A 138,827-nucleotide genomic window follows, 5' to 3' on the forward strand; every position below is an offset into this window, starting at 1 on the left:
AGGGGAGCATCCAGGAGGGAATGGATGCGGGGTTGGGAGTGTTGCGTAGCCCATACGGAAGCAAATGTGATTGGGGCTTTCCCTCAGTGCCATTCATCTACCGATCACCCTAGATACCCCTGAGGGCTGTTGGGAGGGGGCTCAAGAGAAAGGAACCTTAGGAATACGTCTGAGTGTAGCCCAGACCGAAATTCCGCAGTTGTTCCAAACTCCTTCCTCCACCTCCACGCATCCGAGGCAGATCGGGATTGGAGACACTGTGTACTCCTGCCAATTGCTTTCCGGGCCCAGACAGAAAAGTTGGAAGTGGCTTTGACAGAACCCAACATGCCTGCTCTGTATTGAACAGGTGATTGAGAGCTGCCTAGGCCGGGAAACCTCTCACCGGAGTCTTGAAGAGTGGCGACTGCACTAATTGCGTTTAAGTAGCCGTCGGGTGCCCACCTTACCCTCCAGAAAGAAAGAGAGAGAAAGATGCACCTCCAGGCGTGGGGTGCGTGGAGAGACGCTTACCTCAGTGTAGAATCTTGGTAGGGAACCTCCAGTATGTTACCACTGTTGACTGGTGACGAGTCCTTGCTTCCCCAATGTTGAAGAATAACACCAGAGAAGCACGCTGAGGCAAGGTCAGAGTAGAAATTAGAAGTTTATTAAAGGACAGCAGAAAAGAGGAAGAAGGGGACCCAAGAGGTGGAATCCAATGAGAAACTCTTGAGCATTTATCCATGACTATCTGAGTAGAAGTGTAGAATGAGGGATTTTTGTCTCTTAGGCTAAGATGCTGGGATCACAACTCTGTGATCTTCACTTGGGAGTTTATAAGAAAAGCACATTCTTAGCTGGGCATAGTGGTGCCCACCAGTAATCCCAGTTACTCAGGAGGCCAAGGCAGGAGAATCACAAGTTCAAGGCCAGCCTCAACAACTCAGCAAGGCCCTAAAGTAACTTAGTGAGACCCTGTCTGGAAAGGCCCAGGCTGGAAGCAAACTTCACAGATCAGCTCAGCACAGCTTTTATTCAGGAACGAAGTTATATTCAGGAATGCCTGACACCTCTGATGGAGTCACTTTCATGGTGGAAAATGAGCCACTGACCAAAAGGGGAGTCTGTGCTTATATTGGTTACACTGAAAGGTGACTTGATTAATGAGTGTGTCGGTTTGGGCACTCAGGAATTTGGGGTCTGTTTTACTGGGTGAGATGGGAGGGGCGGGGTCTGGGGTCTGGGATCAGTGGTCACTCAGTATCTGGGATTTATTTTTTACTGAGCCAGATGGAGGGTCTGGGGTCAGTGGTTGGTATCTGGGAAAGGATTTGTCTAGGGAAGGATCAATGTTTTGGCCTCTTCCCAGAGACTGTCATTTCAGATTCAATGGATATCTCTTCCCCAGGGCCTGTTTTGGTCCCTGGGGAAGAATATATTGGGAAAGGATTAATGTATTGCCTTCTGCCTCATTCCCTCTCCATGGGCCACACTATTTTGGGGTTTGTCATTTTCCATATCCAACACTGTCTCAAAATAAAACATTAAAAAAGGGCTGGGGAATGTGACTCAGTAGTTAAACACCGCGAGGTTCAACCCCCAACATTGGAAAGAAAGGAAGAAAAGAAAATCACATTCTCCAGCCCTACCCTAGAACTGCTGAATCAGAATCAAAGGAAGCAGAACTTGAGCCTAAGGCTCTTTTCTTTTTACTGGTGCATTATAACAATACAGAGTAGTGAGATTTGCTGTTGTATCTTCTTACTTGCACACAATATATGACATAACAGTGTGATCTGGTCAGTGTCCTCCCCCAGCACTGCCCTCCCTTCTCTCCTGCTCCCAGTGTGTTTCAGGAAGCCCTCCTCAGGATTCTAAGGCTGCTATAGTGTGAGCCCCAAACCACTGGTCTTATTAGAACACAGAAATAAGGACTGAGAAACTGGAAACCCCCATCTTAAAACAGAGAGATTGCTAGATTTTTAAAGCAATCTCAACTGTTTCTCTTTTCAATTATGTTAATATGTTCTCAGATCTCGCTTTAATTCATTTTCCTCTAATTTACCTTTTCATCTTCCCATGTCATTTCTAATTCTTTATTTCACCATGTTGAGTTCTTCAATGGTTTTGCCTTTAAAATGAGTCATATTTACCACTAGGCTCCATGGTGCACACCTATAATCCCAGCTACTCTGCAAGCTGAGGCAGGAGGATTACAAGTTCAAGGCCCACCTAGGCAACTTAGTAAGATACTGTCTCTAATTTAAAAAAAAAAACAAAGAACAAAACAGCGCAGGGATGTAGATCCATGGTAGAGAACCCCTGGAAGAATACCCAGTACTGAAACACACACACACACACACACACACACACATTTAGAATTAGAGATAGAAATTTGGGGAGATAGAAGGAAAAATATATGATAAGACTCAAAAGAGAAGAGCCATGAACCACTGGAAGTGGTGAATGTCCAGGGAACATCAGAAGGTAGGGATCATGAGCCACTGGAGGTGATGAACATCCAGGGAACATCAGAAGGTAGAGACCATGAGCCACTGGAGGTGATGAACATCCAGGGGATATCAGAAGGTAGAGACCATGAGCCACTGGAGGTGGTGAACATCCAGGGGACATCAGAAGGTAGGGATCATGAGCCACTGGAGGTGATGAACATCCAGGGGACATCAGAAGGTAGAGACCATGAGCCACTGGAGGTGATGAACATCCAGGGGACATCAGAAGGTAGAGACCATGAGCCACTGGAGGTGGTGAACTTCCAGGGGACATCAGAAGGTAGGGATCATGAACCAATGATATGGAAACTAGTGGATGTGAGTAGCCCAGTCTTCACCATGGCCCACCCTCGCCTGTCCTTGACGTGGGGCCCAAGCACAGGAAAACCAGCCCAGCAATCAGCTGGTACTCTGCCTGAGGCTGTTCTTCCTGCTCTTGGGATGGCCCACATTCCTACTTACCCATGTCTTCCCTGCTTACCCCACAGCTGCTCAGGTGAGGTGCACACTCTCCCTTGAATATGTCTGCTTTCCCAAACAAATCTGTGCCTCTGGCTGAAGAGTCCTTAAGTTCATTTCTATAGTATTTGTCAAGAACCTACCTGTTCTGAGTTGCAGTCCCCTGTGGAACCTCCCAGACCTCCCTCAGTGGTACCCTTCCATCACACCCAGTGTGCAGACCACTGAGCCACCAACCTGGGCAGGTTCACCCAAGTGCTTTTCTTTCTGCCTTGCTATGACTTACTCAGTCTAAACTCCTATACTTCTAATCGATCAATCTCTCCCTCTCTCTCTTTCTTTCCCCCATCCATCCCCTCTTTTCTCCCCACTCTTTCACTTTTTTTGTGGGGGGGAGGCAGGTGCTGGGAATGAACCCAGAGCTACTTTATCACTGAGCCACATCCCAAGCCCTTTTTATCTTTTATTTTGAGACAGGGCCTTGCTAAGTTACCCAGGCTGGCCTTGAACTTACAATCCTGCCTCAGCCTCTCAAGTTTCTGGGACTACAGGTATGTGCCATCTTGCCATACTCAGCTTTTTTCGAAGACCAAAGAACATAAACTCAGTCTGCCTGTTGAACATAGGCCCCCTTCTTGGGTGGCTGGGAAATCCCCATGCGGTGAAGATTCAGGGGGCTATAAGGTGAAGGTTGAAGCCATCTTTGAGATCCAGAAGGAGCTGTGAAGAAGCTCTCTGGTCTTTTCTTTCCAATTATTCTCTTCTTCTCTTTTTCTCTGACACTGCAGCTTCAGGGTTAGCTATATGAGGTGTGCACTCTCTGCCTCTGTGACATCTGTCTTTGCTAAGGTCTGTTACCTTAATCCAGAGCTGGCATGTCAACTCTGTGAGCCATCTCCCTTGTTCACTTGACACCTGACTCAGAGGGCCCAGCTGCTCTGAGTCTTGGAGCAAGACATCGGCCATAAATTTTCTTTTTGGGGGGACAAGGTGGAGGGATACTGGGATTGAACTCAGAGGTACTTGACCACTGAGCCACATCCCCAGCCCTATTTTGTATTTTATTTAAAGACAGGGTCTCATTGAATTGTTTAGTGCCTTGCTTTTGCTGAGGCTGGCTTTGAACTCGTGATCCTCCTGCCTCAGCCTCCCAAGCCAATGGGATAACAGGCTTGTGCTACTGCACTGGCTATAAATTAATTTTCTATTGAAGTTTACCTTATGCCAAAAATGGGTTCAGATCCCCTTAAAAACCTTACAAGTTCTTTGTGTCCTCATTATTTGTACAATTGTAAGTTCTCAAGAACACCTATGCTATTTGAGATCTCAGGAATATTATTTTCATCAGGACCCTGAAAACATAGTTCAGTAGATCCTGGGATTTCCAGGAATGCCTGGAAACAGAAAATGCAGGGGTTTGCAGAAGGCCTGAGTCTGGGCTGCTCATGCTGAGTCTAAGCGGCCTCCAGATGCAGGGACACTGATGACTGGTAGGTGGCAGTGTGGGATCGACTACCCATGCCACCACAAGCCCCAGGGCTCCTGGAGCACCGTGAGGATACAGTGTGGGACAGATCAAAGTCTCTGGAAACTTCCAAGGACTCCAGTAAAACTGGACTGTAGGAGAAGCATGCATCCGTCTCCTCTGAGAGGACCCATTCTCTCCCTTGAGAGTATCGCCTTTCCCATTTACTATCTCTTCAATAAACTCATGCCTGTTAGTCGGAGCGACCTGTCTGAAATCTTTCAGACCTGATTGCAACAATCAGGGTTTAAAGGAGGGTCTTTGCACAGCCTTAGTTTCTCAGAAAGCCCAGCTCTGTGCCAATCTTGCTTCATGGATTTTACTACTGCAATGATGTGCTGTAGGTTCAAGGCAACGCTTGTCTCTCGCCCACCAGTTCTAGTTGGAACTGATTTTTACAGATTTTATGGTGGCAAGCTTTGCTTCTGCCTATCCTGGCTCCCTGAGTCCTGGCATCTGCTCTGTGTAAAGGTCACCAAAGACTCCCTGAGGGCTGACTTGTGTTCTTCTTAACAGTCTGCATTTCTCCCACACTTAGCCGTATTTGCTGAGGAATGTAACATTTCCTATTGGCTTTACTGAGTGGTCTCTGTAAATGCTTTCTAAAAGAAATCCAGTGGGATTCAGATCCCCTTAAAAGCCTCACAAGGTCTTTGTGTCCTCACTACACAGTCAGGGCAGTCTGTAGACTGGCCCTCTCAACCTCATTCCTTTGCTTAGGTCTACCTAGGACTACCAGTTTTTACTCTCCACCAGCCTCCTCCCAGCCTTCCTTCCACCCTTCCTCCACCCTTTGCTAACCCTGTGCAGTCACTGTTACAATCAACCTTTTGTTGGGATTACAGCTTATGCTACCACACCTGGGTTCCACTTCTTAACACTATCGCATTGGGTTATAGGTTCCAACATAGGAATTTTGAAGAGACACATACATTCTAGTCAAAGCTGAGTCTAACCTCATAGGGAAAAAAAACCCTGTGTCCTTTAATTATATCTACAGTTCTGGCAACAGAATAGGCACTTAAACAGTTGTCTCATGTGGCTAGGAGGCAGACAAGTATGGCAGGGGCTGCCAAAGTTCAAGTTCCCGTTCTTCCATTTGGTGGCTATGAGACCTAGAGCAAGTCATTTAGCTCTCTGGCCATCAGTTTCCTCATCTATAACATAGAACCAATAGTTATTTTCTGCCTAATAAATTTGTGGTAGGTATTAAAGGAGAGCATATAAATAAAATTTATCATAATGCCTAAGTAACTAGAAAAATTCTATAAATGTTGGGTGATGCTATATATTTATTTACAGGGATTTCTTAAATTTCTACAGAGAAACATTCAGGTTATAAATGAGACACAAGCAAATTAACATTTATTGAATATGTAATCTGTGCCTTATAGATTTATATGACCATCCTGAAGGTAGATAAATTAAGTCATTTACCCGAGGTGATAGAACTTCGTAGGCTCAGAAACTCTGCTTGCATAAGATGATGTGATAGTGATGAAACTATAAAGGAGACTCTGGCCTGAGACAGAGGTGACCAGACCTCTAGATCTCTTGTGGGTGTGTCTCACTGCTCTGTGCAGGCTCCTTCTGGACCCCCTGACTCCTCCCTGATTCCCCGCACTCTGCATGCAGACTGTTCAAGAAACACTATCCGTGAAACTTTCAAAGCTGGTAAGTGAGACTTATGGAGGACTACCAAAGCACAGGGACCACTGCAGTGTGTCTTGAAGTGAGAGAGGCCAGCTGGACACTGAACCCCAGTGGAGATGTGGAGATGTGGAGCAAGGAGAAGAAATGCTTGTCATCTCACCTACTTGGAAAGCTGAGGCAGGAGGATTGGGGAAGATTGAGGAGAAGGATGGGGTCTGTGAATGCAAATGGCTGGGAGAAATGACAGAGCAAGGTAGATTCTTGCTGAAGGCAGGCGGGTGCCCCACGATACTGCAGACTAGGGAGGAGAGCCACCACTGAGTGGGGGCAGAGGTGCCATGCTGACTTGGCAGGTCCTTGCTCAAACTGGATTCTACAAGGACAGAGAAGGAGCTTCAAGATCAGGTCCTGTAAATTAGAAGACTCAGAGGAGTCCGAGGAGGGACAGTGACAAAGCAAAGTAAGAAAGTGGGTAAGAAACTGAATTGGCAAAACTGTCATCCTGAACTTCTAGCCTCCAGAACTGGGGGCAAACAGATTTGTATTTTTACGTTGTTCAGCCTGTGGCGCTGGTTACTGCAGCATGAACATGCTAATTCATACTTAATTGTCCTCTTGCTATCTCATGCAGCTATCAATTTTCTCCACAGCTGTTCCAATCCTTAGTCTTTCATTCCCATTGCTCTAGTTTAGGTCTTCATCATCCCCTAATGATACATCCAGCCTCCAGCTCCTCCCAACTCTATTCTATCTTCAACAGCTACCAGAAAGATCTTGAAAACCAGATAAACAGCTCATACTTTTCAAAGGCTCCCGCTTTGTTAGAGGAGAAAGTCAGTCCCTTAACAAGAAAAGCCTCATGGGTGGCAGCCTAGCCCCACCCAGCCTCAAATCCTGCCACTCTTCCTCCTACTCTGTGTTCAGGCAATATCAGACCCTTGCTGAGCATACATGTCCCCTCACTCCCAGTGAAGCCAGAATTAGACCGGCAGTCAGTATAGACAGGTAAATCAAGTCAGGCCAATTTTGAGTGAGTCTCGACAAATTAGAGACTGTCCCCTGAGGGATTGAAATGTTAATTCCTTCAGAGACCTTCCTCCATGCTTATCAAGAACCTGCCACTGCTCCAACATGCTGCCCAGGTAACCTGTCCCAGGAATTGCCCCTCCCTACAAGAAGCTATAAAGTTGTTAATGTGTCCTTGGCTACTTCATCCTACCCTTCCCCCTTCAGCCCACCTGTTTCCCACCTTTGAGCCATCCCACCAAGCATTCCTGGACCTAGTCACATATGCAGGAAGGAGAAAGATAAGGGGGAAGAGGCAGGAGAACAAAGGAAGCCTAGGACATATAAAAAGGGCAGGAAAGCAAACATATGTCCACACTCCAAACTTCTAGCTCAGAGACATTGAGAACACCTAAAATCACACATAAAAACCTACAAAAGTTTATCTTAAAAAGCAGTAGAGTGGATAGAAATGATTATGTCAATGCCAGAACTTAGAAACTTCAGACACTTCAATGTTTTATTTATTTAGAGACATGGTGTTGCTAAATTGCCCAGGCTGACCCCCAACTTGCAATCCTCCTGCCTCAGCTTTCCAAGTAGGTGAGATGACAGGCATTCACCACAATGCCATGATGAATCCAGCCTAATTCCATCTTAAGATTGGCAGCCATCTCGTCACAAAGTCATGAAAAGTTAATTTCCGTTTTACTATAAACTACTGCGATTTCTAAACTTGCTTGGAATGCCTGCCTGCCTTGAACTCACCCATGCCTGGCTTTCCCTGACCAGATAATAACCCTCTCTGAAACCCTACTGGCGCCTTATAAATTCTGATGTTGGGATCTAATTTACTCCCTAAGTGCTGAACCATTTAGACCATTAACCTACTACCTGCCTTTGCATTATGCTTGTCAAAATCCTGTTATCTGTAAGTTCTCAAGACACCCCCTCTTTTGCAACTTTTTGTGCTATACAACTGCGCTCCTAGAGAACAAGAGGACTGTTTTCTAACCCAAGGATTTTGGGAGAGACGTCCTGGCCAGTCGGAATTTCAAGCTTGGTTTAATTTGATTTAAAATTGGAGTTGGTGGTCTTTTCTTTGTGTCGTGGCTTAAGAGAAATAAAAAAATAAATATTTTTATTTCTAGAGGACAGTAATTGCACACATTATGAAGTACACTGTGATAATCCAATTTATGTATACAATGCATAATAATCAGAGCAGGATAACATCATCTCGAACATTTACCATTTCTTTGTCTTGATAACATTTTGACATATGCAGTTAAATGCATCAACCTACCCTACTGTGCAAACAGAACATTAGAAAGACCTCCTACGCAATGGGACCCCTAAATTTCAATATTTGATGAATGAGAGTCCCTCTGGGGCCAAGCTGTGTGCACACCTGTAATCCCAGTTACTTGGGAAGCTGAGGCAGGAAGATCACAGGTTCCAGGCCAGCTTGAATAACTAAGGGAAAACTCATCTCAAGAAGGAAAAAAAGAAAAGAAAAAAAAATTAAAGGGGTTGCTAGCACGCACGAGGGCCTGGGTTCATTCCTGGTATTGGAAAGAGAAGGGGAAAGGAAGAATCAAGTTCCTTGGATTTGGAAGGCCTTGCCCAACCCCCCAACACCCCCCCACCAACGACCAACGGAAGAATAAGCCAAACACAAGAGGAAAGGCTGGAACCTCCCGCGCGCATATCACAGCGCTCACCCGGAACTTGTAAACGGAACGCTACCAGCCCTAGCGATCACGACCAGGCCCCTTTAAGGGAGACCGGGTGGATCCCTGCCTTGAATCGCTTGCTAAGAGCACCGGCCAATGGGAGAACCCACCAATGGGAGGACCTGCCAATGGGAGGACCGACCAATGAGAGGTCCCGCCTGCGAGCGCGGTCCGGGGCGGGGCTTGCGTGCGGTGAGACGCCCCAGCCCTCGGAAGTGCGGGGGATTGGAGGTGAGCGCGGCGCACGTGCCCCGCGGTGGGAGAACTGCTGGGGCGGGTGCGGGCAGCCCGCCTTAGGGGTGTCGGGGGACGGCCTCCGTGGCCCGGGCACCCCGGATCAGGGTTCCGCCCCGCCTAGAGGCCGCGGGCGGCCGGCAGCGAGGGCCCGGTGGCGCCGGCCCTGGTTTGCGCGTCCCGTAGGTGGGCCCCTGGACTTGAAGAAAGACGGGATGTCTCCGCGTGTCTGTTTCGGGCAACAAAAGCCTTTTCTGAACCAGGGCAGTTCTCGTGGTAGCTCGTTCGTCAAGACAACCACCAGAATGTTAACTTTGAAATTTGTCTTTCAGGTGATAAGAACCACATAATGTCAATAGCTCGGTCATCGGTCCATGCCAAATGGATCGTGGGGAAGGTGATTGGGACAGCAATGCAGAGAACCGCTAAAGTGAGGGTGACCAGGCTTGTTCTGGATCCCTACTTGTTAAAGGTGAGGAGCATATCTGTTTTAGATGGCAGTCATAGCTCACCAACATTTTATGGGTTCTACATTTCCCTGTAAGAAGAATGTGTGGAGTCTCCACTGCAAGCCAGGTACTGCCCTGTCCTATGGATATGACTTGGTTGTCATTCATATCCAGTAGCGCAGAGTTAATTTCAACAGTATAACTACTTGTGGTCAGTCTATAAGTAAAGCACCTTGGGAGCAGAGAATGGCACCCTCTTTCCAGATTGCCCTGAGAGAGCATCCTCAATTAAGAGACATTTACACGGAATTTCACATGAGATTTTTATACCAAGGACCATATGGGGGGAGTCATTCACCAAACTTCTGCTGAAGTTTGCAGAAGTTCATTTCGCCACCATAGGTGTGACATTCAACAGCAAGTGGCCTGGCGAGATGGAGCCCAGAACTTGATACTTAGTAGGCACTCTTGTGAATGAATGGCAAAGACAGTTGGAGCTGAACTGCAAAGGGTGTTCTGTGGTTTGGAATTTATCTTTTAATTAAATGAAAGACAGACTTGGAAACATAGGAATGGGGATGAGGACTGGAGGTAAGGGAATGGGATGTAGAAGCCATTGCACAAGTTTTGGATGGAAATGGACCTGAACTAAAACTGGAGCAGTAGGCATGCAGTGGGACAAGCAGATTTCAGGAAGAATGAACAGAGTCATGGACTTGTTAGATGTACACAGAGAGGAGGGCAGGTACCAAGGATGGTTTCTGCATTCAAAGTTGGACCCACAAGTAGTCGGGAATGTTGTTCATTATCTGGGAACAAAAGCACAGGAGAAAGCCAAAGAGTGGTGTGTGGTATGGTCATTGGCCTTGGAAGACCTTGGCTTGAATGCTGACCCTTGTCAACTGTGCATGTTTCATAACTCTCGGCCTGCTTTTCTCTCTATAAAATGGAAATTCTTGCTACAGTTAGGATGTTATGAAAAATAGGTGATTCCAGTGTAATGTTTATTCTCTTGATAACTTTAGAGCCTCCCCCCTGCCTTTTTTTTTTTTTTAAAACAGGATCCTGCTAAGTTGCTGAGTTTGGGCTGAACTTTAATCCTTCTGCCTCAGCCTCCCAAGTTGCTGAGAAAATACAAACAGGCTTTGCCTCTCCCATCTTAGAGCCTCTTTATGGTTTGAAGTGGTTCAGTGACTTGCAGCTAGTGGAGAGAGTAGCATGTTTGTAGGTTTCAGGGAGGCTTCAGGGGAAGAACTGTTTAGTGCAGGGAGAGATGACAATGGATAGAGCAAGGGAATGGACTGGAGACCCAAGGACAAGACCAGCTCTGGAGAATCCATGCTGGCTTTCCAGGAATTAGGCAGCTAGTCTCTGTACTAGTGGTCTTTAAGCATCCTGCCTTCTGGTCCCCAAGTTCTGGCTTGTTCTGTGTTTTAGTTTTTCATATTCTACACTGCATTGTCTGGTCACTGATTTGTTCCTCTCCTTCTCTCAACAGTATTTTAATAAGCGAAAAACATACTTTGCTCACGATGCCCTTCAGCAGTGCACTGTTGGGGATATTGTGCTTCTCAAAGCTTTACCTGTTCCACGAACAAAGCATGTGAAACATGAACTGGCCGAGATCGTTTTCAAGGTTGGCAAAGTCATAGATCCAGTGACAGGAAAACCCTGTGCGGGAACCACCTACCTGGAGAATCCCATCAGTTTGGAAACCAATTACCCCAAAACTCCAGAAGAACTCGATGTTTCTTCATCACCGTGAAGGAGTGGAAGAAGGAGCCAAAGGGAAAGATCTATGTTTGCTTTATGGGGAAAAAAAATTTCAGTTTCATTCCAAACTGTGTCCAATTTTTCTTATTTATTTTTTCATTCAAAGGAATCTTGAATTTCTCTAAGCCTCTATTAGAGAAGAAAACCCTTCAATATAAACTGATAAAGTCATATTCTCTGATGGTATCTATTCAAAATTAAATTTTTTTTTTCTCTGATTTCACCAACTCACAAGGGAAACAGTCAATATGTTTGTGGTCAAATTTTAAAAGACTGAGCTGTATTAATAAGAATGTTGACATGTAGAAAATAAAATTTTAGACATTGTGTTGTTTATATCCTAGGCTAGATGAAGTGGGCATGAGTTCTTAAAATGTGAAACTGAGTTGTGGGACTTTTAATGTATTTAAGTTGGAGGTTTCTGGGTTTTGTGGCAATGTGTTAATAAAGTGGGATAACTTAGATTCTGACCTGAGGAAATACTGAGTTGTATCTCAGTTTTCAGATTCCTAGAAAGAGACTTGGGATATATTTCAACCTCAGCTAATATGTGTGTTATATAACAGGGTTTCGGTGATGGCCACAGGCATTAGTCATAGGGCCTCAACAAGGCAGGGAGGTATGTATAGATGCCTTCATGGCAAACAGAACCTTTTAGGGGAGAGGTGGTTTTGTTGTTTTGTTTTGGTACTAGGGATTGAACCCAGGGTCACTTTACCACTGAGCCACATCCCTAGCCCCTTTTAATTTTTTTTTTTTTAATATTTATTTTATTTTTTTTAGTATTTGGCGGACACAACATCTTCGTTTGTATGTGGTGCTGAGGATCGAACCCGGGCCGCACGCAGGCCAGGCGAGCGCGCTACCGCTTGAGCCACATCCCCAGCCCCCCCTTTTAATTTTTGAGACAAGTTCTCACTAAGTTGTTTAGGGCCTCGCTAAGTTGTGAGGCTGATCTCAAACTTGCAATCCTCCTTCCTCAGCTTCCCTTGTCACTGGGATTACAGATATACATCACCATGCCCTGCTGTTTGTTTTTGTTTTTGTTTTTGTTTTTTTTTTTTTTGAGGTGCTAGGGATTGAGCCCAGGACCTTGCATATGCTCGGCAAGCACTGTACCACTGAGTCCTAGGGGAGCCTTTAGAACATTTTCCCTGGAGAAATGAGACAGTGTTAAGAGTCTTTTGGGGTGGGCAGTGCTGGCAATGAACCCAGGGACATTTAACCACTGAGCTACATCCCCAGTCCTTTTTGAGACAGGGTCTTGCCAAGTTGCTGACCAACCTTGAATTTGAGATCCTCCTGCCTCAGCCTCCAAAGTTCAAGGATTATAGGTCTGCACCATCACACCTGGCTAGAACTGAATCTTGAAGTCTGGGGTAGTAGATGAGGGTTGTGGAAAGGGCGTTGGGGCAGAAGGAAGGGCATGTAAAACTCCGAGAGAAGGCATAAGCAGAGGTTCTAAAAGCAGGAGAAAGTTATTGGGACATTTCAAACACAAGTGGAACTAGAGAAATAAGAGTTACACTCTAAATGACAGTGGATTATTTGAAGTTCTAAAAATGGTAAAGTTTCATTTCAATAAAAGTTAAAATAGCACCAGTGTCGAAAATGCACCGGAAGGAGAAAGATAAGCTGATATCTTGAGACCTAAACTGGATAGCTGACGTTGCAAAGTGGAGTTCTTGGTGTAGTGCCTGGATAGGTGAGCAAAGGAAACAGTATCTTAAGTGTCTGCAGGTAGAGCCTTGTGACACTGGTTAGTTGGAAAGGGTTCATGCAGAGCATCTCATGCTTCCCCAAGTGGTCTCCCAATAGATGACAGGACACCTGTACCATCAGTTCTGGGACAGAGTCCAAGCCATCTATAAACTCTTTTAAAGGTTTATGTATACTCTGGAATGTATTTTTATTTAAATAAAAATTTCATGGGTTGGGGTGTAACTCCTACTAGAGCAGGAGGCTGGGGTTCAGTCCCCAGCACTGAAGGGGGAAAAAAAAAAACTATCATTGTGTATGTGTATGTGAAGGCATGGTCTCATCCACACCTACTCTGCAGGACTGGGACAAGCCTCCCTTTGGGTCTACATAAGCTCACTAAACCGATGCTAGTTGAGGCAGAGAACTCCCTTGGCCACTCAACTTATTCCCACTGACCTCCAAACACAAGTGTTTCTCCCCAGGTAAATTGTTAGGATGCCTCCTCCACCCACAGGACCCATCCCTGCCCCAAATGGTTGCTTCCCTTATTATTATGCTCACATTCTGCCCCAATCACATAGCTTTGCCCCTTGGTCCCCAGTAGCCGCAGCTTCAGAAAACTTAGCCAAGAAACCCAGTTTTTGCCTCCGCTGTTCCTATGCACAAATCTCCAAGCGGCCCAGGCTGGCCTCCCTGGAATGCTCCCCTTTGGCAGCTGGGGCCTGCTCTACCCGGTCACTCGCTTCTTCCGCTTTGTGACCACCTCTTTCTTCTCTCCTGTCTTGGTTGAAGTGTTCGCTGTGGTTACATCTGTGCCTTTTTTTATCTTCCCACGAATAAAGTTTTCCCTATACAGTGCCACAGAGACCCGCGCCTGTTGCTTAGGTTCCTCCCCCCGGTAGTGCTCTGCCTTCTTCCACTGACGGAGCCCCTGGGATGGAGCGGCCTAGCCAGCCCCTCCAGGAGCTCTCCCTTCGGTGCCGACCTTGCGTCGTGTGAACACCTGACACTCCATCCAGTTATTCACGCAGGTCCCCACCAGACTGGACGGCTTTGGGATGGGCGCTGGGGCTGCCGGTGACCAGCACCGTCTGGTGCCAAAATGCACGGGCAGTGTGATCTACACTACCGGAGCTAGGCATGTGTCCCCGGGCGCTTGAATTAGGATGTGGCTGTTTGCAACAGTAACGTTCCCTCGGTGCCTCACTCGCAGCAGGCTGGGAGCGCCGAGCTTCGGGGAACACCTGCCGCATCTGCGGCTCTGCCCGCGCTGCCCGGACACCCGGCGCCGCCGCCGCCTCACGCGGCTCCCCCAGGCCTCCGGCGGCAGCTCCCCCTGGCGGCGGCGGCGCTCTCTGCGGCGGCCGCGGGGCCCGGCGCGGGGACGGAGGGGGGGGGGATTCGCGGCGGCGGCGGCGGCGGCTCCCGAGCAAGATGGCGGCGCGAGTGCTGTGCGCGCGCGCGGCGGCCGGGGCCGGGGGCCTGCTGCGGGCCGCGCCCTGCGGGCTCCGGTGAGCGGCGCCGACCTTCCGGGAGCGGCCGGGGTGGGGCCCGTGGCGGGGCCGGGCCCGGGGCGGCGGGGCTGCCGCGCCAAGGTCAGGAGGAGGCCTGCGGGCCGCGGGGTGACGGCGGCGCTCGCGGCGGGGCGGGGGCGGCCGGGGCGCGGCCGGTCCTGCGGGAGTGGCCCCGCCGCCCGGGCCCCGGGAGGCCGGCTCCGCTCCTATGCTCGGGACCCGCGCGCTGCGCGTTCGCCGCGGCTGTCCGTCGGGGCGCCGGGGAGCGCGCGCACCCCCCGAGCTGTCCGTCTCGGCGCCGGTCCCGCGGCGGTGGACCCCGCGTTGCGTGGCTGGTCGGCCGAGTGCCGGGAGCGACCTGAAGGGAGGAGCGGGTGTGCGCCGCGGGCGGAGGCGCCCAGAGCAGGCCGGACCGGGTAGGCACTGCCGGCGGGGCCCAGGGATCGCCCTTCCTGGACTGGTGTGCGGCCTGTGGGCCCGGTGTCCAAATCTGACGTTTATGTTTCCAGGATGGTTCACATAACAACTTCTTATTTTTATCGTCATCGGCATCTACCTTGTGGCTTTTTGCTTTTTTTTCCCTCCCCCGCACCAGTGATATGAGCCCATCGATTTTGTATTTTGTTCTTTGAAAAAGAGGCAGCTGAAACTGAGGATGTGCACCCCACAGGTTTGCCCCAGGCCCAAGGTCACAGAGCTAGTGCAATGGGGATTTGGACCCGGGTCTGCCCAGCACCCCGCTGTGCTGGGCCATGACCAGCTGGTTCTTTGATGACCCTCCCAGGTTCCCCTATGCTTTGTGACCACTTGTTCCTAGCCTCTGGCCAGCCTTCCCTGAAGGCATTTCCAGGACTGCACCTAGACCCAGTTAATTTGCTAAGTCGTGTGTTGCACTGTGTGATGTGTGAAGCCCCGTGGAACTGGCATGATAGCCAGGGCCACCGTACCTGGGAAGGATCGTTGGAGGTAAACCTACAGACTACAGCTAGGGCATGTTCAGAGAGAGAAGACCAGGGAGACTTGTGCAAATTCATGTGAGGCCTTGCCAAGAAAGTGACATTGAGCTGAGACCTGTGTGAGAAAGACTTGAGTGGGAAGGAGTCAGAAACCCAAGGAAAGTCCATAAGGCTTCAATCAGCAGTAAAGGGAGGAGGCGGCAAGGAACACGGGCCATGTAACCTCAGGCCTTATAGGCTTGGACTTTATTCTGAGAGGTATGTAAATATAAGATTTTAGTGTGACATGATATATTTCTTTAAAAAGTAGTCTTATTTTGGAGAGAGGACAGAATTAAAGTTAATGACCAAGTGAGAGGATACGGTGCCATTTACCTAGAGTCATTTGTTCCTTAAATATGTAAGTGCTGCCCTGTGCCAGGCACTGATGGCTGTTGGGAACATCAGTGCATAAGGAGCACACAGCTTTTGGGGAGCTTGCTGGTGTTGCAGAGAGGAAGAAAGGGGAGTTGAGAATCTTGTCAAGTTTCAGGTGACTGCATGCTTTCCAGATGGAAAAACCAATAGCCAGCTGGCTGTATGACTCCTCAGAGGAGATGTCTAGGCTGCAGGCAACATGTGGGAGTTACCAGCATATAGGAAGCCACTTATTGATAGATGAGGTTTTGTTTCTTTCTGTTGTTGTTGCAGTGCTAGGGATTGAACCCAGGGCCTAGAGCATTCTAGGTAGGCACTCTACTCCAGCCCCACATGGGTTTCATTATACTGTTTTATATTGGGTCAAAAGTTTTCATAGTAAAGTACATTTAAAACCCATAGGGATGGATGAGGTTACTTGAAAGAGAGTGGATATGGATGGTTAAAAGGCTGAGAAATAAGCCCTGGTATGTGCCAACATTTTCAGGCTGGATGAAGGAGAGGGGCAGCAAGGGAGACTGGGAGAAAGCAGCCTGCAGGTCATTGTTGCCTGACAGCTGCCAGAGGGAGGCATTTCAAGGAGGGAGTCCATCTGCTGTGCCAAATACTGCTAGAAGGTTAAGTAAGATGACAGAAGAAAATGGAATTTACCAACAGGGGTGTTGTGGGTGACCTTGAAGATCAGTTTCAGCGAGGAGGTTGTCCTGGGAGACTTAGCCAACACATGTTCCTTAGCTGTGCTCAGCACCAGGCCCAGCATTCCCAGCTGCTTCCTGCACACGTGCACTCGTGTCCCACAGGTGCTGGAAAGGCTTATGTACCTGGAACTTAACTCCTACTCCACCAATAAAGCCTGCTGTTCCTGGGTGGTATTCCCAAGCCCCCCTGCTCTTCCTCCACATATGTCAGTTCTGCCTGGAGTGTGCCTTGGCTCTCCCTCCTACATCCCCTCCACCCTCTCAGCGTGACTGTCAGCAACACTCCATGTGCATTGCTGTGACGAGTGTGTACTTGAACACAACCAAAGGATTTTAAGACACAGGGCCTGTGGAGCATTCCTGTACCCCCAGCTGCTCCAAGGCTGAGGATCGAAAGTCCAAGGCCAGCCTGAGCCCTGTCTCAAAATAAAATTTAAAATGGGGCTCTAGCTCAGTGGTAGAGCACTTGTCTAGCACATGGGAGGCCCTGGGTTCAAACCCCAGGCCTGGAGGAAAAGAAAAGAAAGAATTCTAAGAATTCTTTGGGGGGGGGCAGTTTGGGGCATTGAAAATTAAATCCAGGAGTGCTTTACTACTGTGCTACATCCCCTGCCCTGTTTTATATTTTATTAGAGACAGGATCTCACTGAGTTGCTTAGGATCTAGCTAAGTTGCTGAAGCTGGGTTTGAACTCATAATCCTCCTGCCTCAGCCTCCCGAGTTGCTGAGATTACAGGCATGGGCTACCCTGCCTGGCCTCCAAACACTTGTTATATTTTATTTTGAGACAAGGCCTAACTAAGCTGCCCAGTCTAGCATCAAACTTGATCCTCCTGCTTCAGCCTCCTGAGTCACTGGGATCACAGGTATGCATCACCACACCTGACTCTTTTTTTTTTTTTTTAAATTATTATAAAGGTCTCTATTATATAAATCTTGACTGTATCCTAATCCTTCTTCCATTTTTCCTCCATCACCCCTGCCAAGAAAAGCATAAAAGACATTTAGGGAACAATTAGGGACATTTTAAGTAGGGAATAGATACTAGATATTATGGAATTATCTTTCTTAGATAGCATTGTGGATTTCTTTGTTCTTAGGAGATACACACTGCAGTATTTAGAGGTGAAGTATTATGTCTACATTATTTTCAAATAGTTCTGTAAAAATTTTTTCAAAAATGTAGAACAGAGAGGAGACAAAGAGATAAGAGGGTAATAGGGTGGATATAGTCAGCATGGGTGACGTGCATGTAAGAAAATGCCGCATGGAAGCCCATTATTTTATATACTTAATATGTGCTAGTTATCACATATTTTTAAACAACAATCTGGGAGAAGAAATACAGAGAAAAATTTAAAATGTGGCATGCTAGGGATGCAGCAGTACTGCAAAACAGAAAAGGTAGCATGTTAATTGTTCTAGAGGTGGGGCACAGGTTATTTTACTTCAACTTCTCTGTGTTAGAAGTTCTTCCACCTCTGTCGGATTCACTGGGGTGGGGGCAGATGGGGCAGCAGGTGCTGTCTTGATGCAGGACCCTGGACAGGCCCTTGAGCCTGCTCCAGCTCTGGCTGGTGCTTCCCCAGCCACAGCACTTGCTTGCTCCTGGCTTCCACAGGCTCTGGTTTTTCCTAGTGTCCTTCCTCTCTGGAAGTCCCCCTGAGGGACTGCTCTTCCCCTTTCAGGTTTGCACTTAACGAGTGCTGCCTCAGGTAACCAGGTTCCACCTGCGTGATCCCCACACTCATACCTGTGTCTGGACCAGGGCCTCTCTCCCACAGGGATCGTGTTTGTCTCCTCCCAACAGCACACTGCGTTTTGTGAAGCCAGGCTGGGTTTTCAGCCACCTGTGGGCCCAGCCAGTGCCAGCACATGTGCAGTGAGTGTTTGAGGGTCAGGTGAGTGAGGCCCAGGGTGTACTGCTTCCCAGCCTGAGGTCTACATGCAAATGGACTTCTCTTCCCCGATTTGCCCTGCACTCCTGACCAGGACCTGACTCAGTCTTTTCACCTTGGACATGTCTTTTGAATGTGTTCTTTCCCTTCATCCCTACTGCCATCATCTTGACCCTGGGCCACCTCTGGGTCCATCCAGTGCGTGTATGTTGAATACCTCTTTTGAGCTGGTGCTGCTGGGCATGGCCACCAGTGGGGAGCCCAGGAACCACAAGCCCTGCTTTCATCACTACTGTTGTCCGCCACACCACTGCCAGGCTGCTTCTTATACTTTTTTGAAAACTTTCCAGCATAGCACCATGTTCAGGAGAAAACCCAGCTGATGGTCCTGGTGCACAGAGCCTCACCATCCATCCCTTTTGTCCTCCTGTCACCCCTCTCCATCCTCCTGCTCTGTTTTTCTGCCTTATTGAGCTCTTTGCTGGTCCAGAAACATGCCTTTTAGCTCTAAGACCCCATGCCCTTGTGCACGTTGCTCCCTTTAGAATCATCGCCTTCCTCATCCACCTATCTTGCCTGCCCTCCAAGATGGCTGGGATGTCTCTGCTGAAGTCCCTCGGGCTCCTGAGTCCAGCCAGTGCCTTGTCTCCTTCAGCTCCCACCACGTGTCTGTATGTAGTGCCTGAGATCGCTCTGGCCCTGACATTGAGCAGGCTCATCTGGTCCAACCTGACATTCACAGAGCCTGGCCCATGGGTCACTTCCATCTGAACTCTGGTGTTCTGCAGAATGTGCTTCCCGCTGCCCTCTGTAAAGTGCCACCCAACATGTGACCTTGGCAATTGTCACTGTCACAGAGAACCTAGGCCTTGCCTGGCAGTCACTGGCATAGCTGCTGCTTCCTCCTTCTAGGGTTTGGCCTAGACAGCTGGATGGACTGGGCACATCAGGCAGCATTAGGCACCTGACCTTCAGAAAATTCAAAGTGTGACAGTCAGTTGAGGGTGAGATTGTGCCAGAATGTTTTAATTTGCCAAAGTAGTTGCCGCTCAGGCTCACAAACATTTGCATCAGAGAGTCTTGTTTGCCGCTTGACTATTTCTTAGTCTCATTCCCTGCTCTCTCTTTCATTTGTGAAATATTTCCACATCCCTTACCTCGTTTTATCCATCCTAAGGTGAATCCCTTTTACTAAAATATGGCAACAAACACCATCTGCTGATTTTTGCTCAGCTGAGGAGGTTTCTAATTGGGAGCAGTCCCTGAGGAGCAAGAACATTTTGAGCTTTATAGTAATAGCTGAATTCCTATTTTTATTTGGCTCAGGTTGTTGTGCCTCTCTGAGCCAGTTTTAAAATGCAGTATCCACCTCGCTAGAGTGTTTTGAGGACCAAGGAGATGATATAGACAAAATACATAATTCAGTCCCCAGTAAGAAGTATATATTTGTTAACTTTTAATCTTGTTGAGTTCTAAAGAGGATGAAAATTTCACTGAACTTTTTTCCAGCCCTATTTAGCCTGCCAATAAATCTTTTTTTTTAAACATTTTTAATTAGTTGTTAATGGACATTTATTTATTTATATGTGGTGCTGAGGATCAAACCCAGTGCCTCACGCGTGCTAGGCAAACACTCTACCACTGAGCCACAACCCCAGCTCCCAATAATTATTTATTATGCTCACTTATAAAGTATTAAAGGCCATAAAAATTAGATGTCAGTATGTACACAGATAATAAATGCTTATCTATGCATTCCTAGAATACATTAAAAACAATTATCACTGTGGCTTAACTACTTGGGAGGCTAAAGCAGGAGGGTTGCAAGTTTGAGGCCAAGGTAACAGAGGTAGTCTCTCTCTAAAACACTTTTTAAAAGGGGCTGTAGCTCAGTGCACAGCACCCTTGGGTTTAATCCCTGTAGTGGTTTAGATATGCGATGTCCCACAAAAGTTATGCGTTAGACAACACAAGAAGGTCTAGAGGTAGGCTGACTGGTTTAGGAGAGCCTTAACCTAGTCAATGCATTAATTCCCTGATGGGGATTAACTGGGTGGTAACTGTGAGCAGGTAGTGGCTGGAGGGGGTGGGTCATTGAGGGTATGCCTTTGTCTATGGTGAAGGGAATCTTTCTCTCTGCTTCCTGATGACCTGTCCCCAGCTGCTTTCCTCTGCCACATCCTTCTACCATGATGTTCTGCCTCACCTCAGGCCCCAAGGAATGGAGTCAGCTGCCTATGGACTGAGATCTCTGAAACTGTCAGCCTCCAAATAAACTTTTCCTCCTCAAAACTGTTCTTGTCACAGGGATAGGGTTGTGGCTTAGTGATAGAGCGCTCGCCTAGCATGCATGAGGTACTAGGTTCGATCCTCAGCACCACATGAATATAAAATATATTGTGTCCACCTAAAAACCTAAAAAATATTTTTTTAAAAAACTTTTCTTGTCAGGTCTTTTGGTCACAGCAGCAAAAAAACTGACTAAAACAGAATTTGGTACTGAGAATGGGGTTGTTGCTGTGACTAACCCTGTAGCAGGAAACAGACCAATTGAGCAGAAGCAAGCAGCACTCAGAAAGAGGAGAGCTCCAAACTTTAGTCTATATGGTGGGCCCAGAGGGAAACAAAACTCCAAATTCTGAGTGCTGATCCACGGTTTCTTACAACATATATTGGTAATTTGGTGTCATCTTAGATCCATCCTATCATTGGGTTTTTTTTTTTTTCCTCTTAAAAAAAAAAAAAAGAATCCTAATGTATGAGGCTGAAGGCCTTGTGCAGGGTCTCTGACATAAAGCAGTTCACAGAAACAAGTGAAAAGAAACCTCTTTTCACAGTCAGCTGTTACATTTCAAGAGGGAGTAGTCAGACTCCAGGGGCAGTTATTTACAACCCAAAAAGTAGGAACCCAGGGTTAATTAGGCTTTCTTGAGAAAGGGGAGGGGAACTGACTCTTTCACCATGCATTGGTTTCTTACCATAACTTTATTTTTTTTTATTTAGTTGTAGATGGACACAATAACTGTATTTTACTTATTTATTTTTATATGATGCTGAGGATTGAACCCAGTGCTAGACAAGCCTCATATGTGCTAGGCAAGCACTACCCACTAAGTTACACCCCCCAGCCCTACCATAAAGTTTTTATAATTTCATTTCACAACCAGGTCTGGTTTTGCCATTGCAACCTGATCATATGGGTTCAGAAGCTTTTGGAGCTTTTGTAATTTGTGAGCGGAATTTTGGAAAATTTAGCAGTGGAAGCTGGAAAAGCTTTAGAATATTGTAAGTGGACCATAACGAGCTATTGTGGTGGGAGTTCAGAAGGCCAGAATGCCTAGAGGACTGTGTATAGTAAAGACAGGGCTCAAGAGGTTTTAGAGGGGAAGGATCTATTGGAAATGGGACTAGAGGCCATTTGTGTTACATTCTGACTAAGAAGTTGTCTGCATTTTGCCCGTGTCCTGAGGCTTTCTATGAGGCTGAATTTAAAAGGGATGGACTTCATAATCTGGCAGAAGAAATTTCTATGCAGCATAGCATTCAGGCTGTGGCATGAGTATTGCTATCAGCTTTTATTTATTTATTTATTTATTTTTAGAGAGAGAGAATTTTTTAATATTTATTTTTTAGTTTTTGGTGGACACAACATCTTTATTTTATTTTTATATGGTGCTGAGGATCGAACCCATCACCCTGCGCATGCCAGGCGAGCACACTATCACTTGAGCCACATCCTCAGTCCCTGCTATCAGCTTTTAACGAAGTTTATTGTGATAATTGGGAGCAGAAAGCAAGGCAGAAAGATTTGAACATCTTGAGGTTTGACCAGAAAACAGTAAAACTGGGGTTAAGGAAGTTGTGTTGCTAAAGACCTTATGGCCACTGAAGAAACACTAAAAGCTTTACCAGAGACAATAGCAAAGATGACTTGAGGACATCCCAGGAATTGGCAAGACCACACCCATTTCAGGCTCAAAGGAGTAAGAGTAAAAATTCTCTTGAGACCAGTGTGGAACCCAGTGCTCTACCACTGAGCCACAGCCACAGCCGTAACCAATTTGGGGGGTACTGGTGCTGTACCAGAACCCAGGGGTGCTTACCACTGAGCCACATCCCCAACCCTTTTTATTTTCTATTTTGAGACAGGGTCTCATTAAGTTGCTTAGGGCCTTGCCAAGTTGCTAAGGCTGGCTTTGAACTTGTGATCCTCTAGCCTCGGCCTTCTGAGTCTCTGGGGTTACAGGTATGGACCACTTGTCCTCCCCACGAAAAGATTTTTAATACAACCTTTGTTTAAATGAATTTAAATCTCAAATAAAACACAAGAAACACAGAATTCCATAAACAGACCTTGACACTTTCTACTTTGTCACCAATTCTATATGCTTGCCATTGTGCTTCATGGTATTACTAAATAAATATCCCAAAATGTGGTATATTGGAAACACGTGAAACAAATTAACAAAATATTTTTATTTATTATTTATTTTTATTTTTTTAGTTGTAGTTGGACATAGTACCTTTATTTATTTTATGTGGTGCTGAGGATAGAACCCAGTCCCTTACACATGGTAGGCAAGTGCTCTACCACTGAGCCACAACCCAAGCCCCTGTTTTTATTTTTATTGAAATAAATTTTACTGTGATTCATTTGGAAAATTGCCTTTTTCTGGATGAGTTTATTTTTTATAATCAAAGAATGAACTGAAAGCAGAAACAGGGCCAGGAATGTGGCTCAGTGGTAGAGTGCTTGCCTGGCATGCATGAGTTCCTGGGTTCAATCCTCAGCACCAAAAAAAAAAAAAAAAAGAAAGAAACAAATACTGGATGATGTTGGTTTTTACTCAAGAACTAATAGTTTTAATTTTAGAAAAGTTCTATTGAAAAATAGTGTTAGAAACTTAACTTTTAAGAGGCTTTGCACATGTCAGGTGCTGTCCCCAAGTACTTTAGCACATTCTCTAGGCACACACACACTAAGACCAGTCGTGAACACGGAGCCGAGCCTCTCTTCTCCAGCCATCCGCATCAACACTTCCTAAGTCTGAGCCTGGGACCTCCAGTAAAGGCAGAAGGAAGGCCTCAGATTTCCTCCACAGGTGCAATAGGACAACTTTTGCCAACATCTTGTCAGAAAGGTCGCCTGCACTGGCATTAGCTTGTCATTTCACTTGTTTAGTATGAGTTGGCTGCTTTGGGGGAAGTGAAGAAAAATGCTTTTTTTGTTCTTGATCATTATTTATAAAAAACATACAACAGCTAGTTGAATTTTAAGCCAAAAAGAAAAAGGCTGCCAATAGCCTGTGAAGTTTAGAGTACTGTTATTTCCAAAATACCAGTGCTGGGTAAGAATAGGAATCAAACTCAGATGTTCATCTCCTGAAACAGTGGAGAATGTACTCCTCCAAGAGCTTTTCTTGTCCCTATTTGAACTCTTAGTACTTTCCTTAATATCTGGAGTTAACTCTTCCTCTTACTCTGCCTATTGGTAAGTTTGCTAAGCAGATTAGTAAGAGTCTTGGAAATCATCTAGTACCTACAGAGATCCCACAGAACAGGGTTGTACTGGCCGTCAGCATCCCACCTCGCTTTGAAGCACTAAGGACTATTTATGGTGGCCACTTGGCACCCCAGAACATTTCTGCACCTAGTATGATGTAGGAAGGGGCAGAAGAGTCCATCAAAAATCAGAATTCTAGAGTATGCCATAAAGACTCTAGCCAGAGGAGATGGTCTCAGTCCCAAGGGGACCATGCGGAAGGCCGGGCTCATTGCTTAAAGGAGAGCCCTTACCTAGCAGGATCCCCAGCATGCCCTCAGAAGAAGAGGGGAGAGAGTGCAGGAAGAAGGGCAGATTCAGAAGCCTGTTGGGAGTGAGAGGCCTCTAGAGAGGCAGGGCTCTGGGCAGCATTTAGTTGCTAGAGGGGAAGGGGTCAGTCATGAGAGGAGTGAGGAAATGTTCCTTGTCTGAACTGTATGGCATAGGTGACTGCATTTGCCAAAACTCATAGAACTGTAAATCTGAACAAAAATGAAGTCAGTGGAGGGGCACAGTTTGTCCTTTGATGCTGGTTATGTGAAGTTTGGAAGAGGATGAGTCTCCACTAGGTTCTGATTTCTTGCTTTTCTTTTTCTTTCTTTCTTTTTTTTTTTTTGATATTAGGAATTGAACCCAGGGTTGCTTAACCACTGAGTCATATACCCAGCCTTTTTATTTTTTTACTTTGAGACAGGGTCTCACTAAGTTGCTTAGGGCCTTGCTAAGTTCTGAGGCTGGCTTTGAACTTGCAGTCCTCCTGCCTCAGCCTCCTGAGCTACTGAGATCACAGGTGTAATGAACGCTCTGTGTGTCCAACTTCATGCACTTCCAGCTACCTATAGAATGCAGCTTCAGGTATAATTATTGGGCCAAAGGTTACATGGAGTTTCGGTTTCGATGTAAATAATTCACCCTGCACTTGAGGTTAGACAGATCTGTGTTCTCACTGGTGGGCCTGTGGAGTTAGACATGCACTAGAAAATTCAAGATGAAAGTATAGTTCGTAGTTTAGCCAGATTTACTTGGGTACTTATTTACTTCTCGGGGTGCTGGGGATCAACCCCAGGGTCTACTGCATGCTAGGTAGGCACTCTGCCACTGTAGGCCCCCCGCCTAGCTTTTCTACAGGTGCAGTTCAGTGTTGTGGATCAGGTTCAGTGTCTCACAGCCATGTCTGCCATTTCCTGGCCAGATGCCTTTATAAATGGTGGTGAGACAAAACCTACCAAAACAGAGTGTTTGTCACTCTCGCCATTCCTAAGCACACAGCCCAGTGACCGTAAGAGCATTCCCTTTGTGGACACATCACCACATCCATCCTCTGAACGCTTCCTCTTCCCACAGTGAAACTCTGTGTCCCTCCAGCAGTGACCTCGCCCTCCCCGCCCAGCACCACCCTCCACTCATGTCTACAGACTGACTGCTCTAGGTTTCTTTATGTGTGTTCTATGTCAAAATGGCTTTGACAGCGCAGCTCACAATAGCCAAGTTATGGAACCAGCATAGGTGTCCGTCAGCAGGTGAATGGATAAAGAAATTGTGGCGTACATACTCAGTGGAGTTTTACTCAGCCATAAAGAAGAATGAAATTATGCCATTTAGGAAGATGGATGGACCTTGAGAGTATTACATTAAGTGAAGTAAGCCACAGTCAGATAGTCAAGATTCATATGTTTTCTCTCATACATGGAAGCTAAAGACAAAAGGAAAAAACAAAGAGGGGGATTTATCTGGTGAAATTAGAAAAGAGACAAGTAGGATGAAGGAAGTGGACCGGAGCCGGGGAGAGGAGGTACTGGGGAATGTGATTGACCAAGATTATTTTGTGTGCATGTGCAAATATATCACAATGTATCTGTTAGGTATAATTATAATGCATCAATTAAAAAGATCTGGGCATGGTGGTAAATGCCTGTAATCCTGGCAACTCAGGAGGCTGAGGCAAGAGGATGTCAAATTTGAGGTCAGCCTGAGCAACATAGTGAAACCCTTAGCAACTTAGCAAGAGCCTGTCTCAAAATCAATAAAAAGAGCTAGTGATGTGGCTCAGTGGTAAAGTGCCCCAAAATTCAATCCCTGGTACCAAAAAAACAAGTAAATAAGAAAAAGAGAATTGCTTTGGAGGAGAGGGAAATGTGAAGCACAGAGTGCTAAGTAAACATGGGAACTGTTTGGAGTACGGGGAGTTACCTCTGCATGTCTCTCCTCGCTCAGTGTGCGCTAGCAAGCTGGAGAGCACATGTTCTGTGGCACCTGCGTTCAGTGCCTGTGCCTGGAAGCCATCCTAGGCGAAGCTACCTGAAGACACTGAGGTCTTCATATTTCCAATTAGACTCAGATGGGTGTGTTTTTTGTTCCACAGGAAATTGACCTCTTCTAACAACAGACCTCGAGAAGACAGTTGGTTGAAATCCTTGTTTGTACGGAAAGTTGATCCCAGAAAAGATGCTCACTCTAACCTCCTGGCTAAAAAGGAAACCAGCAGCCTGTACAAACTACAGTGTGAGTGGCAGTTTCGCTGTCTCCGCAGCTGACTTTTGTTTGTATGTGTATGTTTGTTTGTTCGTAAGTTTATCACTGATTTTCTTTTGTTTCAGTTCACAACGTTAAGCCAGAATGCCTAGAAGCGTACAACAAGATTTGGTGTGTATCTCAAACTCTTTTCCTTGGGGGAAAGTAGTGATGTGGATGTTTGCTGTTCAGCTACCACGTGGTATCCGAGAAATGGGCTCATCCCCATACAGCTGAATGTGGAGAGGGTCTTACACCAGGTTTTGTGGGATGGCCAGTGGCATTTTATTTTAAACACACACAGCTAAACCCTCTCATACAGCTTCCATGTATGAGAGAAAACATATGAATCTTGACTATCTGACTGTGGCTTACTTCACTTAATGCTGTTAGAAGAGGTCACCCTCATCACTTAGACTTCAGAATGCAGTGGAACCAAGGTTGGAGGAAGCCTTGCAGGGTCCATCTGCTTATCCCACACTCAAGTTTCAGCAGACCCTCCTGATGCCCAGATGCAGTCAGCCCATCTGCAACTCTGGGTGCTAGAATTAGAGCTCGTCCCTGCGACCCTGCTGTCTTTAGTCTTCCTCTTGAGGAAATTGCAGCAGCCATTTCCTGCAGCTTTTCCCTCTCCAGAACCCAGGTCCCCTGCTGAGTATCCCAGGATGTGGAGCCACACCCTCTGAGGCCATTTGTACACCTTAAGATGAAGGGAATTAGCTCAGCACTTCTTTTTTAAAAAAAAAAAAATTATTTATTTATTCTAGTTTGTTATACATGACAGCAGAATGCATTTCAATTCATAGTATACATATAGAGCACAATTTTTCATGTCTCTGGTTGTACAGTCACACCACTCATGTCTTCATACAAGTACTTGGGGTAATGATGGTAATTCCACTGTCTTTCCCTTCCCCTGCCCCATCCCTACCCTTCCCTCCCCTTTACCCTATCTAAAGTTCCTCCATTCCTCCTATTCTCCCCCTCACCTGCATTATGGATCAGTATCCTCATATCAGAGAAAACATTCAGCATTTGTTTTTTGGGGGATTGGCTTACTTCACTCACTTAGCATAATATTCTCCAACTCCATCCATTTACCTGCAAATGCCATGATTTTATTCTCTTTTAATGCAGAGTAATATTTCACTGTGTATATATACCACAGTTTCTTTATTCATTCATCTATTGAAGAGCATTTAAGTTGTTCACTATTTTAGCTTAGCACTTCTTAACAACAGATAATGCTTTAATGCTCAGTTCTTTTTAAAATATTTTTTAGTTTTGATGGACCTTAATTTTATTTATTTGTATGTGGTACTGAGACTTGAACCCAATGCCTCATGTATGCTAGGTAAGCAGGGCTACCACTGAGCCACAACTCCAGCCCCTTTAATGCTCGGTTCTGAGCAAATGTAATGAAAAAGTGTTTTTATGACCTTTAATATCTGTTATTTTCAAGAGAAAGTAACTGATTTTATCTATAGAACCAGCAAAATTTTCAGGAGCAAAACCCCCTGTTTTGTTGGTTTATTTCTGGAGGTATTTAGAATTTACTACACACCTCAGCTCATTTCCCTTTGTTTGAAAAGACCTCTAATGAAGTAGGTGTGTATTTACGAGTCTTTTCTCCTGAAGTGAAATGGTCTCTTGTTCTGGGTTCCTGACTCTCTTCCTGTCTCTGATGGCTTCATCTTCACCTCCATCTCTGGCCCTCTGGCCCCTGTTCCTATTTGTATTTGAAGGCCTCCTCTCAGTCCTCAGGCTCAGCTGGGAGGCACCCAGCTGTTCCAGCATCTCTGCATGGCCATGTCTGACAGGCTCTCTGCACCTCTGTGTGGTCAGCCAGCCCCTGAGGCTCTGCTTCCCCACCTGACCTGGGTTGAGCCCTCCGCTAGTTTCCACTCCTCCCCTCCTGCAGCCTCCCCTCATACAGGTAGCCTCCCCACCTGCAGTTAGCCTCCCCTCCTCCTCCAGCCTCCCCTCCTACAGGTAGCCTCCCCTCCTCCAGCCTCCCCTCCTGCAGGTAGCTTCCCCTCCTCCTCCAGCCTCCCCTCCTGCAGGTAGCCTCCCCTCCTGTAGGTAGTCTCCCCTCCTCCAGGTAGCCTCCCCTCCTCCAGATAGCTGCCCCTCTGGGCCTAAAGCTATACCTGGCTCCACCCATCCTTCAGTTCCTTGCCCAAAATGTGTCAGACTGATTTGCTTGATTTCTCTCTTCTCCTCATCAAGTTCTTTTTTCTTTTCTCTGAAACATTGAGCCTCTCCCTGTTTCCAGAACATAAAGACTTAACTTCTGTTGGTTTTTAGGGGCCCTATAGTGAGATTTTGCTCAGCCCACCCTGTTCTGGGTACAAGTACTGCCTGCTTTACACCCTCTATTCAGGTAAGGCCAGGGCTTGTAAGAGCAGATGGAGCCCCCAGAATAGAGGATTGACTCTGCTGCACATGGGCCTCTGTCCAGTCAAAAACCCGGCACCCCCAGGGCCTGTGCCTTCCTCAACCACACCTGCATTGTCTGTGTTGACTTTTTCCTTCATGGTTCTACTTCTGGCTTGTGCCATATGACAAAAAGGAGACCCCTTTTCATTTTCCTAACTTAATCTGTCTCTTCCCACCCCTGATTTTCATCAGACCCATTATTTCTGAACATTCATGGTTATTGCATCAGATACATTTAATATGAGATCTTAATTTAAAAAATAAATACCATCCTTAAAAGAATACATGGTGCCTGTGGTGGTGCACACCTGTGATCCCAGCCATTCAGGAGGCTGAGGCAGGAGGAGCTCAGGTCCAAGGTCAGCCTGAGCAGCTTAGTGATACTTTCTCTCAAAATAAAAAGCGGGGTGCAGCTCAGTGGTAGAGTGCTTGTCCTGCATGCTTGTGGTGCTGGGGATTGAACCAGAAAAAAGTAATAATAACAACACAAGGTGTGCTACTGTAGACAACCACAGCAACACAGCCGTTCATCCATAGGTGCCTTGTCATGGTGCCCAGGGTCTGCAGCTGGTCACTAGCTTCATGAGATTAACAAAAGACATGAACAGGTTCCATTTCCCACCGGGACAGCCTTCTGCATCCATCATTTTCCACCATCATTTTCCTGTTCGCTTGTGCAGGTTTGAGCTCTCCCTTTCCTTTGGCTTCATCCTGTTCTAGAACCCGTGGGAAGCTCTCTGAGCGTGAGCCCTGGCCATTGCGCGGGCTCTGCTGCGTCCTTGCCCCATCACGGCAGGGAACCGCTTGCCGTGCTCCCGCATGAGACATCAGGGCGCCTCTGGAGGCCCCGCATCACCTCGGCCTACTCACGCTATCTTTGATTTTAATTCCTCACGCTGGTGGTGCCTTTGGGACTGCGGGGTCTGGGCTGCTTCCAGGCCCTGGCCCTGCACTCCTGCGTCCTCTTCAGGGCCACTGTTCCCCGTCCTGCTATGGCTGCCTGCAGGCGCTGCTTTTTTCATCTGCCTCCACCTCAAACATTACTAACTTCCCTTTCCTTTTGCTTCCTGGTTCCTTTCTGCTATTCCCATGTCTCTCCTCTCATTCTTCTTATCTTTGGAACAGAACTTATCTTTTGTAAAAAGATTCCTAAATAGTAAGTAGTTCTTCTCTTTTTCCCCCTCCTTCACCTAAATAGCTCCTGGAACCCTGGGACCTTGGCTCTTCCCTACCACAGTGATTACTGCACTTGACTTGCTCACACCTCTAGATAGTTGGGGTGGAAACCTAACATCGAGGAATAGGGTGTCAGAGTAAGCAAAATTCAGCTGAGAGGTGGCTTCATACATCCTCTCATCACAGCCTGTTCTGAGCTCTGTGGCCCAACATGGAGTAGGCGACCTTCTTTGTGTTACTTTGTGTGGCCCACTGGGATGTTCCACGGCTGTTGAATCACTGTTGCTATTTCTTCTCTTTAAGCCAAGAGGTGTTACCAAAGATTCACGAAGATGCACACTACCCCTGCGCGCTGGTGGGCACCTGGAACACGTGGTACGGGGAGCAGGATCAAGCTGGTATGAAGCCAGAGACTGGCTCACTCTCCACCCTTAGCCTTTCTGGGTCTCTTAGGCAATTTTCTGATTTAATGCTTGTTTTATATATACTCAAAACTTTCTAAGACTTAGTCTGGTTCCACTGTTAAAATAGTTTCTTCTGTAATTTCACTGTAAAGATTAATTATCATGTTGTTTTTAATGTTTGAATACCTGGAAGCTTTGTCATGTCATTGAGGCCAGTGGCAGCTAGAGTCGCGATGGCTAATGCTACTCTCTAGGTGTGTTCAGGTGCCTGCTCTCAGGTGTGCTCTCTTTTCCATGCGTTTCAGTCCATCTCTGGAGGTATGAAGGCGGCTACCCAGCCCTCACGGAGGTCATGAACAAACTCAGAGAAAATCAGGTAACTGCTTAGAAATGGGTTCTTACTCAGCCTAGTGATCCATTAGATGTCAGTACAAAACCAAATGGTTCTTCTGTCATCAGTCTCTGTTAGTAAACTGCTCAGCTTTTTAGTAGAAATTTTGTCCTTTGGACTCTTGAGTTGTATTTAGACACAGTGATCATGTAGTGCTGTTGACACACAGTTCAGTTGTAAAAATCAGCATGGCGGGCACAGTCAACCTTGCCACCTATAGTGTCTGCTCCAGTGCTGCGACCACATGTGTCTTCCCCTGCTGCCCTGCTGCCCTGCCTGACCTTCACTAGCAGGTGCGTGTCGGCAGAGGTTGACAGCCACATATCATAGGTCCCCAGACAATTGTAAATGCCTCTGAGCCATCTGCTGTTTGTAGTCACCAAGTTGTCCCCATCATAGACCATCACACACTGCTTAGGAAGTCTACAGACACAGAAAGCGAAACTTGTCTCCTTGATGGCCTAAGTAATCAGGGAGCCAGCATAGCTCCTCATCCACCCTGGAGCTGTAGGGAAGGGAGCCAGCAGCCATTCCCTAACCATGCAGTAGATGATGGAGTTGTCTCTGGCCAACTGCAATCTGCCCATCACCCAACCTGCACCCACGTTCTATGGGAATGAACAGTTACGAGAGTAGGTCCTAGAGAGTGTCTATACATGGGGCTGCAACACTTCATGAGCACGTTTCCTCCCCAAAGGAATTCGTGAGCTTCCGGAAGGCGAGGAGTAACATGCTGCTCTCCAGAAAGAACCAGCTGCTGCTGGAGTTCAGCTTCTGGAACGAGCCCATCCCAAGGCCAGGGCCTAACATCTATGAGCTCAGGTCCTACCAGCTCCGGGTGAGTACCATGGTCTGGTTCGGACCTGACATGCATGAGCTCAGGCCCTACCAGCTCTGGGTGAGTCCCACGGCCTGGACCCGACATCCATGAGCTTGGGTCCTACCAGCGCTGGGTGAGTCCCAAGGTCCAGACCCATGAGCTCAGGCCCTACCAGCTCCAGGTGAGTCCACATGTGGTCAGACCTTGTTCAGTGAAGGAAGAGCGAGCTTAGGGGCAGGTTCTGCCAGACGTGCTGGTTCTCCTGTCAGTCCTTCTCCACTTCCTCTCCCTCACGCCTCGCTAAGCAATTTTCTCTGTGATCTTCTACACATTTATTATTTGATTTTTTTCTAAATTGACACTTTTATCTTTTGAGTAGAAAGATCTCAAGTTCAGAACTAGGTATAATATATGGCATCTACTATAGTTGATTTAGAGCAACTAATGAACATTAATTAGCCAGGCGCAGTGGCACATGCCTGTAATCCCAGTGACTAGGGAGACTGAGGCAGGAGGATGGTGAGTTCAAAGCCAACCTCAGCATAAGCAAGGCACTAAGCAACTCAGTAAGACCCTGTCTCTAAATAAAACACAAAATAGGGCTGGGGGTGTTGGTGTGGCTTAGTGGGTAAGTGCCCCTGAGTTCAATCCCCAGTACTCCCTGCCCAAAAAAAAAAAAAAAAAAATTAACCATTGTGGCTATTGAGCAAATTATTCAGCATGTAAAAGTAAAAGGAATTGTGTATGTGGAGGGGAGTGGTGCTGGGGACTCGCCAGGGCCTCATGATGCTGGCAGGTGTTCACCACTGAGCCACACCCCACCTGGGAATCACCTTTTGTGGTACTTTGTAGTTGTTCCCCAACCACTAGAACGTGAGCCTCAGGCAGCAGAATTGACTTTCTGTTGACAAATAATGATTGTGTGTTCCGTGGAGAAGATGGTTGGTTGTGCCTGTGATAAAACAGAACATCTCAGCAGCCCTCAGCGTCTAATGATCACCTCTGACTTAGAGGAGGTGATTGGTGACCTTCGGTGCATCTGCAGAACGGGCTGACTGTGTCCCTGATGATGGACATGGATGCCTTGCTCTGATGTGTATGTGATGTCTGCCTGCATGAAGCTATTGAGTGCTGCTCTTGCTGTGGGGCAGGCACATGGTGAACAAGCATGTTTGCACTCCTATTTCTATTTTTTTTTTTCACAGAAAAACTAACAAACCAAAATCTAAATCTCTTTTCAGCCAGGAACCATGATCGAATGGGGCAATTACTGGTGAGTATATTATCAATATTGAGTTTGTAAGTCATATTAGTCTTATTAATAGGTTTTTTTAACCCATAGTGTTAATACTAAGAAATACATCTGAGACTAATGCCATAACTTGACTCTAGACTTTTAAAAATGGCGGGGGGAGGGGAGGGAAGCACAGGATCTTGCTGTGTTGCCAGGCTGCTCTCAAACTTTGACCCAAGCAGTGCTCCTGCCTCTGCCACCCAGGCAGTAGGGATCACAGGCATGTACCTTGCACCCAGCTTAGACTCTTGTTTTGTTTTATGTTTTTATTATGAAATTTCCAAAACATATACAAAACTAGAGAGAATAATACCATGGATCCCCCTTTCCACACCTATACTAAGCCTCAAAAATCATCTACCTATGGCCAATCTTGTTTAGACCTGACTCCTCCAGTCCAGACTATTTGAAATTACCCACATGGCCTCAAACTTGTGATCCTCCTGTCTCAGCTTCCCAAGTCTCTGGAATTACAGGCATGAGCCACCATGCCCAGCAAGATTCTTAATTTTCTTAAAAATATTTTTTAGTTGTTGATGGACCTTTATTTTATTTATTTGTATGTGGTGCTGAGAATTGAACCCAGTGCCTCACGCATGCTATGCAAGCGCTCTACCACAGAGCTACAACCCCATCCCCAAGATTCTTAATTTTTAAAACAAAAATATTGGTGAGGTTATTCCATGTACAAAAAGTTCAGTCAGGGTTGGTAGCCACGCTTGTAATCTTAGTGACTTGGGAGACTGAGGCAGGAGGATCAAAAGTTAGAGGCCAGTCTCAGAATTTAGCAAGACCATGTCTCAAAATAAAACGTAAAAAGGACTAAGGATGTGGCTCAATGGCAGATGACCTCTGGGTTTAATCGCCAATACCAAAAAAAAGAATACAGATAACCCAATTAAAAATTGAGTAAGGGGCTTGAGCAGGTGATTCTCCAAGAAAGATACAGAGATTTGGCTTAGTTTGGTTTTTTACCAGAGCTGGGGATTGAATCCATTGTCTTATACCTACCAAGCACAAAAAGATATAGAAATGACTAATAGCATATAAAAAGATGCTCAACATCAGTAACACAAGAAAAATACAAACCAAAACTAAAAGGGGTATCACGCAACACCCATTAGGATGGCCACTGTCAATAGAGCAGAAAGTAGCACGTGTGGGCAGGATGCAGAGAGATAGTATCCATGAGAGTGAAGTCTCGCAGCTTCTGTGGGAAGCAACATGGAGGTTCCCCAAGTTAAAAATGGACACATAGTAGCATCTAGGAGTTCCACTTTTGGGTAAACATCCAAGAAGATCCAAGCAGGATCCCACAGAGGTGTTCACAGGCCTGCATCCATTGCAGCCCCATCCACAGCAGCCAAGAGGTAGAGGCAGCTCAGTGTCTAAAGCAGATGCATCCTGAGGGGCACAGAGTAGAATAGCATGCAGCCTTGAGAAAGTGGGGGTCATCGCTGCTATGACGTGGAAAGACCAGTCACAGCGAGACAGATAGGCAGATCCACCCACAAGACCCGTATCCAATGCAGGCAGGTCACAGGCCAGATGGAAAGGATCTCACAGGGGTTGGCAGGAGTTTCAGTGTGGTTCTGCAGGTGGTAAGGCCTAGATACCTCGTGTACAGCAGTGCAGACATGCATGGCACACTGAACTGTGCACTTCCAAATGGTTAGGTGATAAAAATATATAACAAATAAAAAATGAAAAGGTTAGTGGTCAGTTTTCTTTCTTTTTTTTTTTGGTACTGGGGATGGAACCCATGGGCACTTAACCACTGAGCCATATCCCCAGCCTTTTTAACTTTTTTGTTTTATCTTGAGGCAGGGTCTCACTAAATTGCGTAGGGACTTGCTAATTTGCTGAGGCTGGCCTGCGATCTGCCTCAGCCTCCAAGTACCTGGATTCCAGGCACGCGCCACCTTGCCTACTGTACTGCTCCATTCATGAAGTTTCCAAAGAGCCAGCTCTGTGCAAACATAGGGTGGACTAATGGGTCCTGGCTACATGGGAGTGGACATGAGTGCAAATGGGCATGAAGGGGCTTTGGCACAGCTGGACTGTGATCACAGCACCAGCCTGTGGATTTACTGAGAACCACAGAATTGTACACCAGTGAATTTCTTGACATGTAAAATATAATCCAACACACCTCGTTTAGTGTAATTTAGCCTCAGATCCAAGGATGATTCTGAATCAAGAAAGTGAGGCATATACAACCAAGACTGGAGTAGGTGTCCCTACACACGCTCCTGGAGGTGCCCCACACAGCTGCTGCGCCATGTCTCTGCCAGGGGCCATCTGCAACTCTCTTCCACGCTTGGCATGTCTTCGGTGGTCAGTGAATATTGAGTGGGTGGACATGTGGGCAGCAGAAGCTGTGGTTACATAAGAAATAGATCCACGGTACTTGCCCAAGTTGTGAACCACTTGGAAGCCGTGGAGAGAGAGACCACAGTGTAGTCACGCATGGAACTTTTACAAAGTGGTTTAAATAAGCCAGATCTGCACTGATAGCACAAGAGAATCTTGAGAACGTCACGCTGAGGATGGAAAACTAAAAAGAGTACCTGAGGCTGATGGCTCTGTATGCCTGCACCAGCCACCTTATAGCCGCCATGGCATTATCTTCTCACAGAAGAGGCCAAGCAGTGCTTGGGAGAATCCCAGGGTAGAAGCAACTTGACGGTGCTGGTCCTCGTGGGTGCTCTTTAAGCCTGAATCTGTGGCTATTACTTACTTTCAATTTGTATTGAAGCATTCCTGTTTCAATCATGAAGTTTCTCACTTTGTGTTACATCGGTACAGATCTCTTTGGCCCTGGCACATGGTCCTGAGATTTCTATTTCTAACAGCTCTTTCCTCGGATGTCAAGCTCAGTAACACCAGCCACAAGATCTTTAGTCTGAGGCCAAGACATCCTCTTGATGGTGCGCTGCTATGCACACTAGTCCATTGGGGGATTCTCCTTTGTTCTTGTGCTTCTTGTTTTTGGCCTGTAACTGTAATAACTTAGATGTTCAATTTAATTTGTGCATATTACTAATTAAGATTTGGTAGGGAATCCACAAGGATGTAATGAGGTTATTCAGTTCCTTATAAAAATTTTCATGTCCCAGTTCAACCCTGAATTTGTATTCTGGCACATAGGTGACTATTGAGACGGTGGTTTCCTCTCAGTGCATGCTCTGGTCATTAGCAGGCTGAGGCAGGTATGTTTCCTTTGCCTTCCACGAATGAACTAGAAGAATCCAGAATGAAAAGAATAATCCGGAACACTTTATCACTCAATGAAATAGATTTTTCCTTCTGAGCAGACTTAGAATGCACATTAAATTAATTTGCTTAATTTCAATAATTTACCAATCTGATGTGTAATTTTCATGAAGTTATTGATCACTTACTTACAAATGTAAAGGTAAAAGAATCTAATACTGTCATGGCCAACTTATGGGGGCTCTACCACAAGAAGCCGAGAACTTGGGCCTGGCCAGGTGCTGGTGTCCCCAAGTGGAGGAAGAGAACATGTGTGCAGAGTGGTCCCAGGCAGACTGCATCCTCACTCCCAGGTTGTTCCTGTGCAGACTTCACGCCCTGTGAGATGGCATGATTCAGCTCCTATAGGAGGATGAGCTGGCCAGCCAGCCTCGGAGTCTCAGTCTCCCCCGGGGTCACGCCTGCCCCACAGGTGTTGGTAGGTGGTGTCCTTGGCCATGTGCCTCCAGCCCGTTGAAGACAAGTTATGCTGAGTGCCTTCCCAAGTCCTGTTGACTCAGGGTGTGCTGGCTGTAGGCCTGAGCCTGGGCACCACTGGCACCAGTGTCCTGGGTGATACCTGGAGGGAGGGCTCTGACAGCTCCGGCTTTACTTCTGGTGGCATCCCTACATCTGTAGCCCCTGACTTCATTTTCACTTTCAATTCTAAAAAAAGGTACCCAATACAAGTATGAAAGAAGGTGCTCAAATTGGAGAACTGATGGCCTTTGGCAGCAAAATTTTAAACAACTCTTTTTTTTTTTTTTTTTACTAAGGATTGAACCCAGGGGTGCTTAGCCACTGAGCCACATCCCCAGCCCCTTTTAAAATATTTTATTTAGAGACAGGGTCACATTTAGTTCCTTAGAGCCTCACTAAGTTGCTGAGGCTGGCTTTGAACTCGTGATCTTCCTGCCTTAGCCTCCCAAGCCACTGGGAATTCAGGTGTGTGCCACCATGCCCAGCGATTTTAAACAATCTTTAGCCACTTTAATCACACTTTGGTGTTGTGTGCAGATGAACTTTCTTGCATATATAGTACATGTTGAGTGCCTCTTAGTATCCATTTTCCGATGGATTGCTCTGATTAGAAAGGGACCCATCGGTAACTTTGCTGGTGACAGTGATGGTCTGATGGTGCCTGCCCAGAAGCTGCTGTCTGTTCTCCCACTGCTTTACAGTGGCTCTCAGTGCCATGCTTCTCAGGAGCTGCCCTCTGGCTACTGTGAAAGAGTGATGCTCTCTTCTGTGCTTGGCCCCATCCTCCAGGGTGGGCTTTGTCTCCTATGGGGGAAATTCCCTCTGGAGTCCTGGTGTTTAGTGCCCCACTTTCTCCTAAAGAGTGTCCTTGGAGAAGCAATTATTTTTAAGTTGCCAGGTCATCTCTGCCAGTTTTCTTATATCAGGAATTCTGGCAGCCACATATGTACCTGATGTCACTGTTCATGTGAATAGTCATGAAATCCTTTTCACTTCTCTCAAAAATGATGCAGCTACAGAGAGGTGTATTTGTCTTTCACATGCACTAAAGTGACTTCTGATTGTGTTTAATAGTCTGGTAGCAATTTGATGACTTTAAGAGCAGCTGTCTTTGTTCTAAACAAATGGCCTGCATGTGGGAGGGGTAGCCTACTGACTCAGCTTCTAACCCTGCCTACTTTTCTCTTGTAGGGCTCGGGCCATCCGTTTTAGACAAGACAGTAACGAGGCAGTGGGCGGGTTCTTCTCGCAGATTGGGCAGCTGTACATGGTGCACCACCTTTGGGGTAGGTACGCCCCCTCTGCTCTGAGTGGCTGGAACTTAGGCGCCCATTCCTAATCAGGTCGTGCTGGGTGATGGCGCAGATCAGCAGCCATGAGCACCATGGCACATCCCCAACCTCAGACCTCAGACCACCAAGTGCAGGCCTGTCCCAACACACAGAGGCAAAGGCCAATGGTCTACTGGAGACCAGGGAGCCCAGCGAAGGGACAGAGGGGTGGTGAGGAGTGGCTCACAAACCCTGGGGCTGCGCCCTCTTCACCTTCTGCACCCTCCTCACCCCAGCCCAGAGCATCCCCATACTCTCTCCCACTTCCTGTGTTGAGAGAGTGCCCTGTCCCAGTACCTTTCTCCCTCTCCCTCTCTGCCCTACCCACCAACTTCTGTTTGGCACCTCCTTTGGTGTCCTCAGGGCCTGATTCAGATGTTACTCACCCCTGGGAATGAGTGTCACTGCCCCCCACACCACAGGAGTGATCTGGCTGATGTCACTGCCCCCAAGCCCTGTGTGATGCTGGCTGATGCTCTGATGGCTTTGCGCCTCCCTCCCAGCTAGAGTAGGATCCAGGGCTCAGCGTGAGGCTGGACATGCCTCTGGACATGGTCAAGAGGCCCCCAAGGAAAAGGATAACTCATGGTCAGGCTGGGTTAGTCAATGGAGAGGGGCTGGGTAGTTTGCCTGATTGGGTTCCACGGGTCTCGGGAGCCTGTCTGCCTGCTATGTCAGTGTTCAGGGTTTAGAGACTCGGCCAGCAGGTCTCTGAGGCATTAAACACCAGTGCCGTGACCTAGGGTGTGCATGGTCCACTTCCTGGGGAGGTGATCAGGATACTCAGAGGCCTAAAGAGGACTTAAAGTGAGAGGTATTTGGGGAAATCCTAAGAGCCAAGAGGTGAGCAGGACCTCAGGATCCAGGTGGAATTGACAAGCAAGGTAGGAAGAGGGGCTGAATGAGGAGGAAATAGAGTCCTCAGAGAGCCACACAGTGCATACCAACTGCCTGGCAGCCAGCTGCTGGGAAGCCAGGTCTGAGAGGGTCAGTTTAGGCGAAAAGGTAGCCTTGACTTTGTGCCCCTGGTGCCTGCCCCCACAAATGCCCTGCAGTCTGAGGGAGCTCTCCCACCTCACCCCCAGACACCCTGCGCAGTCCAGATGCCACTCACCTCAGCCCATGCACGGGATGTCCCTGCAGCGAAGGGGGCTGAAATCCTACACCAAGTGACAGGTGCCGTGTGCCCTTCAGCTTGTGGAGCACGGAGGGTAGCACAGCTGCCCAGAGCTCAGTTCTCTCCAGCCCAGTTTCCACCCCAGGAGTGTCGGTTTTCCAATGCAGTAGGTTAAAAACATTTTTACACTGTGTTCTGCCTTTGGCCTTCTGAGATTAAGATACACGTAATTTAATCTTTAGGGCCTAATTTGAAGTGAGTATGGAGTCATTTTTATTATTTCAAAACTGGCATCTGTCCAGTGGATACAAACTGAAAAGTCAGGCCTGCCCCACGCCTCTCCGTTGTCTCTGCCTAAAGAGGCATCCAGGTGAGCCAGGGACACACTGAGGAGGACCTCTGTCACCCCATGATTCACCTGTCGAGAGGGGTCAAGCCAGGAGCACGTCCCTTCTCAGCACATGTCACCCGCCACCCACCTGGTCTGGATGGGACTCCCTGATGAAGAGCTGGGGCTGCGACAGGCAGGTGCAGCGGAGCCTGGCAGGCCCTCACTGCCTCCAGGCCCCTGGAGCAGTAGGTGCTCCCTGTGCAGAGGCCCAGACCCCTTCTTTGCCTTCCTCCCATGCCAAAGTGTCCACCTTTGTCCCAGTCTGCATCCCCCATATCCCTGCCCAGTCCCTTATGAGAGGGGACCTGGGGTGTGCAGATGTGCTCTCTCCATGGCCTGCCCCACAGTGCCATGTTTCTGGAGCAAGACAGCCCGCATTCATCAGGCCTCTCCAACCTGCAGGCCACTCTGCTGTTTGACACATCATCCCTTTTTTCCTAACCCTGTGGCTCAAAGCTGGCCAACAGGTGCTCAGACCACACAGTTGAGTGGCCCAGCCAGGCTCTGGCTCAGCACTCCTGGCTGTCAGAGTCTCTCCTTCTCTTACCCCTGTAGGACTATCCCTCTCCCACCCTCCTCAGTCTCCTCCACCCACCACCCCACCATGCCCCCCTTCCAGTATGGTGTTGTGCTCAAGGCCACCTTTGAAAGTCATCCCACAGCTGGGTGCGACGGCCATACCTGTAATCCCAGCAGCTCAGGAGGCTGAAGCAAGAGGATTGCAAGTTCAAAGCCAGCCTCAGAGACTTAGTGAGACCCTCAACAACTTAGTGAGACTCTGTGTCAGAATGAAATATTAAAAAAAAGGGCTGGGGAGGGCTGGGGTTGTGGCCTAGTGGTAGAACACTTGCCTTGCATGTGTGAGGCACTGGGTTTGCTTCTCAGCACCACATTTAAATAAATGAATAAAATAAAGGTCCATCAACATATATCTATATATATATATGGAGAGAGAGAGAGAGTTGCTTTAAAAAAAAGGTTAGGGATGTGGCTCAGTGGTTAAACACTTCTGGGTTTGAGCCTTGGGACAAAAAAAAAAAAAAAAAAGAAAGAGATAAAAATGTCAGCCACCCCCCAAAGAAGAGAAAGGCAGAGAATGGATAAGTAAATATGGAGTATACATAGAATTGAGCATCATTCAGCCATAGAACAGGATAAAGTTCTGATCATTGTCAGACACAGACGAGCCTTGCGACATCAGGCTAAGTGAAGTGAGGTGGTAGAGAAGGGCTCCTGCTGTGTGCTCCCCCTGGGTGTGGCACACAGTGTCCAGAGAGCAGCAGGCTGGTGGCTACTGGGCAACAGGCAGGAGCTGCAGGGAGACATGGGTGGGAAGGCTGTGTGGACGGCAGTGCTGAGGATGTGCGGCCGTGGGAGTTCCCACCAGAACCCTGCACTTACTGGCCACAGTGGTCAGTGCTGTGTAGGCTTATTTTACCATACTGAAAATACAACTGAAACTGTGGAAGCACCCCCAGGCTGTGAGTCCTAGGGAAAACCCTGTGTCCACACGGTGAGCTGACAGGCCTTCTCCCAGCCAGGAGGCCCTGCAGTTCTGTTGAGAACTGGAAGGAAGGAAGAGCCCGGGAGTCCTTCAGCCTCAAGCAACCCCATGTGGAGATGCCCACGGGTACTTACCAGCAAGCAGTGCAAGTAGTGGGAAGTCCTTGCCAGGGACTCAGGGGTCAGCCCGGCAGGCTGCTGTGGACCTTTGGACTCCTCCAGGCAGCTCTCCAGGAGTGCTCCTATGTGCCCTGCACTCGCTGGGCTGCCTGGCTCCACCTCTCTGTGCTACACTCAGGGTCTCTCACCTAAAGTGGAGTTTGTTTTGTTTGTTTCTGTGGTGCTGGGACCTCACCTGGTCTCAGGAGCTGGGCAGGTGCTCTCCCCATGTGTTAGTCCCCAGAACCTCCGCACTCGAAGTGGCTGTTGTCTGTGGTCCACGGTGCCCAGTCATGAGTTGACATGTGTGTGGAGTGGCCCTGCCTCAGGAGGCTGCCAGGGCTCAGGGCAGGTTGCTTTGCTTCTCTCACCAGGCCCAGACAGTGTATTCTCAGGTGAACATGCCGTTTTCCCAGCTGGGTACTAAGTGCCCATGGTAGTATCTGAGAAAACCCCGTGACCTGTCGAATAGTGACCACTGCAATACAGGGCATGATGTCGAAGTCTTGCTTTTTCTGTGTGATTATTTTCAAGCTTACAAGGATCTTCAGACCAGGGAAGATATACGGAACGCAGCCTGGCACAAACATGGCTGGGAAGAGCTGGTGTACTACACAGGTAATACTTGGAGGCACACGAAGCAGACCCTGCGTGAGTGTGCGTGTCTGGTTGTCACAGTGCTGGGGATTGGACCCGGGCCTCCTTGGTGCTAGGCAAGCACTCTCCTGCTGAGCTGCGTCCCAGGCCCACCCAGGTAGTATTCTAACAGTCCTCAAGGATTTGATTCTTGCGGCTCCAGCTATGTTCTTTCACCCTGAAGCTAATGTGTATTCTGTAAAAACAGGGTGGAAAGAGTGGAGGTGTAGATATTTTCTGTAACACTTACTTGACTTTGTTTTTGTAAAGAAGAACATTGATTCTTTCACATATGTATACTGCCTGGGACAGTTTTCAGACCCTTGGATGTTGTGAATTTTATAATATTACTTCTTTGGGGGGTTTTGTTTGTTTTGTAGATTTCTAGATTCTTTGAAAATTTGTTACACAAATTTTTTAAACTTTCTCTTTCTCATCAAGAGTGTCAGTTCCAAAAAACATAACCATAGTAGGTCAATTGAGAAGAGTAATTTTGCCAGGCAAACCGTGGCTCAAGTCTATAATTCCAGCCACTTGAGAGGCTAAGGCAGGAGGATCCCAAGTTTAAGGCCAGCCTCAGCAACTTAGCAAGGCCCTAAGCAACTTAGTGAGATTCTGTGTCAGAATAAAAAAATAAAAAGGACTGGGGATGTGGCTCATTGGTTAAGCACCCCTGGGTTCAATCCTGGTACCAAAAATAAAAGAAAAGAAATTAAGTTTGGTAAATCAGTTTGGTAAAACACATATGCATGCACACATATACATACATGTATACATACACATATACACACATAAATCATAAGTACACCCCAGTGATGCCAACAGACCCCCTGAATACCAACCATGTTGTATGTCAGGTATTTTTAAGCCCATATATTACCAAGAAAATGCAAGAGTAATTTATTCAGGGAAGTAAGTATCACCTTGTCTTTTTTTTTTAAAGATCATGTGATTCTGGCTACTCTTACCCTCTCCATCAGCTCCCAAAGCTGTGTTTGCCTCACAGGGCAGTTTTACAAGTACTATCTCTCTCTTTCTCTCTTTGTACAGAATATATGCAAATATAGTATTGTTTGATTTTATATAATTTTATTTTAATTAAAAGAACCTTTTGAGAAATCACCTTTTTTTTTTTTTGTCACAATATGGACTTTCCTACTTTCCCACACATGAAACACATTTCCAGGTAGGATCTTGTCCAGTTTTAATAACATCCTATAGGAGGCTAGCCAACCTGCCCTGAACTCAGTTCTGCCTCCGGGCTCATCATCTCAGCAGCCTGCTTGTTGGTGTGTGTCGTGCAGTGCAGTGGAGAAACCAGCACACTGACCTTGCTGCTGTGTTCAGTCCCACTCATTCAGGAAATGGAATCCAGAATCATGATCCCACTGAAGACCTCACCCCTACAGTAGAGCAGAGAATCCGTGTGCCTGCTCGAGTCTGGGGACAGGCATGTCATAGATGAATTGTGCATCGACGAGAGAGAAACACGGATGTGTAAGCTGCTGTACATAGCTTCTGAGAGACCTCCTTACAACCCACATCATCTGTGAACGAGACACTGCCTCGGACTGGCTAGCAGGGCCAACCTCCCATGTCTGTCAAACCACCTGGCAGTACTGGCCACCTGCCCCTCTCTCCAGCAGCCCAGTCCAGATTAAAATTTGAATCATATCTGAATAAGATTCCACCCATGAAAAACATCCAGGCTTTGCTTTCTAAATAGCAAATCTGTTTTATAATTACAGATTTTGACAAATTTCTTGTATCAGGAAGAAATACAAATTTTGTCACGTTCCTGGAGCATTTTTTTCTGAGTCTCAAACTAGGAACAAATTATGAGTGTCCTAAACACCTGAAGCTATTAGCTTACCTGCATTTTTAGTCAGCAGAGTCAGCAGTGTAAGCACCGGGCTGTGGAAGCTAGGGTGCTTCAGTCAGTGGCTCAGGCTCCCATAGGGTGCAGTGATGTCTGCGGAGCGTGGCTTGACCTGTGTTGTGTGAACTTAAAATGAACGCCTGGAATAGCACTAATTTTTATTTGTAATATTTTTCTATAAAACAAGCAGCACTTGGAATAGAGGTTTTATTTTGTGAACAATCACTTATGACCTGAGGCGCTGGGTTGGTATTTTAGTAAGCTCACAGAAGGTGATCCCAAGGCCTTGCAGGAGGCCTGTTAGGTCTGAGTCAGCGTCCAGCTCACCCTTTGTCCTGCCTGTTGGGTTCAGTTGTTAAAGTAGTGTGCCAATTTTGTGACTGTAATCATGTGAAAGACCTGTTGAACTGAAAAATCATGTCTTCCCCACAAATTGAGGAATTTATGTGTAAAATAAAGTGTGAATAAATCTCATCAAATGTCAAAGTTTTACATGTGAATGGTTTTCTCCAAGAACATATAAAAGTCAATAAAATCCTCTTAGTTTTCTCATATTGTGTGTTTGTGATCTTATTTGTGTGGACTTGTGCAGAGAAAGACTTGTGCTGCTGTTAGGGGTTGTGCAGGAGGAGGAGCTGTGGCACAGAGCACCGCGGCTCCCACTGGACCCTTCTGCCTACCTGCACAGCTATTCACATCTACTAGCTGGGGCCTGACCTGCAGATTGAGGAGAAAACACCTGCTCAGGCCTGCTCATGGAGTGTTGGTGAAACTACAGTTCTTCTTTTCCCATCTAAGTCCTTGAAGACCTGGAGGGTCCTCCCGCTATCCCTCCACCTGTGGAGTGCCTGGCCCAGGCCAGATGCTGAACTCACGTTGGCAGGATGTGTAAAGTAGAAGACGTGGAAAAGTGAGGTACTGCTAGTGCAGGTGATGTGGCTGCTCTGAGCTGGGAGGGGCTGCTGGAAACGGACAGTCACGTAGGAATTGCAAGGACTAACAGGTGCTGGGGTAGAAGGATCGTGAGCTTGAGGCCAACCTGAGCAACAGAGCAAGACCCCGTCTCAAAAACTAAAAATTAAGTTTAGAAAATTGTGAATTTGTAATGAAATGCTGTTTAGAGGCCATTCTCCCTGTGACCTCATCCGGTTCCCACCCACAGGCCACTGAGTTCCTGGAGAGTACCCCTCTACAGGTACCAGAGGGAACATGCAAAAGCCACATGATCTCTTGCTTCTGTCTCTTGATCTTGCTTCTGTAAAGGATCTTTCTGTTCAGAAAAGCAGGAAACAGAGTGACCCTCTGAAACGGAATCCCCTCAGGATGCACCCTTTCCTGGGAACAGTCATCCTGCCCTAATCACAGGGCCTCACAGGGCAGCCTGAGACCTGGGTTTAGTCTTCATTCTGTTCAACAGATACTGAGCTTACCAGCAGGCGGGTTTGTTCACAAGGTGCTCAGCCTTGAGCACCTCGTGAACCAATCCGCCTGCTGCTCTTGGGAAGGAGAGGAGACAGAGAAGGCTGGCGGTTAAGATTTAACAGTACTGTAAATAATTCACATGGTGGTAGAAGCTGATCAATAGTGTGCAGGAAGCACAGGGTGATGGAGGTGAAGTCTAAGGGTGGACTGGGATCAGGATGAGGTACCAAGAACACGGCCAAGGCACACTCACTAAAAGCTGAGACGAAGGATGGAAGACATGAAGATGCCAGCCGACATTGGGAAATACCTCTGTGCCCAGAGTCACACCTAGTGTATGCTGAGCACAGTGGAGACCACTGCAGTGGAGCAGAGGAGAGGGAGTGCTGGGGGAGGTGACTCCGGTCAAGGGGTGGCCTCAGGAGGACCTTGACTTTTACCCTAAGCCAGAAGCTCCAAGCAGAGGTGGGGCATAACCGGACTTACATTTTAAATGGGGGCTTGGATGAGCAGTAGAAGTAAGGAGGGAATTCGGATTCTAAATGCCCTTTGATGGCAGAGCCACATGAGTTCCAGAAGAATCAACTGTGGAGTGCAAATGAAAGAGAAATCCAAAGTGCCCTAAGGTTCTGGCCTGAGGACTAGAAAGATGGGGTAGGCTGCAGATGGAACAGATTAGGAAGCAAAAAGCAGGAATTCTGTCTAAATCACATTGAATTTAAGATCCCAGGCCTGTGCCCAGGTGGAGATGTCAGGAGGGATGTTGGTTCTGAATCTGGAATTCAGAAGTGTGGTCTGGCCTGAAGGCCACTCTTCCCATTGTCCAAACACAGAACTTCGGGTGAGACAGGGTGAGCTCATAAGGGATGGATGCAGATGGAGAGCCTGTTGGGTGTGTGGAAGACCCCCTTCTTGGAGAACATCATGGACTCCCTTACCCATCCCCCTCCTCTCCAAAGGGCGCCAAGCCAAGAGCACCAAATTCAAAGGTTTCCCCCACCAATCCCCACAGGACACAGTGTCTGCTCGCTGTTCCTGAGTCACTCTGCCAATCAGCACCCACCACATCCCCTATGCAACCCTTCTGAAGCTGAAGTTTCTAAGCATACGCTCTCTTCTCTCTCCTCTCTTCCCTCTCTCTGCCTTCTTCCTCTCTGCCCTCCTCCTCTTCTTTCTCTCTCTCTGCCCTCCTCTTCTCTCTCTGCTCTTTGCCTCTCCTTCGGGCAGCCCCCCAATAAAATCTCTTGGTTGAATCTCTGTCTCTCGTGAGTCACTCGCCTTTCAGAGCCCATGTGGGAAACCAGCAGGGAAGGCCAAGAAAGCACCAGGGAGAGGAGAATACTGAGAGGGCTACCTGAGGACAATTCCCCAGGTATAGGCGAGACAGCCCACTGGAAGCCACAGGCTGGGTCAGATGGGTCTGAAAACTCACCACTGACTTAGCAACATGGTGGTCACTGGTGACCCTCCACTCAAATGTTGTTATTAAACTGATTTATGAAACTGTCTCTATCATAGCAATTCCCACCCAGATTGTCAAATCATTTATTAAACCTATTCCTACTGCTATCCAAACTCATCTTCTGTTCACTGGGTATAAGTCTGGTGGTTATTGCATGAGCCAAGAAATTTCCAAGTACGATGCAGGAGGATGCTCTGGTCTGCTTCATAAAACAGGTGTCCCTTTCAGCTGGCATCACTGCCACTGTGAAAAGCCCTGGTACTGCATTCTGCCTTCCTTTCCTCTCAGCCACCCCTTGATAGAACCTGCCCCCTTTTTTCTTTTCACAACTGCCAACAAAACATCTTTTTGTAAATCATCTCCACATTATTATTTATTAAATTTATACTTTTGGTTTCTATCTAGAACATCAGAGATGTCCATTCAATAATATGTTAATGACTCAGTGGATGGGAGGGAAAGAGAAAGTATGGAGACTGGCAGTTCTTTGGGATTTTTTTTCCTTTGGTGCTTGGGATGAACCCAGACTTCATGCCTGTGAGGTGAGTGCTCACCACTGACCCACACGCCTGACCACCATCAGTTCTACTTGAAAAAAACACGCACTCAGAAGATGGGCAGTGTCTTTGTTCACACCACTTACAATCCAAGTTCTAAAGTGCTAATAAATTAGTGAGATGTCTAGGTAAACTCAATAAAAACAATTCAAAAGAGGATTAATATATAGAAATATATTCAAAATTAGGAAATGTGATCAGCAAAGTACCAAACAGTCCTCCATTTCTTGTAGTTTGTCTTCAGAGTTTAGTGATCTTAAAAAAAACCTGGGGCTGGGGTGTTGCTTAGGGGTAGAGCTCTCGCCTAGCATGTGCTGAGGCCAAAAGAAAAGGAAAGCCACTTGGCTCTTTGCTCCCCCGCAGCCTGCAGAGGCCTGCTGGGGGCCTGCTGGGTCGGGACTTGGGGCAGACAGAGGCCAAGCTGCCGGCTATGAACAAGAGCTCCTGAAGGGAAGGGAGCCCAGGGCTCTCCTTGGAGTTGCAAGTATTTGCCACCAAGAGGAACCACGCCCACGTGAACACACAAGGAGCAGCACGGTAATGCCCAGCAGCAACCTAAGCGCCACCAGAGCCACCTTGAAAGTGACTGGCACCCTGCAGACAGTGGCAGGGACTGTGGCAGCTTCCCGCTAAAGGCCTGCATGGAGTCCCTGCGCTGCCTCACGGCCCCAAGCTAATGAAAGGTAAATGGAAATGAATCTGTGCTTTGTATTTGTTGTAGAAAATGAAAAAACCTCCCAACTTCTCAGCAGAACAGGCCTTCTACTGGGGAGTGAGGTTTCGTTTGCTGTTTCAACTCGACCATGCTCTGGTCAGTTCACTTGGGCTGGAGATGGTAAATCTTTAACTCTCCAGTAGGCTCAGGATGGAGGCTGCAGTGACACCACTGGCCTGGGCCGGGCTTGGGATGCGACCTCAGAGCAGCATTTTGCTTTGGTGAGCAGTTTCCCAACTGTCAGGGGACAGCAGGAGCCACTGCTGACCTCAGAGCTGTGAGAAAGCATGGGGACACCTTGGGTGGGGCGGGACCTGCGGCTCACAGGTGCCCCACTCCCAGGTTTCTGATCGCAAAGATCCACCCACACCAGCCCCAGCCTGGGGAGTACAGCCACGTGGGCCTCCCCACTGGCCTCCCAGACACTGGCCTCCAGGCACAAGGCTGCCAGTTGGAGACCAGCCTCAGCAACAAAATTAAGGGCTGGGGAGTACCTTAGCTCCCAGGTTCAATTCCCAGTATCAAAACCAAACAAAACCTACAGCCTCCATCCAATAGGAGACAGAGACTGTCAAAGCCTTGACCTGGGGAGGGCAGGCTGGGGATGGGCGAAGGCACCCGGGCCTGCCTACAGTTTAGAACCAGGACCGATACCGATGACATAACATCTTCGGTTTCATAAACAGTTCTCATAGAGTGAATAAACGGTGTCATGAGAACAGGAGGCCACAGGACACTGCCGCCATTTCCTGATCCCATCCTGTGCAGCCACCTAACTCCCAGGAGTCCAGAATCAGAGAAGCAGAAGAGGGTGGCACGTTCTTGCGCTATTTCAGACTCAGCCTCCACAACAAAGACGCGATTGTCCAGACCGCCTTTGGCTTTCCTCAGCTGGCGCCATTAGGGAGGAGGGGCTGCGTGCTCTGTTCGACAAAAGGCTGCAAGTGGGCGTCGCGACTCCTCGACTCCTTGGCAGAACAGAGCCCGGTAGCCCAGCGCCTACTGCTGGCGGCAGCTCCCCATCTGCGCCGCAGCTTGTTCCCGCACAGGCAGCTCCCGCAGCTGGGTGGCGGTAAAGGTGAAGCCACCGCAGAGCGAAGGCCGCGGCAGCCCCCAGGCCTGCAGGCCAGGTCCAGCCTAGAGCTCGCCGCAGGAGCCAGAGGCCAGAACAGCCCAGGCGAGGTGCCAGCGGCGCTCAACGCCTGAGATCGAGCTGCTGTTATCAAGCCCGCTTCGTGCCGCTCCCACCGAGGTGGCTTTGAGGGCAGCTGCACTCATCTGACTTATCTGGCTACATAATTATTTGATTATTTGGCCAAACTTAAGTATTTGGTCAAATTCTTCAAGTGACTTCCAATATTCAATCCTGATTGGGGCTGGGGATGCAGCGAGGGGTAGAGGCCCGCTCCGCCGTGCAGTGCAGACCCTAGTCCCACCCCGCTCGGCCCGTGCAGGACCCCACCCCCCCAGTCCCACCCAGCTCAGCCGTGCAGGCCCCTGAGTCCCATCCCCCTAGGCCGTGCAGGCCCCAGGGTCCAGATCCCATGGGAGGCAGGGGCTTCTGCCCTCCTCCTGGCCCGCCTCTCCCCTTCCCCGGGTTTCAGCCAGGAAGGGCGCATAATCTCATACTTTCAAAACATTTTCTGCAACGACCCTCTCCTTGCACAGTTCGGAACAAAAGGGAGCCCGACTCTCAGGTCTTTCTTCCCAAGCCACCTACAGACAGGGTTCAGACAGACATGCGGCTACTAGGTGTTGCTCAGTCGGTGTGGTGTGTGGGGGCGTGGCGGGGGGGGGGCACCTTCCCTGGTGAGGCAAAACCTGTTTTCTTTCTTTTCCTTGATGTGATTTTCCAACATCTATCTTGTAAGACCAGTAGTCTTGTTTAAAGCTCCATTGTTATTTTTTTAAGGACTTTCAGCCCTCCATACATAACCAATCCTAAGAGGTGGGAAAGGGACTTCTCCCTGCCCGGCCAGGGCCTCGCAGGGGAACGTATGGAACCAGGATGCTGACCAATGCGCTGCACAGACCCCAGGCTCCTCCTTGCCTGCAGACACCCATACACCCATAGTCCTTGAGGCTGGGGTACTGGACTACATAAGAGGCAGAACTAAAGACTCCACAAATCTGACCTGGAGGGTGGATAGATTTTTATTTGTACACCAAAGGGGAAAACCAGGGTTCCGGTGAGGCTGCCGAATGGATGCTGCCAGAGGGAAGGTACTTATTTTACCATACACCCTTGAAAGGCCTCAAGTAAAATACAGCCAGCAATGTACACAGGTACGGTACACAGGAATTCAGATAATACAACTCTCTAGGTAATTGATGGTCATAAAAATACTAGACTACAGTTAAAAAAGAAAAAGAAAGCAATCTTCTAGGAGTCCTAACTATAATTTACTTGAACATATAGAAAATCAGTACCGACTTTATATATTAAGTTGTCACAGGCAACTGTAATCAAATAGTATCAATCTGTGTAACTTGTAAAAATTAATCTGAAGTTGTCACGAGCTGTGTAAAAATATGGAGATTATTCTTCGAGATCCCCCAAGAGCTCCACAAAATCAGTGATGTACCATCTGGCGTTGTCCTTCACCTGCTGCCTGATCACATTTCCTCCAAATCCAATGAAAACATCCTAAGAAAAAGAAAGGGGGTCATTGTTTAAGCCAACACAGCATCACTCAGGGCAATGTTTGCCTGGAAGAACAAGCTGTCCTGTAGAGCTGAGCATCCTCACCCAGGGACACCAGAGCCTGCCAACCTGGGGCTTGGGAGGAGGCGACCTGCTCCTCGCCCTCCTAACCCAAGGCAGACACAGACGAAGCCAAGCCACATGGAGAGACTGCCTGGGTTCTGAACATCTACCCCATGGCCCTGGGGAATCGCATGCATGGCTATCAGGCGGCTGGCCCCACCGCAATGCTTCCTGCTCAGGGTTTAACTCCTCAGAAATAAGACCCCACTAGTCTCATAAAAGGAAGGTACTTCCTTCCCCAGGGCTGCGGGAGGCCTCAAGGGCAGGGAGGCAGTGCAGCTGCAAGGGGGCCAGTGCCGTGGGCTGAAGCCAGGCCTCAGAGCACTAGGCTCCCTCACGGTGGCACCAACCACAGACAACGGGCTCAGGTCTGGAAGACAGGAGGCCCGCTCACAAGTCCTCCTGGGCTTGCAAAGCCAGCCAACGGAAAGAGACTGCATGCCTTCTGGCTGTTGGGGTTTCTATTCTATGGTGGTATCTGGCTGTTTGGTTTAATTTCTATTGCAAACCTGATGGACTTCTGAATCAGCTGTCTAAAACAAAACACCATCTTGAAAAACAAAAACAAGAGTGCCCTCAATACATACAGCAGGAGGACAGGCTTCCATGTCTGTGGCTCCATCTCCAATCATGATTATTTTCTTAAAGTGAAATTTTTCCTTTAGAAATTTAATAACTTTTCCTTTCCCACCAGAATCGGCCGTTGGCTGTGTCTCATCAAAACCTGCATATTCACCTTAAGAGAGCAGAGAAAACATGTTAAGTTCAGAGGCAAGTTACTAGGGCAAGCTTTCTGCACAGATGATGTCCCTGAGAGGCTAAAATGTCCCGGGTAAGTTGCAGCCTAGGCTCCAGCGTTACTCCTCAGAATAGATCATCTTGGCCTCTGAGTTACAGTCACCTCCGCAGAAGTGGCTCTGTGAGGTCTAAACATGCTGGGTGACCCACTGTATCCTCCAAGGTGCCAGTGTAGGAATTCTAAAAACCATAAAATAGTAATGTATTAAACTTGTAATGTTGATATTTAATTTCACTTAAGAGGAAATTCTAATTTACTTTCAATTATTACTATTCTTTTTTTTTTGGTAGTTGGACACAATACCTTTATTTAATTTATTTATTTTTATGTGGTGCTTAGGATCAAACCCAGGGCCTTTCACGTGTTCAAACCCAGGGTCTTTCACGTGCTAGACAAGCGCTCAACCACTGAGCCACAACCCCAGCCCCTATTACTATTCTTAATAGAGTATCACATTCATTCCCTACCTTTTGCTTTTTTTTTTTTACATAATTTTTAAAATTTTTATTTTATTTATTTTTATGTGATGCTGAGGATCGAACCCAGCACCTTGCATGTGCTAGGTGAGTGCTCTACTGCTGAGCCCCAGCCCCAGCCCCTCATTCCCTACATTTTTCAATGATCCATCTCTATCTATTGATCCTTTAAAAAAAAAAAGTCATATTAACACAATTGAATGTGATTTGGTTTTAAGACTATCAGCTGCCCCTTGACCCTACTGGAATAATATCAAACCACAGCCATGACTCTGAGAGGACTCACCAAGGGCCAGGAAGCATCCCCAGGGGCTGCTACGGTGCGCTGACCCAGCTAACGAAACTCTCCTTCTGGAGGCTAAATAGCTTCTAGCACATAAGAGCACACAGAATGGAAAGGGGACACACAAGAGAGCCCCCGCCACCCAGAAGTCAGCGCTTGCTGGATACAGAATCTACACAGATGAGCGACGGCATGGACACTCAAGCTGGACGGAAGATGGCCTGAGTCGCCGCAGAGCAAAAGATGACAGTCAGTCAGTAAGTCAGTCAGTCAAGGAATCACTGATCTCACATTTAACCCTGTTCAGGTTCATCCCCAGACGCTGCCCTGGGCACTCAGCAGCAGAGGGGACGGGATGGGACTCCCTCCCAGGCAGCTTACCGTTAAAGTAGAATTTCAGCCTGTTGGCAAAGACATTGGCTGCAGGGATGTTGAGCTTGGCAGCAACGTGCTCTACAATGCTCCGAAAGCCACCAGAGATGAGGAAGACCTGGACGTTCCGCTCCTGCAGGCGACTGACCAGCTCCCTGCAGAGACAGAACACAAAACACGAACACTGCTCACCACACATGAAAAGGAAACTAACATATATTTTTTCCTCTGGAATGCATTTGGTCAAAGTTTATCTGATGAGGTATTTTGACTAGGGATTTAATGCTTTAAATTTAATGATTAAATGCATGCAGAAATCAATGGGTGAAGCTTTTCTGCTGTCAGAAACCATTCTACAACTCTATTCTGCCCATGGACCCAGAAAAACACAAGAAAAGAAACACAGGTGAGCTCAGGTTCTCCCTGAGGACAGAATGAGGGAGGGAGGGTGGGCAGACGTCAGCCAGAAGAGACACCTAAGGGCCCAAAGAACAGGGCTCCACAGCGAGCACCACACACTCTCAGGAGCGCCAAACACCAGTGCTGTAGGCGGTGCACCCAGCACCAAGGCCGCTCTCACCTGATGCCGGGTGTCAGGTGTGGGGGGTGCTCTGCCAGGAGCCTTTGCACCTGCTCCCTGGAGGGCTGGATCAGTGCCAGGCGCTCAGTGAGCGCAGCTCTGAAAGGCACTGCCCCACCCATGGCTCTCCGTGTCCTAGGAGAAAGACCCAACAGTCAGGCCAGTCACGTCAGCAGTCCTAAAACCCACATGCCCCGGGTTCTCACAATGCCTGTGGTGAGCAAGGTACTGGCAGGAACCCTGGGACCACAGTGATGCTGTTGCTGTAGGAGGCGAGGCCTCAGAATAAACTCCTGAGGTTGACTGAGCAGCGCTGGGCCTCGGAGACCACACACCGTGCCTCCACAACCTGCCCTGCAGGCTCTGAGAAGCCATCGTCCTCTTCCAGGCACCTTCCCTGGAAGCCCTGAGTGCCTGTAAACCAAGAAGGGACCAAGGACAAGATATTCTTGACCTGGTGAGGGGCTATGACAGGTGGAGTGGCTGCTGCAGGCAGGTGGGGGGTGCGGTTCTGACCCCCCAGGAAGCTCACAGATGAGCCTTCCCGAGAACCACCAAGGCCACACTTGCTTATTCATTTATTTCTGGTACTGGAGATTGAACTCAGCGGTACTTAACCACTGAGCCACGACTCCAGCCCCTTTTCTTTTTTGAGACAGAGTCTCACTAAGTTGCTTAGGGCCTTGCTAAGTTGCTGAGGTGAAAGGTGAATGCCACTGTGCCCAGCTTATGTTTTATTTTTGAGACAGGGCCTTGCTAAGTTGCCCAGGCTGGCCTGAAATTTGCAACGCCTCGGCCATCTGAGTCACTAGGATGACAGATGTGGGCCACCTCACAGGGTAAGGCCACACTTTCAGCCATGACACAGGTGCTGGACCCCAAGGACCCCCAGGCTGTGTCTTTGGTTGGTCATGGTTGTGGGTGGCTCTCCTGCCCCAGCTCAGAACATGGCTGGCTGTGGGTCTGCCGGACCCAGTGTTCTTATTTTGTGCCATGACACATGTCACCATCATTCACGATGATGGGTGAGTGAGTAAGGCACACCACCAGTCAGCTCTCAGGGAGGGCAGGAAATGCTCAGCGCTTGTCATGCTCCACCCACAACCAAATCCAAGAATGGTGGCTGGGGCCTGGCATTTCTCCCCAGAGAGCTGTGCTGTAACCCTGTCCACCATGCAAACAGTGAGTGAAGACTGTCCCTACATTTCTGACACAGCATCCTCAACGCCGCAGAACCTGGCCAGCTCGTCGATCCCCTCCTCTCTGATCACAGTGCTGTCCACGTCGAAACACACTGCATCAGCCGTGCAGAAAAGCTGCTTCAGTTCTGGGTGGGACACCATCCTCGGGAGATCTTTCCTCCTGGAGGAGAACAAGAAAGTGTGTTTGAGGACAGAAAGAGGCGCAAGAGGCAACAGCTGTGCCACAGGCGGCCCATGGTACCCAGGTCAGTGTGGCTCACAACCCACATCTTACTGACACAGTCTAGTGCCCTATGAATCCCAGGCTATAGGGTCACAGAAATGAGCAAAAGCCAAACTCTAACTTTAGGAGCCCAGTTTAGTGAAGGGACGCACCTGCAAATATGCCGATGTTGTACCAGTGTCCAACTTTCCTTCTTTCTGGGGACTGAAGACACTACGGGCACATGGAGAAGCTGTTCAGCCCTGTCTGAGGAACAGGGCTGCAGGGAGGTCAGGACAACAGAGGGGAGGACAGTGGTGCAGACACTGCTGGAAGCCATGATAGGCCCCGCCTGGCAGCACACAAGGAGCTCAGGTCACGAGGGCCTTGGGAGAAACCAAGGGTTTGGACTTTAATACTGGGACACTCAGGAGAGAGGCGAGAGGAAGCGGCAGTCGCTGAGGCGGAGGGGGCAGTCAAACATGGCCAGACTGAAATCAGTGGGGAAAGGAGAAGAGGTTGGGGGGACGGCCTGTCAGGTGCAGTGGTGCCTGTGTGATCCCAGAGACTCCGGAGGCCGAGGAAGGAGGGTCGCAAGTTCAAGGCCAGTCTGGGAAACTTAGCAAGACCCTGTTTCAAAATAAAAAATAACAAGGGCTGGGGTATGGCTCAGTGGTTAAACGCCCCTGGGTTCAATCCCCAGTACCGAAAAAAATAAGTTGTGAAACTGAAGGAGAATGGAGAGGAGGTGCCTGGGAGGAAGCGAGAGGGGCCCTGCTGTAGAAAAATGATTGTACTAGAAACAAGATGAGAAGGATCCCAAAGGCTGTCTAGAAGAGCCTCCCATCAGAGACATGCTGTCATGTGTAGAGCCAGCAGATGATGCCAGTGATCTACGCTTAGAACAAATTGCACGTCCTCACCAGGCCCAGGCCCTGACACCAACATGCTAAGCTTCCCAAACACCTAGTCTGACTCAATTGTTTAAGTAGAAGTTTAATTAAATTCTGAGTGCTGAATGAGTAAAGTGATAAAGCTGTAAATAGCATACTCATCCACATAATCATTTTTAAATTTTCACTCTGGAAAAATTCAACTTCATAAAAAAATAGAATGGATACACAAACCCCTGTGTATTCATCACCCTGCTTTAATAGCAGAGCTAATCTGGCTCCACCAACTGCCCTACATACTTTCACCTTCCCGCAGGATCTCAAAGCAAGTCATTTCATCCAAGAGTATTTTAAGCTATATTCCTAAAAGGCACAAACTCCTTTTAAAACTTTTAAAATTGGGCTGGGGTTGTAGCTCAGCAGTAGAGCGCTCGCCTAGCACGTGGGAGGCCCTGAGTTCGATTCCCAGCACCACATAAAAATAAATAAGTAAAATAAAGGTATAAAAAAGAAACCTTTAAAATTAATACATATCAATTGGTCAGTGCGACACTTCCACACATGCATATGGCATACCCCAGTCAAACCCAGCTCCTCCAACCACTGCTCCTGCACACACATATAACCCTTCTCAGCCTCCAGTAGACGCTGTCCTATGTGAGGTCAGTTTGCTCAGCTTCCACATGTGAGAAAAAATGTAGTGCTTGTCTTTCTGTGCTTGACTTATTTCACTTAGCTCCATATCTTCTAGTTCCATCTGTTTGCTGTACATGACAGGATTTCATTCTTCATTGCTGAATGATGCTCCTTTGGGTATATAAGCCACTCTCTCTCTGTCCCCTCATCCATTAATGGGCACCTAGGCTGACTCTACATCTTAGCTGTTGTGAATACTGCAGCAATAAACACCGGGTGCAGGCATTTCTTTGGCATACTGGTCTCATTTCCTTTGGACATATACCCAGAAGAGGGACAGCTGAATCATGTGGTAGATCTATTTTTTCATGGGTTTTTTAATTTGATTTTTTTTTTTTTTGCAGTGCTGGGAATTAAACCAAGGGGCACTTGACCACCGAGCCACATCCCCAGCCCTCTCTATTTTCATTCTCAGGGTAACTTTGATCCTCCAGCCTCTGCCTCCTGAGTAGCTAGGATTACTAGTGTGCACTACCACATCCAGCTATTTTTAGTTTTTTGAAGAACCTCCATCCTATTCTCCATGATGGAACCAATTTACATTCTCAACAGCAGCATATCAGGATTCCTATTTCTCCATATCCTCGCCAGCATTTTTTTCCCCAGTGGTACTAAGAAGTGAACTTAGGAGCACTCTACCACTGACTCACATCCCCAGCCATTTTTTATTTTATTTTGAGACAGGGTCTCACTAAAGAACTTGGAATCCTCCTGCTCCACTTCCCAAATAGCTGGGATTTCAGGAGTGTGCCACCACGTTTGGCTACCAGCATTTATTAATATTATTATTTATAACAGCTGTGTTAATTGGAGTGCAAAGATATCTTGTTGTAGTTTTGATGTGCCTTGCCCTGACAGCTAACGACACAGCTCTTTTTCATGTATTTGTTGGTTGCTTGTACTATTCTTTTGAGAAGTGTCTATTCTGATCATTTGCCCATTCTTAGCTTTATTAGTTGAACAATCTTTTTTTTTTTTTTTAACACAGTCTTGGCATTTTTACAATGCTACTGTACTGATTAGGCTTCACTGCTAAGGAATGGAACCTAAGGCCAGCTCCACAGAGTCAAACTAGGGTAAGACGTGCCCATGTCTGACCATGCTGATCCATTCCCTGCCACTGACCTCCTCATTCCCCATTTAGCTCAGTCCATTCTACCAACATCATTCCCACTGCTCTTCTCCCCCCACAAACACACATACCTTGTGCCCAATAAATAAAAAGGTCTTGTTCCTTAAAATGCCAATTGTTTTATCCTTGATGCCACTGCAAATGCTGCTCTCTGTGCCCAGAATCACACCTTGCCTAAATTCTGAATTATTCTTCAGGGTGAAGACCAAATGACCTTCCCTGTACCATACTATATTCCCCTTTCCCACCAGAGAATTCATATTCCCATTAATCCCCTAGAACTCGAGGTCCTGTTGGGTAATTACCTTTCTATCTTGCACCCAGAACCGGGCTGGTTTAGGTAAATGCTTCACAATTAGATGCAATTGGATCTAAATAGTTATCAGGACTCAACAAGGAACTGAATCGATTATTGTTTTGATAAAACAATTCCAAGTCAGTGAGCTGTTGGCCTGAAGTTGAGATCTCCGACCAGCAATGCTGCTGAGGCAGATCAGCACCATGCACTCCAAAGCTGGAGAGAACCTGGAAATTGTCATCTGGGTCTGGTCCCGAGCCTTGCCACAGGAGCCAGGTAAGCACATGCAAGCAAGGAGTTCTAACTTCCTCCTACCTGCTTAGCTGTACCCAAGGTCACTGAGTAACCCAGGTGATAACTAAAGGAACTAACACTTGGATCTTGAATTCACAGAGATAGCAAAGAAAGGCACATAAATTAAGCAGAGCTAACTGAGGCTAAGCACTGATAAGAACCTAACTGGACCCAGAGAACTTCTGAAATTCTGGCCAGAGCTCTGCTGGTTGGACAGCACAATGGCTGATGATTCACCACAGGAGAAAAAGGAAGGCTGTATATTCCTTGGGAGACCAGCAGCTAGAGGAGATTTCACAGATCATCAGTTCCCACTGAGCCAAAGATCCAGGAGCTCCGTATCCTACTCCTATTCTGCTCAAAGCCCTCATTTGGCTTTGGATGGGCAGAATCAACCCCATTCATATGATATGGCCAGCAGGCTCACTGTAAAAGCCCAGGAAAGAGTCTGTCAGCAGAGAAGCCAGGCAATCCCACTGCACAAAGGCAGTGGGCCATAGGTGAGGGAAGAGGAAGACAGAAAGCTGAGGTGAGCTAAATAGGGCAGTCCGAAGAATACTTCATGAACATGCAGAGGCAATGCAGCATGATTCAGAATGGGCAAGACCACTGAGGATGACTGCCAGGAACCTACAGCCTCAAAGCCAGGGAAAGACAGAGCCAGACAGAGCCAGGACCCAGGGCCTCACAGAAGACTTAAGAGAGGACAAAAGACAAATATTCACTGCTTATACTTGAAAAACCAAGTACTTGAGCTTTTTTCAAACCACTAACACCATCCCCAGCTTCCACAAGAACACCAGCCTTTAGTAATCCCAGCTCCTTGTGAGACTGAGGTAGAGGATTACAAGTAACAGGCTGGCCTGGGCAACTTAGAGAGACTCTGTCTCAAAATAACAAATAAAAAGAGCTGGGGATGTAATGTAGCTCAGTGATTAAACACTCCTGGGTTCAATGCCCAGTACCAAAAAAAGTGGGGCGCTGGGGTGTAGCATTCTACACTCAATCCTCATTACCAAAGACAAAAAAAAAAAAAAAAAAGAACATCAGCCTTGACTATGGCAGGAGACCTACATTCCCTCAAGTAATGCAAGGACTGAATTCTACATCCCCAGCTGAACACTGGTCCTGACCTCTCTTGAAATTGTTGACACCTGCCCTCTGTGTTGCAATGAGGTCCCCAAGACAGAGAATACAGAACCTCTGAGACAACCCCTCAACAGATTCTTTCCCTACACCCTTGCCAGGAGGCCAAGCTGCATGACATGACCATAACTCTGCTCAGGCAACACTCCTGCCAGGGCCTGTGCCTGCCACCTCGGGTTACAAGGGTTTCAGCTCCCTCTCTGCTTGATTGACCAGCACAGCAAACTTGATCTCAGATTCCTTTAGCTCTTCCAAACCTGCTCTGCCTCCTTGTTCACTCCCTTGTTCCCTCTTTTCTTTTTTTCCTTGTCTCCACTAGGAATGACTCACAGTTCATGCATATTCAAAAGTCTATGGGGGGGGGGAGGCTGGGGTTGTGGCTCAGCAATAGAGCAGGAGTGAGGCCCTGGGTTCCATCCTCAGCACCACATAAAAATAAATAAATAACATAAAGGTATTATGTCAACTACAACTAAAAAAATATTTTTTTAAAAAAAAGGCTATAGGGGAGAAAATCTGCTGAGTAAGTTGCTTCAAAGTAAATTGTGTACATTAGAATTTCACACAAAGAAAAATCGTTGCTGGGAATGAACTCTGGATCCTCCAATCTGGCTCTTGGGGGAAGGGAGAAGACAGGACTAGGAATTTAAAAAAAAAAAAAATCCTGGAGGGAGGAGAAAGTACTGGGGAGTTTCACTGGCTGAACTATACTGTTATACTGTGTGCATGTACAAATATGTAACAACAAATCCTACCATGTATACAACAATAATGCACCAATAAAAAATGTGGGGGGAAAAAATCCTGATGGAAGGATCTATGATTCAGGCTCAGGCTCAGTCCCAACCAGGGTGCCAGCGTGATCCAACAGATTTAAAACAAAACATAATAGAAAACATGCTGACAAGCCCTTCTTAGGCCTAGCTCCAAAGTACAAAAACAGGTTTTCCTTCAGGGCCAGTCTTAGGAGGCCTAATTTTAGATAAGAGGGGAAAAATATCTTCTTTCCCAAACAAACTCTCCCAACTTTTCCATCTAGTGTCTTGCAAGAGGCATCTAAGATCACTCCACCTCCTTCACCTTTTGAGAATCAACCTCTGACCTTCCCCTGTGAAAGGACAGATAGGAACCAGCATGGTGCTAGGAGGTGAAACATAGCAAGAGAGCAAGTATGTTGGGCACTCTGGAAGCAGAGGCAGATTTGTGCAGGCCCCTGAGCAGCACACAGTGAATTCTGGAAGCTTTCGAATCAGAGGAGAGGAAAAGACCCTTCCTGCAACCAGGACAAGCGTCCATCAGTTCCTATTCCAGGGCACCTAAAGCAAACAGGACAACTGGCTAAGAAGCAGGCACTCCTCTGGCAATCCAGATGCTGTGCCCGCCTCCTGGGCAACAGTGGATGGTTGTCTCTTCAGGTACAGGCAACTGCTAACAGAGAGAAGCACCACAGCAACTGACTACATAAGACACAGTGACTCATATCTCTCCAGTGCTGGATTCCCTTTCTGAGGGAAACTGCAAACTTTTTTTTTTTTTCTTTTAGTTGTAGTTGGACACAATATCTTTATTCCATTCATTCATTTTTTTTTTTTTTTTACGTGGTGCTACGGATCAAACCCAGGGCCCAGCACATGCTAGTCACATGCTCAACCTCTGAGCCACAACCCCAGCCCCAAACTGCAAACTTCTTTAGGAAGGATCTGTGGGTTCTGCAAGGGCCTAGAAAGAAAGAAGGAAGATGTGTACCTGAAGGTCCAGAAAATGACAAGAAAAAGGAGACTGTAGCCGGGCATGATAGCGCATGCCTATACATATATGTGTGTATGTGTGTGTGTGTGTATATATACATACATATAAACATATGTATACATACATACATATATATAAAAGGCCTGGGATGTTGCTCAGTGGTAAGCACTCCTGAGGTCAATTCCCAGTACAGAAAGAAAGAAAGAAAGAAGAGACTGTGGATCCACTGTCCCTCCTGTTGGGACAGTTACAGGAACAGTTCAGATGCCAAGTTCCCTAAGACCACTCCCCTGGGAGATGTCCTGCTTCTGCCTTCTTCAAGCTCTTCAGAGGAACAAACACACACTTCTAATGGCTTTGATTCTTCAAGTTTCAAGTAAGACAGAAAAGTAAAGGAAAGGGAAAGAGGATCTGTTGGAAGAAGAAAATGCAAATAAACAAAGAAGTAGACTCCTGACAGGAGTCTAGGCCAGGTGTGGGGGTGCACACCTGTAGTCCTAGCTACTTGGAAAGCTGAGGCAGGAGGACTGCAAGTCAGGGTCCAGCCTCAGCAACTTAGTGAGACCCTGTCTCAAAGTAAAAAAATAAAAAGGGCTGGGGGTGTAGCTCAGTGGTTAAGTACCCTGAGTTCAATCCCTGGTACCAAAAACAGAAAAAAAGCAGGAAAAACCACAGAATGTAATTTCTTATTCACAATACATATCTTTGACACAGGAATTCTATTCAGAATATATAAGGAACTCCTGCAACTCAATAAGACAACCACCTACTAAAAATGAACAAAAAAGACTTTAACTAGACATTTCAAAAAAGAAGAAATGTAAATAAACTCAAAAGAAGAATGAGTAAAATGAAGAGAGACAATGCCATGTGAAGATATAGAGCGTCAACACTCATGAATTGCTGGTGAGTTTAGCAACTTCTGAGAAAATCAAACACACACTTACCACAAGTCCCAGCAATCCCACTCTTGGAGATGTGTCCAAGAGAAATGAAAACATATTCATAACAGCTCTATTTGGGATCACCCCAAACTAGAAACAACCCATGTGTCCACCAACAGATAAATGGATAAACAAATTGTGGTATATTCTTACAATGGAGCACTACTCAGTAATAAAAGGAATGAATGATACAAGGGACAACATAAATGGATATTAAACACACACACACACACACACACTTTTTACAAAAGAAGCCAGACACAAGAGTACGAGCTGTATTATTCCACTCACATGAAACTCTGGAAATACAAATGCTATAATGACAAAGATCAGATCAGTAGGAATGAGAGCCAGGTGGAAGGAGGCCCTTGTAAGGTTCAGAGGAAATGTCCTGTTGTGGTGATAAGTGTGTATAAATTTGTCAAAATTAATTAAAATGTGCACTTAATCTGGGTGCATTATGTTGCATTAAATTATACATTAATACAACATTGGCTTTTAAAAAGTTATTAGGGGTGTCAAATTATTTCAAAATGTTTAAAGTCCTGACTGGTTTGTTTCACTATCATGAAAGTTAACAGGACTATAATCATTATTATACACAAAACCTACCTGGTAGTTGTAATAAAATACAGAAATCTTGGATTTTGTTATTTTCTGCCCTGACCCTCTACCAATACCAGCCATCAAACATTCAACGAGTAACTAAAATATGCAAGTCATGTATAAAAATAAAATTTAATGATTTTAAACAAATCTAATGAATGAGTTAGTTAACTCCCAAGGTGAAGCTTTATCTTTATAACAATGTATCTGGTAAGCATTCATCTAAGATTCTACTTCTTATGGCAGAGGTGACAAAGTCAGACACTTCAAGTTTGGGGGATTGTCCCAATCTTGGGCTGATGGTTCTTCTAGGCGGGATTGCATCATTCATTCATGCAGTTTGGTAATATAACTGTGGAATAAAACAAGTGAAGCCATCCAAAAATAAACTGATGAAAATAAAGCCTTGGGATGCCAGGAATTAATTTACCTATGCCGACTAAGGAAAGTAAGCTAGTCAGAGAGGCCCTGGGGAGAAGGGTCAGACGGCACCTCGGGAAGTCGCGCACTCACCCCGCGGCTGCAGCTGCACCTCTTCGGCTGCACGGCCCAGCGGCCCCCCACTTCCAGGCGCGGAGGCAGGTGACCGGTGCGGGGAGGCAGGGCTCTGACCCAGCCTCACAGACTGCTGATTCGTGGGGCGGCGCAGAGCAGCTCCGCATGTGCCTTCCAGACCGCGGGCGGCAGACCTCAGCTCTGCACCGCCCGGCAGGCCCAGGCCCCGGCCCCGCCCCGGGGAGGGGCTCCCGGTGCGCCCCTCCTCCCTCCTGGCTCCATCCCGCCTTCTTCTGGGCCCCGCCTCTCCTCCGGCCCGAGGCTGCGGCGCAGACCTGTAGTACTCAGCGGGAGCTTTCCCGCAGAGCCTGCCACCTGCAGCACCTCCGCTTTGCCAAGGAACGAAAGAGCTCCCCCTCTCCCCACTGCCAGGCCACTTGGGACAAGGGCTGCAAAAGAAGCGAGGCACCTCTGCACTGATTTTGCAACTAAAGAAGTCCCTCGGGCCCTTTTCTGAAATTCACATTTGGCATTATGTATGCTCTTGTAGGTCCAAAGAATTTTTTTTCCTGGATGCTGAGATGGAACTCTGGGACACGCCTACCACTAAGCTGCATTCCAGCGCTTTTCATTTTGAGACAAGTTCTCGCTAACTTGCCCAGGCTAGTCTTGAACTTGCGATTCTCCTGCCTCAGCCTCTTCAACAACTACTCTTATAGGTAGAGGTAACTCAGCGGTAGAGTGCTTGCCTAGCGTGCACGAGGCCCTGAGTTTGATTCCCCAGGACTTCAAGCGGGGGGGGGGGGGGGGGGGGGGCACAAAAAACACCATGAATGCCAGAATGAGCCTTCAGGAGCAGAGGTCTGGAGCTAAGCACTGAGTACCCCAGGACACAGCCTGAAACCTCTGGTGCTAACCATCTGGGCTCCAGGCTCCCTCTAAGCAGAGAGGATGCAGGCTGAGGCAGGCTACTTGGTTGCAGCATCCCTGCCCTTAGCCATGGAACCCCTCAAAATCAGTTCTATTCAGTAACAAACAAGAGTCCTGATGCTTTTGATCAGCTGCGCTTTTGAAGTTCTATATTCCCAGAGTTCAGTAATAAAAAAAAATGGCTGCAGATTTGGGGCACACCCATTTTAATTTCTCCCAATTCTAGAGGAGATGGTTCTGCTGAAGGATGGAGAGGAAGAAATTCTGATGTCTGTTGTTTTGGTTTTTGTGCTGGGGATTGAACGAAGGACTTCGGGCAGGCCAAGCACATACTGTATCACACCAGCTATACCCCCCATTCTAACGCTTTGAAAGAATGAGATAAAAATATGGGGGAGGGGAAAAGAGGTCTGAAATAACAATCTTGTCAAGAACCTACATATATTGTACGAATTTTCAAATAAGTGTAGTAAAGGACACAAGATAGTAAACTCCAAATATCTATTTTAAGTACAAATGGTAATTGAAAATTCATTTCAAGTGGAAAATAATCTCAAGAATATGAATGACCATAAGTTAATTTATGCTGTTATTCATATTTTGTAGATCTTTATTTGTTCTTGTGGCAGTGGCCAGGGCTTTGTGCATGCTAGACAAGTGCCCTACCACTGAGCTTGATTATCAGCCCAGTTGCACAGGCAACTTGGGATCCTCCTGCATGGGCCTCCAGAGTATCTGAGGTTACAGGTGTGCCCCACTATACCCGGCTTCACAGATTTTCTCTTTCAATAGATTTCAGACAAAATATTTATTTTGAACAAAATCTGTTAGCTACTTAGGTACTTGGATCCACCTCACATTCAACACCTGTGCTAATACTTTTGGGCATGAGAGGGCAGTATTGTAGACACGACTCAGTGATGGCACACAAGCAATTTAAAAAAAAAAAAAAAAAAGCTGGGCTGGGGATGAGGTGAGGTGGTTGAGCACTTGCCTGGCATGTGTGAGGCCCTGGGTTCAACCTCTGGCACTGTGGGTGGCGGGAGTTGACCAGAAGGAGCTAAGGTGTGGCCACATACGCATGTAACAATCCAGCTAGACCAGGCATAACTGTACAACGTGATTAAAATATGCTTCATTGCTGTTCTGACTGGAATAATGTCAAATAGCACACAGAAACCAAATAAAACATAGTATAATGAGGCCATAATAAATAATATTAGTATATTCTTCCATAAAGTTTTACTCACAATTGGTTAATAAAAAATACCACAGGTAATATTGCTTTCCTGAAAGGTTTTCTATAGTTTACATTTTTATAAGCTAACGAATTTTCTGATTAATTATATTACAATCATGTACTTTAAAAAAATCATGCAGTGCTAAAAAAATATCCTTCTAAAATACAGCCCACTGGAACAGGCACTCTAGAAACCACCAGGATGTGTGTATGCATACAGAAATGGAAATTTACTTTAAAGAACTGGTTCACAACATAGAGGTGAGGTAATCCCAGCTCTGCAGGGTAGCCAGCAGGCTGGAGACCCAGGGAAGCACTGCAGTTCAAATCCAGAGGAATTAGGCTGCCAGAGTTCCTTCTGGCTGGGAGGCCAGTCTTTGTTGCATTATGGGCTTCAACTGATGAGACTCACATTATGGAAGGCAATCTGCTTTACTCCACGTCTAGTGACTTAAATATTAATATCATTCAAAAACATCCAGGACAATCTCTGACCAAATAGCAGTGCACTGTGACCTAGCCAAGCTAACATAAAATTAGCTATCACAAGCCTACCCTTTGTCTGCCTGGCACACTTGTACAATTTCTTAAATGCAATCTCCAAGCCAAGGTAATAAGAAGGCCATACTTATATCTACTAGGACACAACTGTCCTGTGAGCAACCAAAAACACTAATCCTGTCACCACATGAGAATGCAAAGTCCTTAGTGATATTTACTCTTGGTCTCTCATAACTGAAGTTCCATTATGGAAGGCTGACATTATTAAACACTATGACACAAAATCAACACATCCTATGCAATATGATAAAGAGATGAGAAGGAAACAAAGGTATTTGCTTAATACACACTGCCACAGTTTCAATCTCAGATGTCCACCAAGAGCACACACATTAAAGGCTTGGCTACAGCTCAAGCTGCTGCTAGGATGATGAAATCTTTAGGAGGTGAAGCCTAAGGGAAGGAAGTCAGGTCATTGGGCCATGCCCTTGAAGGAGATATTGGTACCCCCAGCCATCAGGAAGTGATTTTTTCTGCCACTTGCTTCTGGTGCTAGCACAGGTCCAAAGTAATAGACCCAAGCAGCCATAGTCTAAAATCTCTGCATTCATGAACCAAAAAACTTTTCCTTTTCCTTCTTTTTTTTAAAAATTTTTAATTGTAGATGGCCATAATATCTTTATTTATTTTTGTGTGGTGCTGAGGATTGAACGCAGTGCCTCACACATGCAAGGCAGGTACTTTACCACTGAGTTACTTCCTTTTCCTTCTTTATAAGTCATTTTTCTCTGGTGTTTGGTCTCAGTTATGGAAAACTTCCTAACGGGGGAAAAAAAACAACTAAATGGAGTTTTTCCTGTGACTATTGCTGACAATGTGGCTCAAAAACTTTAGAATTTGTTTTCAGGATAAATTTGGAGAATTTTGAAGGAGCAGACTAGACAAAGCCTAGATTAACTGTAGGCAAAGCTTAAATGGGCAGTTCTAGTAATAGCTCAAAAGACCCAGAATGATGACAGTAACGTGGGTAGGCTATACCCATGAGGTTTCAGATGAAAATAAAAACTATCAGGAATTTGACTAGAGGTCACCCATGTTACATTCTGGCAAAGAGCTTTTCTGTACATGGTCCATGCCCTGAGACTTCGTGGGAGGTTGAGTTTAAAGATGATAGACTAGTTTATCTTCAGAGAAAATCTCTAGACAATACAGCATTCAGGCTATGGAATGGGTATTACTGGATGTTTTCAGCCAGATTTAAAGTGAGGATTGGGGAAAAAAAAAAGTCAAAAGAAAATTTTAGAAAATTTGCAATTTGGTTAAAAAAAAAAAAAGTGTGACTAGTTGTGACCAAAGAGGGTGGAATTGCTAAAGAGATTAGCAAGATTATAAAGAAGCCAAGTACTTTGCACTGGGATAACAGGAAAGATGCCTTGAGGGCATCTCAGGAACAGGCAAGACCAGACTCACTGCAAAGTCAGGGAGGTAAAAGTGGAATCATTTCAAAGGCATTAATTTAAGGAGTGAGCCCCAGGACACTACTCATACAGAGTGGCCTAGCAAATCGCTTCCCCAGGATTGTTTCCTGTGATCAGCTTTCAAGGTGCTCAGGCTGCTACAGCCATGGTTCAAGGGGTCTCTGGAATGAGTCAGGTCAGCAGCAGACCTTGGCTTGGTCCACATGATGCTAGAAGCATCCACCAGGATTTCAAAGGAAAGCCTGATAGACCAGGCAGTGTGAGGCAGGATCTGAGTTTCTGCCAGCAGCCCCTGAAAGGGCAATGTAGGAAGCCACAAGAGTGAGGCCAGAGCTGCAATGGAGATCCCAGGGAGTTATGGATGCCAAGAAGGTAGAATGCCTGCCAAGAGAAGTTGCAAGGAGTAGGCAGAGCTAGCCCCCAAAATGGCCATCTTGGCTGCAATTAGCAAGGCCTAGGGACAGAGCTGCCCAAGTCCTTTGGAGCTCACATCACATCATGTGTCCCAGATACCAAACACACATGGAGCTACAGAAATTAACATTGTCCTGCTGAGTTTTAGTCTTGCTTTGGTCTGACCCTTCCCTTTTTTTGCCTCATCCCTCCTTTTGGGAATGGAAATGTCTACCCTGTCCTATCATTGAATCTTGGAAGTATGTAACTTACGTCTTGATTTTTACAGGTACACAATGAAGGGTTTGCCTTGAGTCTACCAGGAGACTTTGGACTCGGACTTTTGAGCAATGCTAGGACGTTCATACTTTGAAGACTCTCGGAGATGAGCTAAACACATTTTGTATTGTGAGATGGATATCAGCCTTTGGAAGTGAGGAAGTATGCTACAGTTTGGAACTTAAATTGAAAAACCAGCCTCTACCTCAGAGCAAAGCCTGTCCAAGGAAGGGACATGACCTTTGTCCTTGGAAAAACCCACAGAGCACTCCTAGGCACATTCCCACCCTGCTAAGTTGTTTATCTACAGGAGAGATCTGTTGTGCCAGGTGTCCCTGACTCAGTCAGGCTAGGTGGGGATCCATAGCAGACCCCTAGCAGCCACCAATCAGCATGAGACAGGGAAATACCTGGAATGCCAGATAACCCTCCCAGCAGTTTATGGTGGTTGATAACAAGTTGGGAAACCATGTAATTCAGCATGTACACCCCTCTTGGCTTAAACCAATCAGTTCAAATGAATACCCCTTTTGTACTGACCAATCACCCCTACCTAGGTGATTTGTTATGTTGTATGTGAAGTCCCTGCCCTTTTCAAAGAATGTATATAAGCTCTGCTCAAGCTGTTCTTGGGGCTCTTTGCTCTTTACCTCTTCGAGGTAGGCTTGGAGCCCCAGCATGCTGGACCCCCAATAAACCCTTTGCTGTTGCATGAGACAGTCTCTTGGTGGTCTTTTCCTCCGACGTTCGCCTGACCTTTACAAAATGTCCCCCAAAGACCATGTGTTTTTAAAGGCTTGGTTGCCAGACTGGTGGTGCTACTGGAAAGGGGTAGAACATTTAAGAGTTTGCCTAACATTTAGGAGGTGGACCCTAGTGGAAGGAAATTAGATCACTGGCACCAGGGGTGGGGGACATTACCTTGAAGAAGTTACTGAGACCCAGCCCCTCCTCTCTCTCTCTCACTTTCTGGCTGCCCTGAGGTGAGCAGCTTTGCTCCACCACATACTGCCCACATAAGGTCAAGGTCCTATCACATGGACCTTGCCATGGGACCAAAAGCAACAAGTCAAACAGTCATGGACTGAAACCTCTAAAAGTAACCAAAATAAACCTTTTCTCCTAAATTATTTTCTTAGATGTTTTTGTCATAGTAATGAAAAGTTAACAAACACATTCATGACAAAACAAGTGTGTTAACCTTTCACTACTGTGACAAATACCTGAAAAAAACAACTTACAGTTGTGAAGATTTATTTTGCCTCACAGTTTTACAGGATTCAGTCCCTGGTGGGCAGGTCCATTGTGTGGGGCCTGAAGCAAGGTAGAACATCACGGCAGAGGGAGTGGTGGAAGAAAGCTTCCCAGGTCATGGCAGCCTGGAAGCAGAGAGGGGAAGGGCCTGGAGCCCTTCCAGGGCTCACCTCCAGTGACCTACTTCCCACAACTAAGTTCTACCTCTAAGTAGTCCATTCAGCTCTCCATTAATCAATGGATTAATAGGTGGATTAATCCACAGATGAGGTCAGAACCCACATGATCAATCATTGCCTAAAAGTCCCAACTCTGAACCTGGATGCATTGGGGACCATACTTTCAAAACATGAGACTTTGGGGGGACAGTCTAGATCCAACTGTAACAATAAGAAGAATTAATCATGACAAATATAGATATCATTTCCGTATCTGGTCATGCAGTGATTGATACATTTATAACCAATTTATTCCACGGCCCATTCCATATTCTTTTTGCCCTCAGCAAGCACCTTATCTGACTGTGGTTCTTCATTTGAAGTGGTGACCTAAAACTTTCTTCCTGAAGGGTGGGGGCCATTAGAAGTTCTGCCTGCATTGGGTCATATTTCCACAGACCAACCAGAGTATAATAAAACATACTGAGGGATGTCCTAAGGAATCACCTGTGTTTTAGATGTACCCTTGTTTTACCTCCATGATGGAGTATCAGTCCAATCTGCCCTCAGTAGTTAGGATAATACACCCTAGCCAGCACAGTAACTCTCCTGTCTATTCTTCAGGGGCATAGAGCTCAAAGTGGCTAAATGGCAGTCTTAATTTCCAGTTCAGATGAAAATTACCATGTTTCCTAGTAGAATCACTCCTTCTTTTGGAACTAAGACCTCTAGGCAAGCAGAGAATAAGGTCACGGGCACAGGTGGCAAAACTTTTGCCCTTGGGTCACTAGGGGTCACTCCCATTTCTACCCCTTGGTTCCTGGTCCACTGCATCCTGTAGGAGAAGCAGTAAACATGATCATGGCCTAGATTTGAATACTGGAAATGAGGACAAGAAAAAGTAGACAGAGGCAATGTCTAAGAACTAAAAGTGAAAAATTCAGGGAGTATTTGAACAAGGGGATTGAGACAAAGGGAGGAATCAAGGGTGGAAGCAGTGTTTAGCTCTCCCCTAATACAACACAATGTGATCTTGAACTGGTCATTTAACCTTTTAATCATCTTTGCAATTTGTTTCATAATAACTGATCCATCAACCTCAAAGGATTCTTGTTAGAATCAAATAAGACTGCATGTGAGGGGCTGGGGTTGTGGCTCAGCAGTAGAGCGCTAGCCTAGCCTGTGGAGGCGCTGGGTTCCATCCCCAACATCACATAAAAATAAATAAAATAAAGGTATTGAGTCTGACTACAACTAAAAATATATTTTAAAAAAGACTGCATGTGAAGGTACTAGGAAAGATTCATAGTTAATCACAAGGCTACTTGAATACAGAAGTAGCAATTTGCTGAGTACCTTCTGTATCTAGCACAATATAAAGCATGCTACATAGTCAATCTCAATTTTCCAAGGTTACTTATACCTACTTTCATAGTTTAGAAAATTAAGTTTTAGGGCTGGGGATATAGCTCAGTTGATAGAGTGCTTGTCTTGCATGCACAAGGCCCTGGATTCAATCCCCAGCATCGAAACAAAACAAAACAAAAACATAGAAAATTAAGTTTTAAAATAAGTATGTTGGAAAAGAAATAGAATTCAGACTCAAACTGATCTTAGAATTCTTTTTACTATATTACACTGTCTCATTAGGATTATTGCCTTAAATTTTTACTTTTCATTGAAATTATCCTGAATCAAATGTCTGAACACCTGCTGCCACTTCAATTTCTTCAGTCATGAACTGAATGGATCTGTTCCCATAAGTTTAAGGTTTAATTGAAAAATTCCAAAAGGCATTCTAAAATTTTTTTTGGTGTGTGTGTGTGTGTGCCCGCACATGGGATAATCTTAATTGAGCCCAGAGGTGCTTTTACCACTGAGCTAAAGCCCCAGCCCTACCTCCTTTTTTTGAGACAAAGTCTCACAGTGTTCAGGCTGGTCTAGAACTTGCAATCCTCTTGTCTCAGCCTTCCCAATTTCTAGAATTACAGTCTAAGCCACCACACCCAGTTTAAAATTCTCCCTTCTTTAAAAATGTCAGCACATGGGCTGAGGTTATGGTTCAGTGGCAGAGAGCTTGCTTCACACATGTGATGCACTGGGTTTGATCCTCAGCACCACTTAAAAATAAAACAAAGATATTGTGTCCACGTATAACTAAAATATATATATATATATATATTTTAAAGTTAGCATACAAGAAACGGTCCTTATTACTGTATTTTGCACCACATAATGAAAAATAACCAATTAACCATAAACATAATTTGATTCAAATTCTGACAACTGAGACTAGAATGATTAAAGCACATAATAAATGAACTTAAAATTTGAAACTCCAGAAAGCAGGTCTTTCCAACTCCCCTTTCTCTACCTGTTAGAAGATGCCTGAAATTCCAGTCTTCACCTCTGCTCACGGGTTAAGTTTGTCTCCCTGTGCATCTTCACCAGTAGATGAACTGTCTGCAGAACCAATCACTAGCCTCCTACTTTGCAGCATTATTTCTCAAACTTATATAGATGGCTTTGTTATTCTAATTTCACAAACCCACCTAAAAGCATCATATACTGGCATACTCGCTGCAGCCTATATAACAGAGGACTGAGAACAACTTAAGTGTCAGCAAGAAGACTGGTTCATTATGTCATCTCGTCCCCCAACCCCACCCTGGTTTTGGGAATCCAATCCCGCCGCCGCGGGGAGAAGGAGCCCGGGTCGCGCAGAGGCCCAGCCACGCCCGTCCGCTCGCGGCACCTGCAGGCCCTGCCCGCCTACGTTCTCAGGTCTCGGGTCCGCCCAGGAGGACCCCGGCCCCCGCACTCCCTGAACCGCCACAGGCCCAGAGCACAGGCCCCGAGTAGACCAGCTCCTCCCGAAAGCAACAGCGTTGGGCCAGTGCGCGAGGGCAGGTCCGCAGGCGCCTAGCGGCCACGACCAATGAACGCACGCCGATCGGCCTATGGACCAATGGCGGAGGCGCGTGGCACTCTGGGGGCGGGATCACGGGCAACGGCGGCGGTGCGTGCGCACGCTGGGGGCGGGTCCGGCCCGCCCGACTTTTCCAGAAGCTGCTGAGAGCGCCGCCCGGCCACGCGCTGCCGGCTGCGGTTCCGTGCGCGCCCCTCTTCCTTTCTCCGGACAGCTATGGCGGCCGTGAAGACTCTGAACCCGAAGGCCGAGGTGGCCCGCGCGCAGGCGGCGCTGGCGGTGAACATCAGCGCGGCCCGCGGGCTGCAGGACGTGCTGCGGACCAACCTGGGGCCCAAGGGCACCATGAAGATGTAAGGCGGACGGGCGGGGTCGCGTTCCCGCCGGTGTGCGCTCGCTGCGCCGCCCCTCTCCGGCCTCCACTGGCCTTGGAGGGGTGGGGAGGCGCCCCGGGCCCCGGGGGCTGGCGCGGGAGGCCGGCTGGGTTCCTTGACAAGGCGCAAGCTGACTTGGCGTTTCTGCCCCCCCCCCCCCCCAACAGGCTGGTGTCGGGCGCTGGGGACATCAAGCTCACCAAGGACGGCAACGTGCTGCTGCACGAAATGGTGAGGTTCCCGTGCTGGTTAGGTCGTCGTCTGCCCCAGCTCGTTTGCCTTACAGGAGGGATGGGAGAAAATCGTGTCCGTGATTCCCCGCAGGTAGTCCTGCAGACGGGGGAGGACCAGGAGAGCGGCGTGGTCGGGTCGGAGTGCCAGTGCTGTGCAGCCAGGGGTCCTGAGCCTGAATACCGGCTCTCCTGCCACTTGTTGTCTGGGTTAAAGGATTGTTTTAGTTCATTGTCATTTGAGAAATTAGGGGCGGTTGACACAACCAGCTGGGCAAAACAGCAAGATTTTCTGTTTTCAATTAAAATCCTTTCGACTGGGGTCGTAGCTCACAGACTGATTGCTTGCCTAGCATGTGCGAGGCTCTGGTTCCTTCCCCAACAGCATACCAAAAAAAACCAGGAATACCTTTGATACATCTCTCCACCTTAAGTCCCAGGGATCGGTGTTATTGAAAGGCACTGTGGCACACACTTGTAATCCCACCAATTTGCAAGGCTGGGACAGGAAGCCAGCCTGGGCATTCTAGGGAGCCCCCGTCTCAAAATTCTTGCTCATATCTGTTCTTCCAAAACTTAGTAGCTCATACACATTTCTTTCTCTTTTTTTTTTTTTTTAATTTTATTTATTTTTTTGTCGTTGATGGACCTTTATTTGTTTATTTAGATGTGGTGCTGACAATTGAACCCAGTGCCTCACACTTGCCAGGAAAGTGCTCTACCACTGAGCCACAACCCCCGCCCCCATTTCTTTCCTCTAATTTAAGTTGAGAATAGAATTTGGAGTTTTGATAGTAGTATCCATGGCATCAATATCCAGATGTTTTTTAAGTACTTTCAGTAAGGACTAAACTACTAGTTATAGTTTTTACTTTTAATTATTTTTATTTAACATTACAAAGTTTTATTGTATTTTAATAATCACAGGATTATGAAATGTTTGTTTTTGCATGGCTAAATGGTAGCCTTTGCTAATGACAAGCAAAGTCATAATTTAAATTTGTTGTCAGAAAAGCCATATCTTTGACTTTTTAGTTTTGGTTGGTTTTTATTGTAAAATATGACAACTACAGAAAAGCCTATTAAACATTTATTGTTTAATAATAATTAACAAACTGAACACAGGAAGAAACTAAGAAAGAAACTGCCACCTCAGAAGTCCCCTTTGCCTGCACCTCTTCAGTTGCCATAGATTTTTCTTTTTTTTTCCTTGAAAAATTATAAATGAATAGAAAAGTTGAGAAAATGAAACATTCACATGCCCTTTAGAGGGTTTTTTTGTTTGTTTTTTTTTTTTTTTACATTTTTTGCTTAATTTTTCCCTCTTGATTGGAAGTGATTCACAGACATGGCATCTCATTTCTGAAGTGTTCTTTTTATCTGGGTGATGGGAATTGAGCCCATTGTCCATCCTAAGTGTGCACTCTCACATTGAGCTATACCTCCAGCCCTTAAAAGTGCTCTTAATGGGTCCATCATCCTCCCACATGGCCAAAATGTCATTGTTATACCTCTTAGCAGCTTTCCTTTTTTCCTTTTTTTTTCCCCCCCCTGGTAACGGGAATTACTTAACCACTGAGCCACATCTCAGCCCTTTTTTAATATTTTATTTAGAGCCAGGTTTTGTTAAGTTTATTAGGTCCTCTCTAAGTTACTGAGGCTGGCTTTGAACTCTTAATCCTGCCTCAGCTTTCCAAGCCACTAGGATTACAGGTGTGTGCCACCAGGCCTGGCACTGATGCAGCTTTACATATAGTCTGTGTGTGTTTCACATGTGTCTTTCCTGGCTGGCTGCTGATGTTCCCCAGGTGCAATGGAAAGATCTGTCTATAATCTATTGCTGTGGCCTGACAGGTGAGCAGCATCACCTGCTAGCATCCCTGCCAGAGTGCTTAGCAGCCAGTTTAGGTGAAGCAGTGTGCAAGATTGTGTATGTGGACGAACTTGAGATTGAACCCAGGGGTGCTCTGCCACTGAGCTACATCCCCAGTAGCTGGAATTACAGACATGTGATCACCAGGCCCAGCCGATAGTCTTTATAGAGTCTGTCAAGGCCTATATTCTTTTTTTTTTTTTTAAAGGTGTAGTTGGACACAATGCCTTTATTTTATTTATTTATTTTTATGTGGTGCTGAGGATCGAACCCAGAGCCTTGCACATGCTAGGCAAGCGCTCTACCACTGAGCCACAACCCCAGCCTCATGGCCTAGATTCTTAATCAGCCAGGCTCTGTGATCCCAGGAACTTGGGAGGCTGAGGTGGGAGGATTACAAGTTTAAGACCAGCCTGGGCAATTTAACAAGACCCTGTCTCAAAATAAGAAGGGCTGGGAGTGTAGGAGTGTAACTCAGTGGTGGAGCACCCGTGGATTCAATCCCCAGTATTGCCAAAAAAAAATGTATCCCCAAAGATAGAGAAAGCTGAGAGCTGTTCAAGGTTAAAGGAGCATAGAAAAACCAAAGGCGGTGCAGGAGATTTGGTTCTATCCTTTGTGATTAAGAATCTGGAGTGGCTTCAGAGGCATGGTGATTTTCCTGTTTTCTTTCCCACAGTGACTCCTTGGAAGATCTTTGCTAAGAGGGTCCCACTAAGTTATCACAGATGACCTTGAACTTAAAATGCTCCTGGCTCACTTGCCCAAATAGCTGGGATTGCCAGTGCGTGTGTCTCCATATATTTTGATCATCATAGATTGATATGCAAAATAGCAATTTGCAAGTTTTTTATGAAAGGACTATTAGCCAAATATTTGGGCAATTAAGGTAGACAGCATTTAAAGAGGTTCTCAACAGATTGGTTTCAAGGTATATTTATTTTAATAATGTAATTTAAGTAAATTTTTTTCCCTTTTCAGCAAATTCAGCACCCAACAGCCTCCTTGATAGCAAAAGTAGCAACAGCCCAGGATGACATCACTGGGGATGGCACCACTTCCAATGTCCTTATCATTGGAGAGCTGCTCAAACAGGCAGACCTCTACATTTCTGAGGTACATAGAATTGTCTTGTCTCGATTTTTTGTGTGTAAGAAATGTGATGTTTTCAAATTGATGTGTTAACAGTAGCCGAGGCCACAAGGCATGTAAAGAGCCGGAGGTGTAAATCTGAGAACCTGGGTCTTTATCATGGTGGAACAGAAATGTGTGATGATGGATATGTTATGGAATCTTTGTTGGCCTGCAAGTTTTTTATCAAGTTACTTTCATTTTTTATTTCTATCTAGCTCTATAGCAAATTAATAATATGAGATGTAGAGATCTGAACTAGCCATAGTTAGAAGGAAAAGGTCAACTAAATGTTAGACATTTGAGTAAAAAGAATTCTACAACTTTTTGTGGGGTAGGGGTACCAGGGATTAAACTCGGGGACACCCAACCACTCAGCCACATCCCCAGCCCAGTTTTGTGTTTTATTGAGAGACAGGGTCTCACTGAGTTGCTTAGTACCTCGCTTTTGCTGAGGCTGGCTTTGAATTCAAGATCCTCCTGTCTCAGCCTCCCGAGCCGCTGGGATTACAGGTATGCGCCTCCACACCTCGCCAAATTCTACAACTTTTTTTTTTTAGCCCTGAATAGTTCCAAGTTTAAAGCAAACCTCCGTGAGTACTAATCCACTGTCAGAATTCCCTATGAAGAGAGAGCGAGCAGATGTTTAGTCTACATTTATTTTGATTGCTAAAGATGTGAATTAATTTCAGATTGCTTGTAGAAAAGTTAAAATGTTCCTGCTAGCTGGGCGTGGAGGTGTACAACTGGAATCCCAGATACATGGGAAGCTGAGGCAGAAGGATTTCAAGTTTGAGGCCAGCATTGGCAATTTAGCAGGACCTTGTCTCAAAAATAAAATGGGACCAAGGATGTAGTTCAGTGGTTGAGCACTGCCTAGCATGCATGAGACCCTGGTTTAATCCCCAGAATGGGGGTGAGGGAGTTCCTACTAACAACAGATTTCTAGGGACACTTTTAGGTTTTGATATTATCCCTGGTGATTTGCACAGCAAACACCCAAGTGTGCTTTATAGTTCACTTGGCTTTGACGCTGTGCTAGAGCAATGTCTGTTCTTTTCCTCTGCATTGAAAGGTATATTCTGTTCTTTCAAATGTATTCAAAAAGTCAGCACATCATGCTGTTTTGGTTATGTTAAAAGGTGTGAGTGATCCCAAATCGCCCTTCAGAAATTATCTGAACTTCCATGAACAATTGCATCTAATGGAAGGTGCCAGGTTTAGTGGCAGTGTTTTGATTGTGTGTTTATTACAGGGTCTTCATCCTAGAATAATCACTGAAGGTTTTGAAGCTGCAAAGGAAAAGGCCCTTCAGTTTTTGGAACAAATCAAAGTAAGCAGAGAGATGGACAGGGAGACACTCATAGATGTGGCCAGAACGTCTCTCCGTACCAAAGTTCATGCTGAACTTGCAGACATCCTGACAGAGGTATGTGTTCAATTGGTGTGTGTGGTGTGGAAAATACCTTAGAGCAGAAGCATCGGTGTTCTTAGCAATTCCAATTAGAAGGTGCTGTCTGAAACCTTCAGTGTCCACCATTTGAAGTAACTAGGTTCATTTCTGTCCAGGCAGTGATATTTAATCCAGTTCCCTGAAACATGAAGTGAGAAAATACAAAGAAGAACTCACCTCACCAGGTTATAAAAATACAATTGGAACTTTCATTAAAATGCTGATAAAAAATTTTTTTGAAAGGAATATAAAATGAAGGTTTAATTAGAAAGTTCCTAGTTAATCAGTAATTTAAATATGGTGCATATGTGATGGTTTAATACATGTGTCCAGTGTATAACAATCAAATCAGGGTAATTAATTAGCATTTCTGCTTCCTTGGGTATTGACCTTTCCATGTTGGGAATCTTCTGACTCTTAGTTCTTCATGTAATTGTAGTAAGCTATAGTTATTAGTATTTTCAGCAAAATAGGAGTGATTATTTAATATTTTAGAACTGTAAATGACTAGAGCCTTTTATTTCTACTGTAGTCTCATTACTCGTAGGAAAAAATCAGATTTTAAAGTAAAGAAACTTAAAACTTCTAAAGAAGAACTTCAATATTTTAACATTTTATTTTATTTTGGGGGGGTATTATTTTTTAGTTGGACATAATTTCTTTATTTTATTTATTTATTTTTATGTGGTGCTAAGGATTGAACCCAGAGCTTCACAAATGCTAGGCGAGCCTACTTTACTGCTGAGCCACAACCCCAACCCCCAATGTTTTTAACTTTTGCAAATTGAATTTATATAACAGTTGTACTCCTGTTGTAGGCTGTAGTGGACTCCATTTTGGCCATTAAAAAAAAAGATGAGCCTATTGACCTGTTCATGGTTGAGATCATGGAGATGAAACATAAATCTGAAACTGACACAAGGTAGGTGATAGAGTTCTGTTGAACACTTCTGAGTGTCTATTGGGGTTGAACCTTGTGCCTGTGAGCAGGGGCTCCACCCCTGAGCCAGTCTCCAGCCCTGAAATAATAATAAAGTGGATTTATAAGTTGGATGTTCACAAAAATAAATATTTATATGTTTGGGTAAACATAATTTATATGGAATAAATTGCAGGGTAGTCCATTTGTTCCTAGTGATATCTCCTCTTGAAGACCGGGGAGGGTATGCTGTGTTTTTTAAAGACCGAGATAATATTTATTTGAAAGAGGCAATCAAGAGTTTGATGTCTGCCATTTGAGACTATCTGCAGAATTTTCCATTGAAGATAGTGGTGTTACTTTTGTTGGAATAGCCTGTCTTGCGCTCTGTAATACTGCTTTTTCACAATTGACCACCCCTAGGTTTCACTAGAAACTTCAGATAATTCAAGAGAGAAAACTAATGGTATAAAAATTGTCAGTATAATCTTTTGAGTGTTTCAGTTTTGTCAGTGAAAGACTCCTATTTTGGAAATCGGTAACTTTAGCCCACGGCCAGCACAGGCTTCATAAATGAAGGTTCAGCTACTTGAGAAATCCGAAGGGAGTTTGAATTAAAAAGACAGACTCTAATTACCTTTAAACCAGCTCCAGGACGGCTTCTTCTACCTCCAGCTTCAAGCTACCTATTAGGGTAGCGAGGTTTACTGAACAGGCCAGTGAGAGAGAACACACCAGGGAGTGGACTTTTATTGGGAAACAAAAAATTCTGGGGAAAATCCCATCCAATGAAAATTAAGGGGGGCAGTGTCCCAAAGTCATGGTGCGACAATTGGGTCTTTAAGGGTAGTGGCCAGACACACCTCCACACGGACAAGCCCTTGGACCTGAGAAGGGTGGGGAAAGCTCTGGACACAAAGATGTGTCTAAGCGCCTCTCGCCCAGCTAGGGAGTAACTCAAATCACGTAGAGGATGGCCTCCCACAAGTAACTATGAATTCTTGTCTTTTAACAGCTTAATCAGAGGGCTTGTTTTGGACCATGGGGCCCGCCACCCTGACATGAAGAAGAGAGTGGAAAACGCATACATTCTCACATGCAATGTATCGCTGGAGTATGAAAAAACGTGAGTGGTCGCCCCTTTAAGGGGGAGTGGAGGAGCTTGGTGTTTTGCAGCAAGTTCCTTTTGAGATTCGTTTTGCCCACTGTGAGGGCAGTAATAACTCATTTGGGTTTGGGAGGCCAGGAGCATATGACTACTAACAATGTACAAGGGGCAGGATTGGGGCTCAGGGACTTTGTAAGCTTTAAGATGAATCAAGTTTCTCAGGCTGCTATCTTCTCAGTAAACATTTTTTCTCTTTTTCTAACAGAGAAGTGAATTCTGGCTTTTTTTACAAGAGTGCAGAAGAGAGAGAGAAACTAGTAAAAGCTGAAAGAAAATTTATTGAAGATAGAGTGAAAAAAATAGTAGAACTGAAAAAGAAAGTCTGTGGTGATTCAGATAAAGGTTTTGTTGTTATCAATCAGAAGGTGAGAATGAAAATTAGAGTTACAAAAGAAAAGTTTGTTGTTCTTTTCTACTCTTAAGGCAAGATATACTGAAACTGATTTTATTTTTATAGGGGATTGACCCCTTTTCTTTGGATGCTCTTGCAAAAGAAGGCATAGTAGCTCTGCGCAGAGCTAAACGGAGAAATATGGAAAGGTATGAGCAGATCATCTGAATAACGTAAATTTCTCTAGTTGGCAAGTGAATTAGGATTTTTCTTTTCCTCCTTTATTTTTCACTTTTTTGTGGCATCATGTAAATAACATCTCACACTTTAAGGGCTCCAAGGAGTGGCATTACTGCATTCACACTGTTGTGCAGCTACCACCAGTGTGCATCTTGAAACTTTTATCATCCAGATAGGTTACTCCCAATTCTCCCTCTCCTTACCTTGGTGAACACAGGTCTGAGTTCAGTGCCTCCTGTAAATGGAGTCATAGTGTTTGTCCTTTGTATCTGGCTTGTTTTATTTACTTACTTGGCATAGTCTGCATGCTGTATCAGGCCAGAGTCTCACTCTTTATTCCATTGTGTGTGCTATGTTTTATCTTTGATCTGTTGGTGGACATTTGGGTTGTAGCTATTTTTTGGCTATTGTGAATAATTCTATGAGCATTGTTCAGAACAAGACACACCCTACCCCTGGTTTTTCTTGTGAAAAGGTTCCAGAGAGCTGGGTGTGATGGCACGCACCTGTAATCCCAGCGGCTTGGGAGGCTGAGGCACTGAGGCACAAGGATTACAAGTTCAAGACCACCCTGAGCAACTTACCTAGACCCTGTCTGAAAATAGAATTTTAAAAGACTAGGATATGGCTCATTAGAGCACTTGGCTAGCACATGCAAGGCCCCGAATTCGATCCCTAATACCAGGGGTGCAGGGTCATATTTGAAGCCTGTTTGCTGACTTTAGGGGAGGGTGGCTTTAACAGGTTAAAAGAAAAGATCTTTTTCAGCTGATTGTTGATGAATGGAAAGGCTTAGGTTGAAATATTTTTGAGAATGCAATTTTAGCCTGTAATTCTGGAGATTTCTTCCTGACAGTGGTTAATCTTCTCTTTGAGCGTAACTGCTCATGCTGCTGACACGTTTCACACTTCACCCTTTCAGGCTGACTCTTGCTTGTGGTGGGGTGGCTCTGAATTCTCTTGATGACCTCAGTCCTGACTGCCTGGGCCATGCAGGACTTGTCTATGAGTATACCTTGGTAAGTGTGTTTTCCTCCCAAACCTGAATTCCTCAGTAGAAAAGTTTAAATTCAGGATCAGGTTTTTCTTTGTTTATATACGTTTTGTTGTTTGTTTTTTTCCATTGGCATGGAAAAAAATCACAATCTTTACTAAATTTGGCTTTAATATGGTCAGTATAATTAATATGATTAATATGCTATTTATCCTCTCCACACACTCCTCTCCTGTTCACTCTTTGTATATATTCTGTTTTTGAAAATCTCTCTCACACACAGGGAGAAGAGAAGTTCACCTTTATTGAGAAATGTAACAATCCCCGTTCTGTCACATTATTAGTCAAAGGACCAAATAAGCACACACTTACTCAGATCAAAGATGCTATACGCGATGGCTTAAGGGCAGTCAAAAATGCACTCGATGATGGTAAGAGCTCATTGTGTTTAAACCTTGTTCTTTTTGCTAGTGTAAAAAGCATGGCTGAATACTGTGTACTTTAGTCAGTATTTTACACAGCCAGACACCATGCAAAAGTAAAGTCTTCCTTTTATGATAACTGGTATGCTAAGGTTTTTCATAGTGTGCCACTATTAAAAGTGAATACAGGCAAATGAACTAACCCATGCTCACGAGAGTTGCCAGAATGCCAGCTCAATTGAACTGATGTGCTGTTAGGTTTGTCCCTTTGCATGTGGGCTGGGTGTGTCACTCAGTGGTGGAGAGCTTGTCTAGTAGTATGGGGCAGAGTAGACAAGTGCAATGCTGTTGTTAAATTGTTATGAAAACGGCGGATTCCTAAGAAGTTAATGTCTTTCATAAGTGGTTTTCATATATATCTTGTTTCCTTGTAATTGGTTCTTCATTTTTCTTGAGCTTATTATCATTTCTCCTCTTCTCCACACAACAGGCTGTGTGGTTCCAGGTGCTGGTGCAGTGGAGGTGGCCATGGCAGAAGCCCTGATTAAGTATAAGCCCAGTGTGAAAGGCAGGGCCCAACTTGGAGTCCAGGCGTTTGCTGATGCATTGCTCATTATTCCCAAGGTGTGAAAACTTGAACAGTTATTAAATACATCAAAACAATTAAACTGAGTAAACCTTTTTTATAATATAGGTTTTCTTCATAATGTGAATTTTGAGTGAGCAGGTTGAATCCTTTTCTACTTGACACTTGTACTCCCATCATATCTATATACTTTTTTGCGGGGAGGGGTACAGGAGATTAAACCCAGGGATACTTAACCACTGAGCCTCATCCCCAGCCCTTTTTACTTTTTAAAAAATATTTATTTTTTAATTATAGGCAGATACAGTGTCTTTTTTATTTTTATGTGGTGCTAGGATTAAACGAGTGCCTGAGTGCTCTCCCTCTGAGCCACAACACCAGCCCCTTTTTATTTTGAGACAAGGTCTTGGCTAAATTGCTGAGGTTGGCCTTGAACTGTGATCATCCTGCCTAAGCCTTCTGAGCCCCTGCGATTATACTATCCATATCATCTCAAAGCCTTTTGTTCTGGGAGACTTGACTGTCCTTGAGGTTTTGGATGACAAGAGAACTGTTTTAAGAATATTTGCAGTAAAGGCATCATGCTTGAGTACAAGCTTGCTTTTTGTTATTTTAAACTGATGTTAAAAGTTATAAAATAACTTTGTTATTTTAAACCACTGTTTTCTGTTTGTTTGGGTTTTTTTATGGTGCTTGGGATTGAACCCAGGGCCTTGTGCATGTAAGGCAAACACTTCACCATCTAAGCTATATCTCCAGCCCTCATTATGAGGTTTTGTGTTTTTATTTTTTGGATTGTAAATACTGTTCATTTGTTGTAGAACTTCTTAATTCCTGCCTTTTCAAGAATTAAATTTGTTTACTTTAGGTTCTTGCTCAGAACTCTGGTTTTGACCTTCAAGAAACACTAGTTAAGATTCAAGCAGAACATTCAGAATCGGGTCAGCTTGTAGGCGTGGACCTGAACACAGGTAAGAGAAGGCCTCTCTATAGGGCAAGAACAATACCAAGCATGTGAGGTCACTCTAGGAGGGTTGGAAAGAGTCTTGGCAAGCGGCTCTGCTACTTGATGCCAGTGCTGTCCGGAGCTCAGGGCTCTGCCGGGGTGGATGCCCAAGTACAGATTTGTTGGAGATGTTGCTGAGTGGTGGTATGAAGCTTTGTTGATAATGAAAGGTTTTTGTATTAACCCAGTCTTTTAATCAGGAACTGATTAAAAGACTATATTATGTGATCAGATTGACAAATGAAAATATAGTAAATAACAGAGGGATGTCCAAGCATGTGGTAACCCATGAGAGTACCCTGTCACTGGAAGGCATCTAAGCAGAGGTTAGCCACTCATCAGAGGTGTTGTGGAGGATTTTGTGTAGTTACAGAGGAGAGAATGAGTAATAAGCAAGTCAGCACCAAACGTTCTTTTATATTTTAAATGTTTTCAATGGCTTTATTCTGTTTTAGAATTGGCAACACTTCATAAAATAGTGTTCCCTATACCTTTAGACTGTGTCTGATATAATGATATACTATATTTTAAGAAGACTTGGTTACCTTTCAGGTGAGCCAATGGTTGCAGCAGAAGTGGGCGTATGGGATAACTACTGTGTGAAGAAACAGCTTCTTCACTCCTGGTAAGTTTGGGGAAATAAAAATTAAAACATCTTTCAGAGCTAGGTGTAGGGGCAAATGCCTGTAATCCCAGCAGCTGGGAAGCTGAGACAGGATTGCAAGTTCAAAGCCAGCCTCAGCAAAAGCAAGGCACACTAAGACACTAAGCAGCTCACTGAGACTCTGTCTCTAAATAAAATACAAAAAAGGGCTGGGGATGTGGCTCAGTGGTTGAGTGCCACCCAAAAAAAAAAAAAAGCTTTCAAAGGGCTGAGGAGGATAGAGTTTGGTGGTTGAGGGCTTGTCTAGCACATGTGAGGCCCTGGGTATAGTCCCCAGCACTGCATGGGCAGACAGGATTAAGACTTGACCAAGACACAAAGGTATTAGGTAGACGGGCAGCTTGCTTGCCTTTGGGAATCAGCATATTCTTCATGGTGGTACCTTCTGAGTTTTGTTATCCTCTGAAGGATGTAATCTGTAAGGTAGAGACTCAGCCAGCCAGCCCTGAGTAGAAAGAGGACATCAGCTGGATGTGTTTTGTATAGTCTAGTTGGGAACAGCAGGTTGTCTAGTTGGGAACAGCAGGTTGAGTTAAGGATTCCTTTTTGAGCTATCTGTTTCCCTTTTAGCACTGTGATTGCCACCAACATTCTCCTGGTTGATGAGATCATGCGAGCTGGAATGTCCTCTCTAAAAGGTTGAATTTAAGCCACTCTTGTGTCATCTGAAACTGAAGACTATGGAATGATCCTGAGGGATATAGTGGTGGATTTTTGTACCAGCCTCAAATGATTGTTCAAGGAATTTTCTTCTCCCATATGAAAAAAAAAAAAAAAAATTGGTCATACATTCAAATTATGGTGTGAAATTATAATTACAGTATTTTTTAAATTGCACTGAGTGTACATGCATAAAGCAAGTCCTTTTTACCCAGTGAACAGGATGTTTTGTTTATTACAGTGACATAAAATTACATGTCAGATAATCACGTCATCTGCCTTATTAAATATTCCTTGAAAAAAACATTTTAAAGAGTTGATTATTTCTTTGGGTTTACTTTAATGAAACAGTTTCTTGTTAAACATTCAAGTTTTATGCTAGTGTAAAGTAACACTAGATGCTGCTGGGAACATAGCTCAGGGATATAGCACTTGGCTAGCACACCTGAGGCCCTGGCTTTGATTCCCAGTACCACCAAAAAAAGGAACATGAATATGTTTGGGTTTTGAAAGAATTTTTATTTTTGTGGTATAAATTTCAACTGGGTCATTTGGACCTTTTACATGCTTTTGAAGTAGCTTTCCTAAAATGCTCCCTCAGAACACTTACTCTGCCAGGTGTGGCAGACACACCGGTAATTCCAACAACTGGTGCTGAGGCAAGAGGATCCCACGTTCAAGGCCGGCCTGTATGATTTGGCCCCAGGACCACCAAAAGGGGGAAAGTTACTTGGTAGTAGATAGGAAAGACCAGTGAGCTGCAGGCCAAGAAACAACGCAAGTATAAAGTGTTAAAATGGACGGCTGGAAGACCCATGGAGGTGGTCGAGAGCAACTGGATAAGATGAAAATTTTTTTTAGGCTGACAACTTAAAATGATTTTGCAAAATACTCAAGCCCACTGTAGTCAGCTCGTGGTACCTTGGCTTCCTGGAATTGTTGGCGCCAGCGACAGTACCGCATTCTCCAAGGAGAAGCTGTGGCCGGCTTTGCGCACAGCTCGACAACGTCCCCGCGAGTGCCTGGAAGTGGTCTTGGCAATGGCAGAACGCTGACACCCTGTTGGAGGCCACGGCCTGCCCGGCGCCAGGCTGGGTCCGCGTTCTTGGTGCGAGGACACTCGAGTCGTGCGCATGCGCGGGCGGCAGGCGGCGTGCGTGCGCGTGCGCAAAGGCCCCTTGGAGTGCGCGCCCTGTGCGCCCCGCGCGTCCTCGGCATGGGGCTCTTGGTGCCGGCGCTGTGGCTCCTGTCGGTGCCTTGGCTCGGGCTAGGTGGGTGTTGCGGCCCCGGGATGGGGGGCGGGATTCGCTGCTTCACCTTCCTGTGGGGCGCCTGCTGCGCACGAGGAATCTCATCCGTCATGCCCGTGGCCCCGCTTAAGGGCGGGCGGGCGGTGCCGGTACTGCCCCTTAGCGGCGCGTCCTCCGTGCGGGCCGTGCCCCAGGTTCTCAAGCCTCCCGCGAGCCCAGCGCCCCCGCACCGCGCCGGCCTGCAGGCGAGACCGCAGGAACACGACCAGCTGGTGCTTTTCAGGGTCTCCATCTATCCAGAGGCACCTTTTAGCTCACAAGTGCTTTCCCAGTTAGCTCGTTTGCGGAGTTATGGCAGAATCGTTTATGGGCACTGCAATTTTATGTTCTTCTTTAATACTTTTTAAATTTGAAATTCCACTCCCTTTCTTTTTTTTCCTTGAAAAATATTTCTTGAGGAAATAAAGTGGATGAAGTCAATGTGAGATGAGACAGGAGTGCCAGAAACTGGACTCTAGGGAAATGCACAGTGCTTGGATATCCTCCGTGGAAATCCTGAAGGATGTGTCCAGTCAGGAAGTGCTCCTCCTGGGAGCCGCACTGTGGAAGTGGAGACTGGACCCTGGATCTAGTCCTGTCTTTGCTGGCCAGCTACCCTCTCGCAGCCCCTGGCATGCTTACTCCGCTCACACTTGACCACTGCGCTACACCCCCAGCCGTCAGTCGGCTCATCAAGTCACCTCTTTTGGGTTCTTGGTTTCCTCCTGTGAAGTTTAAAAAAATTTTTTTTTACAATACCTTTATTTTATTTATTTCTTTTTCATGTGGTGCTGATGATTGAACCCAGTGCCTCACACATGCTAGGTAAGCACTCTGCCACTGAGCCCCAGCCCCAGATCCTATGAAATAAGTTTAAGATCATTTTTATTACATGATTTTCTTCTGAGGCAGTCAAACAGCACCTTTTTTTTTTTTAACTATTTTTTAGTTGTCAATGGAACTTTATTTATTTTTATGTGGTGCTGAGGATCAAACCGAGTGTCTCTCATCTACCACTGAGCCACAACCCCAGCCCCAAACAGCATGTTTTTAAAGGAGTTCATCCAGTTTTTTTATAATAATCATTTTACATTTGTGCTAACTGCTAGGGGTACACTAGCAAAATAGATGTCCTTTCCATTTCCTCCTGGAACAGATGATAACAGGTGATGTGATGGTGAAGCTACTGAGCATTCAAGCCTGTAGTCCAGCATTCAGGAGGTGGAGGTAGTGAGAGCACTAAAGCCCAAGAATTGGAGACCAGCGTGTGACATAATAACACTGTCTCAAAAAAAAAAAAGTTGGTGGTGTTAAGTGGAGAGGAAGAAACAGCATGAACAGGGTGGAAAGTGCTGTTGTATTTGAGGGTATAATTCCTGGATTTGCCTAGCTGGCTGGGGCAAAGGGTTGTGTGGAGAAATGAAGAGGTGACTGAGGACCTACCATGTGCTCAACATTCCACACATTATTTTATCTTGGGTTCCCCTCCTCTAGGTTTTTCCAGAGCCTAGGACCCCAACTCAGGGCTTTGTGTGTGCTAGGCGAGCTCTGCCACTGAGCTTCATTCCCAACCCCAACATTTGACACACTATTTTAACCCATATCCCTATTTTATAGATGAGGGAATTGAATCTCAGATGGAGTCATTTGCTTGAATTCTCCCAGCAAATTAAGTAGCAGAACAAGAATTTAAAGCTACATTTTTAAAGCTCCTGGTTTACTTTTGCTGTGCCTGAGTATTGCATGTGATCGAGCCATTACCACTTGGCTGGTGAACACGTTTGCATAACACATTGCAGGTAACTCCCCTCCTTGTCCACAGGAAATGCACAGGCAACGAGCATGGTCCAGCTGCCTGGTGGGAAGTTCCTGATGGGAACAGATGCTCCGGATGGCAGAGATGGAGAAGGGCCCATCCGTGAGGTGACAGTAAAACCCTTTGCCATCGACATATTTCCTGTCACCAATCAAGATTTCAGGTACATCAGTGTTTTCCGGGGGAAGTAAAGGCTCTTCCTAATCATTTGTCACATCTGAAAGGAACTAGCTTGTTCATTGTCATATCATCTCTGCACTGGTACTGTGGGGCTTGCCATGCTTGTCTCACATGGAGAGCCTGAAGGACCAAGAATCCTGACCCACTCTCTGCAGGAAGAACCCAATTTGGCACTCACATCCAATTGACCCAAGCCAGTACATTTTCCTCTGACAGCATAACTGAGAAATGCCAGCAAAGTCAAACACTCCAAGAACCCTCCTGTAGAGGTGGAGATGAGGGGTGGGAAGATCTGGGAGAGGGGTCACACTAGCTAGAAGTCCCTTGAATTGCCTTTGTATTTGTTGAAGGAAGCAGCATTGTTTTAGGAGTCAAATATAATGGCTCCAGCCCAATCTAAGAAGCTATGATGAGTTGCCCTAGTTTCCCCAAGGCCATGTTTTGAGTAAGGTAAAAGAAATGATCCAAAAGGTACTTGTAAATGGTGCAGGGGAAGATATATATATATATATATATATATATATGAAATATTCAAAAAATATTTATAGCCAGGTACAGTGGCACACACCTGTAATCTAAGTGACTTGGGAGGCTGAGGCAGGAGAATCACAAGTTCCAGGCTAGCCTCAGCAACTTATCAAGACTCTGTCTCAGAATAAAACATGAAAAGGACTGGGGGTATTGCTCAGTGGTTAAGCACCCTTGGGTTCTATCCCCAATACTGAAAAAAGGAAAAGAAAAATTATATTCAAGAGAGAGGGAGGGGGCCTGGGGTTGTGGCTCAGCGGTAGAGTGCTTGCCTCGCATGTGCGAGACCCTGGGTTTGATCCTCAGTACCACATTAAAAAATAATAATAAGTGAAATAAAGGTGTTGTATCCAACTACAACTAAAAAATAAATATTTTTAAAAAAAGAGAGGGAGGGAGGGAAGACAATAAAGTAAATATGGGAAATTCTGGAATGTTATAATTGGTGGCTAAGTCTTTTTATAATCCAGTTGTTACTTTAAATGGGTCAGAATTTTGTCCCCTGGAAAGCAGGGACCTTGCCTGTCCTGTTCCCCTGTGGCTTGCTCCTGAGGTCCTGTAGCAGGCTCAACACCTCCTTGTCTCTCAAGATGTGTTTGTTGAATGATCAGCAAATCAATACTGAAAGTTTCTGGAGGGAGTTCTAAGTCTGAATGTTAGTATTGTTAGCAGTTGTAGCTACAGGGACATGGTAATGTGAATTAGGAAGAAATGCTATTTGGTGACTTTCTAATCTGCATTTTCCAATTTTGTAATCCTGAGAAGTTTATCTCATATTTACAGGAACTGGGAAGTTTTCTTGGCAAACTGACTATAAAATGCTGTTTGTTGCTGGTCCTTGCCAAAAGACTGAGTATGATGACACTTGAAAAATCACAGAAACATTCTATAGCCTACTCCTTGCAATGCTATAAGGAACAACTCTGTATCAGCCCAAATCTCTGGAAATTTAACTACCAAACAGTATCATTTCTCAAAGAATGTTTTCACAAGGAGATTCTCATACATCTTTTCTGTATGTTTGTTTGAAAGTTTGGAAAACAAAAACATATCATATGACTTCAGAATTAAACATAGGAAATGAAATTTAACATTATGCTCTTGAAAAACATGTCGTATTTGTAGACTTAAAACATGTTCAAGATAAAAATAACTTGCAGGAAAGCCAGGTATAGTGTATGTCTGTAATCCCAGCTCCTTCAGAGGCTCAGGCAGTGGTTCAGAAGTTTGAGGCCAGCCTGAACAACTTAGTGAGACCCTGCCTGAGGGTAAAAAGGGCTGGGGAAGCAACTCAGAGGTAGACCTTGCCCAGCATGTTCAAGGCCCTGGGTTCACTTCCCAGGCCCAAGGAGGGGAAAAAACAAACCTTGCAGGGAAAAATTGATACGGAAGCAAGAATTGGCATATTTCTCAGGCCCTTGGACTCAGTGATTCCACCTCTAGAGGTTTGTCCTAAAAAAGAGTTAAGATTGTCCAAAAACACAAAGGTGACATTGTAGACTAATATTTAATAAGTAACAATCACTCAAAGATAATGTGTCAATGTGAGACTGCTCACCAGCAATTAGGTCCTATGGAGTTGGCCCAGCGCTGTGCAGTCCTCCCTGCAGTCTGCCTACTGGAGTCCACAAACCATACCCAGCCATGGGAAAGGCACTCTGGGGACTTGGTGGGCTTCCTTCAGCCCAGTATCTTTTATATGTGTTAAATGCAAATTATATCCTGACTTACGAGAAAACCCTGCTCGGGTCATAGGGTGAATCTTTTGGAGCTCTTGAGACCTGTGGGGTGTGACTGAGGACAAGGACACAGGAGGTTTCCCAGAGTGGGTAGGAATGGGGCTCGGAACCCTGTTGGCAAGTGAAACTCTCTCTTCAGGGAGTTTGTCAGGGAGAAGAAGTATCGGACAGAGGCCGAAATGTTCGGGTGGAGCTTTGTCTTTGAGGACTTTGTCTCCAGTGAGCTAAGAAACAAAGCAACCCAGCAAATGAAGGTGAGAGTACCTGGCACGCAGCCAAGGGATGGAGTGGGGCCTGGTCAGCATGGCCTAGGCCATGGTGGGGGAGAAAGAGTCAGATGAGCAGTGCTCCTGAAGTTCACCCTGAGCTGGTTCTGGTGTAGTGAAGCTGAGAGAATCCAGGTAAAGACCGGGTGTCAGTTCTTCCTGAAGCTTCAGGAGAGCACCTTGAGGAACCTGCCTGCAGTGAGGCTGATCAAAGTCCAGCCACAGCTCACCAGGACCCCATCTCAGTCGAGGCCTCTGCTCTGCTCCCGTGGCTGTTGGAAGGTGCCCTTCCTGGGCAGAGCATCTTCCACTGTGTATCTTCTGTTTTGCAGCCTGTTCTCTGGTGGCTTCCAGTGGAAAAGGCATTTTGGAGGCAGGTAAGTGTTGATTCCTCATTTTCTACCCCTTCCCTTATTCTGGAAGCTGTCTTCCCTAGATCCCTCAGCCACCAGGCCAGGCACATCAAGTCCTAAAGGATGACAGGGATTTCAGGGAAATAGCCAAGCAATCCCATTTCCTCTGCTCCACTCTTTTCCTGTTGCCCTCCTGTTTCTCCTTTAGTCTGCCTTCTAACTGGAAGTCCCTCACTCACCAAGCTGTTTCTCCCAACTTCCTTTCCCCATCTAGTGGTAAACACTTAACTCAGGCCCCCTAAGCCTAGCCTTCCTCAGACTTTCATGAGCTCCCAGAGCCTGTCTCACCTAATCCTGGCTGTCAGCCTGCAGGTCCTGGCTCTGGCATCCGAGAGAGACTGGAGCTCCCCGTGGTACACGTGAGCTGGAACGACGCCCGGGCCTACTGTGCCTGGCGGGGGAAGCGGCTGCCCACCGAGGAAGAGTGGGAGTTTGCTGCCCGAGGGGGCTTGAAGGGTACAGATGTCAAGACAACTTCTCTATTCTCCTCCACATCCCACCCTGGCTGGGGGACTTCTGAGGGTGGGAAGAGCTTGTGCTCCCTAGAGCAGTGCTTCTTAAACTCCCTGTGGAGAAGGGCCAGGGTTCCCTGTGTTGTTTCATTGCTAACCCACCTCAGACCAACACGCATGTGCAATGCCACAAAAAAATGAATGGTTGAAAACATGGAGTGAAAAGGAGACCTAACGTTTTTGTTGTTGGAGATTCCATAGGTACAGGTTAGATTTCTATAGATCTAGTTAGAGCAGCACAGCTTAGGGAAAGCACAGTTTCCAAAGTAGCAGGGGTTGACATCAAAAAGCACCACTTGCTCATAGCTTTGTCTTGGTCAGTCTTGGCTGTGCAAAAGGTCACAATAATAAAGAGCAGTTTCCCACGTTGAACACCTCCACACCTCTTCAGATGAACACCTGGGATATCAGTAGTTGAGGTGCTTAGTGTGGCGGACGAGGTTGCTTCTTGCTTGAAATCCAATGAACTAACCTCTCAATGCGCACTCTCTATTTCTATACTCATCTCCACGTGAACTGGCAACAAGGCTTCTAGGTTGACCTGATCACAGCACCTCAAGGGGTACTGCAGAGCCCTGGGGGTGGGGGTCAGGCCAGTGCCCCAGCAGGGCTGGGTGGGGCAGAAGTAAGCCACCTCCTCTCCCTCCCAGCTCCCTCACCTCCCAGCTCCCTCAGGTGCCCTCACTGTTTGATTTTGTTTTTCTTCCCCAATTCCTCCTCTCCTTTCTGGCCTGTGTCCTGGCCCTCCTGACAGGTCAGGTCTACCCATGGGGGAACCGGTTCCAGCCAAACCGTACCAACCTGTGGCAGGTAAGACCCACTTCCTCCTCAGCAGCCCCAGCCTCCTCCTGCAGGAGGTGGGCATCATGGGAGGGGATGTGGGGCTCAGAGGGCTTGTGTCCTGATGGAACTGAAAACTCTGCACTGGTAAGGCAAAGACAAGAGGGTGTGGGGGAGACTTCACCACAAAGGGTAACGCTGGAGCTGGTCAGGTAGGAGGTTGCCGAGTGAAAAGTCCAGGCATTCCCAGCCAAGGGAGCACCAGGGCATGTTCAGAGGTGTGGCCGTTTCAGGAAGTAAGGGGCTACAGGAGATAGGAAAAGAGCAGGTTGGAGACAGATTGTGGAGGACCCAGCTGCCTAGACAGTGGGGAGCCAGCAGGGGTTTACTTGTTTGTTTCTGGGGACGGAACCCAGGAATCCAAGGCCTGGGCTTGCTGGGCACACAGTGTATGGCTGCAGGTGTGTGCTGGAGCACCATCATTCTGAGGCAGGAAGAAATGCACTGAGGCTGACTTGTGCAGGAGCAGGTGAGGTAGAACTGCAGATGTGACGGGATGTATTGAGTCCCAGGCTATGGAAGTGGCCCAGGGGTCATCAGTTCTCAAATTAAGTGGAAACAGGATCAAGAGAGGAAGCCAAATGGGAGAAGCATGTGTGAGAAGGTGGACAGGGTTTGATAATTCATCAAATGTGGAAGGGTGGAGGAGGGTGGACTCCAGCCTGAGCCCAGGCTTGGGCCATATGGCTAAGATGCTGCCTCATCTACACAGATAACCTGCACATCAGCAGTCAGGGGGGAGTCTATGGGCTCAGGGTCAGCCCAGGTCAGGTGCTCTTGTCAGTAAAGATTGAAAACAGGAGGGGAGCCCCTGTCTGGCTCCCAAGGCCCAGGTTTGTTCCCAGCAGGGAGTCATCAGGCATCTACCTTTTAGAGGATGGCTGGAGGCTCTAGAGTTGGGGGATTCCTCACCAGCCTGTTAGGGAAAGCATCAAAGAGGGCCTGCAGTTATAATGACCTATTTATGTTTTTGTTGGTGTGTCTGTGTGGTGCTGGGGATGGATCCCAGAACCTTGCACATGCTAGGCAGGTGCTCTACCACTGAGCCACACCCCAGCCCTTTCTATTGTTTGAGATAGGGTCTCACTAAGTTGCCCCAGCTGGCCTCCAACTTGTGATCCTCCTCCCCCAGCCTCCTGAGCTGGGGTTACAGATGTGTGCCACTGCACCTGGCCACTTTGCTGAGTTTTTAAGGGAGGCAACATGTGGCACTGAGGATAGTCACATTAAGGGAGAGAAGTGTAAGTGATGTAGTGCATGGTGGCGCTGAGCAGATCACCAACCGTCACACAGCTGCTTACAGGCAGTGGTGCCAATCACGCCCCAGGTTAAGGAAAGGTGACAGAGCTCAACAAGTTATGACAGCAAGCGTCAGTCACGTTTTTAAGGATTTTTCTTGTAAAGAGTAGGAGAGAGGAACAGTAGGGTGGGGTGGATGAGAGGGCATTAAGGTTGTTGTGGTGGAAGGGAGAAGGCTCAGGGGGGTACCCATGGTCCTGCGAAGGCAGCAGGTGCAGGACCTGGAGGAGAGTGGGAAATGCAGTTCCCAGTAGCTCCACAGCGCGAGGGTATCAAGGCAGAGGGCAGGAGGTCTCTGAAAGCCAACAGTAGGAGGACAGGCTGGACGTGGACCGCTGTGGGCACGGAAACGCACTCTTCCTGACCCAGCCTGAGGGGAGCCTTAGGTTATGGCTCCAGCCCCTTTTTGGGCCAGCTCTGCAGCAAGGGGACCGTGGATTTTTCCTCCAGGCAGGGTTTCCTGTCTTGGAATAGGCTGATAGACCCTTCAGGGTTAATTTCTCCCACCAGGGAACATTCCCCAAGGGTGACAGAGCTGAGGATGGCTTCCACGGAGTCTCGCCAGTGAATGCCTTTCCCCCACAGAATAGCTACGGTAGGCTCTCTCCCGAGTTGCCGATGGTCCTCATGCTGCCCATTCTCCCCAAGCCGCAGACAGGTTGGGGGATCTCGTGCTTCCCAGCCTGGCTGATGCTCCTACTATGTTGCAGGGATCTATGACCTCATGGGCAATGTGTGGGAGTGGACCGCATCACCCTACCGGGCCGCTGGCCAGGACATGCGTGTTCTCCGGGGTGCATCCTGGATCGACACCATTGATGGTTCTGCCAACCACCGGGCCCGGGTCACCACTAGGTGAGAGCTTGGTCCTGTGGAACATGGCTCAGCAGCCAGGGCCCGGGGGTCTGTCCTGGCTGCAGGAGCCCAGGTGGCTGATGCGGGTGCTGCTTCTGGGCACCAGCCTCTGCTGGGGTTGTGGGCACAGAACAGGAACAGGCAAGAAGAATTAGGGGCCTGGGGCAACTTGCAGCATTTCCTGCCAGCTCGCCACCCCAGGGGGGACTATGTGGCCCACTAACTGTATGGGCATCCCTCTCATCCTCCCTAAGCAGGTGGGAGCAGGGGGATGGGGGTAGAGAGGCCACATCAGGTCATTGCCGGTGGACATGGAATTACTGACTCTCCAAGTAGATGGGCACATGAAAAATCATTTTTTATAATCCTTTGCTTTACAATCAAGAAAAAAAAGGCTCAGGAGGTCCTGGGACCTCCTTATTTCACACAGATGTTTAGTGGTGGCACCTGGCTGGCGGAGTTCCTGAACCCCCTTCCAGGACCCTCTTTCAGCATCTGCAGGTTTAATTTAGCTACTAACCTCTGCAGCTCCTTCCACTGGATTCCTTAAGGTCTTAGAGTCTTCTGTCTGTGGCCTCACGACATCAAGGCTACAGAGGTTTATTTGATGCTTTGAAATTTCTGAATTTTCTTCACCTTTCTCTTTTGAACAAAATAGTGGAGAACCAGGAAGGCCTGGAGCAGGAATCTGGGTTTTCTGCTGACTGCCCCACCCCCCTCCTACCATACACATGGCCTTCCTGGCCTCTGATTCTGGATCTAGGAAATGCTGACATCCTGCCTTGCAGAGCAGGGGAAGTAGCATGTGAAGGAAAGCTGGGGATGCCATTTCACTCGGTGCCTACAGGATTTGGGGCTGTGCTGTTCTAACCCCCCACAGTGGAGGTTGTTATAGTGATAGCCAAGCCCTGTCCTCCAGTCCCATCCCTCAGGGCCACTCCGCGTACCCTACTCTGTCCCACACCCCGGGAGTGGTTCTCACCCAGGACTTGCCCTTATACCAGGTCTCTCCTGGCCACGCTGCTGCAGGCCTCAGACACACCAGCCTCAGCAAGCCTGGGGTGGGCAGGAAGGGTGGGATGGCCACCAGCCCCTCTCAACACAGGCTTCTCTCCCCTTCTCTGATGCAGGATGGGCAACACTCCGGACTCTGCCTCAGACAACCTGGGCTTCCGCTGTGCTTCAGGAGCAGGCCGCCCGCCCGGGGAGCTGTGAGTTGCTGGCAACAGGGGCAGGAGAAAAGTTCCCCTGAGACCCAGGTCATTCCCTGGCCATATTCCAAACGCAGCTGACCCTAAGCTCTTAAACTGCAGCTTCGGGGACACCCTCCCCTGCCTGCCCATCTTCCACAGCAGGCGTTTCCCAAGGCATGGTGGGCTCTCCCTCTGAGAACTGCCCCTCTCTCAGGGAAGGAGCCTGACTGCAGTGACTGGGAGCTGGGTGTCCCCTGGAGGCCAAGCATTGACCATACAGGGCCAGATAGGAAAACTGTTGGAACAGAGGGCTCCAAAGTGCAGTTCCCAAAACATTTGTAAATCTGTTACCTTCCCTTTCTCCCTGATTGAGAGATCTGACATTTCCTCAACACAAAATTTTCTAAGGCAGCTGTTTTCCCAGCAGATTTTTGTAGAAGGAAAATGCTTCCTTTATCTGCCTCATCTATAGTGTTTCTTGCTCCTTTCAAGGAACTATATCTGTAAAAATGCAATGGGTTAGACGGGAGTTGTGACTCAGTGGTAGAGCACTTGCCTACCATGTGGGTTCGATTCTCAGCACCACATGTAAATAAATGAATAAAATAAAGGTCCATCAACATCTAAAAAAATTTTTTTTAATGCAACGGGCTTCATACACACACACACACACACACACACTCACACACTCACACTCAGAACCTACAGGTGCTCTACCACCGAGATACACCAGCCCTTTTTATTTTTTATTTTGAGACAGGATTTCGGTAAGTTACCCAGACTGGCCTTGAACTTTACAAGTGTGCTGCCATGCTGGGCCCAGTGTCAATCTTAAATAATTTACCAGGAAGCTGTGCATTGTGGCAGTCACAAAGCAAATAATCCAGAAGCTTTCCCTTCTGATGTTTTTTGTTGTTGTTGTTTTGTTTTTTGGTACCAGGGATTGTACTCAGGGACACTTGACCACTAAGCCATATCCCCTTTTTTGTATTTTATTTAGAGACAGAGTTTCATTGAGTTGCTTGAAGCCTTGCTTCTTGTTGAAGCTGGCTTTGAACTCATGATTCTCCTGCCTCAGCTTCCTGAGCTGCCTGCCACTGTGCTGGCTCTCTTCTGATGTTAATTATATGTCTTACTTGTATAGGAGCTTCTGATGCCTCTAAAAACATCCCTAGCAAAAAACCTGCTCCATGTCATCAGATGTCACCACATCAATAAACTTGCAATTGTGTATCTCAGACATTTCTCTTTTTTGGTACTGGGGATCAAACCCAGGGTTGCTTTACGCCTACCTGAGCCCCATCCCCAGCTTTCTTTATTTATTTTGAGACGGGGGTCTTTCTGTGTTGCCCAGGCTGGTCTTGACCTTCATCCTCCTGCCTCAACCTCCAGAGTCGCAGGCATCATGGTGTGCGCCACCACACCTGGCTGATCCTCACCCTGGCACCCTTAGGAAGGGTTCCAACTGTCAGTAACCCTGGCTCCCCATGGAAGGAAACTGGGATGGTGCAGGCTGGGCCGTGGAGAAGCAGGAGGACTCGTGGTTGTTTCAGACCACACCTGTTCTACATTTATCGCCATGCGGTGCACACGCTCACGCTGCTCTTCTTGCGGAGGCCTTGCAGGGACAGCCGCCTGCATCCGAGGATTCAAGCTGGGCCCTGGTGCTCCTCACACACAGGCCAATGCGGGGTCTCATGGCTGCCTGCCCCACCGCCCCTCAGTAGTCTTCCTCGGCCAGCGAGAGGAGCACGGCCTTGGGTGTGTTCTCGAAGAGCGCGGCCCTGTTCTGCTGCTGACCCTTCTTCACCCAGTGGCCATAGATGCGGAAAGCGTAGGCGTCGATGAGGCGGCGCAGCGGCCGCAGCGCATACGGGTCGCGGATGACGATCTCCCGGGTTACCGGTTTCACGCGGCGGTACTGGTAGTAGATCCTCACTGCAGCCAGCACGGTCAGCGCGATGGCCTGCGAAGGACCTGCTCTGAGAACTCCCCTAGGGTAACCCCAGCCCTGCACAGCCCCCCAGGTCCCCAGCCCGCCAGAATGATCAGAGTGATCCTGCCGAGGGGCCACACTGAGAGTGTCCCCCAAGCGGCCCACTGGGCCCTGCGCAGTCCCCCACGTCCCCAGCCTGCCAGCATTATCAGAGCGATCCTGCCTAGGGGCCACACTGAGAGTGTCCCCCAAGCGGCCCACTGGGCCCTGCACAGTCCTGGCCCACAGAACCAGCCAGGTGCCATGCTCTTCTGCAGCCAGGAGTTGAGCTGGAACCCTCCCAGGTGAAGAGCAATGCACTGGACAGCGTGGATGTGAGAGCCCCTGGGTGTCTTGGGGCCAAGACCTCAGGAGCAGCAGCACCTGCCCTAGGGCCACGAGTCAAGGGAAGGACAATACCTTGAACTTGCCACGAGGGCTGAAGTGCCGCACCTCTTCCACCACGTACTGCTGGAAGAAGGGGTGTGCCAAGGCCTCCTCCGCAGTGCAGCGGTTCTGGGGCTGCACTACCAAGAAGCGGGATACCTGAGCGAACAAGAGAGAGGAGCTGAGCACCAAGGCGGCCCCCCCAGCACATCAGAAGACCCCTCCCCAGGCCATGCTGGACGAGCCCAGAGTCCTGGCCTCTCACCAGGTCCTTCACGGTGTCTGAGTAATCATCCCATTCCGGGGAGCCAAACTGGTAGTTGCCACTCATGATCATCCTCAGCATCAGCATCTGCTTCCGGTGCCAGAAGGGTGGAGAGCCAGCCAGCAGGGTGTACATGATGACCCCTGTGCTCCACCTGGGTTGTGCAAGGGCTGCTTATTATCCCTAGCAGATGGGTAGGTGAGTGCAGGAGGGCTGGCTGCCCCTCCTAGCAGCATCAGGGAAGGAGAGGGAGCATCTCTGTTCCAACCTAGTCCTGCCCATGGATCCCTCCTCCCTCCCCACCTCCTGCACTCACATGTCCACCTCCTTCCCATAGCCTGGATGGTCATCGTTCATGGAGCACTCAATGATTTCCGGGGCCAGGTAACTGGGGGTCCCACAGACCTCTGCAGAAGAGTTACTGTCAGGACCAGTCAGCAGAGGGCACTTAGAAGAGGAAGGCCAAAGATACAGTGGAGATGTAAGGGAAGTGGGGCTGGGACTGGGGTTGGCCTAACACTGGCCAACTTCAGGGCTGAGGGCAGGGGCAGGGTTCACACAGGCCCAAGGGCTGCCTTTTGGTTCCCTTTTACCCATCCCAGCCTGGAGCTTAGACAGTGGCAACCTGGCTCAGTGCAGTCCCGGAAAGAGGACTCAACCTGAAGAGGCACCTAGCCCTCCACTGGCAGGACTTTATTCTGGTGGAGAATGGCAGGGAGAAACCCAGGCTCTCTGGTCCTGGAGAACTGACCAGGACCAGAGAGCTTCAGAGAGCCTGAGCCCCTGACATGTCACCAGACCTCTCAGCTTCTCTCCCGGCTGCAGCTGACAGGAAAAGCCAAAGTCCGTGAGCTTGATATTCATGTTGTCATCCAAGAGGATGTTCTCAGGCTTCAGGTCCCGGTGTACAATGTTGAGCTTGTGCAAGGCACTGATCACTTCCAGCAGGGCTCTCATGATCTTTCTAGGGTGGGCACATATGTTGCTCCTTTCTTTTTCCTTTTTAAAGTTTTTAATTGGCTGTGGTTTTTCTTTTACTAGAGCATTATAGTTATACATAATAGTTGGGCTCATTTTGACAAAATGATACCTGCATGGAATTTGATTGACTCCATTTCAGTCCCCATTACCCACCCTTCCCCCACCCTAGTCTCCGTCCTCTGTCCTCTGTTCTACATGTCTTCCTTTCACTCATGTATTTATGTTTGATTGGTGCTTTGTAGACACACAAATCAAACACTCCATAAGACAGACCGCGTTCCACCCCATGTTATTCTACTCTGCAGGGTCAGGTAGTAGCAGGGAGAGCAAAGCTCACATACCAGCCACACTGCCAGCACGAGGAGGAGGGCTTGGGACAGGCTGGGAGGGTCCAGACCCAGCCAGGGAGGCAGGGCACCAAGACAGCAGTGCACACTCCCAGTTGAGACAGGGCACACCATGCCTCCTAGACCTCACACCTGTGCTGCTAGGACACTGGAAGGGGCTGGAAAGAGGGGCAGACAGACCCTCACCTGGTTTCTTTCTCACTCAAGGTGACCTTCTCAGTGAGGTAGTCAAAGAGCTCCCCTCTCTTCATCCTGTGGGAACAGGTTCTAGTCATGCTTGTCCCAAGATCACCCCTCACCCTGCTCCCAGAGGGACAAGATGGGCTGCCGTTCTTCCTGAAGGACCCAAGTCTGGGGAGAGGAACTGGGGGAGTGAGTACAGAATTTGGCAAGAATTGGAAGAAAAGAGGAGGCTGGAAAGGTGGGATGCACACCAGTGCTGGGGTCCCTGTCTGTGGAAGTGCCATCATAGGCTGGGACCTGTCAGAACCCAGATCAAAGCTGGAGGTCAAAAGGCCCCCTGAGCCCAGGGTTCCAGGTGCAGATCAGAAGGACTCGAGTATCCGGAATTTTCCCAGGAGACAAATGGGAGGAATCAACACTGAATGTTGGGAAGGTTTGCCTGTAACAGGGTCAAGAACTGCCACTCAATCTCCTTACCTCTTGGGAGGATCTTGAAAGGGTCTCTGCTAGAATGATCTAGTTATGCCCTGAGGGCTCCTGAGGGCAACAGCAAAAATAAATTCCCCAAGCAGCCTCTTCAAAGGTTAAAGACATTTGAGCTACCCCCAAAGGTGGGACAGGATGGTGCAGGTGCTGCAGATTGGGGAGAGCAGCAGCTGGTCAAGTCTGGAGGGGTCTTCGGAGAGTCTGCCGAGACTAAGTAGGAAAAGGCACATCCTGTCCCTCCTTCCCACCCCTCCAAGGGTCAAGGGATCCCCATGGCAAAGGGGAGGAGAGTGAATGGAGGAACAGATTTGTGGCCAGCATCACAGAGAGGAAGAAAACCTTCAGCTTGGTGGGCAGGTTGAGAAGGGAAAGGGTGTCTTTTTGAGATGACCTAGAATTTACAGAGGTGAGCCTCGTTTTACACAGTACCTGTAATGTGTTCCTAAAAGGTAATGTGTGAATCCAGTCTTTATCCTCGTTTGTTTCCAGTGCTGGAGATTAAACCCAAGGCCTCCCACATGCTAGGCAGGCACTCTAATCACTGAGATACACCTCCAGCCCCAGTCTCTATCATTTTAGTTTATTTGAAAGATACTAGGAGAACTCACTATCAGCAGCGGCAGCAATGATTGGCCAGTGAACACTGGGGGCCATGCACTGCTCCTCAGTGGGCTCTACCTTCCCGGAGCTAACCATGTATTTATGCTTACATGTGAGGCTAAATTGTTTCTCTAAGTCAGTAAGCCTGGTGTGGTGACACACACCTGTAATCCCAGAGACTCAGGAGGCTGAGGCAAGAAGACTGAAAGTTTGAGGCCAGCCTAGGCAACTTAGTGAGGCCCAGCCTCAAAATACAAAATGAAAAGGGCTGGGAATGTAGCTCAGTGGTAAAGTGTCCCTGGTCCATTCCCAGCACCACAAATTTAATTAATTAATTAAAAATTTAAAAAGTCAAATAATACTGAACATAGTATAGCTACAATGCGAAATATTTCAGCAATACATAACTTACTTGAATAATTTCTCAAGTAACCCCTGTCCCTAAAACTATTGCATATGGAGAAATCATACTTGTTTTTGCAGAGGTTGACATTCTCAGTGAAAAGGCAGTGGAGGGGAACAAGGAGTAGCGCAATCCCTTCCCTGGGAAGCTTTAATAACAAAGACGATGACGAGTTTGAACACAGTTCATAGAGTACTTTGTGTTGCTCACACTTGACACTCAGTGACAAGGAGCTCAAGCAAAGGGGTGATCTTGATACTAATGGTATTGACCTTTGAACCACATCTTGGATGCAGCCTCTGCCCTCCACACTGCTGGCCCACATCCTGCCACTGGGATCCTTGTCAGAAACCAACAGTTCCATGGTGAAGCACCTGCCCAGGTGCAGCAGGCCCTCTGGGGAGAGTCAGGGTTAGGGTTATCATGGCTATAGTGCCTGCAGCACCTGCTCCTTGGTTCCAGCCTCACATCCTGCTGCTCCGCACAAGCTCACTCCCCCTACTCGGGGGCCTTGCAGATCCCAGCCACAGGGCCCACGAGCCAGCTCTTCCCTTGGCTGGAGACCTGCTCGGGGCCTTTGCTCTGGTCCTTCCATGCCTTCCCCCTACACCTCTACTCAAGTCACCTCCTAGAGACTTTGCTTGAAGTCCTGGTCCCCCTAACCTTTTGCTGTGCCTTATGTGCATGTACATGTACTCGACTACAAGTCAGGACCTGGTCTGGCCTTTCCATTGCCACGTCCTCCATGTCTAGAATAAATATGGAGTGGCCCCCAGCACAACTGTCACTGCAGTTAATAATCACTATCATGCTGTGCCAAGCACGGTGCCATTATTGCTCCCATAAGACAGATAAGAAGACCAATATTGAGAGAAACCACCTGGCCCATATGTGGTGGACCCAGGTTTCAAAGCCTGGCATCCTGACCTAAGGGGCTGCTTGGCCACAGATCTGTGGACCTCTTTGGCCTCCTTGATAATGGGGGCCAGTGCTGGTCTGCAGGCAGCACTGGGCAGGAGCCAGAGTGGAGGTTCTCCAGCAGGCCCAGGTGTGGCTGGCTGCAGTTTTGGGTACTTACAGGTCAAACACCAGGAAGAAGAAGGTGTTGGTCTCATAAGTGTCCTTCAGTTGTACTGAAATGGAAACATCTAGCTGGTTTCAATTGGAAGGGGGCAGGGTATAGGGGCACGAGGGATGAAAGCTAGGAGAGCGTGGAGGGAGCAGGTTGGGGGTCAGAGGAAGTCAACCCGGACGTGGGCAGACCCGGGACTTGACACTCCACCTTCCCACCCATACCCACTCCAGCCCTGCCTGTGACCCTGCTGACAGCAGCGAAGGTGTGGTTGGTGACTCCGAGCCATGGGGCCCTGAGGCTGCAGACCCTCAGTCTGGGCAGCCACTCAGTGGGTCACAAGGCCCTTCCTGGGCTCTCAGAACAGGATCCTGGCAGAGTATCTGCTGTGGCCTGGGGCCATCACTCACTGATGTTCGGGTGTCCAGAGACTTTGCGCAGGATGTCCACCTCCTTCAGTGTGGCCTCTCGCAGCTCCTGCACTTCCTGGGGGCTGAAGCTGCCTCCACCGGTGATGTCGATGATCTTCACAGCGTACTCCTGACATGTGGGCTTGTGGATGCAGCGCCTGACCACACTGCTGACTCCCCTAGCGTGCAGAGCACAGGTGACAAAAGGGACCCTACCCTAGGGGAGTCCCAGGTCCAGGCCGGGGCCAGGATGCTCTGCCCTTGTAATTCACACTTTCCCCAAATCCCTGTGAGTTTTGGGGGAGATGGGGTGAAGAAATAAAGGCACAGGGGTGATTTTCCTAGAGCTGGGCATAGCAAGCCAGGCTCAGTGCTCGTCCTTAGCAGGTAGAGAGAAGGGGTACCCTCCCCGGGCCACAGCCTTCCCCAGGATTCCTGACCCTAACCCCCAGCCCAAGGCCAGGTTTGGATGTGCTGAACAACAGCACCTGAGAATCTTTTGCAGGAAACATATCTGATCTCATTCCTCTTTCCTGTCCTGGATTCAGGAGGGCAGGCCCCTAAGCTGAAGGATTCTCCAAGGGGACAGTGCTTAGGGGATGGACACGGGTCGGTGTTCAGGGTTAGCAGAGTTGGCACAGCCCACAGGGCCTGCTGGAGCCCAGACGCACTCCTCAGGACAGTATGGCTCCTACCTGCCCAGAATCTCCTTGGGCTCGTAGTTCTCATAGAAGCCCTGTGTGGAATAAGAGTCTGGCAGTCCCTCATCCCGCGTCATAGTAGCTCCTCAGGGTGAGTCCCAGGGTCCCTAAAGGAGAACAGAAAGAAGCCATCAGCCTCCTGACACTGGTGGTGTGCTCCTGAGGGCTGGAACTGTTTCTCATTCCCCCTTTTTTGGTTTTTTTTTTTTTTTTTTTGGTACCGGGGATTGAACCCAGGCTTGCTTCACCACTGATCCACGTCCCCAGCCCTTTTTCAAGGATTTTAAAATTTTGAGACAGGATCTCACTAAGGCCCTAGGGCCTTGCTAAGTTGCTGAGTCTCGCCTTCAACTTGCAATCCTCCTGCCTCAACCTCCTGAGTCTCTGGGATTACAGGTGTTGGTCACCGTGCCCAGCTCTCATTCATCGTTATACCTTCTGGCACAGGACAGGCCTATAGTGAATGTTCAAAATAAATATTAGTGAAAAAAATCCAGCTGCCTCTGACTGCCCAGCCCCTTCTGGTCCCCCAGTGATGACCACCTTTCCTCCCTGTGAGTTCTCTTCCTCTCTGCTGGGAGCTTTGGAAAGAGCCCAGCTTGCTTCTTCCCACTGGCTAATGCTCCTGTGATCCTCAGGACACTTGAGGCTCCTTATGGTCACAGATGGGGGTAGCAAATTGTTGGCCAAGCCCAGGCTTAGCCCTGGGGCAAGAGATCAGGTTAGCTTTAGTGAGGCCAGCACATCCTTGTTTTTAGAAAGAGCCAAGCTAAACAACAGAGGGCAAATTCAAGTGCAATTTACTTTATCTTTGAAGGAGACTAGACCAGTCCTGTTTTTCTTCTGCAACTGTGGAAGAGGCGAGAACCTCGACTTGGTGCTTGCATTCTGATCCTTGTTCATCATGCCTCCCTTCCTTTCAGGAAGCCCTTCTCATTGCTCCTCCCTCGCTTTGCCCACAGCCAGGGCTTCTGTAATCCCTCCCTCATCCATTTTCCCATCTTTCATTCTGTAGAACATAATGCCTATGCTTGGCCAAGCGCAGAGCCAGGTGCTCTGAGGGATGCAGAGCTGGGCGGCGAGTCCCGGCCCAGCATCTGGAACAATCTGCCAGTGTGTGCTGTCATATCTGTTGGACTGTGACCTCCCCTAGGATGTGTCCATCACCTCTGCCTTCTGTGCTCGGATGTGGGAGATACTGCTCCTGAAATGGGAGTCCATGGCTGGGTAGGGAAGCCTGTGGTCCAGGGTCCTACCTAACAATGGGGAGGACTGTTGAGCCGGTGTGGCTCTTCTGCAGTGTGGGGCAGCATAGTCAGGAAAGTTGAGCCTGTACCTAGGGAGCCGAGAAGGCCCACTTGACCAGGGAACTGGGCTCCTACCTCAGGTGCAGGCTTTAACAGGTGCAGACAACAGGAAGAGGGGAAGATAGAGAATGGGCACAAGCTGCCTCTGACCCCACATCTACCACACCCTGGTCTCTCAGGGAGGCTGATTTGCTGACCAGCCAACCAGCAGCCCTGGCTGCCTTGGGACCCAGGCTGACCATTCCAGAAGGCCTGGTGTCCCTGCTACTGGGTGCCTGGTTACCAGAGGGAGGCTTAGAATAACAACAGTCTCCTTGCCAGGAGCAAGGGCTGGACTGCACAAAGGTCTCCTCTGCCCCGTCAGCAACCAACAGAGCCCGGGAGAGTATGTTCCCCCAAACAAGCCCCTTTTCTGACAAGTCCTTCCAAGTTCCCAAGATGGGCATTCGTGCATCTCGAAACTGAGCAGCACCAGGCTCCTCCCTTCCCTGGGCCTCCATGGGCAGAGGGTATATCCGGACCCATGCCAGGAGGCCATTCCCTGACAGCCAAGTGGGCCAGGTCCTGCTGCGCTCACCTTTTCTGGTGTGTGTGTTGTGTGTGTCCCTCTGCTTGGAGGCCTGAGCAGAGCCAACTTTGTGTTCCTATCCACTGCCCATCAGCCTTTCACATCTTTCCCAAGCCCCTTTGGAGAAGATTCCCAAACAGGAGTGGGTGGTCGGGTCTTTTAGGAACATAACAGCCCTCCCCAAAAGCTAGAGTTGGAAAGCAGTCACCAGGGCCACTGTGTACAGAGACTCCCCGGCAGTGTTTCAGGAATCGGTGTGGCCACACTCCCAGGCCTATCTGCATTTGGAAGGGAAGAAAAATGGGTCTAATGGGCCCAGGATCTCTGATTTCTCTACCTGCAGCTTCCCTCTCCCACCTGTTGCTTGGCCACTCACCTGTTAGTCTTGGCAGGCCCTTGAGTGAATGTGAGAAGAATCCCAGAGGTCCCAGAGCCCCTGGAGGAGAAGGGACAACAGAAGGCTGAAGCTGTGTCCTGAGCAGACACTTGTGGCCGGAGTAAGATATCCTGTGCTTTTCTTTGGGGTTTTGCTAACTGATGACGGAAAGCTGAAGTGCCAAAAATAAATCACAACTGCAAGCCTGGGATGCAGGCCAGGCTCAGCAGGGCTAGGCCCAGGGCCAAATCCTGCCAGGGGCAACCCCTGGTGGAGGGCAAGGGAGGTGCAGGTGGCCCAGGATCATGGGACATTGAGGCAAGGCCTTCCTTCTGGAGCTCACCTGGCTTCCAGGCCCAGAGGAGGCAAAGCCAGAATTGTCAGGAACATGCACATTTCTCTGGGAGTGATTCCCCTGAATGTCAAGAACAGCTTGGTACACAGGTGTGGCAGCTGTCACAGGGCAGACACCAGCATGCACTGCCTTCTGTGTGGGCCCCTCCTGAAGACAGGCCTCAAAGCTTAGGGACCCTCCCCTGGGGAGCTCACCTCTGCTATGCCTTCCACAGGTTTATCTGAAACACCCTCCTTCTACTCACCTACTTACCTGGTGATCTTGAGCAAGTCACTCTTCTTGTACTGGAAAGAGTCCCACATGCCAAAAAATGTCAGGGTGCTCCTGAGACTGGTTCCATCTTAAGGGATGGACAGAATTAGGAATGAGATTGCAATGTGCTGGCATTTAGTGGATACCCACTTTTATTGGGGGGGGGAGCACTGGGGATTGAACCCAGGGGTACTTTACCACTGAGCCACATCCACAGCTCTTTTCTCTTTTTGAGACAGATTCCAAGGCTTAGGACCTCACTAAGTTGCTGAGGCTGGCTTAGAATTTACAATCATGTCTCAGCCTCTGGAGTCTCTGGGATCACAGGCATGTACCACTGTGCCAGGCCAGGCACCTGTTCTCCTTATAACCACCCTATGTCTTTCCTCAAATCCCTAACATTCCAAAGTGGGGAAGAATGTTGTCACACAGTGTTTCACACAACATTTTAAAAGGATTTCAGTCTCACAGGACCCAAGAATCCTGGTATTAGGCATTCTAGTGTGACTTGCTTGAGGTCACCAAGCAAGTAGTAGAAAGGCCTACACTAAGCCAATGCAGTGAGAGCCAGGAGTCTTTCCACATCAGCCCATCAACTCACATTCTGAATTGCCATAAAGAAAGGAGATAAAGGGCGGGGGATATAGCTCAGTTGAGAGTGCTTGCCTTGCATACACAAAATCCTGGGTTCAATCCAGCACCACAAAAACCAAAAAGAAAGGAGTTGAAACTGACTTTACCAGTGAGCCACAACCCCAGCCCCTACTACTTATTTTAAAAATGGACGTTTCTTTCTCCTCCTCTCTCCCTGCTCCTCCTTAATCTCTCCCCCTCTCCCTAATCTAGGCAGAGTTAATCTGTCCTGAGTACACACCCACCATAGGAACAAAGTAGTCCAGACTTTGGGGGGTACCAGAAGATCTCAGAAATGTCTATCTCCCAAATTCACAAGTGAATTGCAACTCCAGACAGAGAACACATGGAATGTGGCCTTTGAGTCATCTCTTTAAGATGCTCTGACTGAGGGGCAGAATCACAGCCTGTAGGACAGGAGTCCCCTGTGTTTCTCCTTTGCTCGCAAACCAATAAACCTTTTTTTTTTTTTTTTTTGAACCTAGGGCCTTGTGCATGTGAGGCAAGCACTCTACCAACTGAGCTATACCCTCAGCCCAGCAATAAACCTTGTCCTCGTTGTTGGATCAGGGACAAGGACATGTCCTAGGTTCAGCAACAGTTTGTCTATATGGTGCTGGAGACTGAACCCAGGACCTTACACATGCTAGGCAAATGCTCTGCCACTGAGCTACACCATGACTGAAAGGTACTTTTGAGAATACAAACTGCAGAAAATGAGGAAAGATCAACTTCTAAAAGAAAATGAAAATTTGAGCTTTCCACGAGGGATGTAGCTAGGTTTCTTTCACTTAAAAATGGCGTGAGGGGTCTGGAGCTGTGCGCGTGTGAGGCACTAGGTTCAATCCTCAGCACCACATATAAATAAAGGTGTTGTGTCATCTGAAACTTAAAAATGACCTGGGGCACAGGGAGGGGAGTTTGAGGTGAGCGGACACACTGGGGGACAACGCAGTACTGACCTGGCCCCAGGAAACCCATCCAGTAGGAAGCCTGTGGCTGCATCTCCTTTGCCAGTCACTCCTTTACAACAGTATTTTTTAGGATTTGTTACTTTTTGTGGTGCTGGAGATCAAACCTGAGGCCTCAGGCAGCTAGGCATGCACACTACCTGGCCCTCACACCCCAGCCCCCAAGGCAGGCCTGATGCTCCTCCTGATGCACCCCTCAGGCAGCTGTCAGACCCTCCAGGTGGATACTAATTTAGCATCCAAAGCCTAGAGAAGAGTGGAATGGAGACTACTGTGTTCTGTTGTGAGATTCATCATGTTCGGCATGCAGATCTAATTTATGTACTCATACTTAAAGACCGACCATCACCACAAACTTCAGGAGAAAAATCATTTTATTCTAATACTCAAAGAACATCAGAACAGCTGACTTCAGGAGGCCACATATTTGCCAGTCCCAACTCTGTGAACTTCCATACAGTTAGAATACTCATTTGCTGCCATTCACAAAAACTGAAGCTATTAAATGAGGCTTTACATTGCAGTTTTATATTCATACTTTCACTATCAATTACATTTTTATGTTAAAGTAACTTGGTCATCAGAGCCGATTTTCCAATTCTTCAATTTGAACTTCTTGATTAGACTAATCCTGCAAACAGAAAATGTAAGTTAGAAGTACACTGGCTGCAGATACTGACAAAACAAATGTCTGAGATAAGCTACTGAAGGCTTCTTTCAACTAACAAAGTTTCAACTCTCCGGCTGCCTCAACAGAAAAGACAAGGTGCATGTGCTTCTAGGAACAAAGTTCTGAGGGAGAAATTCAGCTACTCTGGTACTGTATGTAATGCCAACAAGTCTTCTGACAATCTTGGACAGGCAATCTCTTAATTCCATATTTCAACCACCTAAAAGGATTTAAAATTTTCCCCTACTTCCTACCTAAATGAAGGAGGAAAAATAAAATTCTTAAAACAGGCAGGAGACACTTACACAAAAGTAAGTTGACTACGAATTTCAGAAAGCCAACCTCAAGAGTTTGAGGAACTTAATGTAATTTTATACTCACAGCCTTAAGGCTAAGAGACCACTCACATGTAGTAAAACATAACAAGATCTGGCATTTATACTTGCTTAAGGAAGAGTCATAGTTAGAACACAGCTGGTGAAAGCACAGAGAAATTTAAACAATACTTCTTCTAACTTGTTGGTGTAACTTATCAACAGACTCCCTAAGTACCACAGGCTCAGGAATACTACTGTGAACTGAGCACATGCAAGCCTGCTCAATCACTTACCATTAGCAATTCTGCACTGCTTCAACACCTCATTGAAACCCTCACAGAGCTTAACATCAGCTTGGTTCTGGGCACACTCCAAAAATTGTTTTATCTCATAAAAGCAAGGGTCACTAAGCTGCTGCTGCTGTGCTGGCTGGGTTCCCTGAGGCTCCTGTAAAGTTAAGGCAAAACATTTGGTAACTCCTGAGAAAGAAAATCGCTACAGTTTTTGCAGTTAACTGGGGAAACAACCAGGATCAAATACAAATTAATCAAAGTGTCCACATAATAACACTGAAAGTGAAAAATATCAAGAGGCAGAAAGCAAGTGAATTTTAATAAAACTTCAGCTGCAATAAGAAAGTTTCATGAATACAAATGCAAATAAGGCAGAATGGTTATCTGGGCACCTCAAGATTAAATGGGGCTGGGGTTACAGTTCAGTGATAAAACATCTGCCCAGCATGTGTGAGGCCCTACTAAATGAACAGAATACAAATAAAACATACTGGGGAGGTAGCCCAGTACAACACCCACACAGGCAAAAAAAAAAAGAAAGAAAAAAAGTTCCAATGAAACTCGATGAAGGAAAAATGGGACTACTATGGGAAAAATAGGGGTGAGTTTCAAGAACACCAGAATTATAGAGTCCCAACTTATATTCATTAGTAAAGAAAATCCACACACTTCAAAGAGGTGCTGGAAAATATCAGGCAAGGGATCACAAAGCAAATTTTTGATTACTAAAGATTGAGATTAGATTAATAAGAAAAATCATTGAGATTAAATACTTGAAGGGGAAAATGGCTATTTTACAGAGAGTCAGACTGGACTGTCCCAACTGTACACCTTGGGAAGAAACACAATTTGTACAGTACTTGTTGGTGCTGGTCTGAATCACTAACTCAATGTCAAATAGGGCTTTTGACAACACACTTTCTATTAATGGTATTGTAGATTCTAACCTTAAAGACAATTCCTAGGCATAAGGAACTTATAAACAATTATATTTTCTCCAAACATACCTGGTAAGTGATATCAGGCTTTGCGGGCTCTCCTCCACTGAAGCCTCCAGTGATGGCATGGCCCAGTGTGTGCCCCACAGCAGAGCCCACTGCCACACCAGCTGCAGTGGTTGCCATCTGGGCCATCAGACCTGGCTGCCGGGGTGCTGCAGCAGGGGACCCGACTGCAGATGGTGGGGCTGCAGCTGGTGGCTGAGCTGCTGGTGCTGGCCTGGGCGCAGCCCTCATCTGAGGGGCCCGGCTGTGAGAAAAAGGAACAAGGATGAAGTACTTCTAACTGGTTTTGTGAACCGTCAACTTAAAAATGAACTCTCTTCCCATCCCCACCCCTGCAGCCACTTCAAAGTTTTCATATAGGTCACAGACTCTTTTCAAAACACATTTATTCCAACATTCATAATGAAAAAAGTAAAAGGGCTGGGGTAGCTCAGCACTAAAGCACCTGCATCAGTCTTTGGTGCCACCAAGAAAAGACAATGAATGAAGAAAAAAACCTAGAATTCATCTACTCAAACATTAGGCAGCAGTATTGCAGAGGCTGGGAATATAACAGAGGCAAAAACCTCTGCCTCGGTGGAGCTTAAGTTCTACTGAAACTTCCAAGAATTACTTCATATAATTTAAAATGTCATGATGCCTTTTGATACAGTGGGCTAAAAAATTAAGTTATATTAAATATTAAGGAATAAATTCATTTTCTTTTGTTTGTACTGGGGATTGAATCGGGGGGTGCTTTATTTTTTACTTCCAAACTTGCTAAATTGCTGAGGCTGGCCTTTAACTTGCCATCCTCCTGCCTCAGCCCCCAGAGTCGCTGGGATTACAGGTGTCTGGCCAGGAGAAGATTTCTTTAGAAAGGCTATGTTGGGGGATATCAGAATCTCAGAAGAACCAAAGCGAGCCTCACCGTGCCAGCTACATTCGAAGGCTCTAGCCCTGGGCTGTCCCCAGGAAACCGAGCCCGAGGGTCGCTCGGGACGAGTGCGGGAGCAACCTGGGCAACACCGCGAGACCCGTCCTCAAACCACAGAAGACTCGGCTGGGGAGAAGTCTGGGCTGGCATCTCGTTTTGGACTGGAAGGCGGCCAGCGCTGGCGACTGCCGGGCTGCAGCACGTACCGGGGCTCCCACCCGCGGCCACCGGCGCTCCCAGCATTCCCACCGGAGCGTCAAACACCGCTGCGCCACCCTTAGCCCAGGTCAGGCCCTCGGAGCCTTCGGGTCCCCTCCCCGCAAGTCCCTCCCGAGGAGCGCCCGGGTGAGCTCGCGCCCCGGCGTGACAGCCGCACCGGCGAGTCCCGCACCACAACAGAAGACGCCGTGCCCTGCGCTCCCCGCACCCTAACCCTAACCCGCCCGCCCCGCGACCCCGCGTCCCGCAGCCAGCAGCTGGGCGTCCAGACGGGGGCCCCGCGCCCCGCGGGGCCTCACCTGGCTGGGGGCGCAACGCGCGAAGTGCGGCTCCGGCTTCCACGCGGCATGGTAAGTTCCCGACGGCTCGGCGTCCAGAAGGCTAAGTGCAGTGCGCAGGCGACCACCTCCGAAGGCTAGCGGAAGCTGGGGGCGGGGCTGTCCGGGGCGCAACCAATCAGCGCGTAGGCAGGGGCCGGGCGCCGACGTCCACGGGCCCTGAAGGTCACCGGAAGAGCAAGACGTCACTACGGCTTGGCAGCGCAATGACGTCATGAGCGGGCGCCGGCGCTCTGGGAGACCGGAAGTTGGTGCGGGGCGTGTTGGGCGCGAGCAGAGAGGCGGCGGCCTTGGGTTCCTCGCGAGGGTTTCGAAAATGGATTCAGCAGACAAGCGCAAGGAAGCCTCATGTCTGTGTGACCTGCTAAGGTCGCGCGGCATGAGCGCCTCGTGTCCGTCACGACAGCCCCTCTGCGTGCCGCCGTGCAGTTACGGTCCGGAGCGGGACAGCGTCCGCACGCCGCGGGCGCGGCGTGACTTCCCCGGGCCGCGAGGCTCACCCTGCGGTGACTAGCAGCGATCCCGGGCTCCGTCCGCAGTACCACAGATAGTAGTAATTACACACAGACACACACCCCAGATCTGCCTTCGCGGAGCTTGGGTTTCAGGGAGGGGAACCCCAAAGCCTCCCTGAGTCAGGCAGTGGTGATGCGAAGAAAGCGCAGGAGGCGAGTCCGCCGCGCTAGAGGGGCGGCGGGCCGGGGCCTGCCGTGGCGGCGGTGTTGCCCTGCCCTGCTCTTGACCTGCCCGTGGAACCTAGATGCCTCATCCTGATCTTGCTTTTTCTTTTCTTTTTTCTCTTTCTGGTTATCGAGTCCAGGTCATTCAACCACCGAGCCACATCGCTGGCCCTTTAAATTTTGAAGCCCTTTTAATTTTAATTCCTTGTAGCTGGAATTTAGGTGTGGGCCATCTTGCAAACTTTGTTTTTCAGCAGCAGATGCTGGTGGGTCAGGTGGGCTAGCCAAGACTGACTGGATCTAAGGTGTTGCCAGAGTGACCCAGGCAACCTCTAACTTCATTATTGTCTTGTCTGATTGCTAAATGCTAACCCCACACACCCAGCACCAAGAGTTGAGTTGCTATGACAACTAGTAAGAACCATAAAACGAGTGAAAAGAGGTGGGTATTGTTGTATAAGACTGTTAACAATGCTGAATCTATTATTATTTTAGTTGTAGTTGGACACAATACCTTTATTTTTACGTGGTGCTGAGGACCGAACCCAGTGCCTCATGCATGCTAGGCGAGCATTCTACCACTGAGCCACAACCCCAGCCCCTGGTTTGCTAGTTTTTTGTTGAGAATTTGTGTATTAAGATCCATAAACAAGAGCAGTGGCACACACCTGTAATCCCAGTGGCTCAAAAGGATGAGACAGGAGGATCACAAGTTGCCAGCCTCAGCAACACAGGGAGACCCTACAAAAAAGGTTGGAAATGTGACTCAGTAGTAGAGTGCCCTGGGTTCAGTCCCCTTATTGTTAAGCCCCCCACCTAAATTCACTTACAGTGATCAAAATTTGAACCAAGAAACTTAAAAGTTGTTATAGATAAGAAATTTAGGTAAACGGACTCAATGATTGCAGTAAAAATTCTCAAATTAGGCAATAGGCAACAATTTTATTTTTAGTACTATCATTTAGAGAAGACTGTTTCTATTTTTGTTTTGAGAAGGGTTCTTGCTACCTTGCCAAGGCTGTCCTCAGAATCCTGGGCTCAAGGGCTGGGGTTGTGGCTCAGTGGTAGAGCACTTGCCTTGCATTTATGAGGCACTGGGTTTGATCCTCAGCACCACATAAAATAAATAAAAGGTATTGTGTCCATCTACAACCAAAAAAATTTTTTTTTTTTAAATTCTGGGTGTACAACCAGAGATATGAAAAAATTGTGCTTTCTATGCATAATATGAATTGTAATGTATTCTGTTGTATAAAACAAATTAAAATTTAAAAAAAAAATTTTTAAATCCTGGGCTCAAGCTATCATAGGACTACAGATGTGTTACTACACCTAATGGCATCAGAATTTTTTTTCCAGAGGCAGATATCAAACCCAGGGCCTTTAAAAGATAGGCAAGAGCTCCACCACTAAACTACATCCCCAGCCCAAACAGGAAAATTTAAATTGTATAATGTTCCTGATTGTAGAAATTAGCTGTAGGAATGTTCATTTAACAGACTTAAAATAGAGAAAACCTGTAAACAACTTAAGCATACTACAATATAGAATTATTTATAAGTTAAATATGATGAAATGTACACTGTCATTAAAGTTATGAAAGGGTGCTAGGGATGTAGCTCAGTGTTGTTGGTACTGGGGACTGAACCTAAGGGTGCTTAATCACTGAACTACATCCCCTTTTTATTTTTTAATTTTGAGACAGGGTCTTGCTAAGTTGCTTAAGATCTCACTAAATTATTGAGGCTGCCCTTGAACTTGGGATCCTCCTGCCTCAGCCTCCCAGATTGATGGACTTAATAGGTGTGCACCACCACACCCGACATAGCTGAGTATCATAGTGCTTGCTTATCATGAGCAAGACCCTGGGTTCAATCTCCAGCATGGAAAAAATTTATAAAAGAACATTTGACATGATATATATACACATCTATCTATATGATACATCTATATACACGTCTATCTATATGATACATCTATATACATGTCTGTCTATATGATATATTCCATCCCCAGTCCTTTTTTATTGTTTGAGACAGGGTCTCCCTAAATTTCATTCGCCAGCTTCAAACCATAAGTTCCCCTTGCTTCAGCCTAGTGAGTCACTGGGACTGCAGGTGTGCACCATCATGCCTGGAGTCGTCACAGTATATTAAGTGCAAGAGCAGGTTACAAAGTGTTTTTCACAGTCTATTTTGAAAACTTTAAAGTACATATACACCCAACTGAGTGCCATCTAGCACGGGCAGCTGAACTAGGTTGCTTGAGCTAGCTGGGCTCTTTTTGATTTTAGTTTAAAGGCTCCAGGATCATCAGATAAATCTTTTTTTTTTTTTTTTCTGAAGATGTGGAATTGCCCATGTTACTTTTTTAATGTCCCTTACTCTCCATTTATCTGCTTCTTTCACAACCCAAAACATGTTTCTCTGAATTTTTAAAGCGCGCTCAACCCAAGTCAAACCTACAAATTCACATTGAGTGTCCCTGTTGGGGCTCCAACTGCCACCCCCATCCAGCACGGACAGCTGAACTAAGGTCGTATGAATCTGTGGTGACGCAAAATAAAACAGACACATTTACCTTTACACAATCTTCAGGATGGCTTCCCCAGGCTCTCAGCCTCAGGCTCCCCAAAAGGGAGAGCATGGTTGGAAGTCAGCTTTTATTTGGGGGGGAGGCACTGTTCTTAGAAAGTTCTATCCATAAAATGGCAGAAGAGATAGGATTACAAGGGAGCAGGTGAGTGTAGCTCAACCCCTGCAGATGACGCCTACACCTGAAGACCTGCCTTGCTATCCAAGCTGGGACAATTCCCAAGTCACCATGAAATGTAGTGACTGGTCAGAGCCTTGTGCTTCAGCACTGGTAGGCATGGTCATTCAGAGCGACTCCCCACAATTGGGTACTGGAATTACAATTTTTCTGCAATGAATACACAATAATGAAACATACCATGGTAGTTTAAAATGCATCCACACATCCTTAGACATTCCCTTCAAAAGATGGAGCTTTATGTCTCTCACTTTGAATATGGGTGGTATTTAGTGACTCACTCCTGACAGGAAAATCCAAAAGTGAAGGTCTAACTTTGGAAACTAGTTCATAAGAGTTCTGCAGCTGCCTCTACACTCACTCTCTTTGGGTTCCTCACTCTGAGGAAAGCCAGATGTCATGCCATGAAACCCAGGCAGCCTTTGGATAGAGCCTCATGTGGCAAAGAACTGAGGCCTGTCACAGTCACTGGAGTATGCCATTTTGGAAACAGCCTTCAGAGGTCTGTGAGCCAACAGCTTAACTGCAGCCTCAGGAGACACCTGAGTCAGGATGACCCAGAATGACCCTGAGGTGAGTACAGTCAAGAAGACTGCACTGTCAAGTGGCACTAGCCATCTCCATTTGTGCAGGTGCACCACTGTGTTCACACAACAAGGAAACTGCCTAGTGCATTTCCCGGAACACATCCACTGGTTAAGCAGTATGTGACTTGTTTTAAGCCACTAAGTCTGAAGTAATTTGTTACACAGCAGTATATAATACACATTTTTCTACAGCCACCATGTTTTAAATTTAATTAAAAAGTTCTAGCATCTAAAACAAGCAAACTCTATTAAGCAGATCATCTTACAGAGTGTCGGTTTGACACGGCCACTGTCTGGACATGCTGTACTTAACAGTTGGCTGTGGAAGAACCAAAATGGTAAGTTGCTCTACATGTCATTTTTCTTTGGAGAACTGAGATATATGAATATAGTGCCTTTCACATATCTGACAAAAAAAAAATAACAGCTGGAACTGCTGATCTGAAAGTACTAAGAACCATACAAACAAGTCATTAAGTGAAGTTTTAAGTTAAAATCCAATATATGATTTTTAGGACAATATAAGGATTTCAAGCTTTTTACACTACATGGTTAGAGAAGCCATTGAGGGTTTTTGTATGATTAAAATTTTCTCTAGGAAGATTAATCTGGACATGGTATTTGAATGGCTACTGCAGGTTTGGCTAGAAGTCCAATGCTCTATCCATTGCACCACAGAGCCAATTTGTACATTATATTTGAGAGGTAGAAGGGGGACCAAGCAATGAAAACATTAAAAATTACCTTAAGGCTAGGCATGGGGCACATGCTTGTAATTCAAGCTACTCAGGAGGCTGAGGCAGGAGAATTTCAAGTTTGAGGCCACCCTGGGCAACTTAGCGAGACCCTGTCTCAAAATAAAAATAAAAAAAGGGTTGGGGATGTAGCTCAGTGGCAGAATGTGCTTGCCTAGCTTGTATGAGTTGGGTTCAATCCCTGATACTGGAAAAAAAAATTAACGCCTGCTGTGTGTGTGTATAGTACTGAGAGTTTTTTTTTTTTTTTTTTTAAAGTGGTCCTGGGGATTGAACCCAAGGCCTTGTACATGTGAAGCAAGCTCTCTACCAACTGAGTTATGTCCCTAGCCCTGTACTAAGAGCTTTATACTCAGTATTTCATTTACACTTAGAGACATTACAATTACTACCATTTTATAGGTAAGGGAAAGATGCTTAGATTTTAAATAACTTGTCCAAGGCTCCATAGTGCTTACCTCCAAAGCCAGACTACTACCATACTACATTGCTGGAGACATTTTAGCAGAAGAATTAAAGTACTAAGTGAAAAAATTTAAGATTTCATTACTCAAGAGTAAGTAGAAGAAAGATATTCTATAAATTTAAAATTAGCTACCACTCATTTGAGTACCTATCATGTGCTGGCTCTTAACTGTGTTAGATGCTTTCTACATTCTGTCTGTAATACAGTTTTGCAAGGTGAACCAATATCATTTCCACTTTACAAATGAGAAAACGAGCTTGAGGGAAACTGAGTTACCACTCAAAAGTTTTCTGGATGTCAGAGTGGCAGATTATCTCAGCCAGTATTCACATGAGCTGTTCCTTTCAATATATTATCTTCTGTCCCAAACAAGGACGCACTGATAGGTGCAGAAGGCCTGCCTGAATGCAGACTAAAGAGGACAGTCAGCCTGCCATATTCTGCATAATTTTACAATTGTAACTCAACTCTTTTCCTTAAACATGGAGTTTGTGAGTGGTTCTGAAACATACAACACTGTTGAACAGCTAAGGAAAATTGATGCTGGAAAAGTGAATGCCTTTATCTGCTGGTTTGGGGCACTTTAAACTTTTTTTCTTTTTTTTTGGTACTGGAGATTGAACTCAAGAGCCCTTAACCTCTGAGCTACATTTCCAGCCATTTTATTTTGAGATAGGATCTCACTGAGTTGTTTAGAACCTTGCTGAGTTGTCCAGGCTGTCCTCAAACTTGCCTCAGCCTCTGGAGTTGCTGGGATTACAGGAATGCACCACCAAGCCTGCCTAAAACACTTCCTGTATCTTGGGGAAAATTATAAATTTGAAAATGCATTTGAAAAAAAGCTGCCTTTTTTTTTTTGTACTGGAGATTGAACCAGGAGCACTGTACCACAGAGCTATATCCCCTTTTACTTATTTTTGGTACTGGGGATTGGACCCAGGTGTATTTTATCATGAGCCACATGCCCAGCTTTTTCTCTTTTGAGACAGGGTCTTGCTAAGTTGTTTAGGGCCTTGCTAAATTGCTGCAGCTGGCTTTGAACTTCCAATCCTCCTGTGTTGGCCTCCGGAATCTCTGGATTACAGGTGAGCACCTTACCCAGCCCCTTTTCATTTTTTGAAGAAGGGCCTAATTAAATTGTTGGGGCTGACTCAAACTTGTGATCCTTTTACCTTGGCCACTAAAGAGTCACTGGAATTACAGGCTTCACCTCTGTACCCAGCTCCTCATTATTCCTTTATCAGTTAGCTTAAGGAAAATGAGCCTCCTGTAAATTTTTTCATTTTTTCTTTCCCTTTTTTTGCAGGGGAGAAGTACTGGGGATCCAATCCAGGGCTTCATCAGCGCTAGTCAAGGGCTCTATTACTGAGCTACATTCCAAGGCCTTTTTTATTTTGAGACAGTGTCTGACTGTTGCCCAGGCTTGCGTCCAACTTGTGATCTTATAGCCTCCAGAGTAGCTGGGATTATAGATATCTGCAACCACAAAATATTTTGCATTTTCAGAAAAGTGTTCAACTACAGTATGGTTTGCATATATTAACATACCATGTAGAAAAATTCTGGTTAAAATTGAATGAAATATTTACTGTTATACTAAACACGGTCTACTGCCTAATTAGCTGTGTAATCTCTGGAAAGTTACTTGAACTCACTGTGCCTTAGAATTTCTTCTCTAAAGTGGGGATAGCTGCATCTACGTCAAAGGATTGTTAGGACACCAGTTAAGTGCAGAGAACCTACCTACTGTTGAGTGTGTCCTATTATAACAAATTTTAAACCTTCAGTGTGGTCTGTGACATTTGGATAGAAATCTTGTACAAATTCCTCTTTGGTCTCCCCCATCCGTCTCTATGATCTTTGCATATAAGAACCCAAGTATTTATGCACCAGAAACGAGTTACTATAGTAACTAGAAGAGGGGAAAAAAGCCCAGAAGAGTTGAAAATGCCATTCTTGCTGTTCTGTTTTAATTAAAAACTCTAAAAGGCATATCCACTTGGACGTTACTTAATTAACAATTGGTAAGGAAAAGATTGAAGCAGCAAACTTAAGGATGTCGAAAGTTCTGTTGACCAACATGGAGGACCACAGTTACAGTTGGACTAAGTGAAAATACTTTTATCGGGTCCTTTGAGTATCCTGTAGAAAATCAGACAGAAAAAGAAATCAGTACTCTAGTGTGAATGTGAGCGCTGGAAGAGCGCTCCTGTCTTCCAAGCGGTTCCTGCGCTTCGTTGCGGCTTTGGGCCCGGCTGCGGTATGGCTGGCGGAAGGCGGCTTTGCACCCCTGCAGCGACAGCCATGAGAGGCGAGCGTACTGCAGCGTGGCCGGGCAGCCCCGGCGGGAAGACGGCCCCGGGTCGCGGTCTGCACCTACCAGCGCTTAGGCGAGGCAAGTGCGCGGCCGGGGCTGCAGCTGGCGCTGGCGACGCTTCCGCTGGCCGTTGAGGAGCCTCTGCGCGACCTTGCGCTCGTGGCCGCCGGGCACCGGCCGGTTGGTGCGCAGTTCCTGCTCGCGCCGCGTCCGGCCCTTGCTGCGCCCCGCCCCGGAGGCCGGGAAGTCACGCAGGTAGTGGTAGTCGAGGCAGTCGTACAGCTCCTCCTCGTAGTTCACCGGCAGCTTCGCCTCAGCTGGCGGCGGCCCGGCCCGGCGGACGCGGAGACGAGCAGGCTCGGGGCCCGGGTCCATCGCGCCCCGCCGCGGAGGAGCCAGCCCTTGCGGGCCTCTGGAGGGCGGAGCGGCCCGGCCCTCCGATTGGCTCCGCCGGAGGGGCGGGGCGAAGGGGCAAGTTGCCCGCCTCGCGCTCCCATTGGCTCCACCTGGAGGGGCGTGGCCAGGGTGGAGCTTCGCCGGCGTCATAGAGCCCCGAAGGTGCTGGCCTGGCCGGCGATGGTGACATCCTGGTGATAGTCGCTGCGGGCTGGAGAAGGTTGGCTGGCGAACTCCTCTCAACATTCAGTTTGTGCTGGCCTGCAGGCGAGAACCATCCAGGTGTGCAACAACGAGGAGCTCCTGGGGAATGGCGGGCCGAGTGCTCGCGAGGACCGCTTGGTAATGATGCCCAGCGAAAGGCGGGCTTCCTGGAGAGGTGTTGGTCACCTCGGAAGCGTGCACTGAAAATGCATCTGCCTGTACAGCGACTGCAAGGAAGTTGTCAAGGGCTGGGAGCTCCTGTGGCTGGCGGGGCCACACGTTGTTTTTTCCGTTCGCCCTCGCCCCTTTGCGCAGTTGCTAGGGCAGCCGAGGCGGGAAAGAGCCCCGCGCGCCGCTAGGCTGACCTCACGCAGGCCCAGAACCTGGGGGTCTCATTTCCTAGTCCTGCCTCTCTTATCCCGCTTGTAGGGAATAGGCGGGAAGGCCTACCTTTGGTTCTTCTTGGCTTGCTCGGTTAATGCTTATCCTGGGAAAATTGCAGATACCCCTAAGGGTAGATCGAAAAGTATTCCCTACTTAAAAAGGAAAAAGAAAAACAAAAGCTTTTCAAACTTTGGTCTTACAGAGTTCCCACCTGTGACAGTTGCTGATTTGAACTTTTTCCTGCGCACTCTGGGGCCAGATCTCTGGTGGGCACGTGGCCTGCCTAAGTCCTTAGATGAACAAATCCCAGAGTATTTTAAATAAAACACTGAGGGGGTTTCAGCTTCCACCCACATATCTTATATCTGTGTGAAGAAGGAGAACTAATGCTTGTTCACTATACCACTCTCCTATACATAATTTAAAAAAACTCTTTAAAATTTGTTATGAAAATGCACATTCTCAAAAGCAAAGAGAACAATGAACTCTCATGTCCCATCACAAACGTTCAACAGTTGCCAAGATCCTGAAACTTCACGTATTCCCGTTTTCTTCTACTGCTGCATTTTAGAACAAATTACAAATATTATGTCATTTCACTTTTGTACATAGCAGTATACATCTCTGAAAAAATAGAAAAGTAGATCTGTGTTTTGCAAAACTACAATGCCTTTTCACACCGGAAAATCAGCTAATCCTGGAGTTATACCTAGTCCAGAATAAAATTTCCCTAGTAGTCTGGCTGCACTCTCTTACAATTGGTTTGTTCAACTCAGATTACATACAAAATCTGCATATGAAATTTACTTCCATGGCTTTTATGTGTCTCCTATTCCAGAGCATTCCCTCTCTCACCCTTTTATTTTCTCCCTTTCATTGCCTTTTAGAAACTGGGTCATTCCGCATGTAGAGTTCCATTTTGTGAATTTGACTAATTTTCTTCCAGTGCCATTTAAAATTGTTCCTCTCCCACATTTCCTGTAAATTGAGGGTGGATATAGAGATTTGGTACCTGGATTCAATGTGGTAGGGTGAGTAAGAATACTTCCCAGGAAATGATGTGCACTGACAACACGCAGTGCTTCACTGTTCCGGTTTGAATGTCGCTGGGCTCCTCTGAAGACAGTTTGCCTCTGTGATGCTCTTCATTATACTCTGTCTAATGGTTTTGTCCAATGTTCATTGCTTACTTGCTGTTTTCATTTGCTGTTATTTCATCAGGGGTTGTGGTAATTTTTTCTTTTTATGCAGCACTGGGGATCAAACTCAGGGCCTTGTACATACTAGGCAAACACTCTGTCAAGTACTACTCGCCCAGCCCAGTTAATTTTCTAATTCAATCATTCTTTCTACATTTATTATCTATAATTCTTTCTCTCATGAACTAAGGCTACTATTTCATTGCCCTTAAATATACCTTGATAGCAAAGGAAGGACAAATGTTTAATTCTTCATTATATGTATGTTATATATGGATAAATACCTTTATTATCTTTATGTGGTGCTAGGAATGAACCCAGTGCCTCACCCATGCTAGGTGAGCACTCTATGACTAAGCCACAACCCCAGCCCCTAATTCTTCATTTTTAAAGTGGATTTTGCTTTTTTATCCTATGAGAATCATTATGAAGCTGTGGATCTTTTTAAACTATAATCAATGTGTTTCATTCAATTTCATACATTTTTTTTAATGCTCAAATTTCCCTGTATGTGGCCAAGGAGAGCTCATTCTTGTGATCCTTTTTCTCTGGCCTTAACATAGTCTTAGAGAATGTACTTGCTTTCTGACACATCAAAGTGTTCATGCTCATCCTATACATTTATGCCCTAAAAAGTGCCCATACTCATCCTATACATTTCTGCCCTACAGCCAAAACCAGCCATTAGCATCATATTCACCTTTAGAGATGAGCTATTTTGATGCTAAGCAGATCACACCCTATATGATCTATAGGAGTCCATTGGTTTGGATTAAGCTTCTGAACTATGCCCAGCAGATCAAACCAAAGTGGAATTTGCTGAAGTTCCACACCACCAAGCCAAACTAAGTTGTCTATTTGACCTTCCAAGAAATTGAGAGATGTTAGCCAAATCCCCAAACAGACCAGTTCTTTCCTGATAAAAGTCAAAAGTAAGGAAATTCCCTTACTTTTGACTTTTATCGGGAAAGAAAGTTTGAAACAATCTTTTTTATTTTCTGTGGCTGCTTCATAAAACCAACTTCCTCTGCTCAGCAATTTGTTGCCTTATTCTATAAATGCAAATGAAAGTCAATTAGATCTTTAAATTTGTTATAACTGTCTTTTGGCAATTGTGCTAAACACTTGGTTGATAGCTTTGCCTTTAGGAGGCAGAGCCTATTTATTTGGAGACAGGCCTTTGAAGGGTATATTTTGTCCCTGGCCCCTTTTTCCCTCTCTTGGCCACCACTAAGGTGAGCAGCTATGCTGTATCACACATCCCTCATCATCATAATCTGCCTCACCACAGGCCCAAACACAAGGAAGTGGACAGGGACTAACATCTCTGAAACTGTGAGCCAAAGTAAGTAATGGAAAGTTGACTAATTCAATCATTATAAGAACCCTGTGAGAGATGCTGTCTTGTTTTTTCCTGATAAGGAAAATGGTAATAACTTTCCCAAGGTTGTATAATTAATGAAAGCAGACTGAGACTAGGACTAAAGTCTTCTGACCCCAGTGTCATTACTTCTTCCTTTTCATTGTGTTTCAATCCACAATTGCTAAATATCCATGCCCTGCTGGCTTCTGAGAAGAGATATATATATATATATATATATTTTTTTTTTTTTTTCAGTGCTGGGGATTGAACCCAGGACTTTGTGGATGCAAGGCAAGCACTCTACTAACTGAGCTATGTCCCCAGAAAGCAGGTTCCAATATCTCTCATTCTCCTGCCTGAGGACTCTATTATTGGGAAGCATTTTTCCCCTCCACAGTTCTGGGGATTGAACCTAGGGCCTCATTTGTGCTAGTCAAGCACTCTACTGTTGAGGTATACCTCAGAGCCTGGAATAAGATTTCAAAGTAGCTTTTGTGCTGATACAGTAGTACACACCCGTAATCCCAGCTGCTCAGGAGGCTGAAGCAGGAGAATTGTCAGTTTAAGACCAGTCTCAGAAACTTAGCAAGAAAAAGGACTGGGATGTTGCTCAGTGGTTAAGCACACCTGGGTTCAATCCCTGGTAAACCTCCCCCCACAAAAAAAGTATATTGTTTAGGAGCCGGAGCTGCAGCTCAGTGGTAGAGTGCTTACCTCGCATGTGTGAGGCACTGAGTTCGATCCTTGGCACCACATAAAAATAAATAAAAAAGATTCTTTTTAAGAAAAGTACATTGTTGAGTGGTTTGACCCCATACTCGGTGGGACAGAGACAAGCAATGCTCATGCTCTGGGAGTGGTCTCTAATTCCTCATGTTAGCCTACATGTGCACAGATTATAAAGCTTTGTTTCTCTCATTAGAATTCTCAATAAATCATTGCAGCAACCCTGTGAGTAGTAGAAAAAGAAATGAAGATTCATTTTCTTCATCTGGCTTGGTCAGGATCCATAGCTGAGTGACACTGCACACCCATGTTTGCTTTTGAACCTAAGCAGAGCTTGCTTCTGTCTCTGTTATCCCTCAGACAGGACTTAAGTGACACTGGCTTTACCTCACATCCAACACTGCTCTTCTCCACTCATTTATGCCTTTGCCATGTTCTTGTGGTTGCCTGGCACCCTGTCAAGATTGTCCCTCCCCCAGCTATAGGTGTAAAATAAGTTCCCATTCATTAAACATATGTGTGTGTGTGTGTGTGTGTGTGTGTGTGTGAATAGATAAACACTATAGTATTGAAAAGTATTAATGAAAACTAGCAAAATTCAAATTGCTGTTTAAGCCCTGGTCATTCATTCAAAATGTATTGATCAAATATATACAATGTACCCAGCATTGCTTTAGACTTCCAGGATAAAGTTTCCTATTCACTTGCAGTTTATATTCTAGTATGAGACCATGAAATAAACAAAATTTTCAAAGATGCACAACATGTCTCCATTGGTGATGAGTGCGATTAGGAAATATGTAATTTTGTGCTAGAGTCAGTAGAAATATATTTAACAAGAAGAAATAGAAACATGGGCACATTGTGGATGTGATATTTCAGAGGGATTGGAAGACCTTTATGAGAAGGTCTTGGCACTTGAGCAAAATAAAATAAAGAGAGTGAAGGGATGTAATTAATTGGTAGAGCATGTACCTAGCATGCAAGGCCCAACATCACAAAATAAGTAAAATAAAATAGAGCCAGGCACAGTGGTGCATGCCTGTAATCCCAGCAGCTCAGGAACCTGGGGCAAGAGGATTGCAAGTTCAAATCTAGCCACAGCAACTTAATGAGGCCCTAAGCAATTTAGCAAGACCCTGTCTCAAAATAAAAAAACCTAGAGGTGTGGCTCAATGGTTAAGCACCCCTGGGTTCAATTCCTGGTACCAAAATTAATTAATTAATTAATTAAAATAGAGAAAAAGAAAGCGACATCAGCAAATGGCAGGCCTGGGTATTCCAGACTTTGGAGAGAATAATTTTAAGACTATTAGTGATACGCAATGATACCAATAACATATCGTGGGGGAAGACAAATAATGTGTGTGCCTTTTTATGTGATTCAAGTCTAGTTTGTATAAATTCAAAACAGATTCCCATAACTAGGATGTCATATTTAATCCCCATGGTAACCAAAAAGAAAATATCTATAGATTATTCATGGGATAAAATGAAGAGAAAAACAAAGACATTAACTAAACATGAAGGAAAGCTAGTAGTGGAGGAGATGAGGGATAGAAAAGAGAAACCATATGGAAAACCAGTAACAAAACAGCAGAGAACTTCCTTCTGATGACTTGAAACATAAATGGATTAAAATAAAAACTTATGGATTAGCAGAAGGGACAGAAACACCCATCTATATCTATCCTGTGTACAGGAGACTCACTTTAGGTATAAGGTCACAAATAGGTTGAGAGTCAACAGGAAAAAGAAGAGATTTCATGTAAAGGGAGAGAGCTGGGTTGGCTATCCTAGTGTCAGAAAAAAAACAGGCTTGCAGTCAAAATGATCACAGGAGACCAATGAGAGTTCTGGGTCATGATGAAAGATCAACTCACCACAAATATGTTGCAATCATAAGCACTTGTTCATCACACTCAGGAGCTCCTCAATACATGAAGCAAATATTGACAGAATTGAAGGGAGAAATAGATATCAATAAAGTAACAATAGAGAAATCGAGGACTTATATAATACTACAGAATCATCTTTATCTAAAAGAAAGTGTTACTTCTGGGAGCTGGGGTTGTGGCTCAACAGTGGCGCACTCGCCTAGCATGTTCGAGGCCCTGGGTTCGATCCTCAGCACCACATAAAAATGAATAAGTAAAATAAAGGTCTTATGCTCAACTACAATTAAAAAAATACATATTAAGAAAAAAAGAAAGTATCACTTCTGGTCACAATGAAACAAAATTAGAAACCAATAGCAGAAGAAAAACTGGGAAACCACAATGCATGGAAGTTAAACAGCCTGAAATGACCGATGGATCAAAGAAGAAGTCACAGAGAAATTCAGGGAAATTAAAATGAAACACAATGGACCAAAACTTATGAGACGAGGCAAACAGTCCTAAGAAGGAAACTTATAGCAATAAACAGAGAAAGAGAGAGAGAGAGAGGGAGGGAGGAATGACAGTGTGATAAGGAAACAAGGAATGGTATGTTCAGATGAGGGGCAGCAGGGTCGGGGGCAACCAGAAGCTGGTGGAGAGATAAGGAAGGTCCAGCTGACCTGCATCCTGGATGACAGGCCCCATAACTGAGAGAATAAAATTCTGCTGTCTCAAAATTAAAAATAGGGGCTGGGGTTGTAGCTCAGTGGCAGAGCGCTTGCTTAGCATGTGTGAGGCACTGGGTTCAATTCTTAGCACCACATAAAAATAAAGGTCCATTGACAACTAAAAAAAAAAATAAAATAAAAAGGGCTGGGGATTGGGAATGTGGCTCAGCAGTTAAGCACCCTTATGCTAAACCCTCAGTACCAAAAAAAAAAAAAGGTTAGAAAATACACAAAAAAGAAAAATAATCACCTTTATCCCAATATCTTAACATACCCATGATCATTTTGTATATCAATTTTTTGTTTTATAGTACTAGGTATTGAACCCAGGGCTGCTCTACCACTGAGCTATAATCCCAACACACCCCAGCCCTTTTTATTTTTTATTTTGAGATAAGATCTCACTAAGTTGCTGAGGCTGGCTTAGAACTTGTGATCCTCCTGCCTCAGCCTTCCAACTTGCTGGGATTACAGGCGTGCACCACCATGCCCAGCTGTTTGCTTTATTCTTTAGCTCTACATACTGTCTCTCCTAGGAAACTGGAAAGATAGGTACAAGGAAAATCTGTGTTTCCACTCACATGCTTCTGACTAAACCAGTCAATTCTCCAAGCCTCTGGAGACCACTGGGTGTCATGTGTCCAGTTCTGAGGCTGCCTGGATTAGCTTAGACCCCACAGGTTAGGAACTCAGCCCTACAAGACCACCCCTACTTCCAATGCTAGCTGCAAGTCCCAGATTACCCCCCTGGACTTGTGACCAACCAGTTGTCATCCAGGGGTTCCCATTCTTGGGTAAAATCACTTGCTAAAATGGCTCAGAACTTGGGAAAACAGTTTACTATTACCTGGCTGCCATGGACATATCATTTTATCGTGATAATTATCCTTTCAGGTTGCAAGAAAGAGCCAGACAGTCTTAGACTTGGAGACTTTGTAAAGAATTCTACTCTTGGGGCTGGGGTGGTAGCTCAGTGGTAGAGCACTTGTTTCACACGCATGAGGCCTGGGTTCAATCCTCAGCACCACATAAAAATAAATAATAAAGATTTTTTTTTTTTAAAGAATTCTACTCTCTAGCCTGCTATTCTGCTGAGGTCTCTCTTGGGGGTCTTTAACTCTGTTTTCCACCATCAGCCTTTCTTTGGATTTTGCTGGCTCCGCTAGTCAGCTCCCAACACGGAAGACTTACTTTGATTGAAGAAGACCCCCACTTCACATGGAAGACCCACACAGTAGGTGTAGGCTCTGCTCGAATACACTCGGTTCTGACAGATAGATTTTTTTTCACAATCCCAGGTGGACCAAGGCTTTTTTTTTTTATAATGATTTTAGTTGTAGTTGGACACAATACCATTATTTTATTTATTTTTATGTGGTTCTGAGGATCAAACCCAGAGCCTTACACAGGCTAGGCAGGCATTCTACTGCTGAGCCACAACCCCAACCCCAGGGCTGTTGTTTTTTGAAGAGTGTAGTAGGGGTCAGTGTGAGTGGCTTTCTAGCTGTATGATGATCTGAGAACCTGCTCATGTGTTGATCTGAACACTCATAGTGGCTACCAGGAGCTGCCCACATATGTCCTGGCTGCCATGGTGCTGCCTGCTTTACACAGTTCCTTAGTATATCCCCACAACAGCCCATGGAGGGCAGGAATATTGCACTTCAGACAAGATAACTGAGTTGTTTGTCTTAGAACGAGGATCTGATGGAGTAAGGCCTGCTAGGGTCCCATGCTCCTCTGATATCATGGGGCTTTCCTTTACAGGACCCAAATAGGAAGGGTTTTCTGAGGGCAGTGGAAGCACTATTTATAATTTATATATAATTTTGGTGGTATAAGATAGCAATTTATTATGTTACAATTCTGGAGATCAGAAATCCACAGTGGGCCTCGCTGCGCCAAAGCCAGGTGTTGGTAGGACAGTGTTCCTGTTTGGAGCTCTAGGAGGGTCTGATTCCGTCCCTTTGCTGTTCCTAAGGTTGCTTGTAGTCTTGCCTGTTTCTCATTCCCATATTTTGAGCCAGCAGTGGCTGGCTGAGCCTTTCTCATGATGCCATCTTTGGTCCTGACCCTTCTGCTTTCCTCTTCCCTGTTTGCAATTACATTGGGCCGGCAACAGGCTCCCCATGGTGCATGGTGGTTAGCAGCATCTAGTGGCCCCTAGTGGCCAGGGCTTTCCAGGCGCCCTTCCTGGTAATCTTGTTAGGTTCAGCTGATGAACAACCTTAATTTCATATGTACCCTTGGTTCCCCCTTTCCCTGTAACACAGCTTAATTGTATGGGATAAGGCCATGACATCTTTAGGGGATGCTGTTTTGCCTACCACAGTGGCTATTTTGTGCCAGGTGCTGAGCTAAGCACTGGAGAATTAATGAATTCTCCATGGGGAACACATTCCCTAACCTCCCTGGTTCATGGAGGAGCAGCTCACCTCTCATGCTCCCCAGGGTTGGGAGCAAATAAGGGCTTCTGGAAGGAGGCGATTCCAAAGGGGGCAAGTGACAGGTGAGCCAACTAGAAAGCAGTGTTTACGGGGAAGAATACCAACAGAGAGAATGGCACACTCAGAGGCTCCCTGAAGAGACAATCTGGACACTTAGGGGGAGAAAAGTTTCAGTGGGGCTGGGAAGCAGGTAAAATGGTGAGACTCCTGGTTGAGGCAGGATGGAGTGTGGGCTGTTAAGGAGTTTGGAGTTAATCCAGAAGGCCAGAGAGAGCTGTTTAAATCAGGGTGACATGAGCAGATTTGTGGATCAGATCATCCGTGGGAGCAGAGCGCTCAGCAGGTGCACTGAAGACCTAAAGGGGAACCCTCAGGTTAAGGAGGGCTTTTTAAAATGGAAGAACATGAGTAGTTTAAGTGCTGGTGAGGAAGATCTAAAAGAGGGAACAGGTTAGAGATACAGGGATATGGGAGAGAAAATGATAAGTGTGGTCACAGAGGAGATCCCCAGGGGGTAGCACTTTCCAACAGGAGGGAGAGAAGGAAACTAGAAGGGAGGACTGTGTACATTAGAGGCAAAACGTTCAGGGGGTTTGGTCTGGTGGTTTCTGAGTCTTTGTGAAATACAAGATGGGGTCGTGGATTACAGAGGAGAGGGAGCTGCTAAGGGTTAGGGACAGAAACCTCTGGGGAACATGGGGCTCTCTGCGGAAAGACCAGGGGTCCCATGGAGGGTACAGTTATGAAGTTAGAATGGCCCTGAGCCTGTGGTTACTGGGATTGCTCTCCTGTTTTCCAACTGTGTCTGTAGTCCTGGAAGAACCCACGCCCTCCCCTCTCTTCTTTCTTTCCCAGGGTGGAAATGGGTCCTGTACTAGTTACCACTTGATTTTTTCAGTTCCAGATTCACCTTCACCACTGGCTCAGAACCACACAGATGCGTCCTTTACAGGTTTCCTGGCCACAGACACATCATTAAACAAGGTCAGTAGAGGGCGCTGAAGGGCTCTCTGGTTTCACCACCCAGGAGGGATCCCCTCCTCGGGCACTCGGTTTAGGATTAATAGTTGCTCCTTATGTTGACATTAGTGTAGCTCCTAATCTTAACCCTCTTTAAAGTTCTCTCAAGCCAATCTCTTGTTATGCAGGTCACTTGCTATAATTAATAATTATTCATATTAAACTCCATTTATGTAAACCTCTGTGCTTTATGTCTTCCTCTCTGAATCCTGAGAGGCACTTGCCACCAGGAGACAGGAGCCAGGATCTGGGTGCAAGTTTGGTTTGCCTTTTGCCTTGAGATCAGAGCTGAGCTCCAGGGGAATGAGGTGTTTGTAACAGGAAGTGACCTTCCAATCAATGTGCTACCACCTGCTGACTGTGATGACATGTCCCAGGCTAATGCCTGGGGAGCTGAGTGGTGACTGTGCTGCAGGATGACCCTTTAGTGCAGTCAAGACCTGGCAGAGGAAAACATTGCTCAAGTCTAACTCAGCCTGAGTCAGGCCCAAGAACCAGAGCACTCTCCTCGCAGCTGGAGAAGGACCTCAGACATCTCCTATTTCCAGGGCTGATGTCTTCAAGATCAACTCCAAGGTTGCAGAACTGCAGCAGTTGGATTCAGAGCATCACCCAGTTTCACATGAGATCCCAACACGTGATCTGGTGTGAAAGTGAGGGCACCAGTAGGTAAAAAATGGGACCCTCAAACTTGCAATGAAACGTAGTTTAGACTCTCATGAAAGCTGAGAAACCAAAAGGATGGATTATGCCAGTTATTAATATATTGTCTCTCAGCTCCAAACCCATCATTTCCTGTTCTGCAAAAATAAAGATGGGGGCTGGGATTGTGGCTCAGTGGTAGATCACTTGACTAGCATGTGTGAGGCCCTGGGTTCGATCCTTGGCACCACATAAAAATAAATAAATAAAATAAAGGTATTATGTCCAACTACAACTAAAAAATGGATATTTAAAAAATTAAATAGAATAAAGATGGATCCTTTAAGTATGCTCCTTGCAGCTGGCGTGATGTCAGACCTGGCCAGTCACCTGAGATGTCCAGGAGGGAAGAGGTTTTCCCTTCTGTTTCTGGTGTGCTCGTGTTGGCAGACCCTAAAACACAGGCAGCTTCCCCATACCCAGCTCTTGATTCATGGATGGCTTCTCCAGCGCCTGGCTCCTAGACATGCTCCCGATGGCCTTCTGCAGCCCCCAGCAGCCAGCAGCTTCCCTGCACTCCTCCTTGGGCAGTTTCACGGCATGGTTCCTCCCGTGAAACGTCTCCCTCTGAACATGTTTCCTCAGGACCCTAGAGGGTGGATTTCTGGCAAATTTCAGAGGGCATATTGCCAGGAAATTATGCCAGCACACCTCCTGGTGACTTTACCACCCAGAGTCCCACAGTACTGCCTGTCTGAAAAGCTCTGATCTTGGCTCCAAGAGGAGGGGTGCTCAGCCTTGGGTGGCTCTTTGTCTCAGCCCTGGAGATAGTTATGCTTATGACTGCTGTTACTGTTTTTGTTGTTGTTGTTGACCAGGGATTGAACCCCAGGGGCACTCACAGAGCCACCTTCCAGCCCCTTTTGTTTTTATTTTGAGACAGGGTTTGCTAAGTACTGAGGCTGGCTTTGCACTTGTGATCCTCCTGCCTCAGACTCTGCAGGAGGCCTGTTCCTCTGCTCAGCTGTAACTGTTCTTTAAAGTTATTTTTGATCCTCTTGCAGATCTTCTGTGTTCAAGTTACTGTGTGGTTTCTGCCTCCTGTGTGGACCCTGACTGATGCAGAGCAGGGGTTCAGAAAGAGGATCAGATTTGGAGATCTAGACTTTTTTTTTTTTAAGCTTAATATGTCCAATAACCTACTCCTTTTTCCTTACCCTGAATAGCGATTCCACTCAACCACAGGAAGAAATTGAGAGTCCTGAACATTGCTTCCCTGTTGTCCTGTGCACAGATCCCCAGGTCAGGTGGGTTCTGTCTGCTGCCTGTTTCTCATCTCTCCCCCCATACCCACTCACACTGTTCCAGCCCCAGACCTTGCTCAGAGAACCTAAACAGCTTCTAAACTCTGCCTGGACCCTCATCCCAACTGAATTTCTTCTTCAAACCTCAGACAGAGTGTCTTACCAAAATAAGATCTGATCTTGTTTTTCCCCAGGATGATTCTTCAGCGGGTATCCATTGTTAATAACAGTAGCCTCCAATCCTGTTCCTGTGCTCCCATTAGTGAAAAAGTTTTAAACACACATCCATGATACATACACATTAAATTACACACATGTGTTACTCTACTTAAAGTTGATTATAATAAAATATACAAAAATTAAAATGGTCAAGATTTAAAAATATACATAGGTGTTCTAGTACTTTCTTCTCACATTTTGATAGTTATTTTTAGTTATCCCTGGGAAGTACTTGCCTGCTTTGGAGACCACTAAATAGTTGGACACAAGAACAGCTTAGCAAAGCCCTCATGGTGATCCTTATCTGACTTTATTTATTATTGCTATTACTATTACTAGTATTATTATTTTGTGGCTCTTAGCATTGAGCCCATGGGTACTTTACCACTGAGCTAGATCCCTCCCCAACATTTTTATTTTGAGACAGGGTCTTGCTAAATTGCCCATGCTGGCCTAAAACTTGTGAACCTCCAGCCTCAGCCTCCTGAGAAGCTGGAATTAAAGGCAGGCACCACCACAACTGGATCTTATTTGACTTTAAAACTTGACTTAACCACTGTTTTAGTCATCTTTTGCATCTCTATAACCAATTGACAGACAAGAACAACTTTGAGTAGGAAAAGTTTACTTTGGCTCCTGGTTTCAGAGGTTCAGTCCATGGTCAACTGACTGCATAGCCCTGGGCCTAAGATGAGGCAGAACATCATGGTGGAAGGGCTTGATGGAGGAAAGCAGCTCAGGACATGGCACCAGGAAGTAGAGAGAGTTCCACTCAACAGGGACAAAACATAAACTCCAGTGACACACCCCAGTGATCCACCTCCCCCAGCCACACCCCACCTGCCAGCAGTTGCCATCCAGGTAATCCTTCTGTGGATTAACCTACTGGTTAGGTCAAAGCTCTCATAACCCAACATGTCACCTCTGTCCCTTCTTGCACTGTCTCACACATGAGCTTTTGGAGACACCACGTATCTGAACCATGGCAACTGCCTCCCTGCACTTCCACCTCTTACTTTGCCATTGAAGTTGGGGACTTCTATGCAACATCCCATAGTCCTTTCTCATATTTCTACCATAGCAGTTTTCTTTGGTGCCAGCTCTGGAATCTCCACCTCTGAAGACTTACAGTCCAAAATTTGGTCGGGGCATTTGCCTTTGGAGCTTACTGCAGCTACTAGACTTGTCTCAAGGATGCAGACATGCTTTTGACCTAGATGGTAGAGACTTGGTGTGGTGTTAGTGGAGGATGTTGAACATGGTAGTCATATGGAAGTGCCTCACACAACCCATTGCTGCTGTTGGCCCATCTTTGGGAGGATCTGATGCCGGGACAGTCCTGAGAGATCAGGAGGTTGGTTCAGAGGCCTGTTGGGGTTTGTTTCCTCTTGATCAAAAGGAAAGAGTGGCAAGGTGTGGATCAAGAGTGACACCAGGGCCATTGGAAGAGTTTTGTGTGCCTGATTCAATCTGTTCTCACCTAACTCCAGCCTGAGGCTGTTTTAACGATGATGTTAGAGGGAGAGTTGTTCAAGTTAATAAAAAAAAAAAAATAAGCTCCAAATGACTCATGAAAAGCAAATGCATTTCATGAGTTCCTCCCAGAGACAGGCCAACAGCAGCAATGAGTTGTGTGGGGCACATGAGGATTTGTAGGTTGTAGTGAACCACTCAGGGTGTGTGGCTTTGGAGCCAGGGGGATTATATGGTCTGGTTCACATTGTACAAACCTCTCCCTGGCTGGCTTGAGGAACTAGATCATAGGGGACAAGGGGCAGTAGGGTCATCTCTGTGTGGGTCCCTATGGCAGCTATGGTGGGCCCTGTCCCTGGCAGCTGTTGCTACTCTGAGCCCCAATAATGCCAGGAGACAGGACTCAGAATATGCTATATCGGGGGAGATCCAGCAGGGTAGCCAAGAACACATGTGACTTGTGCCCTGGGCAGTCAGGATTTTAGAGGAAGTGGAGTTTGCAGAGAGCAGGTGGAATGAGGGTGAACCCAAGGCAGCGCTCTCAGGGCCACGACTGTGTTCTCACTCTTCACCTCGTAGCAGTAACGGCCTGATCTGGGCAGCTTGGGCCACACCTTCACTTCAAGCAAAAGAAAAGCATTTGCTTTTCATGAGTCATTTGGAGCTTATTTTTTTTATTAGTTTAGTGTGAATGTATGAGAGGCCCTTTGTGTCCTCAAGTTCTGCATCTATAGATTCAACCAACCAAGGATTGAAAATATATGGGAAAACTGTCAGTACTGAATGTGGACAGAATTTTTTTCTTGTAATTATTCCCTAATCAATCTAGTATATGTCATACTAAGTATTGTATGTAATCTAGATAATTTAAAGCATATAGGAGGATGTGTGTGGTTACGACCAGATACTGCACCAACTTATCAAGGTTCTCACTGTGGAAGAGACGTTGGCTTGCTTCTAGGACTTTGGAATCCACCCTTAGCACAGACGCTAGAGCACACAGTACCGTCATCCATGAAAGCGACAGAGAGGACGGTGAGTCACTTGTCCTTTGCCCTTGGCCACCTTCCAGAGTGTCCCAAAGGGCTGGATGGGTTGGACACCATCGCCTTCTACGTGGAACAGGAGGTGCTGAGAGCGTGACCCTTGTCAGGGTGGAATCAGCACCTGCATCCCAAATCATGAGACATTGGATGACAGCTTGGTCAGGTGACAGAGATTGCGTTTGTTTTCTCACGGTAAATCCCGGGCCTGGAAGATGGGTACTGAGGAAGTCGTGTGGACACATGTGAGGGTGGATGAGCTTGAGCAGACCACAGCAGGAGGCTGGCAGAGGGGCACTAGCTTTGGCCCAGGCCCAGCTCTGACCCCGCCCTTATCTGCTGTGTGATCCCAGGGTTAACAAATACCCAGGAACCTCAGTGTCCTCCCCTGGAAAGCTAAGGTCATGATTCCTATTTTGATGAATTATATGTGGGTCCAATGGGTGCAAGATAGCTAGTATGTAATGTGTGCTGAGTAAGTGTGACTCCTTTAGTCACGAAGCTCATCTGCAGAACTGGGGATTCATCCCCATCCCTTTTTGTACTTTTTATTTTGAAACAAAGTCTTACTAAGTTGCCGAGTCTGGTCTTGAACTTGTGATCCTCCTGCCTCAGTCTCCTGAGTTGCTGGGATTACAGGTGTGCACTGCCACACCTAGATTATGAAGCTCATTTTCTTTCTTTCTTTCTTTCTGTACATCATTCTTAATAATGCTTAATTTTAAAAAAATTAGAGTGTTTTGTGAAATAATTTGTAATTGTTATATAAAATCCAAGTCATATAAAAATACAAAGGATAAAGTAAAAAATCATGAAATTTCCTACTGCCAAATATACCATTTTTTAACATTAGGCGATGCTCATTTCATGCCTCTTTATGTGCAAATAGATGGTTAAAATATTAGGCAGATAGACAACAGAATGCATTAGGAATAACTCTTCTGTATAGCAGAAGCTAAAGAAATTAAATACAGTGAAAGAATTTCTTTAGATAAGTGCTTGGGTATAAGCCGTATCTGATCTCAAGATTCATGAAAGCTGTGATAGAAGATTTTAAAATACCACAATGAGGTTGAATCTGCAGTTTCCACGTGGGAGCTCATCGTTGCTATATTTCTGGTACGTTTGGGGGTTCCTGCTTCATGCTTTCATTCATAGCTGACATCTTAGTAGAAGGTTCTTGACTCACTTCCTTTCTCTCCGTTCTTCCTTGGAGCTGACTCTAATATCCTCTGGCTCCAGCTGGGACTGTGAGAAAGCCTGTGCTGGCTGAAGGTCCTCCTGCTCTCCTGCCAGAAGGCCTGTGGAAGGTTTTTCTTCTTGTAGTTTCAATGGTTTGGCCAGGATTGGCTCTGGGAAGTGCCTTTGTAGGTGTATGGTGTGCCTCTCTATCTCTGCAGGTCTGTCCTCTCTCCTTTCTTAAGTTCTCTATCTACTCTCAGGACCACCAATGGACAACCCAGGGTTAGGCTATTACTTCTGTCCAATTTCCACAATTAGTATTTTTTTCAATTGCTTGAATCTCTATTATTATGTAGCTTCGCTGTGATTACATAGGGCTTCTCCTGTGTCGTGAGTTGCCATCTCTCGGGTGCTCCTCCTGGTTCCCAGTTGACTGGATGTAGATGGTGATGTTCAGTCCCCTCTGCTTCCTTGGTTCTCCACGCCCCCTTTTCCTTACTCCATGGTGTCATTTTCTTATCCTTGCATGCCTGTCTCCTGACTCTCCTACAGTAGAAAGCTCTCTGGGGCATTTCCTCCCATTCTGGGCTCCATTTTCTTCCCAGCAGGAATGCAGCATCTTAAGGGCACACCTCTTCCCTGTCCACCTCACCTCTCTGGGTGATTTCTTCTAGCCTATGACTTTAAATGCCAATTTAATGCTAACAAGTGCCAAATCGACACCTTTAGCCTACACCAGTCTCGAGCATTCAACTTAAATCCTGACCAATTCCTCCACATTTCAACTTGTATATCTAATGTGCATCTAAAAATTAGAATGTCCTATGTGACATTCTTGGTTTCTATCATCTACCTTCCCATCATCTGTTCCTCCATCTGTCTCCTCCACTACAGTGAGTGACACATGTTCTCCCTGTTGCTCAAGCCAAGGGCCTCAGAGTCGTCCTTCTCCCTGTTCCCCACATTCAATTCAAGTCCTGTTATTTCTCCTTTCCAAATATCTCCTGGGATTCTGCATTTCTTATCTCTAATAAGCTTCCGTTTCTTTCCCAGATACTGCAGCTGTCCGCCTCCTTTCAATGTTCCTTGCCCACTATTTTTGGTGCTGGGGATTGAACCCAGGGGTGCTTTACCACTGATCCACATCCATAGCCCTTTTCTTTCTTTTTTATTTTCATTTTTGGTGGTGTTAGGGATTGAGCTCACGGCCCTGTGCATGGGAGGCAAGCACTCTACCAACTGAACTATATGCCCAGCCTCCCAGCTCTTTTTATTTATTTATTTTTTAATATTTATTTTTTTTGTAGTTGGGCACAATACTTTTTTTTAATATAACTTTATTTTATTTGTTTATTTTTATATGGTGTTGAGGATCAAACCCAGGGTCTCACGCATGCAAGGTAAGCTCTACTACTGGGCCACAACCTCAGCCCCTTTATTTTTATTTTGAGACTGGGTATCGCTAAATTCCTGAGGCTGGCCCCAAATTTGCAGTCCTCCTGCCTCAGCTTCCAGAGCTGCTGGGATTACAGACATGCATCACCTTGCTTGACAGGATGTGGTGATTTAAATCATATCCTCAAATTCTTAGGCAGTTGTGTCATCCAGAGATGGAATGTCCTTGAATACCAGCTTAGTCACATGCTTCTGAAGTGCCACGCAGTGTTTCCTGTGATGTCAAGGCTAGTTCAGAAAAACCCATTTGGTTTCCACGTGGCTCTCCCTGGGGGAGGGTTGCTCTTAGACCCATTTGTCATTCTGTCTGGAAGCCCAGGCCACAGGACAGCACAGTGAGATCCCAGCTGACTGCCACATTCAAGACAGCTATCTGAGCAAGGAAACCTGGGAAATGATTCCAACCTCAGTCCCTGCTGGAAGGCAGCCACATAAGTGACCTGAGCAGGAGCTTCCCTCCTCAGCTCCTCCCACTGCAGACAGCAGGTGTCTCTCCCTTCACTTAGGAGTGTGCTGTCTCCAGAGGCTCTCAGCCCCTGTGTTTTGGTCATGACCCCAAATATCCCTTCAGCAGGCACTGGCCCTAGATAACAGAAGCTCCCCAGACTGAAGGTGAAGTCCATGCTTGGAGAGGGAGACAGACAGGGAGAAGAGAAAGCTTCTCTCTAGAAGACAGAGAGGCTTGTCTATAAAAACACCAAGGGACTTAAATTGGTTTTACTTCTACTAACACATCTCATTAAGCTTCTGTTTTCCGTAGCCCTTTTCTTTCTTTTTTATTTTCATTTTTGGTGGTGTTGGGGATTGAGCTCAGGGCTCTGTGCATGTGAGGCAAGCACTCTACCATCCCCAGCCCCCTGAGTTGTAGGTGTTTTTAAAAGTCTCTACTTCGCATGTGAATTGTTTCCTCAGTAAATTTGAACATAAAGTGTCTATCCTGTCATTGAGTGAAGCAAATATTTTATATTTGGGAAACTGTTTTTAAATGATTGTATTATATATCTGGCATGATGGCACATGCCTATAATCCCCAGTACCAGAAAAAGATTTTATTATAGAAAGGCGTGGATAAGACCAGGACGAGGCAGGGGACCCATCACCAGGGCTATGTGCCTGTTCTTCGCCCACCTTCTCAGTTTCCTGTTCCCCCAGGCTGCTCGATAAGGGCACAGAGTGCTGAAGGAAGGGTACTAGAGGGAACGACCGAAAGGACCGAAAGGACCGGTCTTGGCTTCATGGAGCCCACTACTTTGAACTCTTTTGTTTACTCCAAAATAAGGCAAGCACTGAAGGCTTCGCTGTGCCTGGACCTTTGTGACTGCAGGTGTTTTTCTCCCTAACAGCATCGGGGATTGAACCCAGTGGTGAGCAGCACTGAAGCACATCCCCATTCCCCTGCCCTGCTTTTTAAAAATTTGTGACAGGCTCTTGCTAAATTGCCACGGCAGTTGTCCAGGCTGGCCTTTAACCTGCAACCCTCCTGCCTTGGTCTCCCGAGTGGCTGGGACTACAAGTGCTCCACCACACCCAGCACCTGTGCACCCTCTTTGTCAAACCCTCTTTGTTCCACCCGCAGATCTACAGGGTGGGGACTGACTGCATGAAGACATGCATTCCTCCTCCTTCACATACCTGCTCGGGGACCCGCACTGTTACATGTACGTGGGCATCTAACCTGGAGCTCTGGGAGTCTTCCTGAGTTTTCCCTTCACCCGTGCCACCAGATGCACTTGCTCTCTAAGCTCTGCCCGGTTACCCCTTGTCTGCTTCTCCTTTATCTGCATTCTCCTCCCCAAGGCCATTATTCCAATCTGGCTATAATAATTTCTGGCTTAGACTATTGCAGTAGCTGCTGGTATGTTAGCCACTAAGTAAAGCGGGAAACTTCAGGGGCAACTCTTGCATTAAAGCACCTTCAAAGTTGTCCTTTCTTTTTATTTCAGATAATGCTCTTTGGAAAACTTCCAGAGAACCAACCAGGGTCACCAAGCCACTCTGGCTCATTCTTTGAGGTGACCTAAAGTCACCTTATACTACTGGCTCCTTATACTATTGAATTGAGCATGCCCAGAAGCATTTGGGGGCCACCATCTTTATGACTCTAAACTGAGCTTGCCCAGAAGCATACAGCTTGAACTGAGCATGCTCAGGAACATTGGCACCCTTAGTGTGCTTTCCTATAGGAATACGGACTCCCTGAAGGAAACCCCATGCTTCCTTTCCCTAAGGAGAGCATTGCTTTGGAAATAACCCCAGTGCCCTCCCAGTGCAGGTGGTAAATCAGTCTCCACTCTTTTACCTTCTGGTTGTACTTTTGGGGTTTGCACTCATTAAAGTGGGAACCCACTGCATTTTGTTACATGGTTGGTGACTTCAGTTAGGACTTTCCCTTGATAGCTCCCTGGTTTTTACTGCTTGACTCCCAATAGGAGAGAGATGGAAAGTAGCCTATCCCAGGCTAGCCATCCTGCACTGCTGGAAA

General features: G+C 46.7%; 8 protein-coding genes, 1 long non-coding RNA gene and 2 other non-coding genes across 19 annotated transcripts; 6 read left to right on the forward strand and 5 right to left on the reverse strand.

Moving 5' to 3' along the window:
* The first annotated feature begins 9,042 nt into the window (after window positions 1-9,042).
* Window positions 9,043-11,665, forward strand: Mrps17 (mitochondrial ribosomal protein S17). Of its 3 annotated transcripts, none has more exons than XM_027948545.2 (3): window positions 9,043-9,104; window positions 9,440-9,579; window positions 11,055-11,665. In XM_027948545.2, the coding sequence occupies exons 2-3, from the start codon at window positions 9,457-9,459 to the stop codon at window positions 11,319-11,321; spliced, it is 390 nt and encodes a 129-aa protein (XP_027804346.1). In that variant the 5' UTR covers window positions 9,043-9,104; window positions 9,440-9,456; the 3' UTR covers window positions 11,322-11,665. The 3 variants fall into 3 exon arrangements, with proteins under 3 accessions (XP_027804346.1, XP_027804347.1, XP_071461564.1); XM_027948546.2 differs by lacking the exon at window positions 9,043-9,104 and adding an exon at window positions 9,117-9,293; XM_071605463.1 differs by lacking the exon at window positions 9,043-9,104 and adding an exon at window positions 9,117-9,289.
* A 2,762-nt stretch (window positions 11,666-14,427) lies between these two features.
* On the forward strand, window positions 14,428-44,393 carry Nipsnap2 (nipsnap homolog 2). The gene is made up of 10 exons (XM_027948702.2): window positions 14,428-14,541; window positions 26,418-26,557; window positions 26,653-26,698; window positions 30,485-30,579; window positions 30,891-30,961; window positions 31,674-31,814; window positions 33,038-33,069; window positions 38,017-38,111; window positions 41,861-41,944; window positions 43,310-44,393. Exons 1-10 carry the CDS (start codon window positions 14,465-14,467, stop codon window positions 43,372-43,374), a joined length of 846 nt encoding a protein of 281 aa, XP_027804503.2. The 5' UTR covers window positions 14,428-14,464; the 3' UTR covers window positions 43,375-44,393.
* A 5,740-nt stretch (window positions 44,394-50,133) lies between these two features.
* Window positions 50,134-63,428, reverse strand: Psph (phosphoserine phosphatase). 3 transcript variants are annotated; one of them, XM_027948558.2, is made up of 7 exons: window positions 62,950-63,428; window positions 54,852-54,912; window positions 54,478-54,636; window positions 53,275-53,409; window positions 52,704-52,849; window positions 51,352-51,500; window positions 50,134-50,644 (listed from the first exon to the last, which is right to left on the reverse strand). In XM_027948558.2, exons 3-7 carry the CDS (start codon window positions 54,615-54,617, stop codon window positions 50,537-50,539), a joined length of 678 nt encoding a protein of 225 aa, XP_027804359.1. In that variant the 5' UTR covers window positions 54,618-54,636; window positions 54,852-54,912; window positions 62,950-63,428; the 3' UTR covers window positions 50,134-50,536. The 3 variants fall into 3 exon arrangements, with proteins under 3 accessions (XP_027804359.1, XP_027804356.2, XP_071461563.1); XM_027948555.2 differs by lacking the exon at window positions 54,852-54,912 and having other exon boundaries at window positions 62,950-63,170; XM_071605462.1 differs by lacking the exons at window positions 53,275-53,409; window positions 54,852-54,912 and having other exon boundaries at window positions 62,950-63,170.
* Window positions 63,429-72,223: 8,795 nt separating this feature from the next.
* Cct6a (chaperonin containing TCP1 subunit 6A) lies at window positions 72,224-84,450 on the forward strand. Its single transcript, XM_027948635.2, has 14 exons — window positions 72,224-72,446; window positions 72,635-72,698; window positions 75,552-75,686; window positions 76,957-77,130; window positions 77,973-78,076; window positions 79,089-79,199; window positions 79,447-79,606; window positions 79,699-79,781; window positions 80,735-80,831; window positions 81,090-81,237; window positions 81,719-81,852; window positions 82,683-82,785; window positions 83,373-83,445; window positions 84,055-84,450. The coding sequence occupies exons 1-14, from the start codon at window positions 72,310-72,312 to the stop codon at window positions 84,125-84,127; spliced, it is 1,596 nt and encodes a 531-aa protein (XP_027804436.1). The 5' UTR covers window positions 72,224-72,309; the 3' UTR covers window positions 84,128-84,450.
* Window positions 76,686-76,820, forward strand: LOC114103180 (small nucleolar RNA SNORA22). Its single transcript, XR_003584611.1, has one exon. It is a non-coding gene; the product is annotated as a small nucleolar RNA SNORA22 (small nucleolar RNA).
* LOC114103178 (small nucleolar RNA SNORA15) lies at window positions 81,286-81,419 on the forward strand. The gene has a single exon (XR_003584609.1). It is a non-coding gene; the product is annotated as a small nucleolar RNA SNORA15 (small nucleolar RNA).
* A 192-nt stretch (window positions 84,451-84,642) lies between the features above and the next one.
* LOC139702981 (uncharacterized) lies at window positions 84,643-85,247 on the reverse strand. Its single transcript, XR_011705536.1, has 2 exons — window positions 85,066-85,247; window positions 84,643-84,902 (listed from the first exon to the last, which is right to left on the reverse strand). It is a non-coding gene; the product is annotated as an uncharacterized lncRNA (long non-coding RNA).
* Window positions 85,248-85,322: 75 nt separating this feature from the next.
* Sumf2 (sulfatase modifying factor 2) lies at window positions 85,323-96,312 on the forward strand. Of its 4 annotated transcripts, XM_027948666.3 has the most exons (10): window positions 85,323-85,415; window positions 87,256-87,412; window positions 89,836-89,950; window positions 90,295-90,339; window positions 90,681-90,831; window positions 91,642-91,697; window positions 93,537-93,621; window positions 93,737-93,881; window positions 95,012-95,092; window positions 96,219-96,312. In XM_027948666.3, the coding sequence occupies exons 1-10, from the start codon at window positions 85,361-85,363 to the stop codon at window positions 96,226-96,228; spliced, it is 900 nt and encodes a 299-aa protein (XP_027804467.1). In that variant the 5' UTR covers window positions 85,323-85,360; the 3' UTR covers window positions 96,229-96,312. The 4 variants fall into 4 exon arrangements, with proteins under 4 accessions (XP_027804467.1, XP_027804468.1, XP_027804470.1 ...); XM_027948667.2 differs by having other exon boundaries at window positions 95,012-96,312; XM_027948669.3 differs by lacking the exon at window positions 93,537-93,621.
* Window positions 96,306-105,960, reverse strand: Phkg1 (phosphorylase kinase catalytic subunit gamma 1). 2 transcript variants are annotated; one of them, XM_071605274.1, is made up of 11 exons: window positions 105,743-105,960; window positions 105,136-105,195; window positions 102,879-102,991; window positions 102,184-102,362; window positions 101,780-101,834; window positions 99,216-99,281; window positions 98,502-98,665; window positions 98,018-98,108; window positions 97,702-97,855; window positions 97,470-97,595; window positions 96,306-97,040 (listed from the first exon to the last, which is right to left on the reverse strand). In XM_071605274.1, exons 3-11 carry the CDS (start codon window positions 102,959-102,961, stop codon window positions 96,795-96,797), a joined length of 1,164 nt encoding a protein of 387 aa, XP_071461375.1. In that variant the 5' UTR covers window positions 102,962-102,991; window positions 105,136-105,195; window positions 105,743-105,960; the 3' UTR covers window positions 96,306-96,794. The 2 variants fall into 2 exon arrangements, with proteins under 2 accessions (XP_071461375.1, XP_027804463.2); XM_027948662.2 differs by lacking the exon at window positions 105,743-105,960 and having other exon boundaries at window positions 105,136-105,274.
* A 1,742-nt stretch (window positions 105,961-107,702) lies between these two features.
* Window positions 107,703-111,195, reverse strand: Chchd2 (coiled-coil-helix-coiled-coil-helix domain containing 2). Its single transcript, XM_027948510.3, has 4 exons — window positions 111,065-111,195; window positions 109,634-109,874; window positions 108,627-108,780; window positions 107,703-107,977 (listed from the first exon to the last, which is right to left on the reverse strand). Exons 1-4 carry the CDS (start codon window positions 111,112-111,114, stop codon window positions 107,967-107,969), a joined length of 456 nt encoding a protein of 151 aa, XP_027804311.1. The 5' UTR covers window positions 111,115-111,195; the 3' UTR covers window positions 107,703-107,966.
* Window positions 111,196-118,311: 7,116 nt separating this feature from the next.
* On the reverse strand, window positions 118,312-119,055 carry Nupr2 (nuclear protein 2, transcriptional regulator). The gene is made up of 2 exons (XM_027948642.3): window positions 118,744-119,055; window positions 118,312-118,505 (listed from the first exon to the last, which is right to left on the reverse strand). The coding sequence occupies exon 1, from the start codon at window positions 119,053-119,055 to the stop codon at window positions 118,750-118,752; it is 306 nt and encodes a 101-aa protein (XP_027804443.2). The 3' UTR covers window positions 118,312-118,505; window positions 118,744-118,749.
* Between the last annotated feature and the right edge of the window lie 19,772 nt (window positions 119,056-138,827).

The sequence above is a fragment of the Marmota flaviventris genome, chromosome 19 (genome assembly GCF_047511675.1).
Source record: "Marmota flaviventris isolate mMarFla1 chromosome 19, mMarFla1.hap1, whole genome shotgun sequence".
Taxonomy (NCBI): domain Eukaryota; kingdom Metazoa; phylum Chordata; class Mammalia; order Rodentia; family Sciuridae; genus Marmota; species Marmota flaviventris.

Excerpts from the sequence above, each read along its gene's own strand:
- Nipsnap2 (XM_027948702.2), top strand. The coding sequence starts at position 14,465 with ATGGCGGCGCGAGTGCTGTGCGCGCGCGCGGCGGCCGGGGCCGGGGGC. Across the intron at positions 26,558-26,652 it reads CAGCCTGTACAAACTACAGT|TTCACAACGTTAAGCCAGAA; the intron begins GTGAGTGGCAGT and ends CTTTTGTTTCAG. Across the intron at positions 26,699-30,484 it reads GAAGCGTACAACAAGATTTG|CCAAGAGGTGTTACCAAAGA; the intron begins GTGTGTATCTCA and ends CTTCTCTTTAAG.
- Cct6a (XM_027948635.2), top strand. The coding sequence starts at position 72,310 with ATGGCGGCCGTGAAGACTCTGAACCCGAAGGCCGAGGTGGCCCGCGCG. Across the intron at positions 77,131-77,972 it reads TTGCAGACATCCTGACAGAG|GCTGTAGTGGACTCCATTTT; the intron begins GTATGTGTTCAA and ends CTCCTGTTGTAG. Across the intron at positions 81,238-81,718 it reads CAAAAATGCACTCGATGATG|GCTGTGTGGTTCCAGGTGCT; the intron begins GTAAGAGCTCAT and ends TCCACACAACAG.
- Phkg1 (XM_071605274.1), bottom strand. The coding sequence starts at position 102,961 with ATGACGCGGGATGAGGGACTGCCAGACTCTTATTCCACACAGGGCTTC. Across the intron at positions 102,363-102,878 it reads CCCAAGGAGATTCTGGGCAG|GGGAGTCAGCAGTGTGGTCA; the intron begins GTAGGAGCCATA and ends TCTGCACGCTAG. Across the intron at positions 97,041-97,469 it reads GCCCTCGTGGCAAGTTCAAG|GCCATCGCGCTGACCGTGCT; the intron begins GTATTGTCCTTC and ends GGTCCTTCGCAG.
- Mrps17 (XM_027948545.2), top strand. The coding sequence starts at position 9,457 with ATGTCAATAGCTCGGTCATCGGTCCATGCCAAATGGATCGTGGGGAAG. Across the intron at positions 9,580-11,054 it reads TGGATCCCTACTTGTTAAAG|TATTTTAATAAGCGAAAAAC; the intron begins GTGAGGAGCATA and ends TTCTCTCAACAG.
- Psph (XM_027948555.2), bottom strand. The coding sequence starts at position 63,098 with ATGCGGAGCTGCTCTGCGCCGCCCCACGAATCAGCAGTCTGTGAGGCT. Across the intron at positions 53,410-54,477 it reads GAGGATGCTGTGTCAGAAAT|GACACGGAGAGCCATGGGTG; the intron begins GTAGGGACAGTC and ends TCTTTCTCCTAG. Across the intron at positions 52,850-53,274 it reads CACCTGACACCCGGCATCAG|GGAGCTGGTCAGTCGCCTGC; the intron begins GTGAGAGCGGCC and ends CTGTCTCTGCAG.
- Chchd2 (XM_027948510.3), bottom strand. The coding sequence starts at position 111,114 with ATGCCGCGTGGAAGCCGGAGCCGCACTTCGCGCGTTGCGCCCCCAGCC. Across the intron at positions 109,875-111,064 it reads CGCGTTGCGCCCCCAGCCAG|CCGGGCCCCTCAGATGAGGG; the intron begins GTGAGGCCCCGC and ends TTTTTCTCACAG. Across the intron at positions 108,781-109,633 it reads AGCCTGATATCACTTACCAG|GAGCCTCAGGGAACCCAGCC; the intron begins GTATGTTTGGAG and ends TTAACTTTACAG.
- Nupr2 (XM_027948642.3), bottom strand. The coding sequence starts at position 119,055 with ATGGACCCGGGCCCCGAGCCTGCTCGTCTCCGCGTCCGCCGGGCCGGG.
- Sumf2 (XM_027948666.3), top strand. The coding sequence starts at position 85,361 with ATGGGGCTCTTGGTGCCGGCGCTGTGGCTCCTGTCGGTGCCTTGGCTC. Across the intron at positions 90,340-90,680 it reads AAAAGGCATTTTGGAGGCAG|CCTGCAGGTCCTGGCTCTGG; the intron begins GTAAGTGTTGAT and ends CCTGGCTGTCAG. Across the intron at positions 90,832-91,641 it reads TGCCCGAGGGGGCTTGAAGG|GTCAGGTCTACCCATGGGGG; the intron begins GTACAGATGTCA and ends CCCTCCTGACAG.